This window comes from Bos grunniens, chromosome 1 (genome assembly GCF_055505025.1).
Source record: "Bos grunniens cultivar Pamir isolate PY7600 chromosome 1, Bosgru_T2T1.0, whole genome shotgun sequence".
In the NCBI taxonomy this organism is placed as follows: Eukaryota; Metazoa; Chordata; class Mammalia; order Artiodactyla; family Bovidae; genus Bos; species Bos grunniens.
The window spans coordinates 29,785,598-29,894,111 of record NC_141165.1 but is presented as its reverse complement, the minus strand read 5'-3'; the positions used below and the strand labels follow the sequence as shown (position 1 = coordinate 29,894,111).

General features: G+C 46.1%; 1 protein-coding gene, 1 long non-coding RNA gene and 1 pseudogene across 11 annotated transcripts; 2 read left to right on the top strand and 1 right to left on the bottom strand.

The window, feature by feature from the left end:
• The first annotated feature begins 13,164 nt into the window (after nt 1-13,164).
• LOC147379210 (uncharacterized) lies at nt 13,165-15,226 on the top strand. The gene is made up of 2 exons (XR_015152999.1): nt 13,165-14,350; nt 14,627-15,226. It is a non-coding gene; the product is annotated as an uncharacterized LOC147379210 (long non-coding RNA).
• Nucleotides 15,227-16,973: 1,747 nt separating this feature from the next.
• On the bottom strand, nt 16,974-107,158 carry PXYLP1 (2-phosphoxylose phosphatase 1). Of its 10 annotated transcripts, XM_086370932.1 has the most exons (8): nt 106,947-107,088; nt 106,391-106,540; nt 59,361-59,492; nt 33,897-34,055; nt 32,911-33,037; nt 32,213-32,354; nt 24,430-24,569; nt 16,974-19,332 (listed from the first exon to the last, which is right to left on the bottom strand). In XM_086370932.1, the coding sequence occupies exons 7-8, from the start codon at nt 24,527-24,529 to the stop codon at nt 18,395-18,397; spliced, it is 1,038 nt and encodes a 345-aa protein (XP_086227058.1). In that variant the 5' UTR covers nt 24,530-24,569; nt 32,213-32,354; nt 32,911-33,037; nt 33,897-34,055; nt 59,361-59,492; nt 106,391-106,540; nt 106,947-107,088; the 3' UTR covers nt 16,974-18,394. The 10 variants fall into 10 exon arrangements, with proteins under 10 accessions (XP_086227058.1, XP_086227002.1, XP_086226672.1 ...); XM_086370876.1 differs by lacking the exon at nt 32,213-32,354 and having other exon boundaries at nt 32,911-33,069; nt 106,947-107,158; XM_086370546.1 differs by lacking the exon at nt 32,213-32,354 and having other exon boundaries at nt 107,019-107,158.
• On the top strand, nt 45,461-46,090 carry LOC147379209 (large ribosomal subunit protein eL15 pseudogene; annotated as a pseudogene).
• Nucleotides 107,159-108,514: the final 1,356 nt, after the last annotated feature.

Here is a 108,514-nt window from a genome sequence, read left to right as displayed (position 1 = left end):
AACAGCTCATATAACTCAACAACAACAACAACAAAGAAACCAAACAACAAAAACAAAAAAACCCCAAACAACCCAATCAAAAAAATGAGCAGAAGACCTAGAGACTTTTGTCCAAAGGAGAGATACAGATGGCCAATAGGCACATGAAAAGATGCTCAACATCACTCATTATTAGAGAAATGCAAATCAAAACTATAATGAGGTACCTTCTCATGACGGTCAGAATGGCCATCATTAAAAAGCCTACAAATAATAAATGCTGGAGAAGGTGTGGAGAAAAGGGAACCCTCCTACACTATTGGTGGGAATGTAAGTTGATACAGCCACTGTGAAAACAGTATGGAGGTTCCTCAGAAAATTTAAAATAGAATTACCATATGGTCCAGCAATCCCTCTCTTGGGCATATATGCAGAAAAAAATATGGTTAAAAAAGATACATGCACCCCTCTGTTTATAGCAGCGCTGTTTACACTAACCAAAACATGGAAACCATCTAAATATCCATTGACAGATGAGAGGATAAAGAAGATGAGGTGCATATATACAGTGGAATACTACTCAGCCATAAAAAGAGCAAAATAATGCCATTTGCTGCAACATGGATGCAACGAGAGATTATCATACTAAGTGAAGTAAGTCAGAAAGAGAAAGATAAATACCATATGGTATCACTTACATGTGGAATCTAAAATAAGACAAATGAACCTATCTATGAAACAGGAAAAAAAAATTAGGGACAGAGAGAATAGACTGATGGTTGCCAAGGAGGAGGGGAATGGGAGACGGCAGGAAAGTCTGGGATTAGCAGATGCAAATTGGCATATATAGAGTGGATAAACAACAAGGTCCTACTGTATGGCAGAGGAAACTATACTCAATATCCTGTGATAAACCATAATGGAAAAGAAAATGAAAAAAAATGTACAGGTAAAAATGTACAGGTAGGTATAACTGAGTCACTTTGCTGGTACAGCAGTAATTAAAACAACATTGTAATTCAACTTTACTTCAGTAAAAAATAAACAAGAAACTGAAATCTGCTGAGTTGTGGCTAGTTTCTGCAGAATACCAAGGCCCCTAGAACCTTCCACTGGAACAAGCTGTCACCGACTCCCCCATCCTTTCCCTAGTCTGAGGTCGTCTCCTCCTTCTTTCATTCACTCAGCCTAGTGAGGCCATGTTCACCATCCACATCTTTAGGCTCAAGACTCTCTACTCAGGCCTCCAGATGGCCACCTTGCTGTGTCCTTTTCTCTGTGTGTGCACAACCTTGGTGTGTCTCACGTGTCCCCAGATTTACTCTTCTTATAAAACCAGTCAGATTGGATTAGGACCCACTCTAATGGCCTCATTTAACTTAATAACCTTTTTAAAGGTCCCATTTCCAAATATACAGTCACATTATGAAGTGACGGATGTTAGGGCTTTAACATATGAAATCAGGGGGCTATGATTCAGCCCATAACACCACCACCCCACTGCTGGAAGATTTTTGCTTTCTGGTTGCCCTGCGATTCACTGTGTGGAAAATGGCATGAACCACAGAGAAAGCCAGTGACCACAGGGCCTTCTACTTCCGAAAACCATGCCTGCCTCGAACCAAGAGAGAAGAGAGAGTCTTTGGGTCTGCACACCCTTATGCATACCTACACCTTGTTGCCGAGAGACATGGTTCATGCCCTCCTAGGATCTGAAGCAAATTCCCAAGTTTTAAGAAACAGAGGCAGTTTCTACTAAAGGCAGCTTACCCTATTTTTTACCTTAGGATCACACGGGAAAGAGTCAAACCTTTGACTATCAGACAAAGGAGTCTTCAAAGATCTTGGTTGCTTTAGAGGCAAACTACAATGTAATAATAGAGCCAAGACAAGAGGAAGTGCCTCTGCAAGGCACAGTTAGTAGCATTCTGAAAATTAGTGTTTCCTGTTTGTTTCAAACCTTCTTCTTCTACAGGGACCTTGCTTAGTGTTAACAGGTCCTGTTTGCCAGTGGCTCTAGGTCAGCTTACTGAAAGCCAGTTGTTTCCATTCTACCTTCCTAGCAGCTGACACGTCCACCCCCTTCCCCTCCCTCTTATCAAGTTTCTTCAGTTGTTTCGAATCGGTCTCAGTTCTCCCACGGCCGTTTGTTCTCACTTCCCTCAGTCCTTTCAAGTACCTTTTGGTTTCTCCAAACCCTCTGCCCTTTCCCCGTCACTCATCAATCCCAATCTGGCCAAATCACCCCCCGGTCCCACAGATCCTTCCCCTTACACTCCAGTCCGTGATCCACTCCGGCCACATCATTCCCTAGCCCCACCCACTCTGTCCTAGCTCCCCCTACTACCCCAAAGGAAATACAGACTACCCCCCCCCCCCCAAACTTTAAACTTTTCATTTTGTATTGGGGTATAGCCAGTTAACAATGTTGTGGTAGTTTCAGGTGAACAGCAAAGGGACCTAGTCATACACATACATATATCTCTTCTCCCCTGAACTCCCATTCCGAACAAGGCTGGCAAATAACATTGAGTAGAGTTCCATGTGCTCTACAATAGGTCCTTGTTGGTTATCCATTTTGAATAAAGCAGTGTGTACATGACCTTCCCAAACTCCCTGACTATCCCTTCCGCTTGGCAATCATAAGATTGTTTTCTGAGTCAACATAGACTTTTTAATGGTGATTTTTTTTAAGCTACACTGGATCTTTGTTGTTGCACAGGGCTTTCTCTAGTTGCGGCGCACAGGCTTCTTATTGCTGTGACTTCTCTTGCTGCAGAGCACAGGCTCCAGGATGTGTGGACTCAGTAGCTGTGGTTCCCGGGCTCTGGAGCACAAACTCAGTAGTTGTGGCACAAGTGCTTAGTTGCTCCAAAGCATGTGGGACTTTTCCCAGACCAGGGATTGAACCTGTCTCTTGAACAGGCAGATTCTTTACCACTGAGCCACCAGAGAAGCCCCCAGCTGTATTTCTGAATCTGTGAATTGCCTGTTCATACTCTTTGTCCATTTTTCAATTTGGTTGCCTTTTTCTTATTGATTTATGTATTTGTGTTCTGTCTTTTATCTTTTATATTTTCTCATGAATATTTTCCCATAGATGGTCCTTCTCTTCTAACTAACTGGGCTGCAATAGACTGAATAGGCCTTAAAATGCTGTCATGCAGTTATAATGGAATTCTGAATGACTAAGATTTTGCAAAAATATTCAAAGGTTATTTTAAAAATTCCATCCAGTAAGAATTGTTGTAAACTTTATAAACAGCAAAAGCAGCCAAGTAAATATGGTGCATGGATCAGTAAATTGGGTTTCAGAAAATGGGTCTGCTTCTTCTACCAATATATGTCTCAACACCTCAAAATGTGACTGCGTTTATTTGTTTTTAATATGTCTATTTCCCCTTTATTGCCTTTACTCATTTCTTTTTTAGTCACACAGCAATACATGTTATTGTGGAAAGATTTAAAATACACATATATGTGTGCACAACTGTAGCAAACATTTTTGTGCTTGCCAACAGGCATTCCCCCCTCACCCATGATAGCCAAGCCCACATTTTGTTCAGGTATCCCCTCAAATCTGTTAATTGGATTATATAATTCTTTAATTTTCTACTTGGTTTATGAATGTCTGGGAAAGTAACATTAAGAAGAGGGGTAGGAGAAACCCAGAAACCATGATTTCATAGCCCCAGGTCCTCAGGGTGACATGGGAGCAGGTCCGCTCAGTGGCAGTAAAGTGAGCCTGCCTTTGTACCTGTTGTGGGTTCCATTTAGAAGGTGCTCACCCAAGTTCTAAAAGGGGTCTGAAGTGGATTCAGTGTGTGGCAGTTTACAGAACCGGTGAGCTGGAAAACCTAGTTGATGTCTATTCTTGTACGGGCTTTAGGTCAGGGAACTTAGCAAAGATGTGATGCGTGACAGACACTGGTATCCTGCTTGACCTTAGGGGAGAAGGGACTAACCCAGAGAAGGGAAGGTCTTTTCATGAGGGGCTTTGTAACTTGAACTGACAGCCTTGTGAATGGAGAGACTGCATATGTGGCAAGAGATGGGGAGACTCTCAGGTTACAAGTCAAATATCACAAATATGTTGTTGACACAGACTCAGAGAGCCACGAGCACAACATTCTTTAGAGTCCAACAGTGCACACTTGGGTCCAGTACGCCAGATGAATATGCTGCAAAACAGAAAAAAAAAAAAAAACCCACTTACATAGAGGAAGAGGAATCTTCTCCTCCGTGTGTTCAATTTTTGTAATAAAATATTCCACATACAAAAAATTTAATATGTAAGAGATAAAGAAGGTGAATAAACACCACATATCAATCAGCTAGAATAAGAAACAACATTACCAATCCCTTTGAAGCCCATATACACATTTCTGTTTAATACTCTGAACTGAAAACTGAACACGATGTCTACACCTCACTTCATATGTCACTGGCCAGAACTGCATTGCAAGCCCATACTTAAACATGTCATTTCAAGGGTGACTGGATGTTTGTGAGTGCTTGGACAGTAGTTTTCAAACTTTTTGGTCTCAGAACCCCTTTCCATTCTTAAAAATTATTGAGGATGCCAAAGAGCTTTTGTTAATGTGGATTATATCTATCCATCAGGACCATATTAGAAATTGAAACTAAGAAACTTTTTAAATATTTCATTTAAAATTACAGTAATAAATCCAATACTTGTTAATGAACACACATACACTTTTTAAGAAAAATATACTTTCCAAAACAAAAAGTAATTAGTACTTTACTAGTAATCAGTGGAGAAGGCAATGGCAACCCACTCCAGTACTCTTGCCTGGCAAATCCCATGGACAGAGGAGCCTGGTAGGCTGCAGTCCATGGGGTCGCTGAGGGTCGGACATGACTGAGCGACTTCACTTTCACTTTTCACTTTCATGCATTGGAGAAGGGAAATGGCAACCCACTCCAGTGTTCTTGCCTGGAGAATCCCAGGAACATGGGAGCCTGGTGGGCTGCCATCTATGGGGTCGCACAGAGTCGGACACGACTGAAGTGACTTAGCAGCAGCAGCAGCAGCAGCAGTAATCAGTATTTTACATTTTTGCAAATCTGTCTGGCTTAATAGAAGACAGCTGAATTCTCATACTTGCTTCTGCATTCCAGTCGGTTCTAACATTATTTTGGGTGAAGTATATGAAGAAAATTTGACCTCACAGAGATAAGTAGTTGGAAATGAGGGGAGTACTTTAATAGTCTTTTCAGATAATTTTGGATATTCTTATTTGCATGCTAAGTCACTTCAGTCATGTCCAACTCTTTGTGACACTATGGACTGTAGCCCACCAGGCTCCACTATCCATGGGATGTGCCAGGCAAGAATATTGGAGTGGATTGCCATGCCCTCCTCCAAGGGATCTTCCTGATCCAGGGATCAAAAACATCGCTAAGTCTCCTGGATTGCAGGTGGGTTCTTTACCACTAGTGCCACCTGGGAAGCCCCATTTTATTTGATATCATGCCAAAACCTAACAAATGATAGCTTCTTAAAGGTTAGTAGCAATGTGGAATCTAAAACTGCATCAATGAACTCTTCGTATTCTGTGCCATTAAAAATCCATTGGGCTATCTTGCAATTGGAATAGTTTTTTTTTTAACCCATGCATTGTAGTTTTGTGATGTCATACATTGGGCATTTGGAAAATATTGGGTCACTAAATATAGTGATATTAAAATATGTCCATGTATTAGGTCCTCCACCCTTTAGGAAGTAGAACTTATTTTCCCCTTCTTAAGAATGGACTGTACACATGACTCACTTCTAAAGAATAGAATGTGATAGAAATTACAGAATATGACTTATGAGGATAGATCATAAACGACATTGATGCTTTTATCTTGCTCCCTTGATCTTGGGTCACTTGCTCTGGGGAAAACTAGTTGCCATGTTGTGGGGATACTCAAAGTCCTATGGAAAGGTACACGGGGTGAAATATGCAGTCTCCTGCCAACAGCCATGGGAGCGTACCATCCTGGAAGCAGATACTGTAGCTCTAGTCAGGCTTTCAGACAACTGCAGCCTCAAGAGACAGACACCTTGACTGCAACTGTAGGTGAGCGAAACCCAAAGTTAGAACCACCTACATAAGTTACTCCCAAACTTTTGACCCACAGAAAATAGTAAATTTTCTTGTTTTAAACCCCAATGTTCATTGCAGCACTGTTTATAATAGCCAAGACATGGAAGCAACCTAGATGTCCATCAGCAGATGAATGGATAAGAAAGCTGTGGTACATATACACAATGGAGTATTACTCAGCCATTAAAAAGAATACATTTGAATCAGTTCTAATGAGGTGGATGAAACTGGAGCCTATTATACAGAGTGAAGTAAGCCAGAAGGAAAAACATAAATACAGTATACTAACGCATATATATGGAATTTAGAAAGATGGTAACAATAACCCGGTGTACGAGACAGCAAAAGAGACACTGATGTATAGAACAGTCTTATGGACTCTGTGGGAGAGGGAGAGGGTGGGAAGATTTGGGAGAATGGCAATGAAACATGTAAAATATCATGTAGGAAACGAGTTGCCAGTCCAGGTTCGATGCATGATGCTGGACGCTTGGGGCTGGTGCACTGGGACGGCCCAGAGGGATGGTATGGGGAGGGAGGAGGGAGGAGGGTTCGGGATGGGGAACACATGTATACCTGTGGCGGATTCATTTTGATATTTGGCAAAACTAATACAATTATGTAAAGTTTAAAATAAAATAAAATTAGAGAAAAAAAAAAATCACTATGTTTTGGAGTAACCTGTTATTCAACAACAGATATCTAATATACTGAGCTTTGCAGATCTTCCAAATGTTGACACACATTTCATTATTTGACATATTTTTGAAATCACACCCACTAACATCGTCACCACAGAGAAGGAAATGGCACCCCACTCCAGTACTCTTGCCTGGAAAATCCCATGGATGGAGGAGCCTGGAAGGCAGCAGTCCATGGGGTCGCTGAGGGTCGGACACAACCGAGCGACTTCACTTTCACTTTTCACTTTCACGCATTGGAGAAGGAAATGGCAACCCACTCCAGTGTTCTTGCCTGGAGAATCCCAGGGACGGGGGAGCCTGGTGGGCTGCCGTCTATGGGGTCACAGAGAGTCGGACACGACTGAAGTGACTTAGCAGCAACATCATCACCAAGCTCATCAGAAGAATCTTTTAAGCATGCAAAGCTGTCAAGATATTTACATGGTAGTATGGGTTTCCCTGGGCTTCCCTGGTAGCTCAGCTGGTAAAGAATCTCCCTGTAATGCAGGAGACCCTGGTTCGATCCCTGGGTCAGGAAATTCCCCTGCAGAAAGGATAGGCTATCCACTCCAGTATTTTTGGGCTCCCCTGGTGGCTCAGATGGTAAAGAATCTGCCTGCAACGCGGGAGACCTGGGGTGGGAAGATCCCCTGGAGGAGGGCATGGCAACCCACTCCAATATTCTTTCTTGGAGAATGCCATGGACAGAGGAGCCTGGGGGACTACAGTCCATGGGATCACAAAGAGTCGGACACAACTGAGTGATTAAGCACAGCACAGCATGGGTTTCCCTAGTGGTTCAGATGGTAAAGAATCCACATATAATGCAGGAGACCTGAGTTTGATCCCTGGGTGGGGAAGATCCCCTGGACAAAGGAATGGCTACCTACTTCAGTATACATGCCTAGAGAATTCCAAGGCCAGAGGAAAGCCTGGAGAGGCTATAGTCCATGGGGTCACAGAGTCAGACATGACTGAGTGACTAAGCATGTGCGTGCACACATACACAAACACACTCGCACGGCAGTTATGTTTTTCAAATTCTAATTTTTGCTTGAAAGGCCACATTTTATCGTTGTCAACAATAATCTCAGTTGCTTCTCTTGAAATGACAACCTGACTTTTATCTTCTAGAAAATTTCTACTAAATATCCAAGTCCAAAAAAGATCACTGTTGTCCAGTCATTCAAGATAAGAGATGCTTTTTAAAAGAGAATCTAGTGCAGCTAGCAAATCAAACAAGCACAGAATTGCTTTTTGTTGAGCAAGTGACACTTATTACCACATCCAGGGGAGGAGTCCCACTGCATGGAGGCTAGTAGTTGGTATAACAACATCTTCCACCAGAGTATCAGCCCGAGGGTGTCAACCTGCTCCATGGTTGTAGGTATTGGTGTTGCAAAAAGACACAATTCACAGAGGCAATGTGTGCACAATGCTTTACTCTTTACCAGTGAAGAGAAAGAGCAAGATCAGCTTCACTGATGACAGTCCCTATGGCCAGCAGATCTGTATGCACTCTTCTTGTGCTATAAGCAAAGGCCCCAATTCTCTCCCTGCTGCAAACAGATACAGCAGTAGGGTTGGTTGGGTGTCACATGATGCACACGGTTAAGCAGAACAAAGAAGTACGCATCCAGTCCAGAATAGGAAAAGATATTCCCAAACAAAGGCATATGCCCAGCCCAGACTGTGAGAGCTCTTTATATCTTTGTAAGGAAATGTTCTGGGCCCAAAGCACATTCTTATACAACAGTACAGGGGTTGAAAGACTGAGCACGTAACTACCTTTCCTAACACTTTTTTCAAGATTAGCAGTTATCTTCAGATGCAGCAGACTTGCTTTATTATAGTTCCCATTCTGTCACACAGAATAACAAAAGGACACATACTCCAGGCTCAGAATTGAGTAAAAGGAACACTTTTTTACAGCTTCATTAAGGACATTCTGTTAATAGAAGAAACAGGCCCCAAATGGAGTCACTTGTGCTAAGCCCCACGTCAGCAAACCAAGACTTAATACCTAACCTAACAGAAGTTTCAGCCTCTCCCTGGAATGTGACCTTTAGCCAGTCAGTGTAAAATTTCATGAGCAGCAAGTAATCCTGATAAACCCCTGTATTTCACCAAAGGAAGATGATCTTGCTTGAAACTCTGAAAAATGTGTTCATCTGCCTGTTTAAAGATACATATAGTTCTGTCTTTTGAGACCTCTCACCCCCTTTCACCTATACCCTAACCCTCCCATTTTGCTTCAGTAGCTGTCAGTCACTTAAATGTCCTACAGTTCCTTCTTAGTCCACTCTTTTCCTTCAATTTTCTTCTTTTCCTCCAAATGGTCCAGACCCTCTTTTTCATTCCAATCCTACCAGTTGCTCCCATTTCTAGCCAGGATGCTCTAAGTAGCTTCCCAGGAGCAAGATGAAAATAGGCAGCAGGGCCCAGATAAGGTGTTGCTGGGGTCTGAGGGAATGAAGCTGGGACTGGAGGGTCTGAGGAAGGGGGCTGACTTTGTACAGAATCCAAGCATTTAAGGATATGGGCTGGACCAGTCCTATATACCCATAGTGCTGGGGCCACTGGAAACATCTTGGGAACCGCAATAGCAGGTCAGGATCCACAAGTTTCTCCCCTCCGTGCTACTGTCCACACCTGTCCCACAGTCCACAGCTTCGATTCCTGCAGCTACTGCTAGAAGAAGCAAAGTTGTAAGACCAACATGGGGAGCCCTGTGAGTTATGCCCTTTATGGCCAGGTCTTCACTTCTTCCCAGTGCAAGACGGGCAATGCAGCATTGGGAATAAGCTTTACCCAAGACCAAGACCACTGTAAGGACTGATGCTGAAGCTGAAACTCCAATACTTTGGCCACCTGATGCGAAGAACTGACTCCTTGGAAAAGACCCTGATGTTGGGAAAGATTGAAGGCAGGAGGAGAAGGGGGAGACAGGGGATGAGATGGTTGGATGGCATCACCGACTCGATGGACATGAGTTTGAGTAAGCTCTGGGAGTTAGTGATGGACAGGGAAGCCTGGCGCGCTACAGTTCATGGGGTCGCAAAGAGTCGGACACGACTGAGCGACAGAACTGAACTGAACCGAACTGAACTGAAGACCATCGAGCCATCGGCCTCTATTCCCAGGGACCGTCCAGAGGTGGGGACAGAGAACGCGGCGGTGGGAGTGTACGGCGGCTTTGGGCCTGGTCGTGCGCGCCAGAGGGAAAGCGGAATAATGCACTGAAAGGCTGTTGCCAGGTCCTTCCCCTCTGACGTCCCGGTTTCTGACTCACTGACGACCCCTGGAGGTAGACAATCCGTAAAACCTCTTCTACCCTCTCAGGCACCGACTCCACCGCCAAACTCGCCCTAACTTCCGCTTTCAGGCAAAGAGCACAATTCCGGCGTGGGGCCCCGCGAGGCCTTGTGGGAATGGAATATTGTCAGGAGGATTCTGGGAGTCGTAGTTCCTACTGGTCCTTATGCGCACGCGCATTTTCGTCTTCGCCTCCCTGGGCTTCTGATGCTCCGCCCGGCGGGAAAGAGACACGTGAGGTTGTGTGTGGCTGGCCTGTAACTTGCGCGGGCTCAGGCTTTGTCCTCTGGGGAGTCCTCTGGGGAGGGGTCCCCAAGTGAAACGTGACGGACGGACTTGGATCTTCTGTCAATTACAATTGCCAGTTGTAATCGGGCAATTACAGCGGCAAGTGATAATCGCCGAGATGCAGGGTGTAGGAGTGCGTAAAGGCTGGGAGGACGAGGCATCAGAGCCAAAGCTTGGGGGTGCGGAATAGAACCAGGCCCAGCAGCGACGCATTTAAAAGAACGGGGCCTCGAGAGCGCAGAGTGCCCAGCGAGCAAGGCCGCGGTCGTGAAAGGACCCCGAGTCACACGGAGGAGATCTCGGGCGTTATCCCCTGACAGTATAAATCTGTTCTGGATTTCGGTGGGGCGCGCTACCTAGGCATCCTAACTTCAGAAAAATAAGGGCACTGTGGCTGCTGTCCGGAGGGGGCTCGAGGGAAGGGCATTGAAGACCGAGTAGTAGTGCAGGGGGAGGCGATGGGATCCGACGGTGGCAGTGGACTCGGGATGAGGGGGATGCGGGGTTCAAGGAGAGAGAGGAGTTGAGGATTCTCGCACTTCTCGTGTGGGCCTCCGGCCGGTCTGTAGATTGTCTCACTTAGTGAAATTCTTACCCAGAATCTGTTTCAACACCCCACCCACCCTCGCCAAAGACTTGAGGGGTCCAGGAGTGAGCACACAATGTACACTGACACAAAGAACATCCATGCACATAACCACAGGCTGTGTTATACTCACCCTTGTGAGCACACGGGTGTGTAAATAAACACATAGCTGCTCATAACCACATGCTCACAATACTCCCTACCCCAGACAAAGACCCTAGTAAATGTATCCTTCCTCTCAGCTCAAAGAGCCCTCTGCCCAGAGCTGAGGGTGCCCTGCAGGTTGGGCTGCATGTAACCTGCAAACCGAAAGGACACACGTTGATATCCTTGGGCTTCTCTCTGGAAACTTCATACACAGCATTTATCCTTCCACCCTACCACACCCATGCCCACTGTGACTCTCTAACTCTTCCTACCTTAATCTTCCCGCCACCCTGGACTGATGTGAGAGAGAAATGGGGCTTGAATTTAGCTAAGGGTTTTTTCCTGTCTGAATGTGTTTGCTGAGGATCTTCCCAGAGCAATAGTTCTGAAGATATTTGTGTGTGCTGGATTCTTTGGAGATTCCAACGAAAGCTGTGACCCCTCTTCCAAGATAACACACCTCTTTGTATCCACACTATCTGGAAACAAAATTTAAACCCACCAGGGAGCCCTGGTTAAGAACCTCTGTGCTGCTGCTGCTGCTGCTACTAAGTCGCTTCAGTCGTGTCTGACTCTGTGCGACCCCATAGACGGCAGCCCATCAGGCTCCCTGATCCCTGGGATTCTCCAGGCAAGAACACTGGAGTGGGGTGCCATTTCCTTCTCCAATGCATGAAAGTAAAAAGGGAAAGTGAAGTCGCTCAGTCGTGTCCGACTCTTAGCGACCCCATGGACTGCAGCCTACCAGGCTCTTCCATCCATGGGATTTTCCAGGCAAGAGTACTGGAGTGGGGTGCCATTGCCTTCTCTGAAGAACCTCTGTAGAGGTAGATAAGAAGGTCAGTTTCCTGGTTGTCCCCTCTGGAGTCTTCAGGTGGCTCTAGAGGGGAGAAGAGTGGGCCCCCGAGTTCAAAGAGGAATCAGAGTATGAGGAAGGAGCAGTCTCTCCTCCCACCCAACTGTTACCTCTAGTGATGGAGCCAGGCCTTCCGTCTTGCCACACCTCGGCTGGGCAGAGTCAGTCATAAACACTAAATGGTTAGTGGGAGAGTCAGCCAGGCAGGTAGTTCAAGCTTTGTTGTTGTTTAGTTGCTAAGTCGTGTCCGACTCTTTGTGACCCCATGGACTAGTATGCTGGGCCTCCCTGTCCCTTGCTATCTCCCTAAGTTTGCCCAAGTTCACGTCCATTGAATCCGTGATGCTATCCAACCACCTCATCCTCTGTTGCCCCTTTCTCCTTTTGTCTTCAATCTTTCCTAGCATCACGATCTTTTCCAATAAGTTGGCTATTTGCATCAGGTGGCCAAAGTATGAAGCTGAAGCTCCAATACTTTGGCCACCTGTTGCAAACAGTTTAAGCTTTCAGATGTTTAATTATTTAGGCTTAGTAGTTCAGTTAGAAAGACAGTAGGTTGGGACTTCGCTGGTGGTCCAGAGGTTAAGAATCTGCCTGCCAATGCAAGCAGCTGGAACACAATCCCTGGTCCAGGGAGATCCCACATGCTCCAGAGCAACTAAGCCTGTGTGCCTAGAGCCTTTGCTCTGCAACAAAAGAAGCCACCACAATGAGAAGCCCACATACCACAATGAAGAGTAGCCCCTAGAGAAAGCCTGTGCGCAGCAACAAAGACCCAGAGCAGGTAAAAAAAAAAAAAAATTAATAAGATTCCAAAAAAAAGACAGTAGGTCAATCAAATGATTTGTGACTTAGAAACTTAATCAGCCAACCAGCCAGTACTCAGGATTAATTTTTCAGATGGACAGTAGACCATCAGGATCCATCATTTAGAAGGTCAATTTAATGGTCTGTTTATCAGGGAGCCAGTTATGAGCCTGCCAAACAGCTGGTTCATCAGTTAGATAAAAGGGCATTTGGGGTGAGACTATATGGAGACAGAATGTCTCTTCTTGTTACATCTTGAAGACAGTGTAGGTAGGTGAAGAGAAGACTTGATTCCTAGGCCACAAGAGGGAGCTTCAGCTTGCTGGGAAAGAGGCCTCATCTGTGCATGCCTACGTGCTAACTGGCTTCTCCGTTTACTATTTGCAGGGAAAAGAGGAAAAACTGCTGAACAAGGGGCAGGCCGAGTTGCCACTAGAGGGCAGTGTGGCGTCCCTTCACTAGCACAAGCCGCTTTGCATTTGTGGGAGCCCCAGTCACTGACCAGCTTCTGAAGAAAGGGTCCTGAAAGGATTTATCATTTGGGCAGTGCCTAACTAAGACACAAGGGGCTCCATGCTGGAAGCAAGCAGCTAGCTGCCCACCAGAAGGACTTGCCTTTCCTGGGCCCTGGGGAGGAGGGAGGTTGGAGGATGCCTCACTGGTGGGCCCCAGGAACAGGGAGGGGTGCAGCTCCCTAAAGTAGAGGCACGGAGGGAAAGTAGTCCTCTGCTGAGATGCACATCACTTCCTGGGCTGCTTTGCCTTCAGTGCCTCTTGGGGCCACAGAGGGGCCAGACCCATGGCCTCGGCCTCCGGACTCCCATTCCTTTGCTGAACTTTGGTCAGCTGCTGCTTCTGCAGTGGACAGCAACTCTAACTCAAGCAGGAAGCTGGGGATTAGACAGAGATGATGAAGGAAACGAGGAAAGGATGAGCAATGAGCTTTATCTCCCTTGGGAAATCATTGAGATGTTTATAATAAGGTGTCACTTTGTGCTTTTTATCAAAGCACACATGCAGGACTCAGAAGAATTGAGTTATTTTTTTCCCCAAAGGTAAGTGCATGAGCCTGGGGAACTATACCTCCCAGTTATGCCTAGAGCATAATGCTGTGCCTCCAGGTGGCTTCCTGGCTTTAAAAAAAGGGCAGGGACATATTCTAGTTCTGGCTGGTTTTGGTAACTCAGCACAGTTAAAAGAAAGAGTAAGTGGGGGGCAGTAGTGGAGGCTTCATTGTGGGGATGACCCACGCTGCCCAGGGCTTTACCTGTACTCTCGTGGGAGGTGTCATCCTGGTTTACAGATGAGGAACCCGATGCCTGAGGCCTTATACCTGGGAAGTGATACAGAACTGGTCTTGAACTCTATGTGGCTCAGTGGTAAAGAATCCACCTGCCAACGCAGCAGACGTAGGTTCATTCCCTGGGTCAAGAAGATCCCCTGGAGGAGGAAATGGCAACCCACTCCAGTATTCTTCTCTGGGAAATCCCATGGACAGAAGAGTCTGATGGGCTACGGTCCATGGAATCACAAAGAATCAGACATGACTGAGCAACTGAGCACGCACATACAGGTAAGGGGACACAGGCAGGAAAGGGAGGGTGAAGGGCTGGAGGTTGCTAGGTCCTGGGGAAGTTTCTAGGGGGGCTCTGGATATATGTTTTAATTTCATTCAGTTTTAATGAAAAAATTAAAATATGTCTCACCAATTGTCTTACGCCAGTTCAGAAGAACCGCATCTCATTTCTGGTAGCTTTCCATGGCCAGTGTCTACTATATGAACACACAGCTCTAAATATCACCATTTGAAGATCAGTGTGGTTATCTTTGATTAAAATGTTTACTTTAGGGTTTCCCTGGTGGCTCAGTGGTAAAGAATCCGCCTGCCAATGCAGGAGACATGGGTTTGATCCCTGATCTGAGAAGATTCCACATGCCATGGGGCAACCAAGCCCGTGTGCTACAACTATTGAGCCTGTGCTGTAGAGCCTGGGAACTGCAGCTACTGAGTCCATATGCCACAACTACTGAACCCAAGTGCTCTGGAGCCCATGCTCTGCAAACAGAGAGGCCACCGCAATGAGAAGCCTGCACACCGCAACGAGAGAGGAGCCCATGCAGCAACAAAGATCTAGCACAGCCATAAATAAATAATCAAATTATTTTTTAAAATGTCTACTTTGGATAGTCAGGAAAAGCTGGATATGCATCCTGAGTCAACACAATGATACAATTGCTATTCAGTCCTGCCAACTACTTTCAAAGCTGGTCGTTTTTTTGTGGAAAGATTAAATTGATAAACTCAGTCAGTTGACTGATGATTTTATAAAGCCACCTGGCTGTCAAAATGCCAAAATGTTTGTGTCAGGAATACTATATATTCTTTTAGTAAAATCTTGAAAGAAAAAAGGGAATTACTTTAAAAATATTAAAAAGTATGTCTCATCTATATCATGAAATCATGAAATATTTTCTATGGCTATAAAAGAGCTGTCTTTCCTTCCTTCTCTTTCTTTCTTTCCCCCACCTCTCCTCTCAATATGGAAATCTTTAAGACATTCTGTTAAGGGAAACAACGAGAAATATGTCTAAGACATACTGTTAAAGGAAACAAAATATATTTTGAAGGAAGGAAGTCACAGGACAATATAAGTTGAATAATCTTGTTCCTATTTAAAAATTATACATATATCTGTATCTGCAAGTTAAATTTCTGGAAGAATACTTTTCAAGCAGCTCATCGTGTTCCCTCTGGAGGTAGGATTAGAGAACTTCTCCTTTGAAGTTGTTTTCAGTATTGTTTGACTGTTTCCCCATGTGCATGTATTAATTTTAATCATGAAAACAACAAAGCTGGTTATGCAGTGTGCACACCCACACTTGCCATAATCTAAGTCATTGAGACCATTGCCCTGAAACCAAGGACAAACTCCAGCACCCTCAGCTGGGTGCTCAGTGTTTGTTTATAGAAATGAAATGTGTCAGAACTAGATACTGAGGAGGATAGTTTAATGCCATGCATACCCAATGTCTCGGAGAAGGCAATGGCACCCCACTCCAGTACTCTTGCCTGGAAAATCCCATGGACAGAGGAGCCTGGTAGGCTGCAGTCCATGGGGTCGCTGAGGGTCGGACACGACTGAGCGACTTCACTTTCAGTTTTCACTGTCATGCATTGGAGAAGGAAATAGCAATTCACTCCAGTGTTCTTGCTTGGAGAATCCCAGGGACGGGGGAGCCTGGTGGGCTGCCGTCTATGGGGTCACACAGAGTCGGACACGACTGAAGCGACTTAGCAGCAGCAGCAGCAGCATACCCAGTGTCTTAGGAGGCAAAACCTCTGCACTTTTAATATTGGCTCTTATGCAAAATATCCACCTTTACCAAAACAGATGTTGCAAAATTGATTTTTAAAATATCTCCTGATTCACCTTTACTTTAAAATCTTCAAGCTGTGTTTACCAGTTCTGATTTAGATAGATTGCGAGTGGGAGCAAAAAAAAAAAAAAAAAAACTTGCATAGGCTTTAAATATTCAAAAGACAACACACAGCAAGGAGATCAAACCAGTCAATTCTAAAGGAAATCAACCCTGAGTATTTATTGAAGGACTGATACTGAAGCTGAAGCTCCAGTACTTTGGCTATCTGATAAGAGCCGACTTATTGGAAAAGACCCTGATGCTGAGAAAGATTGAGTGGAGGAGGAGAAGGAGACGACAGAGGATGAGATGGTTGCATGGCATCACCAACTCCAGGGACATGAGTTTGAGCAAACTCTGGGAGATAGTGAAGGACAGGGAAGCCTGGCATGCTGCAGTCCATGGGGTCACAAGGAGTTGAACACGACTTACTGACTGGACGACAATACACGATTTTCAGCAATAAAAGAAGACTTTAAGATAAACTGTCACCCAGTCCAGGGCCACCAGCTGTGACACACCCTTGACCACCAAGTCCTGATGCTCCTGTCAGGGAAGGAAGCTGTAGCCCCTCTGTGGCCCAGGGCAGGACTCTGTCCCTTCCGGTCACCCTAGCAGGCCCGGCTTGGCCCGTTGCTAGTCACACTGGCCTCCCTTCCCCATGTGTACTGTAGAGTTTTCTAATTTAAAATGCTTTTATTTAAGATAAAACAATTAAAACTCACTTGAAAAGAAACAGTGACTTATAGGTACAAACCATGAGTTACATGTATGAATATTCTTCAAAAATTTATTAATAGAAACAGATGTATTCAAATGAAACACTGGACAAAAACAGACAAAAAAGGCTGGAATGGCAACGACATTGGAGAATCTCACTTTACATTTCTTTGCACAGAACTAGCACCATTTTAGGCAGAAATCACAGATTTAATTATAATTGCTTCTAATATATAAAATACCTTATAAAGATTATTTAACTATCTAGTAACAAAGTTCTTCCAAAAACTTATTTAAAAATCAATTTGAATTTACCATTTGAAACTGACGAAAATGGTTTAAAAATTGATCCAATTCTACTGCTTGTCAAAGGGAATGAGCCATCATTAGTTTTATTGGGAGAAAGTGCCTGAATTCAGCTTCTAGTTCCCTTCTAACCACCAAGCAGACACAGTAAATTGAATATTTCATAGGAATAAGAGCACATCTAAAACTGGTCTTAGAAAATATTTTCCTAGACTATAAAAATACTAAATGGAATACAAAGATTTCAGCATGTACAGCAAACAGACTACAGCAGACAAATATCGAAGACATACTCAAAACTATCTTATACCACAATCATCATGAACATCAAGTATTATTCTAGTAATTTTTTTATGATTCATTCTGATTCAATGTTTGTTTCCCCCTCAAGTTTTGTTATAATGTCAGATACAGACCAGATTCTGTGTTTCTAGCAGGTTACTGGAGGCACCACTGAATAATTCTGGGTATTCAACTGGTTCTCTCAAAAAGTGCTGAACGTGCAATTGTAGTGCAGCCTGGTTCTTAGAATGGGGGTCAGCAAACCACAGCCCTCAGGCCACAGCTGGCCCACTGCCTCTTTTGTGTGGCCTGTGACAGCCATGCTTAACTCATCCATGGGTCATCTGTGGTTGCTTTCATGTTACAAGAGCAGCGTCGAGCTGCTGTGACAGGCGCTATAGGTGGCCTTTTGGTCCAGAGTCTATAATATTTACTATCTGGCCCTTTATGGAAAAAGTTTGCCCACCCCTGTTTTAAATGAATCACTTCAGGAAACCATTCACTGAACAAGGACAAGGTGAGGTTGTCCCAGATGAAGAGGAGCTTTGGCTGAAGTTTGCTGATTCCATCACACAGTACCAAGGCAGATCTAAAGAATACACATTTGAAATGGCAGCTTTGGGCACTGAAATATTATTCTGGCATCAAGTAAAGTCTCGCTGGAATAAAGTACCTTCCTTTCTCTGTGAACTGACCACTGTGTCTCAAGTTACTCACGTACCTAATTACAGTAACATATGCCCTGTTCAACCCCAAATCCACGTGGGCCCCAAGCATGATTTCTGGCCTTTAAAAACCACCTTGTAACTTTAGCAGCCAACAGAACTAGAAGTGGACCTTCCCATCCTTTTGAATTGGCATAGATTCTCAGCACTGCATCGTGTACCTTTTAGAACCCTTCCCTGTGACATGCTTCATAATAATTGGTACTACCACCACCCAGGGCCACAAACATGTCCTTTTTGATGAAGCGGACTAAATTTTCGAGGGGACACATGGGCTTGGGAGACCGCCTGTGGTGGTCCTGGCAGAATGAAGTGTAGAACGTGATGTCAACACCGTCATAGAGGATCCGGACGGAGTGCTCCCGGGGTTTCTCCCTGTCCTGCCAGAGCTCAAAGACCAACCTGGCCGCAAACCGTGGGAATCTGGCTCCCGTAAGGCCCAAGGCACTGAGAATCGGGGCCAGAGTAACGTCATGAGCAGAGTAGAGGGTGAAGAGCGCCTCCTTCTTGCCCTCTGCTGTGTGCTGCATGCGGCTGACAGTTTGGTTCAGGATGGGGTGGGCACCCAGGAGCGCGTACCCCAGGTACAGCTTCTTCTCCTGCCTCTCTCTCTCATCCTCTATCTGATGCGTCTTGATCACCTTGAAGTGGTCCATGGTGATACAGCCATTCTTGGTGCAGGGGAAGCTGACATTGTGGCAGAAGAGGCAGAGCAGGGAGTCTATGGGGTTGGCAGCCCGGAGCTGCTTGGTGGGGATGTCCACGATCCGGGCCATCTCCTCGTAGGTCCTTTCCAGCTGCCTGTTATTCAAACGTAATAGGTACTGCCGACGCTGCTCCTTCTCCAGGTACTGGTTCCTCAGTGGGCAATAGCAGTTCCCAGAGCAGAACAGAGCACTGGGCTGGTGCCTGAAATAAACCTTCTTCCAGTCAAAATCTGGCAGAAAGCCATAGAGCAGAGCCAGCCCACTCTGCAGCGTCCGGCTCTTGCCAGTGGTCTCTAAGTGAAGCTGCTCTGCAGCCCAGTCACTCGGCAGGAGCTTGTGTTTCTTCAAGTAGATGTCCCTCAGCAGCTGGCCGTTCTGCAGGTGCTGCACGACCCCTGAAACACAAGAGCACCACACGCTTGCCTCACTACCAGCTCAGTGAAAGGGACAGCCAGGGGAGTTGAGGCGCGCCCAATGCTGGAAGGCTTCAGACACTGTATGGTTACATCCTCGAGCCTGGCCTCCACTGCAAGGGACCCTCCAGAAGGGGCTCCCACCAGCATGTTGAAGGGGATTTCGCACAAAGGGATGAGCAGAGTGGGGCCCTGTCCTCTGGACCCACACCTTTCCAGGGAGTACAGGGACCATCTGTCTGCCTCAGTCCCTCCTCTGGAGGAGGGTTGTGACTGGTGGGGCTCAGAGGTAAGACCAGCCTGCTGGGGGAGGTGCGGGAGGTAACAGAGCCTAAGGAGAGCTTTCTCTCTCCTGCCCAGGGACAAATCTCCTCAGAGTGCCTGGAGCTCACAGAAATCAGCCAGGCAAGGAGAACAAGTCAAATCCTGGCTGCCCAGTTCCCTTCTTCACGCCATACTCCCTATTCTCCCAGCCCAAGGCTCTCTGCTCACCTTCTGGGTCCATTCTGCCCAGTCCTGCCCTTTACCTGCCCATGAGCAAGGATACTCTCCCTGCACAGATATGGAATGATCTCCCAGGTACCTAGATGGAATATTTGGGGGAAAAAAAGAGAGAAAATTGCTGAACAGCGTGTTTACTATGCTCCTTTTAAATTAAAATGAGGGGGAAAATAAGAACGTTATGTAAGCAGGTGCCTGTGTTTTGTATAAAGAAACTTTGGAAAGGCACACGATGGTTATCTGGGGGTGACAGGGGCACAGAAATGGGGGGTGGTGATAGAACGTGGGTAGCAGCATGAATTTTAAGTTTCCCTTTAGTAGTTACAGTTTTGAACTACACACAGGAACTATGCCACAGTACAGTTAAAAACAAAAACAAAAACAAACACTGAAAAAGCCTTATCTCAAGTAGGAGAAGGCAATCCAAGATAAGAGCAAGCTCACTCTCCAGCCAACAGGATGTTGGGATGGCCTTTCAGTGTGAGATCGGAGTTCCCTGAGTGTAAACCACGGGCAGGCCCTGTGACCAGTGATGCCACTTATTCAGATGCCCGACTGGTCTGAAAAGCCCAACCAAAAAGATAAGACAACTTCAGGCTGAAATGTGTGGGACAGAGTGAACAGTGTTGGCCCAGGAAGGGGAACAGCTCAGGGGGAAAAAAATAACATGAAGGCTATCTAGATCCTACTCCGAATGAAGAGTATTGAGAGCAGAGTCCCCTCAGAGATCTGGGCTGGGACAGGTCTTAGCATTTCCAAATGACTTGCACAGAGGGGCCAACACCCAGAATCTGTGTCTGGCCCCCAGTTTCTTCTGGGCCTACCCTGCATTCTGAGGCCACCTATGAAAGGCCACCAGACCTTTCTCCTTTATTCCTCACAAAAAAAACCAACAAAGAAAGCAGAAGGAAACTGAGGCCCAAGCCATTCACAGTTAAGATGTGGCCGAGCCAGAGCTTCAGCTCCCATGTGGGCCCAACCTGTGCTCTTAGTCCCGGCTCACATCACCTTCTCCCTACATGTTCATGCCGAAATATTACCCATTCAGGGTGTCTCCTTCTCTCCAAACACAACTTGCATCTTCACAACCTGGCTCCTGTCCTTCCCTTTCTCTTCCCAGTGAAATCCTCATCCTGACTCCAATACTATAATTCCTTTTCTGTCCTTCTCTTTCTCCCCCAGGTGGAATTAACCATTCCCTCCTGTTCACACAGGCTGCTGGACTTCTGAGGCATTCGCTGCATTTGCTGAGCCTAGCATGTGCTAGAACTGTGCTCAGCGCTTTACACACACTGTCAAATGCAACTGGCTACCAGCTCTGTCGGGAATATGTTACATGCCCCACTTCATAGGTCTGTCTACTCCAAAGCCTGTGTTTATTCTGTAAGAACCTGCAGCTGGCAGCAGCACCCTCAGGGGCCTCCATGCCGTGCCATCCAGTCGCCCTCCTGCCCTACACATGGCAGCTGCTAAAGCACCTGGGACAGAGTAGACACTATTGACCAACTGCATCTTACACGGTTCCTGTGAGGTCCCCAAAGTGTGTCACTTATAAATGATTATTCCAACAGCAATGCAAAATTTCAAATAGATAAAAATGACCATTAAAAGAGACCAAGGGAATAGGAGCAAACTACCACAAATAAGATTTCTCCGGCAAGGCTAATTTGAAAAACACTGATGATAATAGGTCAATTGGAAAGAAAGATGGGAATGAGTAAACTACTTGATGCGATTACCCTGACCTCCCAGCCAGCTGATGGACACTGACCCTCAAGGACGCCATCAGATTCTCTCAAGAACGTGACCGTGTAAGTTCATCTCTACATGTGGCCAGGACTGTCTCCATTGACAGACACACAGCAAAACCATAGCAGCAGAGACAGACGGCTTTTTTATCGCTGGGACCAGTCTCTGGAGGCCTAGTCATATTCTTGCCCTTAGAGTCTGTGAGTCATCCTCAGTCTTTATAATAAATGTCCTTTTTTTTCTTTTTGGCTTGAGTTGGTTTCTGTTACTCACCACCAGTGGTTCTCAGCAAGCACAGTTCTGTCCTCAGGGAGGGTTAGGGTTGTCATGGTAACATGGGGAGGAACATTGCTGACCCCTTGTGGGTGGGGGCCAAGGGCTGGACAGTCTTCACGAGGAACTGTTCTCTGTTCTGAATAACTTTTGAATGTACAAGATACTCCCATATGTGAAAATCCTTCAAGTTTTAATACTTTAATCCTTGAAGTTTTAATACTTCAATTTCAAAACTGTTTTTTTGTGTCTACAGACATAAAACCATTTTTGCATAACATCAACATCTACTGAATTTTCCAGAAATAAATTAAGGGACATCTGTCTTTTGTCTTGATCACATTTGTCAAATAAATCATGTCCTGATATACGGGGTATTAAGAGTCATCAATGTACGGGGTATTAAGTGTCATCAATGTACATCCTTTGATCAGTCTGCATTTGCAGCTGTCACCACACCCATCTACACTTACGAGCAAGCAATTGATTACTTCATTCTCTTTTCTAACAAAGGTGTGATCAAACATTTATAGTGAGATATGTACAATTACATAATAAAATCACTTCCTTTTGTTTTTACTTCATATTACAGGTAGGATACCTGATATAACTGTTTTGTAAAATTATGTATATAGAACGGTTATATTTGAATTTCACTTTGGGATAGTTCAGAGAGCACCACAAAATACTTGTTAATAAAAGGGGGCTCTGGTTCTGGTAGGAGAAGGACTCCTCTATTTTTATTTATTTGTTTTTAAAATATTTATTCATTTGGCTGCTCCAGGTCTTAGATGCAGCATACAAGATCTTCAGTTGTGGCATGTGGGATAGAGTTCCCGGTTCAGGGACTGAACCCGGGCCCCCTGCGTTGGGAGCACAGAGTCTTAGCCATGGACCACAAGGGAAATCCCAGGACTCCTGCTTTAAACTAATGCAGAGCTTGCGCATGTGGAACTAATTAGCAAAAGCTTTTGACAAAACTCCTTGTTCAAGGCTAGTCCTCCAGAGCCTTCATCTTGCCCCACTTGGTCATTTACTATCATTCTCCCCAATAATAATAGTTTTCAAAACATGGGGAAACCAATGGGGTTTGATGGACCTTCTTTCCATCAAAGCTGAGGTCCTAAGATGCTGGTGGATCAAGAAACAAAATATGGTCATCCTGATTCCTCCAGAAAGGCCAGTGACCACACAAAGGTCCTGTGAGGTCTCAGACTGAAGACATAGGAAGCTGGAACCTCTCGGGGGCACCAGTTCTTTCTCGTGCCAACCCACAGTTAACTCACCAACCTATGCTGACAGTGTACTGGCTGCACAGTAGTATGAGCAGGGCCGCAGAGGGAGAGATGGCTTTTGTGAGGAACACACTTGCAGGCTCCATGTGTGGTGGGGCTCTACCATATGCATGTCCCTCAGATCTGGGCACTGAAACCTTTTCGCTGTTTCGTCTTAAGTATCTAAGAATATGGGACTGGTTACATACATCGTGGCCTATCCATAGTGGAAGAATATGCAGCTATCAGAAATTATGTTGTTGATGAACACATATTGGTAGGGAAAGATTATCACAATACATTATTAAGTGAAAAAGTGGGCTACAAAATAGTGCTGAGGAAGATACAACCTGTGAGAATGAGTGTGTGTGTGTGTGTGTGCATACCCATGACTGCATACAGATATTAACACTGCTGCTGCTGCTGCTGCTAAGTCACTTCAGTCGTGTCCGACTCTGTGCGACCCCATAGACGGCAGCCCACCAGGCTCCCCTGTCCCTGGGATTCTCCAGGTAAGAACACTGGAGTGGGTTGCCATTTCCTTCTCCAATGCATGAAAGTGAAAAGTGAAAGTGAAGTTGCTCAGTCGTATCCGACTCTTAGTGACCCCATGGACTACAAGCTACCAGGTGCCTCCATCCATGGGATTTTCCAGGCAAAAGTACTGGAGTGGGGTGCCATTGCCTTCTCCGGATATTAACACTAATGGTTATTAATTTCTTTGGTGAGATTATGAGTGCTTTAGATTCGTCTTCCTTTTGCCTAATTGTCATTCCTACTTTCTCTTCCATGAATATATATATTTTTAATAATAAGAGAAAAGGCTATTTTTAATATGTAGAAATCAGATGGGACTTCCCTGGTTGGAGCAGTGGATAGGAATCCACCTACCAAAGCAGGGGACATAGGTTTGATCCTTGTTTGATCTGGGAAGATCCCACATGCCTTAGATAACTAAGCCTGTGCTCCACAACTACTGAGCCCACATGTGAGAAAAGTCACTGAAATGAGAAGCCAGTGCAGTGCAATGAAGAGTAGCCCCCACGTGTTGCAACTAGAGAAAGCCTGCACACAGCAGTGAAGACCCAGTGCGACCAAAAATAATAAATGTATTTTTCAAAAGCAATGTTTAACGAGATACCTTGGTGAGCTCACAGCCGCTTCAGGTCCTAGTGCTGACTCACCCTCGCGCCCACAGCGTCTCACCCGAGGCCCGCTGCTCGCGTCTACCACACACGGGAGTGGGTGGAAGAGCAAGTGGAGGAATGGTCGATGTACTGACCTGTCTGCGTGAGCTCTCCCATCTCACACAGCTGGTGACTGGAGTAAAGAGGCAGCGAGTGCAAGGGGCTTTCGAAAGAGGCTCCAGGTCCTTTTGACATGTGATTCACAAAAGCCTCCAGTTTAGAGTGATACGGCTTCCTAAAGAAACAACAGAGAGTTGGCGGTCAACGTGCTCTGAAAAAGTCCACAACGATTTCACCTGCAACAAGCAGTATCCCAAGTGAGCCATGCCCTTTCTCACCCGCAATAATAGTACATTCCCAGCTCACGATTACTCGCCTGCTGACACCTACATATAAACCCCCGACTCAGTAAGGCCAGCCTGAGCCCCTGCCATCTCCGAGTGCCCATCTTCTCAAGCCCTGTGGGGGTTAGCGCTGACCTCACGCACTCTGTTCCCCAGCCCGCACCGCTCCTGTCTCCCTCTCCAGGAGGCCACTGACCTTACCAGGCAGCCAAGCCTAGGTTGGGGGTCGTCCTCGATTTCTCCTTCCCCTGCCCTTGCCCATGTGCCGTCCTGGGCTGCTCTGCTCCTCTCTCCTATCCCTGCATCCCTGAGTAGGTTTTGGCTCCGTTCCAAGGAGCCTCATGCGCCCATTAGCCTACTCTGGCCCTGCCTGACTCTGAGGCCCAGGGCTCCCCAGTGCTGTTCTCTGGCCACACATAGCATCTGCCTTCTGTACCCCACACTTGTTCTTGCACCCTTCCAAGACTTTCCACATGCTGCCTCTTCCTCCTAGAAAAGGCCACCCAACTTTCACTGGGGTAACCTTTAATCCTTCACTTACATGACCTCTGGAAAATCTCTTGTGAAAAAAATTAACTGATCAGGATAACCCATATCTCTACAGCTCACTATGCATTTTGCACATATGGTATCTCACTGCATGTGGGGTGATAATGAAGAGTGGGAAAAAAACAGGTTATGTATGAGATCTTATGAAATTTATATTATTTATATTTCTGCCATGAAGTCACATGTGGTAAATCAAGATTTATCAGTCTAATCACAAATACACAATTTCCCTGAATAATGAAATTACCTATGAATATATATATACATTTTCTCTGAATAATGAGATGATCTATGAATATACACACCTTTCCCTTGAATAATGAAATGGCCTATGACTGTTTATACATTGTCCAGCTAAACAGAGGTGGACAGATAGAGTAGTTCCCAACTAAACTAAAGCAGCATGAAAAGAAGCAAAGATAAATTGTTTAATGGCAGACCCCTGCTGTCTGAAAACCTAATTAACTTTGGCAATGCTTTTACAATGGCTGCAAAAATGGGTTTATTATCTTTCGAAAACATAAAGCTAAAAAAAAAAAAACCATTACAAAAATATGTTTTAGAGAATGCTAATTCTGACATACAGTGTATAGTCTAATAAATCACCCTGTATTGCTACAAGACATTATGGCTTTCCATAAAAACAGAGGATGTTATTTTCCCTGAGGCTGAAACACATATATATTTGCAAACTGGGAAATAAAATGTCCAGACTGATAATGAGGCTGCTGAAATGAATCCACATAAACAAAGGCTATCTATCAACAGGAGTCAGATATTCTGCTCCAGGCCATTATTTCAGGTTGGTGATGTCTGAGGATCCAAGAAAGCTTTGCTACCAATTTTAGAAATGAAATTTCCCCACTCAAAGTGTTTGCTGGGAGGTCCCAGGTTTTCAGGGAATCTGATTGCTTAATGATGCTTTAATATCTAACTGTATTCATGGAAACCTGTTTCTGATATGGAAAAATGACAATTCATGGAAGAAAAACTTTACTTATGGATAATATAACAAAAGACTGAGTCTTTTAATCAGGAAGAGGACCAGGTAACCTGAGTCCTTGGGCCTGTCCTGGATCTGAATGATCAGGTCCTGAGGCAGGAGATATATGGGCCCCAGAGTGAGCGGCTGTAATCTGTCTCCTGAAGACAGATATTTCAAGATAAAGATAAAGCAGGAGCAAGAGGAAGCTGAGTCCTGCTTGGATAAAAGATAAAGAGACCACATATTTCTCTTTCTTGAGGTCAGAGACCCCCAAACTATGCATGCAAAGAACGGATCCTTAGGAGAGGGGGTGCTAGACCATAACATGTTCTGTCAACTTCCCTGAGACCTCTGCACTGGAATCTATCCTGGCTAAAAGATGCACGTGCACACACGGGAGGGCCTTTAGCCAGACCAATTATGGACTTAAAGCCAGACAAAGCAAGATGACCGGCCAGGGGAAACCCGGAAGAACTGCCTCCAAAAGCACAGGACTCTCTCTCTGAGCCAGCCCATGCTTCCTCTGCACATATATGCTCTCTTAATAAACATTTTAGTTATCTCACTACTTTTCATCTCTTTGCTGAATTCTTTCTTCAAAGCAGACAAGAACTAGGGAGCACAGCAGCCTAGGTTCAAACCCTGGTAGGGGAACTGAGATTCCTGCTTCAAGCCATCACAGCTGAGGCCGCCCCACAGCCTCCCAAGATCAGTTCTTCCCACCTCATATACCGCTCCACACCTGGAGTGAGAGGGTCCCTAGCACACAGTAGATACCTCAAAAACACATGTAAATGAATTCAACTGGGAAGTGCCCCACACTTAGATGCTTCAAGAAAAGTCCAAGCTTTCTATAATCTGTAGCAATGAATATAGAAAGTTCCCATGGTTTATTAAAATATCCAGATTTCAATGGAAATATTAAAAATAAAGGCAGTCGTAAGTGAGCCTTACTTATATGACAGACTCTCTTTGGTCAAATTTTAGTCTCCTCTGAACTCTCTTCCCAACCAGGCCTTGATCTTTGGATTTATACCTGTCTTTGCATTGCCCATTTGTAGCAAAAATCCTGCTAAAGTCAGTTTAGCCAGAATCTCGTACTCTTTTTTTTTTGCTGTGCTGGGTGTTCGTTGCTATGCAGGCTTTTCTCTAGTTACAGTGTGGGGCTTCTCTTTAAGGTGACTTCTCTTGCTGCAGAGCACAGGCTCCAGGTACACAGGCTCGGTAGTTGTGGTGCATGGGCTTAGTTGCCCCGAGGCATGTGGGATCTTAGTTCCCTGATCAGGGATCAAACCCATGTCTCCTGTATCAGCAGGCGGATTCTTTACCAGTGGACCACTAGGGAAGCCCAGAATCTCCCACTCTTGGTAGCTGATCACCCTTGATACCTGATCAAATTCCTCAACCCCAGTTGTATCTGATCACCTGGGTCTGCTTTCATCAGGAATGCCGTGGAGTCAGTTAACTGGAACCCCTTCACCCTGATGTGTCCTCCTAGTAACTCTCCCTCCCCTGACCCCCACCCTGCTCCTTGGCTAAAAAGCCCCCCTTGTCTATGCTGTATCTGGAACTGAGCTCAGTTCTATCCCTATTGTATAAACTCCTCAATAAGATCTGTTTTTAATGCTTTATCTGCTCTTCAGCTCTGGTTTTTCTTTAACAGTTAGATACTAAAAACCATTCTCTGCTTCTTGGGAACTTGGTTAGATCCCATTTTTGAGATCCTAGCGGTTAAGTAGAGTCACATGACTAAGTATTTACCAGTGGAATGGAAGGATGTATGCCAATCTGTGTTTAGGCTTTCAGATCACGGGTGTGCCCCCTTCACACTCTCTTCCTTCCCTCTGGCCACGATTCAGGCACTCCTGCAACCCAGGTTCAGTCAAGTACACGTGCCCAGGGCAGCAATGCAGGTTCAGTCAAGTTCACCTCCCTAGGGCATGGCGGGAGCAACAACCTGGAAGGAACCTGGGGCCCTGAATGATCAAGGAAAATTACACAACCTAGAATACTCATCTCAGACCTTCATGCAAGAGATAAACTTCTGTTATTTAAGGCAAGGCATTCCTGGCTCCCCGTTTTATTTTTTACAGTAAGTCCCCTACATACGAATGAGTTCTAGTTTGATAGCACATTCATAAGCCCAACAGTTAGCCTAAGAAGTCAACTAACACAATCAGCTATAGAGTCGTGTACTGTAATAGGTTCATAATACTTTTCACACAAATAATACATAAAAACAAATGCAAAAAATAAAGACTTTTACTCTTACCATACAGTACCTTGAAAAGTAAGATAAGTACCAGCTACATCACCACAGCTTTTACTCTTGATTCCAGACATCCTGGGCTTGAAATAAAGCTACTGAACTACTGTGCTCTATATAGCAAAGTACACAAAAGCACAACTTGTATAGGTTGCACACACATGACAATGTACGGCAGACACGTGAACGAACTTACATGACTGGACATGCGAACACATGTTCACGTCTTTGAAAATTCGAAACTTAAAGGTTCATATGTAGAGGGCTGCCTGTATTTTTATTTTTTGGCCATGCTACACAGCTTGCAGGACCTTAGTTATCTGACCAGGGACCGAACCTGGGCCCATGGCAGTGAAAGCACTGAGTCCTAACCACTGGCCCATCGGAGAATTCTCCTTGGTTCTCCTTATTATAACAGCATGCACAGAAATGACTGTATCTGTGATGAGGAATTTTTCTTCAGGAAATACCCATGTTATTGTATTCTCATTGGAAATCTACTTTCACATTGAAAACAGAAAGAGCCAGCAGTGCTACCATCTTAAGCCTTCAAACTATTTGCTTCAGAGTTCTTACTTACATTTTATATACATTTTCATGCCTATTTATTACACAAAGCTCTAGACAGAAGCCCTGAGGCTAATCCACACACATATAAGAAAATGTATTGTGCTTTAGCCATCATTTGAGCAATTATTGAGTTCTGCACAGACTAGTAAGACAAGCAGAGAGAGGTATAAGACCAGTGACGCTGTTTATTCAAAAAAGCAATTCAAAAAAGCTTGCATGGCTGGAAACCAGAACAAGTTCATGCCACAGATTTTTACAGTTTATGCCAATTAAAGAATTTATTTTTTATAGTATTAATAAAGTAAAATGCTAAAAAGATAAACAATATACTTTTCTCAGTCTTTGGTTTTCTGGGCCTTTTTGCTCTACTTGATGTGATTACCCTCCCCACTCCCCCTTCCTGAAACTCTCCTTCCTCAGCTCTTATAACATCACTCTCTTACCTTCTTCCTGTTTGCAACTTCTATATCTCCTTCAGGGACCCTTCTTTCTCTCTGTGCTATAATTGGCTGGTGCTCTCAGGGCTCTGTTTTTGGCCCATTCCTCACCCCACAGGCTCTGTGTGTGATACCATTCAAGCCCACAGCTTCAGCTACCGTTTACATGCTACCCTCTCAAATCGACCTCCACCTCCCTGCAGGACAATGTTCCTGAGCCCCACAACTACTCATGAAGAGGCAGCTTCCACTATAAAGACTCTGAGAGTCATGGGAGGTGTCCTTGTAAAGGGAAACATTGGGGTGTCTGGCCCCTGCTGTTTCAGCTCAGTGCACCCCCACCTGCCAGCCCAGAAGTCTCCTGCACCAGATGGGAGTAAAGGGTGCACTTCAGAATGCTCTGCCTCAGAGGAGGCTATAAAATTAGTAATTCGTGAAGATGAACTGGCACCTGGGAACGCAGCAGGCCCAGCTGGTGACCCAGATCCACAGTCCCAGGGGACAAAGAGTCCCAGAGTGGGTCCCCTTTGCTGGAACACCTCCTCACTCTTACGCTAAATGTGTGTTTATAATGACAAGTCAACATTTATTGTTATAAAAGATGGAATTCATTAAATCCCATTAATTAATTAAACGTGTATATTCTACCCACTTTCTAGAAAAGATTAAAGTAGCTCCTAAAAATACAGAATGTGGACTAAAATAGACCTTCCCTGATGGCTCAGTGGGTAAAGAGCCTGCCTGCAATGTTCGAGACACAAGAGAGAGATGCAGATCTTCCTGGGTCAGGAAGATCCCCTGGAGAAGGAAACAGCAACCCACTCCAGTATTCTTGCCTGGAAAACCCCACGGACAGAGGAGCCTGGTGGGCTACAGTCCACAAGGTCACCCAGAGTCAGACATGACTGAGTGACTAAGCATACACACAGCACACATTCTATCCACTCTCTAGAAAAGACTGAAAGTAGCTCCTAAAAATACAGAATGTGGACTAAAATAGTAGAACTAGGCCAAAAAGTCAAGACCAAAGGAAATGACGCAGAGGTGGCTGGGGCAGCTGGCTCCTGGGAACTGTGCCGCTCAGGTGGCAGCTGCAGAAGTGGCCTCGTCACGGGTCCTGCCATTGCAGAACGAGGGGCCCTTGGGCCTGACCTGGCCTTGTGACCACAACCACTCGGACAGGAGAAAAGGCCAGGCCTGGGAGACTCCAGGCTGCTGCAGTGAATGAAACACCATTGCTCAAATTCTCAGCGGGGACCAGGTTCTGCGCTTTTCTGCATTACCACAGTTAGACCTCACCAGGATTTCACAGCTGAGGCTCAAATCTACTATGATAGACGCATGAGAGACAATGATGACCGGTGATTCTTATTGGGCTCCTGAATTCATTCTGCAACCAACCCAGTCTAACAACCAGGCTCGGGCTGGGCACCAGTGATATAGAATGAGTAAGGCCCAATGCCCTGCAGAGCCAGTGGTGTGGGAGGGCAGAAACAAGGATGCTGGGAGGAGAGCCTGATGGTAGGGAGGAGGCTAGTCTGCTGCCCAGCGGCCCTGCCAAGTGGGCTCCTTTCCTGGGAATAGCCAGATGGCCCCCAGGGCCCTCAGGGTGCCCAGGGGCCTTCCAGCATCAGCTGATTGGCTTGGGTGCAGATCCATTGTCCCACCCGAGAATCTGAAGCCCAGCCCGAGAAAGGTGAGCAGAAGCTAAGAGCTGCCCATTAGCGCAGGGTACCTCCCACAAAGCCTGTGAGGCTGATCTGGGTCCAGCCAGCTCAGAGGCCCAGTAGTCCATCTGTCCCTGGGTTGTTCAAAGTCCTGTACAATGACAAGACTGAGTCAGCTGTTAACACACTGAACCTCTGCTGTGCCGAAGGAGAGAAGCCACTTCCTCTAGCCGCCTTCCCATCACCCTGGATGCTCCAGCCCAGTAACTAAAGGGTCAACATCCAGCACAGCAAGTGGCCTCTAGCCCTGCCCTAAACATAAGGCTAGTTAAGGTCTGGTCATTAAATATTTTGTTCTGAGGCTCTTCCTGTACATCCCTCTTTTCAGGTTGAGTGAGACAGTGGTGGTGCCTGATGCAAGCAGAGAAGACCCCCTAATGCAGTGGGAGAGGTTTCCTGGAAGGGGTGCCATCTCAGAGGGTCTTGGAGGAGCTATAGGAGGGGACCAGCAAGCCAAACCACAGGTGCAAAGGCCTGAAGGGTGAAGAGCCGGCAGGCAGTGGTGGGCAGGGGCAGAGGGTCCCAGCAGAAAGGCTCCGCAGAGGGCTAGAGATGAGGAAGAAAGCCAATGACTGCACACGGGCTGGACTCCACCCAGGAGGTTTTCCAGGCTGTGGGACCTGAGGACATGCATCCATGCTTGTTGAACACAGAAAAGAAGACACAAATTCCTAGGCTTCAAGCTTTGTGACATCCAGCAGGAAATGAAAGCCTAGGGTCATGTGGTATTTCATGATGTTTTTACATAAAATGGTTCACTTCATCTTTCCTGTGATATCAGACAATAAGAAGGCTGAGATGCAAAGGGTTAGCCTGGAACTCCTGGGTTCACACTGCAGTCCACTGTGAATGGACAGCCCTGGCTGCTGGGAGGCAATGGTTCCACCAGGCTGGTACCCACAGCATTCCATCACCATAACATCTTCCCCACGGAGTACTTCCCCGTCTCCTCCCTTCATTCAGTAAACTCTGCCTGGGAGATAGTGAGATCCCAACACACCTGCTGAGGCCTGGCCCATTGCTTTACTGCTAACCGTGCCTCTCACTTTAGAACCATGCCATTTCCACAGGCACACTTCTCCTCTCTTTTCAAGTATTTTTCATCCTAAAGGCTGTCATCCAAGAGCAGGTTGTCTCTCCTCCTGTGAAGAATGAAAAGCCTGACGTAATGCTTTCCCTGTAAATGACTTTGCAGCTGGTGATATGCAGCCTTCTCATCCCATTTACTCCTCACCCCAACTCTGCATGGTCAGCAGCAGCATCCCCATTTCAGAAACAGAATGCTGAGACCCAGAGAGAGTAAGGGACATACCTGCAGCCCTGAGTGGAACAGCCACTCCCAGGGTCTGAGGACTCCTGGCCCAGTGCTCACTGCACCATGTCTCAACTGTTTCTCAAACTAAACAACAGCAGGAAGGGAGACTGTAGATAGCAGACTGGCCAGGGCTCAAATCTCAGTTTATCTGCTGTGTGGCCTCAAACAGGTGTCCTCACCTCTCTGGGCCTCTGTCCTCTCAACTGTGAAATGGGATTACCCTGCAGGATCGTTCTGAAGATCCAAATCCTGGCAAACAGTACCCACGGGATGTGCGCAGGCCACTCCCCCACCCTGTCATCCTGTTTTGAATAGTTTTCCAGCCACTCTTTTGATCTGAAAAGAGGTTCTTTTCAATGACTTTTAAGAAAAGTACGATTTACCTGTTAGCCACCAGAGTGCAGTCAATTTCCGGGCGCTTCGTTTTGGGAATGGCGTACAGTGGGTACCTGTCCCCGTGTCGAATGAACACGTGCGCAGAGACCAGCTTAAAATGATGTGGGGCGTGGCCTGCGTGAGAAAAGCACGTTGTGGGGCGTGGCCTGCGTGAGAAAAGCACGTTGCCTGGTTGTCACTCAGCAACAGTCTATCCCTGCAGCTCGCAGAGGCCGGGAGGGGTGACCATGGTGGAAGGGTGCCATGCTGGCTTGGAGCGAGGGGGGCCCTCTGACTCCCTCACAAGGAAGGGCAGAGCAACGGAAGAAGGCTGCTTATGCCCCAGAGTCCCAGCACTCACAGGGAGGCTTTGGGGTGTGGCTGGGGGCTGGAGATCAGTGAAGTGGGGGCAAGACTGCTCAGGTAGCCTCACTCACATCCACAGACTAGGGGGAGGCCCATGGAAGTACTGGAAACCATGATTTCTGCTTTAAATCTTTCTCTCGTGAAACAAGACTGGGCAGAAAGAGATAAATACTCAACATCTTCTTTGATATACTTTCAGAAAACCAGAAGTCAACAGAGAAATCATATTTTCCTACACCTTTAATGTCAGACACCATCAGGGTATGATTTGGGAGTTCTAAGCCCTGAGAGAGCCCACCTGGGAAAGGGTTGAGCCTAGGGTGACCCCCTAGAACCCTTCAAGGCCACATTTCTGCTCATTCTCACTGAAAATCAGGATGATGGCAAACAACTGTGGAGGCCTTCTTATGTGCCTCATGCTGCTCAAAGCAGTTACTTACTCGTCCCAGCAGCCCTGTCTGTGAGTAGGGATGACTTGTTATACCCATTTTACAGATGAGGAAACTAAGACCTGGGAACTCATTCAAGGGCACAGCCCAGTGGTGACTGTAGGATTGCAGTCCCGGCTGTCTAGCTCCTTAGATGCTGTGTGAAGATGCTACCATGTCGGGCTGCACAGCTGACCTACCTTCCATGCTGCGCTCAGCCACACCTGGAATGTTGCAGTACAAAAGGGCTTCATATACCGGGTCCATCACGGGGGGCTCCGTTGCCGGGTCAGGCATGATTCTCTTTCGACTCTTGCTGGTCACTCCATTCTTGGTTGCCAACACTGGGATCAGGTGGACTGCAGGGAAAGCAAAGTAGGTCAGGAAACATGTGATCATGGAGGACACATGCCAGTTAGAGGACCCCAGAGGGCAGCTAGATTTTCACCGGAATTCACCTCTCTCTCAGAATTAGGCTGGACTTCAATGCATCAATAGCAAAATGTCAGCTTCCCATTCAAGCACTCTTTAAAAAAATTTTTTTTAATTTATTTTTTAATTGAAGGAAAACTGCTTGACAATGTTGTGCCATTTTCTGCTGTACAACAACACAAATCAGGCATAATTATATATGTGTGCTGTGCTCAGTCATTTCAGTCATGTCCAACTCTTTGCAACCTAGGGACTGTAGCCTGCCAGGCTTCTCTGTCCATGGGATTCTCCAGGCAAGAATACTGGAGGGGGTTGCTGTGCCCTCCTCCAGGGGATCTTCCCGACCTAGGAACTGAACCCATATGTCTGGTGTCTCCTGCACTGCAGGCAGATTCTTTACCCACTGAGCCACCTGGTAAGCCCATAATTATATATAACTATCTTTTAAAAATATTTATTTGACTGTATTGGGTCTTAGTTGTAGCACATGGGATCCGCATAGCAGTGTGCAGACTCTCTAATTTTGGCACACAGGCTTAGTTGCTCTGTGGCATATGGGATCTTAGTTCCCTGGTCAGGGAACCCATGTCTCGAACCCATGGATCAAACCCATGTCTCCTGCACTGGAAGATGGATTCTTAACCACTGGACTACCAGGGAAGCCTTGAGTCCCCTCCAAGCCCTGCCTCTTTCTCAACACCCTCCCCCTCCCCTTGTCAATAATTACCTATGTGACACCAGGTGGGCCACCCAGAGAGAGGGGGCCTCACCCACAGTGGTGAAGGAAGCAATCTGATTACTTCGTTCTGAACCCCCTTTGAATTCTGGTAAATACTTAGGCAGAAAGCCATTATCTACCGAGTGCCTATGAAGTGCTAGACATGTGTCTGCCATATCTCATTTAATACCATCTGCCTTGCACTCTGGGGCCCCCTGAGCCCAAGCATGGGTATCTGCTCATTAATTCTCAAGAGACTATTTTACAGTGAAGAGAGCCACAGACCCAAGGCAAGGCTGAGGCAACTGCCCAAGGTGTACTTGCTGGAGGGAAGACATCTCACTGTCACCCATCTGTCCCCAGGCCAGGTTCTCCCCCACCCCCATCTGCTGGATGTCATGGATGGACACTGCAGTCTGTTATGCTTGTCCAGACAGCACCCCTCTTTCTGTTGGGGAACCCCTCCTTCCCTGCCATGTGGTTCAGCTGAACTGCCAATCACAATGTCAAGTACAATACAGATAAGAGGAGGGGACTCCTTTTCTCCTGGACACTGATATCTAAGAACGGAAACCCAGGGCTGCCCCAGTCATTTGTCCCTCCATGGACAGCCTCTGCCTGCAGTGGCCAGAGCAATAAATGAGGAGAATTATCAGAGAGAAAGAGGAAGGAAGATCTGAGGACATCCAGCCTCTGGGCCCTGAGTCCAGATGTGGCTGAAGTGCCCGTTCGATGTCCCAGTTCTGTAAGCCAAGAAAGTCTGCTTATTACTTAAGCTAGTCTCACGTGGGCTTCTGTTCCTTTCAACCAAATGAGTCCTGGTTCACACATTTTATCAATTATTTACAAGCAGCTGTAAGTGCATCTCCTAGGTTAGTAGTACTCAATCTTTCAAAGAGTTCCCAATTCAGAACTACCTACAATAACAATCGTTGTATTTTTACCATCACCAACTGAGGGAATATGTGAAAATAGGTGTGCCCATGAGTCATTAAGAGGAGATGAAGAAGAGGTAGCAAGAATACACAGAAGAACTGTACAAAAAATGTTCTTAATGACCCAGATAACCTCTCTGGCACTCACCTACAGCCAGACATCCTGGAGTGTGAAGTCAAGTGAGCCTTAGGAACCATGACTACAAACAAAGCTAGTAGAGGTGATGGAATTCCAGTTGAACTATTTCAAATCCTAAAAGATGATGCTGTTAAAGTGCTTGACTCAATATGTCAGCAAATCAGTAGTGGCCACAGGACTGGAAAAGGCCAGTTTTCATTCCAATCCCAAAGAAAAGCAATGCCCAAAAATGTTCAAATTACCACACAATTGCCAGCACTCATTGCACATGCTGGCAAGATTATGCTCAAAATCCTTCAAGCTAGGCTTTAAACAGTATGTGAACGGAGAACTTCCAGATGTAAAAGTTGGAATTAGAAAAGTCAGAAGAACCAGAGATCAAATTGCCAACATCCATTGGATCATAGAAAAAGCAAAGGAATTCCAAAAAAATCTACTTCTGCTTCACTGACTACACTAAAGCCTTTGACTGTGTGTATCACCACAAACCGTGGAAAATTCTTAAAAAGATGGAAATATCTGACCACCTTACCTGCCTCCTGAGAAACGTGTACACAGGTCAATAAGCAACAGTTAGTACTGGACATGGAGCAATAGACTGGTTCCAAATTGGGAAAGGAGTACGTCAAGCCTGCGTATTGTCACCCTGATTATTTAACTTACATGCAGACTACATCATGCAAATGCCAGGCTGGATGAATCACAAGCTGGAATCAAGATTGCCAGGAGAAATATCACCAACCTTAGACACGCAAATGATACCTCTTAAATGGCAGAAAGTGAACAGGAACTAAAGAGCCTCTTGGTGAAGGTGAAAGAGGAGCATGAAAAAGATGGCTTAAAACTCAACATTCAAAAAGCTAAGATCATGGCATCTGGTCCCATCACTTCATGGCAAATAGATGGGGAAACAATGGAAACAATGAGAGACTTTATCTTCTTGGGCTCCAAAATCGCTGTGGACGGTGACTGCAGCCGTGAAATTAAAAGATGCTTGCTCCTTAGAAGAAAAGCTGACCAACCTAGACAGCGTATTAAAAAGCAGAGACATCACTTTACCGACAAAAGTCTGTATAGTCAAAACTATGGTTTTTCCTGTGGTCATGTATGGATGTGAGAGTTGGACCATAAAGAACGCTGAGCACTGAAGAATTGATGTTTTTGAACTGTGGTGTTGGAGAAGACTCTTCAGAGTGCCTTGTACAGCAATGAGATTGAATCAGTCAATCCTAAAGGAAATCAACCCTTAATATTCACTGAAAGGACTAACACTGAAGCTGAAGCTCCAATACTTTGGCCACTTGATGTGAAGAGCCGATACACTGGAAAAGATTCTGATACTGGATAAGAGGACAACAGATAATAAGATGGTTGGATGGCCATTGACTCAATGGATGTAAATTTTGGCAAGCTCAGGGAGATAGTGAAGGACAGGGAAACCTGGCGTGCTGCAGTTTATAGGGTTGCAGAGAGTTGAACATGACTTGGCAACTGAACAACAACAACAATGAATCATTTAACTTCTTATTAATCATTATATAAATGCCTACATTTGAAAAATAGCTAAAACAGGGTTCAATCACCAGTCTAAATCAACCTAAATTCCCTAACTACTTCTACAATTTTCCTAATAGTTAAAGTTTCCCTTTGGCAAACATGTTATAAACAAAGGTATAAGATAAGCAATCCACAGAGAAGAAAATATTTACAACATATATAACAAACTATTTAATATTTGAAGTGCACAAATCTCCTAAAATGGAAAAATTAAAAGGGATATGAGCAGGCTAATTATAGAAAAATAAATCCCAGGGCAATAAACATACAAAAAATGTTCAATATTATACATACTTTAAAAATACAAATGAAACAATAGGATAAGATTCCCTCCATCCCAACAGATTAGAAATCCACATTTTAACAACAATATCAGTATTGGCCAGGGTTTGAAACCTACATTTCCCTATACTTCAGGTGAGAGAGGACGTTGAAAGGACTTTTGGGAAGGAGTATTTGCGTCACCACCAAAATGTTACATGTACTTTATCCATGACCCTATTATTCTATCTCTTGGAATCTGTTCAACAAAAATATCAATTCCCATCACCAAGACATATGGCCAAAGAGATTCACTGCAGCACTATATACAAGAACACAAAAAAGGGAAATGAACTAAATATCTTTTATCAGCAGAACAGAATGTAACACCCACAGTGGAATATTAATGAAAATATTAATGAAAAATTAATAAAAGATTCTTTGATTTTTGTGAATAAACCAAGTCACTAGATATTTACATAATCCTTTTCATGGAAAGAAAAAATTAACCATAAGTATATGAATATATAGGCATTTTTATTATGAAAATGAACAGAAAAATGTCTACAAGGAGATTCCCCAAAAATGCTTTGGGGAATGGGGTTTAAAGAAGTATTTTCACTTGTTTTTCTGTGACTGTCTACACTGTTTTATAAATCCACACACATACATACGTAGATACTGATATGTATTTACAATAAGCATGTTACATATTATCTACATTCTATATGTATACAAGTACATGTATATTTCTATCATGTCTAGATATATTGATATTTTTTTTCAATAAGCATATTTTCATTCATTACTTATGATGAAACAACAACCACAGCTAGAGTTGGCCCTTCACCAACTAAATAAGCCCTTCAGTTTGTCCTAAACCCACTTTCTTCCTAACAGTTAGGAAGGTCTGGAGCTGCTAACACACAGCTCAAGTGTCCAAAGGTCATTTACCATGGTGGGGAGAATTTGTGCCAGAGCAAGAGGACAATAAAAGTACATGTCATAATTAGCTTCCAATTAAATAAATAAATTAATTTAAAAATAAAATAAAGAAGGGGGGGGAAGTACATGTCCTAAGGCAGCATGTTAATGACCCAGCCCTTCCAGCCATCTGGCACCCCTCAGTCCTTGATTCTGCTCTTTTATTAAGCAGTACCAGGTGCTGGCCCCTTGGCCATGCCTGTGGGCACACTCCCTTTGAATCTGGGCCACTTAGCTGAAGCTAAGGAGACATAATACGAGTGACCCTGGGACAGAGGGGCATGGGTCCCTAAGCATCCCAGAGTCCTCACGGTTTGCTGGTTTATTTCAAAGCACGTGGGGTAAGGCTTGTTGGAACTGCTATAAGCTGAGTGTTTGCTGTCCTGTGCTCAGACATGCTCAGTCATGTCCAATTCTTTGCAACCCTATGGACTGTAGCCTGCCAGGCTTCTCTGCCCATGGCATTTTCCCGGCAAGAATATTGGAGCGGGTTGCCATTACCCACTCCAGGGATCTTCTGGGCCCAGGGACCGAGCTGCATCTCCTGCATCTCCTGTGCTGGCAGGTGGATTCTTTACCATTCATTGCACCATTTGGGAAGCCCAAGCTATGTTCATGCTCCCCCAAATTCACATGTTAAAATCCTAACTGCCAGTGTGGAGGTGGGGCCTTGGGGAGTAATTCAGTTAAGAGGGTAGAGTCCTCACGAATGAGATTAGTGCCATTATAAGAGAGATCCCAGAGAGCTGCCACCCCCATTTCTGCGATGTGAGGTTACAGCAAAAAGGGGGCTAAGGGCAGACTTAGGTGTAAGGGAGCATCCTGGGGCTGGAGGATGCGGCTTCTTCTGGCAGGCCTCCCCAGCTCCTCCACTGCCCTGAGGACACGCAGGAACTCTGCTGATCCCACGCAGCTCATATGTCACTGGGCAAGAAAAAGGAACTGTAGGCGCATCAGAAAGAACAGTGGGCAGTCAAACAGATGGAAGAATAACGAGGTGTCATGTAGGTGTAAAAAGTTCCAGGAACAGACATGAGTGCCCTGGGGCCACTGTATCGCTGTGGCCAACCAATGACGCAATAGGAGACACCTTTTATTAATAATTAACTCGGTATCAATGGGCACATGTTTTCTCTGTGGTGTGATTTCCCAATAGAAGACTTCATACGCCACCTGGGGATATGAGTCTCTCCCATTTATGTCTGCTGTACCTGTTCATCGCATCTATAATCACTTTCATCCCATCATCGCATCCATAAACCTTGTACAAAAAGATGCCAGTGACATCTCAAGGTCAAAGAATGGCAGAGAACATGACCTCTAAAGCAGTCCCTTGGGCTCCCTCACACGCAAAAGCAACTAGCAAACTTCTTAGAATGAGAGTAAGACAATCAGATGCTGTTTCATGTAGGCCTCTCCCCTGTCTCACCCCCACCCCCCCATCGCTCAATGCACAGAGGAAGGATCCATGGGCCTCATTACCAAACATCCCTGTAGCTGTGACTAGAATTCAAGCCAAACTGGCTGGTGCTGCTTTTTCCAGCCTTATACCTCACCTCATCCTAGGAAGAGCAACCATCCGTCAGGCATGAATCTCAGGCAGAGGCAGGTCAAGGGACTTGCCTGGGGTCACTTGCCCTGTAAGCCTGTTGACCTGCCAGTCCTGGTATTTAGGCATCTCCCATCCAGCTATCCAACATTTATTGAGCATCTACTGGGAATTCTTCAGAGAATAAAAGACTCTGGTTGCTGTCAATCCTGTTGAGGAGGGTGGTAAGGTATTAAATAAGAAAACGGGAGCAGAAAGCATACGGGGAAATGTCCTTCTCCGTCACAGTGCCTCTGCACACCCTGGGGGTTGGTTTGGGGGTCTGGGTGTAGGAATAATGCAGAAACAAACCGGATATAGAGGAGATACTGGGAAGTCACCACAAGAGTGATCAAGAAGAGGCTCAGAAGAAATACCATCTATCAATAAGTCTCAGCTCAGCAGCCAACTTGATGAACATGTCTGAAGAGAGATGTTTCATCCAACAATGAACTGCTTCTTTTAATTTTTATTTATTCTATTGAAGACCCCCATGGGAGAGAGGACAGGAGAGAAAGAACGAGTCCAGGGTCAGGGTCAGATCACGACCCTAGCCCCTAGGCTGCGAGCTCCTTCTTGTCTGGCCTTGGTTTCAGGCCCCTTAGTTATTCCACATGCTCAGCGGGCTGTGTGTGTGCAGCTGGTCATCACCTGGGAATCACCGTGACTTCACGAAGACAGGTCAGTGCCTCTCTTCCAGGGCACCAAGCCCATGCCCACCATCTCCAGTTCCTCACTCCCTATGGGGGCTCTGGCCCCGGGCAGGGGACAAGAATTTACCTGCTTCCAGGCCTCTTCCCACCTGCTCTAGCATTCAGAACCCACTGTATGCTGCCCTTTACAGGAGATCCTGATGGAGCACTGTGGGCCCGTTCCTGGCTCAGAGCACTACCTCTCCTTCCCTTCTGTAGACGGCTCCTCTCCCAGGTCAACCCCATGCTGTGGTGGGGGTGGTCATGACCCTTCTCCAGGACCCTGTCCTTGCCATGCTGGTCCCAGGGATGGGACCTGGCACTAGCCAACTGGGTCAATAAAGGCCCTTTCCAGGAAAGACAGCTTCCCCACATGGAAGGATCAGGTGAGCCCAGAAGCCCTGCCTCCTGCCATCCCTGCCCTAGTTATCCGGCTGTTGTTTAGTGATCAACTCCTCCTCTGATTATACAGACACCCCGGCAGGTTGAAGTCAGGTATCTAGGATCCGCAGGTGTCCCAGGGCAGGTGGGCAAGTGTTGGCTGACCCGTCTCCACCACTCTGGGCTCAGCTGCCCCACAGGTCTCACCACTGACTGGACCAGCAAAGAACTCGGTGGGGCCAAGGTGTGGCCCCACCACCTGCTTTTCACCTTCCTAGCTCCAGAGTCTGCTTCACCCTTGTTGGGACCTCAGCCTGGGCTGGTCACCTTCCTAAGCGACTGCAGTCACTTCACCCTTGCATCACTCAAGTCTGTCCTGACTCAGCTCTGCAGCCATCATTCCCTTAAACAGTTCAGCTCACCCAACTATTTAAGGCACCTTCTTATAAGTTAAACACCCCTAGTCCTGTCACCTGATTTCTGCGATTTCTTCCTCCCCAAAGCTCAAAAGGTTCTTGAATTCTCTTTATCTGTCTTTCATTTGTGTCAGTTTGATTACTATGTGTCTCAATGTGTTCCTTCTTGGGTTTATCATGGCTGGGACACTGTGTGCTTCCTGGACTTGGTTAACTATTTCCTTTCACATTTTAGTTAAGTTTTCAGCTATTAACTCTTTAAATATTTTCTCGGGTCCTCTCTCTCTTTTCCTTCCGCTGCTGCTGCTGCTGCTGCTAAGTCGCTTTCCGTCATGTCCGACTCTGTGCGACCCCATAGACGGCAGCCCACCAGGCTCCCCCATTGCTGGGATTCTCCAGGCAACAACACTGGAGTGGGTTGCCATTTCCTTCTCCAATGCATGAAAATAAAAAGTGAAAGTGAAGTCACTCAGTCGTGTCTGACTCTTCGAGACCTCATGGACTGCATCCCACCAGTCTCCTCCGTCCATGGGATTTTCCAGGCAAGAGTACTGGAGTGGGTTGCCACTGCCTTCTCCGTTTCCTTCTGGGACCTCTATAATACAAATGTTGGTGTGTTTTTATGTTGTCCCAGAGGCTGTCTTTGTTTCTTTTCTTATTTTTTCTATATTATATTTTGTGGCACTGATTTCCACCATTCTGTCTTTCAGAAATTCTGTCTCAGCTCCTCTGCTATTGATTCTTCTAGTGTATTATTCAGGAGAAGGCAATGGCAACCCACTCCAGTACTCTTGCCTGGCAAGACCCTGCTGTGGAGTCTATGGGCTCTATGGGGGGGCTAATGGTGAGCTCCAAGAGGGCTCACACCAAGGGGCACCTTCCAGGACTGCTGCTGCCAGTGCCCCTGTCCCCACAGAGAGCCACTGCCAACCCACACCTCCACAGGAGACCCTCCAACACTAGCAGGTAGGTCTGGTTCAGTCTCCTGTGGGGGTCACTGCTCCTTTCCCCTGGGTCTTGCTGTGCACAAGATTTTGTTTGTGCCCCCCAAGAGTGGAATCTGTTTCCCCTAGTCCTGTGGAAGTCCTGCAATCAAATCCTGCTGGCCTTCAAAGTCTGATTCCCTGGGGATTCCCAATCCCTTTGCCAGACCCCCAGGCTGGGAAGCCTGATGTGGGGGGTCAGAACTTTCACAACAGTGGGATAACTTCTTTGGTGTTATCATTCTCCAGTTTGTGAGCTGCCAGCCCAGTGGGTTTGGGATTTGATTTTATCATGATTGCGCCCCTCCTTCTGTCTTGTTGAGGCTTCTCCTTTGTCTTTGGATGTGGGGTATCGTTTTTTGGTGGATTCAGCATCCTCCTGTTGTAGGTTATTCAACAACTAGTTGCCCTGAATTCTCTTTACTGGAGTTGCTCTGACAGACAACTCCCATAATTCCCTTAGGCTTCCTCCATCCACTAAAGTGTCTTTAATATTCTTTCTTTCTCTAGCCTGCACTGAGTATAAAAATGTGTGTGATTCTCAAATAAAAGCCAGAGCCAGACCACCAGAGCCCCACAGTGGGAGTGGGGTGCTCACAGGGTTGAGGACTCAGCTCCTGCCCTAGGCTGTTTGTTCCAAGTTCTTATCTCCTCCCTGCCTGACCCCCTCTGACATCTGAGACCTAACCCCAAGGGTGGCCAGAGTGCAAGGGGCGGGGGTCCCACTGTGACCTGAGCCCAAGCCCAGCTGCAGCCTCCTGGAGGGGCCAGGAAACATTCCTCACATTCCTCTGGGGCCACTGCAAACTGGCCTTGACCAAATGGGGTCCCTCGGGTTAGATGCTGCAAGTGCCAAAGACTCTGAATCATGACAGAAACTAGGAATCAGACAGACATCCAAGACAGATCCCCAAAAAGAACTATGAAAAGAGCCCCAGCCATCCTCAACCACCTCAGGGCCTGGATCCTCTCTACCTTACCTTTGAGAATCTGGTAAGAGCTATTGATCCTCAGCCCTGAAAAAGGACTGTGTACACTGTTTTACATTTGGTTTCTGGGGATTCATAGCACCCCTGAAACCCTGTGAGACAATGCAGATGTCCATAGACTCAGGTTAAGAACGCAATGCACCTGGAAACAGGTTTCCAATTTCAACACCCTCGAGTAGAGATTTTTTCATTTTACAAAATGAAAACAATTCATATAAGCATGTGTTCATCCTAAAATAGGCACCGATACTAAGGTATAAAAAGAAGTCAGTCACGCATATTCCTACCACCCAGAGAACCCACAGTGAACGCTGCAGTGTGTGTGGCTGGAAGTCCTGCCGGAGATGAATGGTGCTCCAGTCCCTGCTGCTGCTGCTGCTAAGTCGCTTCGGTCACGTCTGACTCTGTGCGACCCCATAGACGGCAGCCACCAGGCTCCTCCGTCCCTGGGATTCTCCAGGCAAGAACACTGGAGTGGGTTGCCATTTCCTTCTCCAATGCATGAAAGTGAAAAGTGAAAGTGAAGTCGCTCAGTTGTGTCCGACTCTTAGCGACCCCATGGACTGTTGCCTGCCAGGCTCCTCCATCCATGGGATTTTCCAGGCAAGAGTACTCGAGTGGGGTGCCATCCCTACTGCAGTACAAATGGTGACCAGGTCACTATGGCTCAAGAACATTGTTGCCCCTTCCCCAGGAGCAAAAAGTTTTTTGTGTCTCAAAGGTCTGTATCCCATTGAGGCCACCAAACCAACAGCCCAGGAAAGTGGGTCCAGGTTGGTCATTCACTTCTATGAAAACAGTCAAAAAAGAAGAGCGGTCAAGTGGATGTGAGAGTCCTGGGGAGGCCACCTGAGTGAGAGACCATGTGCTGCGTGCCTGCAGGTATCTGGATACTGTGAAGACTGGTCATCTCACCCTCTGGTAGATACCTGGGGCTGGGGAGAGGCAGAGCTGGGTTCCGAGTTCCCCATAAAGCAGACTCCAGGGCAGTGTGGTCCAGCCCCTCAGTTGACACAGGAAAAAGAAGGAAGGAGGCAGGGAGGGCAAGAGACGATGCTGGAGCCAGAACCAGATAAATCAGAGAGGGCCCTGCACTGTGGCCGAGTTTCTGCTTCTCTCACCCTGGGCGCCGGCTCTGCAGGGCCCCAGTGAGGCATCCAGGGCTGGGGCCACAGCGGCAGGAAGCACAGTGAGATGGTTCCGATGTCTCTGTGGGCATTCCTGACTGCACCTTCTTATTCAGGATTCAGATTCTGTCACCCTCAAGACCTCACTTCTGATCAGTCTCAAAAACCTCCCCCTCCAACCCCTTCCCCCAAGGCAGAGTGCTACCAATATCACAGGGCTGTGCATCTGATTACCACTTATCTCACTTCAAGTTGTTTTTTATTTTTATTAATGTCGTCAGCTTGGAGCCCTGTTGCCAAGACAACGAGAAATGAGGCCCAAGCGGATCAGTGCAAACTCCGCCCACGCAGGCTCCCACTGGGTCCCTGACTCACCTCTATTCAGTTGTTCCTCCAGTGTCAACGTCCCGCAGCTTCCTCTCCTATTTGTCTCTTTTCCTACAATCTTGGCAATCGGCACATACTCTCCTGAATTCACTGACTCATTTTACTAACACTTTCTAGTTTTACTAACTGATAACTTGCTCTCTTCTAAAATGGGAGATTCATCCTTTCTGTCAGGCGGCAGCCATCAGGGTGAGCCGACATGGGCGCCTACAAGTACATCCAGGAGCTGTGGAGGAAGCAGTCGGACGTGCTGCGGGTGCACTGCTGGCAGTACCGTCAGCTCTCAGCGCTGCACCGCGCCCCGCGCCCCACACCCAACCGGGCCCGACAAGGCGTGCAGGCTAGGCTACAAGGCCAAGCAAGGCTATGTCATATACTGGATCCGTGTACACCGCGGTGGCTGCAAACGCCCAGTTCCTAAGGGTGCCACCTACGGCAAGCCTGTCCACCATGGTGTCAACCAGCTCAAGTTTGCCCGAAGCTTGCCGTCAGTTGCGGAGGGGCGCGCTGGCCGCCACTGTGGGGCCCTGAGTGTCCTGAATTCCTACTGGGTTGGTGAAGAGTCTACATACAAATTCTTAGAGTTTATCCTCATTGATCCATTCCATAAAGCTATCAGAAGAAACCCTGACACTCAGTGGATCACCAAACCAGTCCACAAGCACAGGGAGATGCGGGGGCTGACGTCTGCAGGCAGAAAGAGCCACGGCCTGAGCAAGGGCCACAAGTCCACCACACTATTGGTGGCTCTCGCCCTGCAGCTTGGAGAAGGCGCGATACTCTCCAGCTCCACCGCTACCACTAATGTAAGTAATGTTGGTAAAGTTCTTACCTAATAAACAATTTAGGACGTTCTTGTCTGCTTAAAAGTGTGTGTGTTTTTTTTTTTTTAATTTGTCTGTTAAAACTAGTTGCCTTCAGATTGCTTCATTGAATGCATTGTCAAATTATGAAAGTTAAAGTGCAATAATGTTTGAACTTATTGAAGTTACTTATACTTACACATATAAGTGTATATGAAGTGATGGTATATCTTGTTTTTAATAAGGGAAATGCCTTTGTTTTTGCTTTATTAGGGAATTGATATGTCTGTGTTTAAAATGCTGTTTAGTACAAGAGGTGTAAAATTCTGTAAAAAAGGAGTACATAAACTTACCCCTGTAGATTTGTTGATGCATGTGGTGAGACCTGCAGCTTTACTGGGGTGATGCAACGCTTTGCAGTTTTATGGAGTTTGGCAGGGACAATGTTTTCAGTTGGATTTTCCTTGGAAATGTGAATGGTGTCCTGATCCTTTCTCATGATCATATGCAGAAAAATAATGAAGTTTTTGACTAGGGCCCACATTTAGGCTTAATCTAATATTACATTTGTGTAACTGCTGCTTCTGAAAGGCAAAAAGTATTAAAGTAATGCCACCATTTTAAAGAGAATTGAGTAGCCCTGTTGCAAGAGGGTTCTGACGAATCAAATCCTGGTTTACCTAAATTAAATTGCCTTGGCCTCCGTGGTAGCACTGAAGTTCATACAAAGCTCCTGGTTCAGGCTTTGGGATCTGTAGAATACTGAACTTTGTGCAAAATGGTTGCATTTACACTTGTGTCAATTAAAGTTGAATGTTAGATAAGTGAGGGGGGAGTTATTAGCCCTAAGGTTTGTAAGGTAGTGATGTTAGGATTGGGAGTTTGGTGTTCATCAGATCCCTTTCAAGTGTAGGATGATAGGAAAAACTTGGATCAAAAAGTTAAATGTTTTATATGTAGTATTAGTTTGCGACCATCATGAACTCTCTAAGCCGCATTAGGGGATGGGGGAAACAGGGGTGGTTATATTTAAAAGTATCATTGCTAAATGTAATCTGTTCTCTAGGGTCAAGGCACTCCATTTTTAAAAGGCTACTGAGAAAACTCATGTCGTTGGTGTCAATGCAAGTTCAGCTGGCCTCCAACTTCGTGTTGTCTATAGTTCCCATCCCTACTCCAACCAGCCTTACCGTTCCAGGCTTGATGGGCCACCAGCTGTGGTTGCCCTTACCACCTCATTCTGCTTGTTCCATCACGTCTTCCCGTAGACTAGGCTTCTGTTTCTCAGGGTGGATGTGAGTGTAGGAAATACAGAAGAGGAATTACCCCAATTCTTGGCTTGCTATCTTCATAAATAGTTTGATTTTGAAATTTAATTGCTGGTTTTCTTGAACCAATTTTTCTTTTTCTTCAAGGGTCCTTAAAAAGGCCCACTTAAGTGATTTCCAGAAAACAGGCTTGCAAAACCTTTTAAGACCCAAATTCCTTCCAACTAAAAAAAAATCTTAAATCATATTATTTTGTGTGTAGAGGTTGTTCAACTATATAATAACAGAATAAATGTCTATTAAACCAAAAAAAATAAAATAAAATGGGAGATTCACCTTCTTAACCAATACTGCTGACTACACCCACACACACACACACACACTCACTCACATAAAGGTACCACATGTCTTTTTAGCAAATATATTATGGACAACCTTTCAAGTCAATACTGAGATGTCTACATAAATATGGTGTAATGGATGCAGGAGTATTTCCTGTTGGACGTTTTGGCTCTTGACCCCCTTTTCCTACTACAAGCAGGGCTGCAACTAACATCTTTGAGCATACATCTCTATCCTCCAGTTTATTCTTAGGAGAAACTCTCTAAGATCAGAAACAAAGGAAGAGGGAAAGAAAGAAGGAAGAAAGAGGGAGAGAGAGAGAAACAATGTCTCTATCCTGGAAGAAAACTAGAAATAATCCACAGACATAAATGTGTCCCATTTTTAGTTCATGGAAGGGCCCACCTGGTACCTCCTCCAAAATAAGGATGACATGAACTTAAGACACTGATTTGTCTAGCTTAACTTTGTCACTTATCTACAGAACTTTTTTTCTACCCAAAGATATTTAACTGTATGCGGCAGTTACACACAAAACATTCAAAGAAAAACTAAATTGAAAATTCTCAGAAATCAAATAAGCGGCTTCCCTGGTGGCTCAGTGGTAAAGAATCTGCCTGGCAATATAGGAGACACGGGTTTGATCCCTGATTCTGGAAGATCCCACATGCCGCGGAGCAACTAAGCCAGTGTACCACAGCTGCTGAGCCTGTGCTCTAGAGCCCAGGAGGTGCAACTACAGAGCCCATGCACCCTAGAGCCTGTGCTCTGCAACGAGAGAAGCCACCTCAATGAGAAGCCCGCACGCTGCAACAAGTAATAGCTCCTACTCGCTGCAACTGGAGAAAAGTCTATACAACAGACACAACACAGCCAAAAATAAATAAATAAATAAAAATTTAAAAATCAAACAAAATAAATCTCCAAGAAAAGGATCATACACACACCGCTTACACACACCCCACAGCACTTATGTACACCCCACACATACACACCCCACACATACACACACCACACACATACATGCACCACTTATACACACCACACACATACACACCCCACATCACTTATACATACTTGTGTTCATCTGCTTCAGTCATGGCTGACTCTTTGTGACCCCATGGACTGTAGCCCGCCAGGCTCCTCTGTCCATAGGATTCTCCAGGCAAGAATATTGAAGTGGTTTGCCATTTTCTTTCTCCAGGGGATCTTCCTGACCCAGGAATTAAACCTGCGTCTCCTGTGTCTCCTCCATCTCCTGCATTGCAGGCAGATTCTTTACCCACTGAGCCACCCAGGAAGCCCACTTATACATACACACACCACTTAAACACACCACACACATCACATACACACACCAGTTGCATGCATATCAAACACACATCACTTACACATTCACAAACAGCATACACATCACCATATACATACCACTGACACATACACTTCTTACACACATCATATAAACACACCAGTGACACACACACACACCACTTGCACACACATCACACATGCACAAAATCTGGCTAGGCTGGGGTCCCTCGGCTGCCCACCTGAGAACCTGGGGTGGGTCGCCTGCCCCTTGGCTTCGGAGCCACCCTCCCTGCTGCTGCCCTGTCTCCTTCACGGCCTCTCCTCCTCCATCTACCCACATTTCACCTTTGCCTTGTCCTTCCCCTCTGCAGGTACATGGAGTACAAACTCCGGAGCTGACAGGGCTCAGCACAGTGCTCTCGCCACCCCTACTCAGATTGCAGCCGGCTGCAGCTGAGGTCCCTGCAAAGGACTGTGGGCCGCAGCTTGTGGACAGTCTGGTTCTTAAAAGAGGGGCTAGAGGGGAAGGCGCCAAGATGGCGGAGGAGTAGGACGGGGAAAACACTTTCTCCCCCACAAATTCATCAAAAGAGCATTTAAACGTCGAGTAAATTCCACAAAACAACTTCTGAATGCCGGCAGAGGACATCAGGCACCCAGAAGAGCAACCCAACTCCTCGAAAGGAGGTAGGAAAAAATATTAAAGACAATAAAAGAGACAAAAGAGGGAGGGACGGAGTTCCGTCCCGGGAAGGGAGTCTTAAAAAGAGAGAAGTTTCCAAACACCAGGAAACCTTCTCACTGCCGAATCCGTGCCGAGCTTTGGAAGCACAGAGGACAACATAACAGGGAGAAAAAATAAATAAACAATTAAAACTCGCAGATTGCGAGCCCTACGGTAACTCCTCCAGCAGAGAAGCAGCGCAGACGCCTGCATCCGCCATTAGCAAGCGGGGGCTGGGCAGGGAGGCGCGGCGTGGGCTGCATCGCTGAGAGTAAGAATCTGGCCTGAATACCCTGAGCGCTATCTGAGCGAAATAATTTGGGCTAGCAAACCAGACTGTGGGATATCTACCATGCGAAAAGCCAGCCCTAACCTAAGACACCGCCAGCCCGCGCACGGAACAAAGGACTAAACAGAGGTAGCCGGCTGCAAACCTTCCCCCTCTGGTGACAGGCAGCCAGAGCCGGAAGGGGGCAATCGCAGCCCCAGAGAGACATTATCTATAAAACTGGCTTCTTTGCTAACTAAAACTTATTGGGGGTCTGGACGGTCAACATCTGCCTGAGAAGGTGCGCCGGTTTTACACCCAGATAACCAAGTGGCGGGGAAGCGATAAGTCGCAGCATTGGTGCTCGCCAAACACCTCATCACCTGAGCTGCTCGGACCTGGGAAGAGCACAAAACGCAGCCCCAGCTGAGTCTGCGCCTCTGAGGACTACCTGAGTGCCTGAACCTGAGCGGCTTGGACCTGGGAGGTGCATGCAACCCAGGGCCAGCCTCGGATTGTTCCCGGCGGAACAACCTAGAGCCTGAGCAGTGTGGGCAGGGAGGCTACACGCGCCGTGAGCGGGGGCAGACCCAGTGTGGCTGAGGCACTGCGAGCGCACGCCAGTGTCATTTGTTTGCAGCATCCCTCCCTCCCTCCCCATAGCGCGATTGAACAAAGAGAAGAAATACAGCTCCACCCACCAGAACACTGACACAAGCTTCCCTAACCAGGAAACCTTGACAAGCCACCTCTACATACCCACACACAGCGAGGAAACGCCACAATAAAGAGAACTCCACAAACTGCCAGAATACAGAAAGGACTCCCAAACTCAGCAATTTAAACAAGATGAAGAGACAGAGGAATACCCAGCAGATAAAGGAACAGGATAAATGCCCACCAAACCAAACAAAAGAGGAAGAGATAGGGAATCTACCTGATAAAGAATTCCAAATAATGATAGTGAAATTGATCCAAAATCTTGAAATTAAAATGGAATCACAGATAAATAGCCTGGAGACAAGGATTGAGAAGATGCAAGAAAGGTTTAACAAGGACCTAGAAGAAATAAAAAAGAGTCAATATATAATGAATAACGCAATAAATGAAATTAAAAACACTCTGGAGGCAACAAATAGTAGAATAACAGAGGCAGAAGATAGGATTAGTGAATTAGAAGATAGAATGGTAGAAATAAATGAATCAGAGAGGATAAAAGAAAAACGAATTAAAAGAAATGAGGACAATCTCAGAGACCTCCAGGACAATATTAAACGCTACAACATTCGAATCATAGGGGTTCCAGAAGAAGAAGACAAAAAGAAAGACCATGAGAAAATACTTGAGGAGATAATAGTTGAAAACTTCCCTAAAATGGGGAAGGAAATAATCACCCAAGTCCAAGAAACCCAGAGAGTCCCAAACAGGATAAACCCAAGGAGAAACACCCCAAGATACATATTAATCAAATTAACAAAGATCAAACACAAAGAACAAATATTAAAAGCAGCAAGGGAAAAACAACAAATAACACACAAGGGAATTCCCATAAGGATAACAGCTGATCTTTCAATAGAAACTCTTCAAGCCAGGAGGGAATGGCAAGACATACTTAAAATGATGAAAGAAAATAACCTACAGCCCAGATTATTGTACCCAGCAAGGATCTCATTCAAGTATGAAGGAGAAATCAAAAGCTTTTCAGACAAGCAAAAGCTGAGAGAATTCTGCACCACCAAACCAGCTCTCCAACAAATACTAAAGGATATTCTCTAGACAGGAAACACAAAAATGGTGTATAAACTCGAACCCAAAACAATAAAGTAAATGGCAACGGGATCATACTTATTAGTAATTACCTTAAACGTAAATGGGTTGAATGCCCCAACCAAAAGACAAAGACTGGCTGAATGGATACAAAAACAAGACCCCTACATATGTTGTCTACAAGAGACCCACCTCAAAACAGGGGACACATACAGACTGAAAGTGAAGGGCTGGAAAAAGATTTTCCATGCAAATTGGGACCAAAAGAAAGCAGGAGTCACAATACTCGTATCAGATAAATTAGACTTTAAAACAAAGGCTGTGAAAAGAGACAAAGAAGGTCACTACATAATGATCAAAGGATCAATCCAAGAAGAAGATATAACAATTATAAATATATATCCACCCAACATGGGAGCACCGCAGTATGTAAGACAAATCCTAACAAGTATGAAAGGAGAAATTAACAATAACACAATAATAGTGGGAGACTTTAATACCCCACTCACACTTATGGATAGATCAACTAAACAGAAAATTAACAAGGAAAAAAAAAAAAACAACATGTATCTATAAAGTTCACTAAAGCAAAGCACAGTAAAATGAGGTATGGCAATAAAAGGCGTTAAATTTATCAAATAAAAAAAAATAAAGTGCTGAAAAATTAAAAAAAAAAAATAAAGGGATTCAACATTAAAAATTTCAGTTTGCTTAAATTGAAAAAGCATTTCATGACAGTGAAAGGAGCTCTAAGTACCAAATATTAAAATATGTGATACTGGTATTGACTCCATATTTGAATAAATGAAGACTTTGTGCAGTACTTCTGAAAGATCGTCATAAAAGGTGTAAAGTAATGAGACAAAGGCAGGTGAATCAGATGCAATGTGGGCAGTTGCAAGTTTTACAAATTAAAAAATTAAGTATATTAATTTACTAAAGATGAAATAGGTTCTGTAAATTCTCTAAGAATGAGAAAGCAGGCCAGGGCAGAGCTTGGACTAGAATTTATCTCCATTGATTTTTTTTACAGTTTTTCTTCAAAACAGATAATTTATATATTCAGTTGGTCATTGAAAAATAGAACATCATGCTGCATATAGGAAACAGTGTTCTTCTTTAAGTTCACATAAAAATGTACTTTAGGATTATATTAGAGAAATTTTCTGAAAATTGAAATAAAATAGGTTTTGAGATGTCATCCTAAAAAAAAAAAAAAAAAGAGGGGCTAGAAGTTTATGTGAAATTGCCTAGTTTAAAAACACTGGTAAATAAATTTTCCAAAGTGAGAACGTTGCTTGGGCCAAAAAATACAAGCCCGCAGGCTGTGGGACTGGAGTAGCCTCCATGGGCTCCAGGGAGATCAGGGAATGCTGGACACAGGTCTGCAAACAGGGGCTCTGACAGGCTTCCTCTTGGGCTCAGGCCCTGGAATCGCCTCCGGTAGGACCTGCACGCACTGTGCCCACTGGTACCCCCAACAGCCCTGATACACCTCACCAACTCCCCAGCTCTTCCCCTGTTCCCCACCAGCCCATCCAGCTGCCTGCTTCTTGCTCAGAGCACTCTCCCCCAGTCTCTTCGTCCAGACTCGGGGGCCATTGGCCCCACACAGCTGACCTCCCAGACCGTGTTCTGGGTACCTCCTTCAGCCTTTGGCACACTCACCCCAGGTGGAAAAGGGACTGTGTGAGTGACAGCGTGGACGCACGAATGGGGGCAGCCTACGAGACCTCTGAGTCACACTCCCCTCTCTCTCCACCCTGGTTGCACTGCACCCCAGATCAGCTCTAAGTCCGCAGCATCATCTGACGCTCTCAGCTCTGTTCCTTCCTTTTGGGCCCGACACCTTCATCAGAGCCATTCCTCAGCCTTCCACTGGAGCAGGGACGTAGCCCCCGAGTTGCCTCTGAGTGGGCAGCACCCAACTGTTGTGTACATTAGCACCCCCAGGGGGAACCACAGTTCTGACTCTCTGGGGAGGGGCACAGATCTGCTTTTCTTTGCTTTTGGAACATGCACTTTAACAAACTCCCAGGGCTACTCTAATCAAGGGGCTCAGGAGACCACTCTTTGGCAACCGTTGTACAAGACTGTAGCCCTTCCCAGACACGAATCTGATGATTCTGTCCTCCTGCTTCAGGGGCTCTAGCATCTTCGAGGTATAACATGGTGATGTAGGTGGCCTGGCATAGTCCACCCTCACAGCCACACACGGGTGACTAACCTGGCCCTGCTGTCTCTTGCTCGGCCTTGGCACACCTGCCTCCATCTGCCAGGAACGCCCTTACCAGATTCCTTATGGACAACTCTAACTCATCCCTTCAGGCTGGAGCTAGGATGTCACCTTCCCTGGGAGGGAGTCTTCCCTGACCTCCAAATGGCTGGCTTCTTGTCCTCCATCCTCCCATGTCACCCTGTCATAATGCATCTCAATCATTTTATTTAACAAGCATGCATACAGTGATCACTATATGCCAGGAACTGTTCTAGGTGTATTATGAAATATCCTTCACCAACCCAATGAAACAGAAACTCTCATTGTCCCCCTCTCCATTTTACAGATGAGCATGCAGAGGGTAGCAAACATGCCTGAGCTCACACAGTTGGTAAGTGGCAGGGCAGGGACTCGATCAGGCAGTCTGGCTCCAGAGTCCACGTTCTTTCCCAGCTCCTTGGGGGGCCACTGCTTTCCTGCCTGAGCACACTGTACCTTGTGTGCCAAGCATCTGCTCAGGATTCTCCTTCACTAGACAGACAGCTCCTTTGGCCCTTGAGAGATGAAACCCCAAGGGCCAAGCACACAGTGGAATGTTTGCTGAAGGACAGCGCTATGCCAACTCAAGGTACTAGGTCAACAAGGAACGATAAAATTCTCCAAACCTCAGAGTGTGAGAAGGCTTTAAATGGGATCAGGTCCAGTGACCTGCCTACTATTCCATTCTTCACAGAGTGATGCTCCAGGCTGTGCATCCTGCCAGTCCACCTCCACATGATGTTGACAGTCAGGAAGCTTCACCTGCCGCTGAACTGAAATATGTCTCCATGGTCACCAGGCCACACAGGGCTGGTCTGACTCCTCTTACAGATACTGGATAGCGATAAGAGCGCTTCAGATACTGAAGACAACTTCACTTTGGCGGGTTAACCGCCCGCTTCTACCTGGGAAGCTGAGTTTCCAGTCCACCATGGACATTTCCCTTAGAAACCTGCTCTGGTCCACCAGGGCCCTGCCCAAGATACCGATGACCAGTGCAGACTGACCCCCTATCATGGCCGATGGACTCTGATTTAAAAGAAAGAATTGCACGATATACTATTTCAAAGGGGCTTCCCTGGTGGCTCAGATGGTAAAGAATCTGCTGCAGTGCAGGAGACCCCAGTTTGATCCCTGGGTTGGGAAGATCTCCTGGAAAAGGGAATGGTTACCCACTCCAGTATTCTTGCCTGGAGAATTCCATGGAGACAGAAGCCTGGTGGGCTATAGTCCATGGAGTCACAAAGAGTTAGACACAACTGAGCGACTAACACACACACACACACACACACACACACACACACACACTCTGTTTCCAAAGCTCTCTCCACAAATGGCTGAAGCAGCCTTTGGGATACCAAGAGCTCTGGCTTCTGAGGAAGCATCGTGACAGGACTCTGTACTGCTTACACTGACTGAGCTTCCCGAGCCAAAGGTTTTCCCACAAAATCTCCCTTCTCATACCAATGTTTCAAAGCAGCAACAATGAACTTCATTTTATGAAATAAGAAACAGAGGCTCCTGGAGGCCACGCCTGCCGAAGGCACACCACAGCTAAGTGGCTGAGCAGCATTCAAACCCAAGGCTGTGGCTTCAGGGTCTGGGAGCTGGGCCCCCGCCACTCTGCCATTTTGGGACTGCTTGGAAGGCGGTAAAATGAGCGCAAAATGAGCATGAAGGAAAGGGTTGAAGCAGGAAAATGGACGATTACAAACGAGCAGAAAAAGCAGCAAAATAAGGAACCATCCACAAGTCTTCATAACTCAGTATCTTTTCCTGTCACACTGAAGGAGTCCCGCAATCTGAGAAGTTATTTTCCCACTTATACTTATTTTAACTAGAATAACTAATGATATTTATGCCTGACTTGTTCCCTTCTTCGAGTATCAGGAATTTCAGAATCACTCTATTTCCAAACTCAAAAACATCAAGGACTTGAAAATACAAAATGAATCATTCTTATTAATGTCTATTAGCATAAAGTGAATCATTATTACCATTTAAAATCAACATATTTTGAGAAACTACAAACTGTACTTTAATCTTTTTTGTATCCTCTCCCAATCATCTCCACCCCAATAGTGTAGAAAAATCTCCAGCATACATAAGCACTTAATAAATATATGTTAGTACACATACACACTTTCTGTACCGAGAGGATGAAACACTTATTTAAGCAACTTGATTTTTTCATTGTAACCTGGGTCATAACTTTCTCATATTCAAAACATCAGAAAAATAAAACTACCAAAGTGTCAAAATAAAATACACAATCATAGAAAACAAAATTATACTATTTACTTAAAAGAAAGCCAAGTTCCATTTGACTGTCTCAAATATATTACCTGAAACAATTATATGTGCTAATCTGATATTCAAAAACTAGTCAAAAGAAATAGAGAAGAAAAAAAATTCCATATATTTCAGGATAAGAATGAAAATATAAGTGTTACTTAAGCAGACATCTTTGTATTATGAATTAGTCCAGTTTCTTACAGCATAATAATTAGCAACCAGTAAAGTGATTAAATAAATAAAACAATTTAACTCAATTTTCACCAAAATTGTTAAATTCCAAAGTTACAGTTTACCTAGAAGCAGAAGAGCAGTAAGAAGGTCCATATCTTAATATCTTTCCAAACTCCCAACACACTGAAGAATAAAGACCTCAGACCCAGGCTGGCCAATTTATCCTGAAAAATTTTCCCTAAAATAAGTACGGCTGAAAATTGGCTCTGCTAAAACAGAAGGGACTTTCAGAGGAGTTATATAAGCAAAACACACAGGCCAATTCAGTGACATGGAAACCACCTCATGCAAGAGAGACGCAGCAAACACAAGTAACCCACACTCATGTCTCAGAACCTGTCAGTGTCTCAAACTAAGAACCAAGGTTGAATGAAACATCCTACAAGCAAAGGATGGAAAATTTTTAATGAAAAGCCACAAACAAACGACTGATTCCAAACACTTTCTGGAAAAGACTTTTTTTTTTTTTTTTTACAGTTCATTAACCACCTAGAGTATCTTTAAACTTCTTATGCCCACCTTCTCTTAATCTATTTTCCTATTCCTAAGGATAAAGTGAGTACTTTTACTATTAGAAGTGCCTGTCATATGCACTAGATGTGTGCATGGAATATGTCACAAATCAGAGGTGAGGCAGGGAAATTTGCTCAAAGCCTCTCCCTTCAAACCACTCATTCTGAATGCCAAGTCTTTCCCATGTCCCTCAGCACACTCAGAACATCCCTCATCTCTGGCCACCTGCCCTTCCTCCCATCATGCAGACTGTGACAGCAATGCCACCTCCTCCCAGAGATATCCTAAGCTGTGATGAGGGCCAAGCAATTGCTTCCCACCCGCTGGGGTGAGGTGGAAAGTGGAGGGCAGGTAGGCAGCAGCAAAAATACAATTACCAGCATCGCACAGACATTTTCTTGGCTTACAAGTACACAGCACCAGGATAGAGAAATAGGGTTCACCTGCTTTCCAGAGCAGGTGGAGATTCATTCATTCACTGAAACACTCCTGAGGCACCTCCTATGTGGCTGGCAGTGCTGGTTCCTGTGATAAAGAGGGAAGCAGAAATGGGCCCTGTTCTCAAAGAGCAGCCAGTCTTGTAGAAGGAAAAGACACAGAACCAAAAAATTATGATATCGCAAGGCTTCCCTGGTAGCCCAGATGGTAAAGAATCCACCTGCAATGCATGAGACTTGGGTTCAATCCTTGGGTTGGGAAGATCCCCTGGAGAAGGGAATGGCAACCCACTTCAGTGTTCTTGCCTGGAGAATACCATGGACAGAGGAGACTGGCCGGCTACAGGGAGCTCTCAAAGACTTGGACACAACTGAGCAACTTTCACTTCACTTCATGGCTAGAGCAAGGAGTGGGACAGGTTCAGAGCACCCCAGATGTACAACCAAGAAGCCCATACCCAGGTGGGGAGTGATGGAAGCTTTCTGAAGGAGAAAGGTGTGAATGAACCATGTGGAGGAGAGGATGGGATGGGAGGCAGATAGAAGGGAGGTGAGTAGAACAGTCCAGGCAGACGGACCGCCTTCAGGCACAGAGAACAGCCTGGATGTGCAGAGAATGCCAAGCCACTCAGCAAGGCTGTGGTGTAGGGTTCAAGGTGAGACAGGGGTCCCAGAAAGGCTAAGGTGCCTCTCAGAGACCCACTGCTGAAGGGTTACAGCCAAGGAAGTGCCTGGTTGGATCTGTGTTTGAGGACCACCACCCTTAGGGAGCAGCAGAGGACATAGATTTGGGGCTCAGCCTGAGCACAGACCCCAAGGTATGGGCCGAGGGCAGGTGGTGAGGCCTGTGGACTGGCCTCCTCAGCCATGCTGCTGCCTCGCCACTCCGGGCTTTCCATACACAGTCCCTATTGCCCAGTTTGGTACTGGGACCTAATCCCTCCACCCTCTCTGATAATGACACTCAACCCCCAAGCCAAGCACCTCTGCTGTGTGGCCCAGCATGAGGGCACAAGCTGACCACTCACTGTCTTCACCTTGGGAACCTGAACTAAGGATCCAGGAATAACCAGTTGAGGAATCCAGGGAGAAGCCAAAAGTATGTCATGAAGCCAAGTGATTGCTCTTGTTCCTCACAAGCAAAGATGCACACCCACCCACCACTAGCACTGACACTAAAAAGACTGAGTTGTTTGAAACCTCACTGTTTATTTAAAGAACACAGGTAATGACCTAGAGCGTGGGATGGGGGTAGGTAGGAGGGAGGCTCAAGAGAGAGGGGATATATGTACACTTACAGCTGATTCATGATGTTGTACAGCAGAAACTAACTGTAAAGCAATTATCCACCAATTAAAAATCCTATGATAAACAATAATGGAAAAGACTATTTTTTAAAAAAGATGTATACACACACACACACACACACACTTTCTTTTTTCTGGTGGCTCAGACAGTAAAGAGTCTGCCTGCAATGCGGGAGACCTGGGTTCGATCTCTAGGTTGGGAAGATCCCCTGGAGGAGGGCATGGCAACCCACTCCAGTATTCTTGCCTGGAGGATCCCCATGGATAGAGGAGCCTGGCAGGCTACAGTTCATGGGAGCACAAAGAGTCAGACACGACTGAGCAACTAAGCACACAGCACACACACACACACATATACACGTATAACTGAATCACTTTGCTGTATAACAGGAATTAACGACATTGTAAATCAACTATATTTCAATTAAAAAAGAGGTGAAAGAAAAGTAAAAGAACAAAGGCTTTGGGACCTATGTGTTTCCTTCCCATGGGGGCTTCTGCTCCAGGGAAAAGCCCCCTTACCATCCCAGCACCCATGCCCACACTCACAGAACTGCAGGCTGAGGCTCACGAAGGCCAGCAGTGCAGCCAGGGCCAGCAGCAGCACGAAGCGATTGCGGAAAAGCATTATTGTTTATTTTATCTTCTCTTCATGGTTTCACCTCAGATCAGGAACACGTCCTGCGAAGAGAGGAGAGGCAAGAAACATGTTTCTGAGGCGGAAAACCAAGTCTGTCAACTGAAAAGAATCTGATCAGCCCCGTTCTCCAGCAGGGCAGTGTGAATCCCGGTCGGAGAACAATTGTGTGCTGTTGCTGATGTCTTTGCCCCCAAATCAGCCTGGCTGAGAAGGCACCCTTCAAATTAATGAGCAGAAACAGTTCGGGAAGGCTTCGTTTATCTGATCTCAACAGGCAGGGAGATTTTATGGCATGGCCTTTGCAAAGAAAAATGGACAGGGTGTTTAGACCTAAGAAGTCTTAACAAGGACCAGGAAATGAACACCCCATTCTGACCCCCAACTTCTTCAACCATTTCTGATGAACACTTTGCTATGATGACCCTGCATCTTTGATCTCAGTAATTAACCTGAACATCAATCACTGCCTCATGCTCCACTTTAACACCTTTAGGGATGGCTGGGCTGTGTCTAAGATATGTTCCTACATCAAGCAGCCCCATAAGCTAATTAGAGACCTGCCCCCCGCCCCCAAGCCTGGACCACTGGGCCCATTTCAGCTGCATCCATGGGTCATCTCGCAGTCCCACCCACCATTCTAATTTCCTCTGACCATGTTAGGACTGTGCAAAAGGACTTCACAAAAATGCCAAATGTGGCTCTGAATGTCCATTCTGTGAAAAAAAGGGAACGGTTGCTATGGGTATTTACCTCACCTCTTAGATACCAAATTTATTTTCTGGTTCTCAATGGGGTTTAAAATAGAACTTGAAAAATCACAGCCTCTTCAGAAAAGGTTCTTAACCACAGCAAGCTTATAACCATTATTTCAAACCTGATTTTAGCAGCAGAATCTTTTTCTCTTTCAAATACAATAGAAAATCAATCAGATAAAAGCTCACCTGCTAATATGGTGAGGGTCACACAACTCCATGAATATATTAAAAGCTACTGAATTATACACTTCGGGTGAGTTGTATGTGAATTATATCTCAATAAGACTGTATTTTTAAGAACCTATGCATGGAATGAGGCAGAAGCCAGAGCCCTGGGGTCTCTTGCTGCCCCCCGCACCCACTCACCTTACCGCCACACCCAAGGCCCTGGAGGGGAGTTTGAGAACCATTCCTTTAAGGGACCTGTCAGACCTTCTACCACAGGACAACACTGGCTGAAAGACTGATGAAAATACACTGTACCTCACAAATGAGCCTGTATGTCCAGCATCCGGCAACCCTGCTAACAAACAAATCCCAATTTACACCTTCAAGTGAGCGCTGCTTCTGTCCCTTTAGTCACCACTCCTTTCCAGGGACCAGTGCTTCATGTCCCAAGATGATCTGTCCTCCTGGGGACACCCACCTCCTTGTCCTGGTAGGGACTCAACAGCCTCAGAAGCTCTCTGACATCTCCAGCTAAAACAACACATTACCCTGGCTGATCCCATCAGCATTTAACATACTTCAGTTCAGTTCAGTTCAGTCGCTCAGCCGTGTCCGACTCTTTGCGACCCCATGAATCGCAGCACACCAGGCCTCCCTGTCTATCACCAACTCCTGGAGTTTACTCAAACTCATGTCCATCGAGTCGGTGATGCCATCCAGCCGTGAGGACTCCAAATAAATGTTTGCTCTTTCCAAAACTGAAACTCCCTGTGGCCTCCACCTGGGGGTATTTGCAAGGAAACCCACAGACCCTGAAGACAGCTCACCAGAATCTGCATTTGGTGAGGCCCAAAGCCAGGGCTTCGGCATTGAACCCTCGAGGTGGCTGAGATCACAATGAGACATGATGTGGGCCCACAGATGTGCAGCCCACAGTTTTGCCCTCCTGAGGCGACAAAGAGGGTGAAGCCCTCCTGTAAACAAACCCCATTCCCAGAGGTAAAGCATCAAGCCTGAGTGGCTCTGGGCTCCTGATCCAGGCTGCAGAGTTCCTTGCCTAGGGTGTCTGGGAGGCATCACAGTCCATTCTCTTGTATCCTTGACCTTGAGGGAGACCTTGGCAACACTCATCTGCTGGTTCAACAGTAACTGTCCCCCACTCATCCTGCTGCAAAAGAAAACAAGCTAACTAAAATCCAAGTCACAGCCTCTCCACCCCTCACCCGGGACAGGTTCGGCTGCCCGGCCAAGCCCCCCAGGGATGAGCGTAGAAGGTGCCGCCATTCAGCTGCAAACACTGGGCAGTATTTCCAAATCATACCTGACCTGGGAGGAATGTCAGCATTCCCTCACAGCAGCCTCCCCGGGGCAGTCTCCAACCTTTGCTCCAGGAACCAGGAGCTTCTACCTGCTCAAAACCATCCATTCCCTTGGGTTTCCCATGACATGCCCCGGGGACAGGGTTGGCAATTTCGAACCTGACAGCAGAAAACTGAACCTTAAGGGCACGAGGTTCTTAAGTGGTGATGACTGATATGAAATGAGAGGTGTGCCTCTAAAGCTTTCTGCTGCCTTTCAGCGTCACCCCACACATCCGCATACTGACTCTAACTGCCACCCATGTATGTACACAGAAGAGGTTGGCTCTTGGCACGTGCCAGCTTCTTAGCTACCCAAGGACAGCTCACTGCTTCTGGCTCACTAGCCTGTAGATTTCAGAACATCTCGCTCTCTCAGTCATTCCCAATTAGATGTGTTTACTTTACAATGGTCGTCTTAGAAGGGGATCCTTTTAATTTGGGAAAGGTGAGTGGGGTGTGTGCATAGAGATTAGATCACAGAACAGGGAGAAGGTTCAGAGCAAATACCTTCTTTGGGTGGTGGTGTCCCGGTACCCCCAACAATAAATACGTTAGAGCTCTCCTTCGTATCTTCCTCTCCCTTCTGTTATGTTATTGCCTTCTTTTGAGCCTAATACCACATTTGGAATAGCTCCTTTTCCTTTACGTAAACATCTTTAAGTGTTCCTGCTTGGCAAATGGCCTCTAGGGTCTGTCAGAATTCTGTTAGGAGGGTCCTGCAGCTCTGCTTTTCGTGGGGGGACCACCTCTGCAGCATGTGCAGATCAAGTCCACAGCTCTCTGGAGGTGGGCAGACCTGGGTCAGAACCCCGAGCTTGGTGACCATGGGACAAGTTACTTAACCTCTCTGAGACTCAGTATCCTCATCTGTAAGTTGGGACTAATTATGTTGTGAGGACCAAATCAAAGGCTAAATAAGTGTAATCTCAGTGTACAGTAGGTATTCAAAAGAAAATGATGTCACTAGCTTTGTTACCTACTCATTTTCTTCTTCGGTTTTAATTTGGCTGCATCAGGTCTTAGTTGCGGCACGCTAGATCTTTCATTGTGGTACACAGGCTCTCTGGTAGGGGCATGCGGTCCGAGGAGCACGGGCTTGGTTGCTTCTCGGTACGTGGGAATCTTAGTTCCCCCACCAGGGATTGAACCCGCGTCCCCCCGTGTCTCCTGCATTGCAAGGCAGATTCTTAACCACAGGACCAGCAGGGAAGTCCCCCCTACTCATCTCTGTCAGTTCACTCTACTGCTTCCTCCATCCTCTTGAGAAATAGGAATAGTTTCTTAACCAGTTTGTTGGTTCCTCCAGCTACATGAGTATTGAAATGGTCACATATTCTTGCCCCCATCCATTGCTCTGTCACTCCAGCTCACATGCTATCTTCAGCATCTCACTGTGCAATGCAAACCTTGCTGCCTGGGGAAACCACCCACCCTCAATTTCTGAGGCTGGTGGTTTCTTGCTTCTGCAGCTGGAAGACCAGACTTGCCTCTTGGTTGCTCTGCACTTGGGTATGCGAGGTAAGAACTTTCTTCTGGTACTAGACCAGGTCTGGCTCTTCAACCACTTCCTGCCTCCAGCCTCTTGGGAGACTTATCACCACCCTCATTGGCAGATGAGGCTGCTAGAGCTGCTAAGGAGGCCGTCTATGGTTTTCCCAACACTGCCATTTTACACGAGGACAAATCACAATATGGTTCAGGATCATCTTCAGATTGTCAGGTAGAAACAACTGCTTTTGCTAAGTTAAATTTCAGACTTATAGACAGGTTTGATTTGGTGTGGTGATGGCCCCCAGTTTGTTTGTTCATGCTTTTCTGTATTCATGGCTTTGGGAAACCTCCTCCCAGACGGACTCTAAGCTCGGACAAGGTCTATGCTTTGGCTACAAGCCAAAAGCTCTCTAAGCTTCGCAGACAAGCTGCAAACAGAGGTGTGAATAGCACTTACGCATTAGGGCTTGTCTTCCCTGGCTGCTTTTAGAACATTGCCCTCCCTGGCTGCTTTTAGAACATTGCCCTCCCTGGCTGCTTTTAGAACACCGAGACCATGGTGTGAAGACACCCAGGCGAGCTGCTGGAGGATGAGGCCACACGGGGCCAAGGCAAGCACTCCCGGCTGAGGCTCTCTTAAACAACAAGGCTGCCTGCCAGTCACCATACATGTGAGCAAAGCCATCCCAGACCTTCTAGTCCAGCCACACCACCTGTAGATGGAGAGTCAACCCAGACTAAAAGAACTGTGTGGCCAACCCCCAGGTCACGGCAAATATGAAGGCTGCTGTTTTCAACCACTAAGTTTTGGAAGCTTGATGTATGTAAAGCAAAACTAGCTATTCCCATAGAGAGAAAACACATTGGGTCTTTACCAGGAAATTCTAAGCTAGGGTGTAGATTTCCATATCCTCATCTTTTTTTTTTTTTTGTAGGCCCCACATGTCAAAGCTCCATCTCCATCCACATTCTTCAATATGCTGAGGGCTTTTTGGGAAAGGGGCTATATTTAGTTCTAGATTGAAAATACTGAGGATATGCTGGGTTAACCAGATGGCTGGGATCATGTGACTGCCTTACTGCTTTTAGTTCTCCAGCTACTGACATGTCCACGTACCTGAGGCTTTTCACTTGATGACACGAGCCTCCACGTGGGAACACCAAACATTTCCCCTTGATAAGCTCTGGGTTTCTGTGCCCCTACTTCCTGACTCTGCCTCGGCAGTCCAAATGGCAAATAATGGTCAGAATCTCATTCCTTCCGCTTGTGCTAGCACCAGGCTGGTGTGTCCACAGCCCAGGGGCAGGGGGAGGGAGCAGCTCACTGACACTGAGCCCCGAGATAAGCACCTCCGTGCTGCTCTCCTGGAACTTATCTTCCTAGAAAACTTGGAGAGGAAGGTCATGCTCTGTTCTTTTCTTTTTAAACAGCTAAACAATAATGACAATGCAAAACGCACATAGCTTTGAAGTTTGTGTTTGCAGCTGGAGCTAGGATCCCAATGTGTGTGTAAGCGCTGTGTGTAAGCAGTGTGTGTACACAGGTGTGTGCCCATGTGAGAAGCGTGTGCCTGGCTCCAGTGCGTGCTTCTTCACTTCTCCAGTGGAAAAGACCCAAGGGAGCCCCAACACAGCAGAAAGCATGAGGCCTCAGAGGCTAGCAGAACTGTGTCGGTTCTCTGCTCGACCACTGCCTTCTGTGTGACCTCTTGACAACTGTATTTCACCCAAGTTTCAGGTCACTGTTCTTTAAATAAGACTGGGGATAAGAATATAAATGAGCAGAAGGGCAGTGAGGAGTAAATACCACAATACACAGAGCACTTGGCACTAAGGAGGGATGTGCTGTGTCTGGCTCCCCAGCTCTGGAGGAATCATACAGACCCCCTGCTAGCAATTCAGTCATCCAACTCTTCGAGACACCATGGACTGTAGCTCACCAGACTCCTCTGTCCATGGGATTCTCCAGGCAAGAACACTGGAGCAGGTTGCCATTCCCTTCTCCAGGTGATCTTCCCAACCCAGGGATCAAACCCAGGTCTCTTGCATTGCAGGCAGATTCTTTACTATCTGAACCACCAGGGAAACTCTACCATCTAAACACAAAGATTTGCTTCCTTTCCCTGAGCTGCTGCTTTTGCCACATACTGTGCTTCCCCTTCCAAATCCTGGCCACCGCCACTTCCCTATTCACTGGCCCAGCCCCATTCATCAGCGGGGAGCCACGTTTGCAGCTTGTTCCTGCCCCCACCTCCACCATGCCAGCCTTCCTCAGGGCTGACTCAGCTGTGGTGTTCTGCCTTGCCACAGGTTTTCCAGCCTGGAACATGTGTCTCGGCTTCTGTCAGAAGACAGGATTACCAGCCAATGGACTCTGTCTCTGTGGCTCAAGCTCCAGCCCCATTCTCCAGAGTCCCTTTCTCCTTTCCATCCCCGGCGAGCAGACTCTCCAGCACTCAAGAAATCAGGCGTTCCTTGCGTTCCCTTCTGGTCATAATCCTACATATTCACTCCACGGGAGCTTGGAGCACACACCCCTGGGGTCTCCTGCAACTCCTCTAGTTACCCCACTGGACTTGTCCATGTCATCACAAGTGATAACCAGGACTCGGCCCTCAGTAGAGACTCAGGCCTCAGCAGAGACTCCACAGTCTGCTCACTCACAGCCCAGAAAGCAAAGTCCACAGGAAGAGTCACTGCCACATCAGTAGGGGGAGTAGGACTGTGACCTACTTCAGAATAGCTCCCACATCTCCTAATCCTCAGACATCACTGTCCACGGAAGATGCTCTTGACTCAATATGGCATCATGACCAAATCCAACCCCTATAAATACTTCAGTGGAAACAACTGCTTCATGTTGTGGGCTGAACATCTAACAGTCACCAGTCATCAAATGTCTACTGGGCACAGTTTTAGTCCCCACTGCTAAACCCACAAAGTAAAAAATACCTTAAATCCAGAAATAGAATTATTACTCTGCATCCCTGATGAAGCAGCAAAAAAGAAAACAGATAAACAGAAAACTCAGTCACCTTAATTTAACTTTACAATAGATTTGAAGAGTGAAAGAAAATACTTTAGAATGTAATTTTGAAAAAAAGCACTAGGAAATAGGCAGCTCTCATTATAGTATTATGGTAAATACCATTTCTGAATTAAGAGGAAAAAAGGAATATATCAAAGGCATTTTTACAAGCTACCATTCTACCATCAGAGATTTCCAAAGTCCAAGCCCTGGCCTGACTTTCACCTTGTAAAAGCTGGAAATGCCACGTTTAGTGACTCCAGCCTCAGAGTCCCCTTCAAAGTGTACAGAATTTAGGGTTTTAAACATGACCAAGACCGTTTGAAAGAAAAATGTGCATTCAATTATCTCATTTGTGTAGTTAAAATACCATTACCAGGAATAGAAAGATGGTATTAAAGAAAATGTTTTAGATGTATTCTATACTTTGATTTTTTTTTGGTCCTAATCATTTTGACCCAAGTAAATATAGCATTATAATTAAGAAAACCCTAAAGTCTATAATTGTGAACTAAATATGATCCAAACAAAGGTAAAAGCTACATCTTCATTGTCCTCCATCTCCAAGGTGACCTCAAAGTGGGGTTTAATTGCAAAATCAAAGATGCCTGGCTAAGAATAAACCAACCTTAAAGTCTGATGAGTGAGAGCCTGATAGATTCCAGAACCTCCTGGAAACTGCCATGGGGGCTGTGGGCTCCCAGCTGTCACTCACATTCCAGCTACTCAAGTGACAGCTAATGTGCAGGCTGGGCTCTAAAGGTTGAAACCAATTCATTCATCCAGTCAATTAGTTGATTCAAAACAACGTTTATTTCCCCGAAGCCAATATGTGTCAGGCATCATCCAAAGTGTGCTTCCCTAGTGGCTCAGTGGTGAAGAATCTGCCTGCCGATGCAGGAGACATGGTTTTGATCCTTGAGCCAGGAATAATCCCTGGAGAAGGACATGGCAACCCACTCCAGAATTCTTGCCTGGGAAATCCCATAGACAGAGGAGCCTGGTGGCTACAGCCCACGGGGTTGCAAACAGTCAGACACAATTTAGCAACTAAATAACAACTTCCAAAGTGCTGAGGATGCAGGATACAGGACACAGTTTCTTCCATTTTTAAGCTTGTATCTGAAATGTACTTATGGGAGAAATGATATGAGATCTAGGAATTGCTTTAAAATATTCTGGATATGGGGGTAGGGTCGGTGGGGAGAGGTCAAAGATGAATTAATGAAATAAGACTTGCAAACTGTGACAACTTCTGAAGCTGGGTGATGAATCGTAGAGGGTCCATCATATAATCCTCTGTGCTTCTGTGGATGTTTGAGGTTTTAAGCATAAAAAAAAAAAGAAAGCTCACAGTCTGGTCAGTGGAGCAATGAGTAAATGGACCATTAGGCTTGTGACACTAGAACCATCAACGAGAGGCAGAGTTGGGGAGGGAGGGGTTGACCCACCCAGGCCCAGAGAGGGTGGCAGGTTTCCTGTGCAGGAGGCTCTGCCCAAGTTCAGTCTTCAAGAGCAGCCTGGAGATGAGGCATTTGTAATTGCATTTTAGGAAAATAATTGTATTTTAGGAATGAACCAAAGAAACAACCCTAAATGAGACCATCCTGACTCGAGGAGAGCAGGAGAAGGGCTTGCATCTTTGTGGGTGAGGAGACCCTGAACAGGGAGGTGGGTTAGCCCGAGCACCACCCCACAGCATCACACTCAGTGAGTCTGCTGTGCCTGAAGACTGCTGGCTGCCCAGAAACCCCACTGAGGCTGGGTCAGGGAGCCCTGATCTCATCTGGGTCTGCTCCTCCATGTGGAGTTTGCCTGTGGTCTGGTGCCAACAGGTGGGTGGCTGCAAGAGCCTCATTCCCCCCACTAGGCCAGCCTGCCCACAAAACCAAGGAATCCCACCACTAAGGGGACTATACTGCACACCCGCTGGTGCCCCCGCTCTTCCTGGAGTCCCCTCTGAGCACACAGCCACTGACCTCCAAGATGGAGCAAGAGGCAGCGTCTGATGTCGGGAGCCAGGCCACCAAGCAGTGTCGGCTTGAGGGACGGGCCTGCTTCATACACTGACCCTCATTTTCTAGGGCTGGGGTCCTACCTCTTCCCAGCACAGCCTTCTCTGGGAACACAGGACAGGGGCAGGCCGAGGTCTCCCTGCCCCTCTCAGCAGGAGCGACACTTGAAAGGATGCTTGAGAGCCATGTGATGAGCCCCCATGGAACATTCTGCACTGTGCCCCACACTGACCCCCCCAGACGCCTCTCTCACCCGCAATACTCTCCTCCCGAAGAATAGCCTGTGCTGGTGAGGGGTGATGTAACCCACAGTGTCATGCCCAGATGTGATACAGAGTGGCAACAGCCCCTCCTGGCTATGGGGTCACCATGGAGGGGGAGAAACAATGCTTCAGATCACCCCCAAAGTTGGCCCTGATTTCTGGGCTCACCATGACCTTGCTATACCTCACAAATCCCACTGCAGTCCCAGTCCTACCCATGACATGGAGTTAAGTCTGTGGGCTCTGGAGTCAGATGGCCAGGACTCCTGCTCTAACCCTTCTTGAGCCACAGCTGCCCCGTCCATGAAATGGAACAATCCGTCTCACAGGGCATGTAAGGGCTCACGGGGCAATCCACGTGAGGGACACAGCCCAGTTCCGGGCTCCTGGTAAGCTCCCAGTAAAGGTCAGCAGTGACTTCTCCTATGGCTTTAACACCCACCACCCACATGCAGCTGCTCAGCCTGCTGCCGCCTTGTCTCTGCACCCACTCCAGAGGCAGAATGCCTGTGCATGGGGGCCATGCCAGAACAAGTCAGAGTTTGAAGAGGTTTTAAACACTACCTGGTACAAGTCCCCCGTCTGACTGGGAAGACAGGCCAAGGGCAGGTCAGAACTGGCACAAGGCTCCAGGCTGCTCAGGGAGCCTGGCCCTCCTGGCTCACACGCCTGCTCCACAACCTGAGAGTGGCAGCCAGCACTCTGCTGTGGTCACGTTCACACGCCTGCCTCTTCACTGTGGCTGACACTCCTCCAGTGTCTATTCTCACTTTCTTACCAACAGAATCCTCTAGGTTTCAGCTGGGCACATGGCCACCCAGCTAGAGACAGCTAACTTCCCAGACTCCCTTGCAACTCGTCATCATCATGTGACCATGTCATCGTGTGACCAGGTTCCACCCAATGAATTGTGATTGTAAGTAATTTGTGCAATTCTGGGTAAAAGGAGGCTGCCTACACTGCCCCACTCTGCCCTTCCTTCCTCCCCACCCCACACTCTGAAACACTGGAGTAGTGGTGAGCCAGCTTTCTTGATGCCCATGGAGACAACATCCGTGTGAATAACAGAGAAGAACCGTAGATGACCCTGTGGGATAGTCCACCCAACTCCTTGACCATCTATCAGTTCACTTTTTGTTGTTTAGTTGCTAAGTTGTGTCCAATTCTTTGCAACCCCATAGGCTGCAGCATGCCTGGCTTCCCCATCGTTCACTATCTCCTAGAGTTTGCTCAAACTCATGTTTATTGAGTTGGTGATGCCATCCAACTCTCTCATCCTCTGTCACCCTCTTCTGACTTCAATCTTTACCAGCATCAGGCTTTTCTAATGACTCAGCTCTTCACGTCAGGTGGCCAAAGTATTGGAGCTTCAGCTTCAGCATCAGTCCTTCCAATGAATATTCAGGGTTGATTTCCTTTAGGATTGACTGGTTTGATCTCCTTGCAGTCCAAGGGACTCTTAAGAGTCTTCTCCAACACCACAGTTCAAATCATCAGTTCTTAAGTGCTCAGCCTTTTCTATGATCCAACTCTCAGATCTGTACATGACTACTGGAAAAATCATAGCTTTGACTATACAGACCTCTGTCAACAAAGTGATGTCTCTGCTTTTTAATATGCTGGCTAGCTTTTCTTCCAAGGAGAAAGCATCTTTTAATTTTGTGGCTGCAGTTACCATCCTCAGTGATTCTGGAGCCCAAGAAAATAAAATCTGTCACTAAAATGTATCTCACAACCTTTGTAAGTCATTGTTATCTCAATTCTTTTAAAGCAGCCAGAGAAGTACCCTAACTAGAATTCACCATTAGCTCTAAAGAACACTGGTCCTCTCTATGGGGCCTCCCTCTGAGGGATGTTATGAATAAGCACACACATATTCATGGTGAACTGCATGAGGCTCATCATTGACCAGGCTGAGCATCACTCTTAGATGCGATATAAATGAGACATGGCTGGGGTAACCTTTGTTCTTTTTGAGTTGTATGTTTTGTTTTATCTCAAACTATCCATGTAGCTATCCAGATGGCTTGGCTGCAAGTTAACAGAAAACCCTGCTAATGCAAAGGGACCCATCAACATTCTCACATAATGACACACAATGTTAGGAACTGCTGCTCCAGAGTGGCTGAGTTCAGCAACTTGAAGGCATCATCAGGAAGCCAGGATCTCTTCATCTCTGGGCTTTCTGCCATCCCCTGTGCTCAGGACGGCTCCCCTCAAGAGTCACAGATGGTGACCACTTTCCAGGCATCACACTTGGCACCATGCAGAGGCAGAAGGGGATGATCCTGCACACTTCTACTGGAAGCCAGGATGCCCTCCCAGAAACTTTCCAGTGGACTTCCCCAAATGTCTAACGGCCAGAACTGTGTCACATGCCCATGCTCCAGACCAATCGCTGGCACCAGGAATGGAGCCCAGAGACTGGGTAAAATCAATCAGAATTTATCTCCTGGCAAGATGAGACCCACAGAGGGAGGGAGACGGTGGAGATCTGAACAGAATTGGAGTTCTGTCAGGGCAGAGGGAGGGAGGGGATGCCTGTACCAACCCACAGCTGGAGAAGATCTGACAACACACACAGTTATTCTAGAAAATTATTCTCAAACCCAGTCATCTGATGACAGCAGCAGCCCTTTTCAGATCTAGCAATCAAAGCACATGTCGTCATAATTATATGTTTAAGGAGCATCAGTGCTGGTTTGCTCGGGTATAACCAGCAAAGAAGTATCCCTCAGCCTACCGACTACAGGCTCTACTAAACAGACCTTTTATTCCATATTCACATGTGCTTAAATATGCAGCATGAATTATTTGTCATTTCTTCCCAAACAGGATTTTGAGGCACATAATCTGCAGAATTAGTATTTTTAAACCCCTGAATGAGTAAAGTGGTTTTTTTTTTACCCCTGTATTTTTGAGCTACAGGTACCCAACAATTTCCCTTTTGAGATTTTTTCCAGCTTAACAAAGGATAAACTTGTGAGGGCTACTGATCATTTCTCAGAACCAGAACAGACTGAAATAAATAATCCAGCAAGCCAGGATTTTCACTTTTATTTTATCTTCAGTGATTTTTTTTTCCTGACATTTGAGAAGATGTCTGGGTTCCAGCCAACTTGGCTGCTTTGCTCTTTCTTAAGTTTTAGAGGCATTGCATCTGAAACTGGCATTCTTATTTTAGAACGTCAAGAGCAATGATAAGTACCTCAACACAAAAAGGAGAACACGCAGTTGGCAAGCCTTACTCACCACAAAACCACTTTAAAATATAGCTGATTCTTTTTATTTTGCAAGCAAACTGTGTCAATTAAAAGTTTCTTAAAATGTCAAGGAAAGCACAAAAGGACTGAATAGGCAGGGCTGTAAAACTGGAAATGTAAGTGGTGTACAATTGAAGATTTCAGTGATAAAGTCATAATTTTAAAGGCAAAAAAAAAAAAAAAAAAAGGCTTACAATGTCCTGAGACTCTCAACTGTGCAAGGTGAATCAGGCATGCCTGAAAGTACAGGCTGCCAAGGTCACTGATGCTTTCTGAAAGCTGTATTTTCTATGTTAACAATACTACAGGGAAATAGAATTTTGCTATGGACAGATCCATGAACAGAGCACTCATCCACACAATAGAATGAGGCATTTCTCCCAAGGAGGCCTTATTCAGGCTGGGAGCACACTCACCGAGAAAGCCTTGACAAACCCGTGCTCACCGCTGGCCCACCTCATGACTCAGCTGTGATGGGGCATGGGGCCCCAGGTCCTCACAGCGGTCACTGTGGGTCACTATCACTGCTAGTGCTGGTGGGCAGGAGCTCTATGCCTCTAAAATACCTTTCAGAAAACTGCTGGGTGGGGAGTAACTAAGACTGTGTGCCACAACCACTGAGCTCACACTCTAGGGCCCTCAAGCTGCAGCTACTGAAGCCCTCGTGCCCTAGAGCCTGTGCTCTTAACAAGAGAAAACCACAATGAGAAGCCCATGCACTACAAGGAAGAGTAGCCCCACTCACCACAACTAGAGAAAGCCCCAGTGCATGAACAAAGACCCAGCATAGGCACAAAGAAATAAGTAAAAAATTTAAAGAAAGAAAGAAAACTGCTGGGTGACTCAGTGTGAGGCTGGCAGCATCAATATTGATATAGAATTAGCCCTCCTACCTAAGGAGGTGGTCAAGTGGGCAGCTACCTGCTGGAGGTGCTGTGGAGGGGTGACGGGGATGACTTGTAACAGCATCCATATGCTGAGATCCAAAAATTCTCTGATTCAGATGTTCTGAGAAACTCTCAAAACTGGTGTGGTTTTTTTTGGTCTCCTTTGCATGTGTATGAAGAGACAGGTAGAACAAAAACAGAGCTAAGAACATGGTCACATAGAATCACAGACATTTATCTTGGAAGGAATCTGAATTGCTATTTAGTCTCAGCTCCCTTCCACCTGGTCCCATCACTTCACGGCAAATGAGGAAACAATGGAAATGGTAAGAGACTTTATTTTGGGGGGCTCCAAAATCACTGCAGATGGTGACTGCAGCCATGAAATTAAAAGACATTTTTTCCTTGGAAGAAAAGCTATGACCAACCTAGACAGCATATTAAAAAGCAGAGACATTACTTTACCAACAAAGGTCCATGTAGTCAAAAATATGGTTTTTCCAGTGGTCATGTATGAATGTGAGAGTTGGACTACAGAGAAAGCTGAGCACCAAAGAACTGATGCTTTTGAGCTGTGGTGTTGCAGAAGACTCTTGAGTCCCTTGGACTGCAAGGAGATCCAATCAGTCAATCCTAAAGGAAATCAATCTTGAATATTCATTGGAAGGACTGATGCTGAAGCTGAAACTCCAATACTTTGGCCACCTGATGCCAAGAACTGACTCATTGGAAAAGACCCTGAAGCTGCAAAAGATTGAAGGTGGGAGGAGAAGGGGGTGACAGAGGATGAGATGGTTGGATGGCAGCACCGACACAATGGACATGAGTTTGAGTAGGCTCTGGGAGTTGGTGATGGACAGGAAAGCCTGGCGTGCTGCAGTCCATGGGTTCGCAAAGAGTCAGACATGACTGAGCAACTGGACTGACCCTTCCAATAAAGTAGGGAATAACACTATAATAAGTTCCATTTAGATTGAATCCTCTTAAAGTTGTAATGAAATACAAGCCTCAAAGTCAATGGTACTCATATATATAATGGTGAAAAGCTAAAAATTTTTTCTCTAAGATCAGGAACAAGACAAGGATGCCCACTCTCGCCACTTTTATTCAGTACAGTACTAGAAGTCCTGCTGCTGCTGCTAAGTTGCTTCAGTCGTGTCCGACTCTGTGCGACCCCATGAACTGCAGCCTACCAGGCTTCTCCATCCATGGGATTCTCCAGGCAAGAACACTGGAGTGGGTTGCCATTTCCTTCTCCAATGCATGAAAGTGGAAAGTGAAAATGAAGTCGCTCAGTCGTGTCCAACTCTTAGCGACCCCATGGACTGCAGCCTACCAGGCTCCTCCATCCATGGGATTTTCCAGGCAACAGTACTGGAGTGGGGTGCCATTGCCTTCTCCCACTAGAAGTCCTAGCCAGACCAATTAGGCAAGATAAAGAATTAAAAGGCATTCAAATCAGAATGGAAGAAGTAAAACTGTCTCTATCTGCAGATGACATATTATATGCAGAAAACCCTAAAGATTCCACCAAAAAAACTGTTAGAACTAATAAACAATCTCAGTAAAGTCATAGGATACAAAATCAATATACAAAAATCAGTTACTTTCTACATTAAAAACAAGCTATCAGAAAAAGAAATTAAGAAAACAATCCCATCTACAACTGAATCAAAAAGAATAATACTAGGAATAAATTTAACTAAGGAGGTAAAAGGTCTGTACATTGAAAGCAATAAGATATTGATGAAAGGAAGTGTAGACAAAATAAATGGAAATATTCCATGCTCATAGTTTAGAAGAATTAATATTGTTAAAATGTTCATACTACCCAAGGAAATCTACATATTTTATCAAAATTCCAATGTCATTTTCCACAGAAATAGAAAAACAATTAAAATGTGTAAGGGATACCAAAGAACACAATTAGCCAAAGCAATCTTGAGAAAGAACAAAGCTAGAGGCATCACACTTCCTGATTTCGAGCTACATTATAAAACTATAGTAATTAAAACAGTATGCTATTGGCATAAAAACAGACACATAGATCAATGGAACAGAATAGAGAACCAGAAATAAACCCACACATATATGGCTAATTGATTTACAACAAAGAAGCAAAGAATAGGGAAAGGATAGCCTCTTCAATAAATGGTACTGGAAAACTGGATAGCCACATGGAAAAGAACAAAACTGGATCCCTATCTCACACCATACACAAAAACTGACTCAAAATGGATTAAAGATTTGAACATAAGGCCTGTAATTATAAAATTCCTAGAAGAAAATATAGAGGGGTAAGCTCCAAGATCACTTGGCAGTGTTTTTTTTTTTTTTTTTTGGATTTGGATACCACAAGCAAAGGCAACAAAAGCAAAAATAAATAAGCGGGACTATATCGATCTCAGAAGCTTCTGCACAGCAAAGTAAATCACCAACAAAATGAAAACGAATGAGATAAAACATCTGCAAATCATATATGAAATGAGTTCATACCCAAATTATATATAAAGAACTTACACAACTCAACAGTAAAAAACAAGCAATCTGATTTAAATAGAGAAGAGAAACTGAACAGACATTTGAAAACATACAAATGGCCAAGAAGTACATGAAAATATGTTCAATATCACTAACCATCAGAAAAACAAAAATCAAAACCACAAGGAGATACCACCTCACACCTATTAGACTGGCTACTTTCAAAAAAGACACAAGATAATAGGTGTTAGGATATTGAGAAAAAAGAACCCTCATGCACACTGGTTGGAATGTAACTCGGTGCAGTCCCTAGAGAAAACAGGATAGAGGATCCTTAAAAAAGTAAGCATAGAACTGCCATATGATCCAGTAATTCCACTTCTGGGTGTATGTCTCAAGGAAACAAAATCACACTCTTAAAGACACATCTGCACCCCACATTCACAGCAGCATTTACAATAACCAAGATATACCTCTGTATCTATCACATCTTTATGCACATTACATTTTCTTTATCCATTCACCTGTTGATGGATACTTAGGTTTTTATACGCACAAATGCATGCACATACACACATACACACACACACACACACAAACACACATGCACGCACACACAATGGGATATTATTCAGCCATGAAAAATAAGGAAATCCTACCATTTGTGACAACATGATGGAGGCTGAAATCATTATGGTTTGTGAAATAACTGCTGCTACTGCTAAGTCACTACAGTCGTGTCCGACTCTGTGCGACTCCATACACAGCAGCCCACCAGGCTCCCTGGGATTCTCCAGGCAAGAACACTGGAGTGGGTTGCCATTTCCTTCTCCAGTGGATGAAAGTGAAAAGTGAAAAGTGAAGTCGCTCAGTCCTGTCCGACTCTTAGTGACCCCATGGACTGCAGCCTACCAGGCTCCTCTGTCCATGGGATTTTCCAGGCAAGAGTACTGGAGTAGGGTGCCATTGCCTTCTCCGTAGTGAAATAAGTCAGACAAAATAAGAAAAATATTGTATGATCTCACTTATATGTGGAATAATCTTAAAAGCAAAACTGAACTCATAGAAATAGAGAGCAGATTGGTGGTTGCCAAAGGTAAGGTATGGGCAGTAGGAGAAATGAGCGAAGGCAGTCAAAAGGTACAAACTTCCAACTATAAGATAAATAAATTATTGGGATGTTATATATAGCGTAATGAGTATGGTTAACAATACTCTCTCATATATTTGAAAGTTGTTAAGAGAATAGATCTTCAAAGTTTTCATTGCAAGAAAAAAGTATTTTGTAACATTGTGAGGTAAATAATATTAACTAGACTTATTGTGGTGATTATTTTGCAATACACACATATACCAAATCCTTATGTTATACACCTTAAGCTAATACAATGTTGTATGTCACCTGCATCAATCAAACAGAAAGAAAAAAGAAGATAGGATATAAATTGGTGTTGAGTATATATGAATGTATAGTGTTAAAAAATAATAAAATGACCAAAAGAAAAGAAAGGCAAACTTGAAAGTCACATGCTACAGAAAGAGAGCTTCCACAAGCTCGACACCCCAAATCTGCGTGGAACACAGGTCTACCCCCTCTTTAACACACCCTCATCCTTGATATCATTGTCCTGGAACCAAATCAGACTGTTTTTGGAAATGAAAAATAATCTATTGTGTTAAGCCACTGAAATTTGGAAGTTTATTTGTTATAGTAGCTTAACACAATTCCTAACAATTACGTATCCATATACATAGGCTCTGTGTGTGTGTGTGTGTGTCTGTGTGTATAAAGGGATGTATGCTTCAGGTGGAGGATGGCCAAGACGTATTGGCCCAGGTTGCTCACATATTGCCCACAAGAGCCTCCACAGGGGCATCATTTGAATATTTGACAGCTGGAAAAAAATTACCTGCTCTAAAATAAGAACACTGCAAAATTGAAATCAATAAATCCTTAATCAAATGTCCAACTGTAACATTATATCAACCTCATTAATTGTTAAATTTAGTATTCATGAAACTTTCATTACATTTGAAGGAATGTGTGGGTTGGGTTTTTCTCATTTTACAAGAATTCCCCAATTGTAATTTTTTTTTTCTGATACTTTTATTTTTATTTATTAAAAAAATTTTTTTAATATAAATTTATTTTAATTGGAGGCTAATTACTTTACAATATTGTACTGGTTTTGCCATACATCAACATGAATCCACCACGGGTGTACACGTGTTCCCCATCCTGAACCCCCGTCCCACCTCCCTCCCCATACCATCCCTCTGGGTCATCCCAGTGCCCCAGTCCCAAGCATCCAGTATCATGCATCGAACCTGGACTGGCGATTTGTTTCATATATGATATTATACATGTTTCAATGCCATTCTCCCAAATCATCCCACCCTCTCCCTCTCCCACCGAGTCCAAAAGACTGTTCTATACATCTGTGTCTCTTTTGCTGTCTTACATACAGGGTTTTCGTTACCATCTTTCTAAATTCCATATATATGCGTTAGTATACTGTATTGGTGTTTTTCTTTCTGGCTTACTTCACTCTGTATAATAGGCTCCAGTTTAATCCACCTCATTAGAACTGATTCAAACGTATTCTTTTTAATGGCTGAGTAATACTCCACTGTGTATATGTACCATAGCTTTCTTATCCATTCATCTGCTGATGGACATCTAGGTTGCTTCTATGTCCTGGCTATTATAAACAGTGCTGCAATGAACATTGGGGTACACGTGTCTCTTTCAATTCTGGTTTCCTCAGTGTGTATGCCCAGTAGTGGGATTGCTGGGTCATAAGGCAGTTCTATTTTCATTTTTTAAAGGAATCTCCACACTACACTGTTCTCCATAGTGGCTGTACTAGTTTGCATTCCCACCAACAGTGTAAGAAGAGTCCCTTTTCTCCACACCCTTTCCAGCATTGATCACTTGTAGACTTTTGGATAGCAGTAACTCTGACTGGTGTGAAATGGTACCTCATTGTGGTTTTGATTTGCATTTCTCTGATAATGAGTGAATGGAATGTGAATCCTGGAATGTGAAGTCAAGTGGGCCCTAGAAAGCATCACTACGAACAAAGCTAGTGGAGGTGATGGAATTCCAGTGGAGCTATTTCAAATCCTGAAAGATGATGCTGTGAAAGTGCTGCACTCAATATGCCAGCACATTTGGAAAACTCAGCAGTGGCCACAGGACTGGAAAAGGTCAGTTTTCATTCCAATCCCAAAGAAAGGCAATGCCAAAGAATGCTCAAACTACCACACAATTGCACTCATCTCAAATGCTAGTAAAGTAATGCTCAAAATTTTCAAAGCCAGGCTTCAGCAATACGTGAACCGTGAACTTCCAGATGGTCAGGCTGGTTTTAGAAAAGGCAGAGGAACCAGATATCAAATTGCCAACATCCACTGGATCATGGAATAAAGCAAGAGAGTTCCAGAAAAACATCTATTTCTGCTTTATTGACTATGCCAAAGCCTTTGGCTATGTGGATCACAATAAACTGTGGAAAATTCTTCAGGAGATGGGAATACCAGGCCACCTGACCTGCCTCTTGAGAAACCTGTATGCAGCTCAGGAAGCAACAGTTAGAACTGGACATGGAACAACAGACTGGTTCCAAATTGGAAAAGGAGTACATCAAGGCTGTATATTGTCACCCTGTTTATTTAACTTACATGCAGAGTACATCATGAGAAACGCTGGGCTGGAAGAAGCACAAGCTGGAATCAAGACTGCTGGGAGAAATATCAATAACCTCACATATGCAGATGACACCACCCTTATGGCAGAAAGTGAAGAGGAACTAAAAAGCCTCTTGAGGGAAGTGAAAGAGGAGAGTGAAAAAGTTGGCCTAAAGCTCAACATTCAGAAAACGAAGATCATGGCATCTGGTCCCATCACTTCATGGGAAATAGATGAGGAAACAGTGGAAACAGTGTCAGACTTTATTTTGGGGGGCTCCAAAATCACTGCAGATGGTGATTGCAGTCATGAAATTAAAAGACACTTAGTCCTTGGAAGGAAAGTTATGACCAACCTAGACAGCATATTGAAAAGCAGAGACATTCCTTTGCCAACAAAGGTCCATCTAGTCAAGGCTATGGTTTTTCCAATGGTCATGTATGGATGTGAGAGTTGGACTTTGAAGAAAGCTGAGCGCTGAAGAATTGATGCTTTTGAACTGTGGTGCTGGAGAAGACTCTTGAGAGTCCCTTGAACTGCAAGGAGATCCAACCAGTCCATTCTAAAGGAGATTGGTCCTGGGTGTTCTTTGGAAGGAATGATGCTAAAGCTGAAACTCCAGTACTCTGGCCACCTCATGCAAAGAGTTGACTCATTGGAAAAGAGTCTGATGCTGGGAGGGATTGGGGGCAGGAGGAGAAGGGGATGACAGAGGATGAGATGGCTGGATGGCATCACCGACTCGATGGACGTGAGTCTGAGTGAAATCCAGGAGTTGGTGATGGACAGGGAGGCCTGGGGTGCTGCAATTCATGGGGTCGCAAACAGTCAGACACAACCAAGTGACTGAACTGAACTGTCATATATAGCTTTTATTATATTGAGGTATGTTCCTTCTATTCCTGCTTTCTCGAGAGTTTTTATCATAAATGGATGTTGAATTTTGTCAAAGGCTTTCTCTGCATCTATTGAGATGATCATATGGCTTTTATTTTTCAATTTGTTAATGTGGTGTATTACATTGATTTGCAGATATTGAAGAATCCTTGCATCCCTGGGATAAAGCTGACTTGGTCATGGTGTATGATCTTTTTAATGTGTTGTTGGATTCTGATTGCTAGAATTTTGTTAAGGATTTTTGCATCTATGTTCATCAGTGATATTGGCCTGTAGTTTTCTTTTTTTGTGGCATCTTTGTCAGGTTTTGGTATTAGGGTGATGGTAGCCTCATAGAATGAGTTTGGAAGTTTACCTTCCTCTGCAATATTCTGGAAGAGTTTGAGTAGGATAGGTGTTAGCTCTTCTCTAAATTTTTGGTAGAATTCAGCTGTGAAGCCTCTGGACCTGGGCTTTTGTTTGCTGGAAGACTTCTGATTAGAGTTTCAATTTCTGTGCTTGTGATGGGTCTGTTAAGATTTTCTATTTCTTCCTGGTCCAGTTTTGGAAAGTTGTACTTTTCTAAGAATTTGTCCATTTCTTCCACGTTGTCCATTTTATTGGCATATAATTGTTGATAGTAGTCTCTTATGATCCTTTGTATTTCTGTGTTGTCTGTTGTGATCTCTCCATTTTCATTTCTAATTTTATTGATTTGATTTTTCTCCCTTTGTTTCTTGATGAGTCTGGCTAATGGTTTGTCAATTTTATTTATCCTTTCAAAGAACCAGCTTTTGGCTTTGTTGATTTTTGCTATGGTCTCTTTTGTTTCTTTTGCATTTATTTCTGCCCTAATTTTAAAGATTCCTTTCCTTCTACTAACCCTGGGGTTCTTCATTTCTTTCTTTTCTACTTGCTTTAGGTGTAGAGTTAGGTTATTTATTTGACTTTTTTCTTATTTCTTGAGGTATGCCTGTATTGCTATGAATCTTCCCCTTAGCACTGCTTTTACAGTGTCCCACAGGTTTTGGGTTGTTGTGTTTTCATTTTCATTCATTTCTATGCATATTTTGATTTCTTTTTTGATTTCTTCTGTGATTTGTTGGTTATTCAGCAGCATGTTGTTCAGCCTCCATATGTTGGCATTTTTATTAGTTTTTCTCCTGTAATTGAGATCTAATCTTACTGCATTGTGGTCAGAAAAGATGCTTGGAATGATTTCAGTTTTTTTTAATTTACCAAGGCTAGATTTATGGCCCAGGATGTGATCTATCCTGGAGAAGGTTCTGTGTGCGCTTGAGAAAAAGGTGAAATTCATTGTTTTGGGGTGAAATGTCCTATAGATATCAATTAGGTCTAACTGGTCTATTGTATCATTTAAAGTTTGTGTTTCCTTGTTAATTTTCCGTTTAGTTGATCTATCCATAGGTGTGAGTGGGGTATTAAAGTCTCCCACTATTATTGTGCTATTGTTAATTTCCCCTTTCATACTTATTAGCATTTGTCTTACATATTGTGGTGCTCCTATGTTGGGTGCATATATATTTATAATTGTTCTATCTTCTTCTTGGATTGATCCTTTGATCATTATGTAGTGTTCTTCTTTGTCTCTTTTCACAGCCTTTGTTTTAAAGTCTATTTTATCTGGTATGAGTATTGCTACTCCTGCTTTCTTTTGGTCTCTATTTGTGTGGAATATCTTTTTCCAGCCCTTCACTTTCAGTCTGTATGTGTCCCCTGTTTTGAAGTGGGTCTCTTGTAGACAACATATATAGGGATCTTTTTTTTGTATCCATTCAGCCAGTCTTTGTCTTTTGGTTGGGGCATTCAACCCATTTACGTTTAAGGTGACTACTGATAAGTCAATGGCAACCCACTCCAGTACTCTTGCCTGGAAAATCCCATGGATGGAGGAGCCTCATAGGCTGCAGTCCATGGGGTCGAGAAGAGTCAGATACGACTGAGCGACTTCACTTTCACTTTTCACTTTCATGCATTGGAGAAGGAAATGGCAACCCACTTCAGTGTTCTTGCCTGAAGAATCCCAGGGATGGCAGAGCCTGGTGGGCTGCCATCTATGGGGTCTCACAGAGTCGGACACGACTGAAGTGACATAGCAGCTTAGCATGCTCCTGTTGCCATTTACTTTATTGTTTTGGGTTCGAGTTTATTCACCCTTTTTGTGTTTCCTGTCTAGAGAAGATCCTTTAGCATTTGTTGGAGAGCTGGTGTGGTGGTGCTGAATTCTCTCAGCTTTTGCTTGTCTGTAAAGCTTTTGATTTCTCCTTCATATTTGAATGAGATCCTTGCTGGGTACAGTAATCTGGGCTGTAGGTTATTTTCTTTCATCACTTTAAGTATGTCCTGCCATTCCCTCCTGGCCTGAAGAGTTTCTATTGAAAGATCAGCTGTTATCCTTATGGGAATCCCCTTGTGTGTTATTTGTTGTTTTTCCCTTGCTGCTTTTAATATTTGTTCTTTGTGTTTGATCTTTGTTAATTTGATTAATATGTATCTTGGGGTGTTTCCCCTTGGGTTTATCCTGTTTGGGACTCTCTGGGTTTCTTGGACTTGGGTGATTATATCCTTCCCCATTTTAGGGAAGTTTTCAACTATTATCTCCTCAAGTATTTTCTCAAGGTCTTTCTTTTTCTCTTCTTCTTCTGGGACTCCTATGATTCGAATGTTGGGGCGTTTAATATTGTCCTGGAGGTCTCTGAGATTGTCCTCATTTCTTTTAATTCATTTTTCTTTTTTCCTCTCTGATTCATTTATTTCTACCATTCTATCTTCTACTTCACTAATCCTATCTTTTGCCTCCATTATTCTACTATTTATTCCCTCCAGAGTGTTTTTGATCTCATTTATTGCATTATTCATTATATATTGACTCTTTTTTATTTCTTCTAGGTCCTTGTTAAACCTTTCTTGCATCTTCTCAATCCTTGTCTCCAGGCTATTTATCTGTGATTCCATTTTGTTTCCAAGATTTTGGATCATTTTCACTATCATTATTCGGAATTCTTTATCAGGTAGATTCCGTATGTCTTCCTCTTTTTTTGGTTTGGTGGGCATTTATCCTGTTCCTTTACCTGCTGGGTATTTCTCTGCCTCTTCATCTTGTTTATATTGCTATGTTTGGGGAGTCCTTTCTGTATTCTGGCAGTTTGTGTAGTTCTCTTTATTGTGGAGTTTCCTTGTGTGGGTGGGGTTGTATGGGTGGCTTGTCAAGGTTTCCTGGTTAGGGAAGCTTGTTTCGGTGTTCTGGTGGGTGGAGCTGTATTTCTTCTCTCTGGAGTGCAATGAAGTGTTCAGTAATGAGTTATGAGATGTCAGTGGGTTTGGAGTGACTTTGGGCAGCCTGTATATTGAAGCTCAGAGCTGTGTTCCCATTTTGCTGGAAAATTTGCATGGTATGTCTTGCTCTGGAACTTGTTGGTCCTTGGGTGGTGCTTGGTTTCAGTGTTGGTATGGAGGTGTTTGATGAGCTCCTGTTGATTAATGTTCCCTGGAGTCAGGAGTTCTCTGGTGTTCTCAGGATTTGGACTTAAACCTCCTGCTTCTGGTTTTCAGTCTTATTTTTACAGTATCCTTAAGACTTCTCCATCTATACAGCACCGTTGATAAAACATCTAAGTTAAAGATGAAAAGATTCTCCACAGTGAGTGACACCTAGAGAGGTTCACAGAGTTACATGGAGAAGAGAAGAGGGAGGAGGGAGTTAGAGGTGACCCGAATGAGATGAGGTAGAATCAAAAGAGGAGACAGCAAGCTAGCCAGTAATCACTTCCTTATGTGCGCTCTGGACCGCTCAGAGATGTTCACGGAGTTATACAGAGAAAAGAAGAGGGAGGAAGGAGACAGAGGTGGCCAGGAGGATAAAGGGGGGAATCAAAAGGAGAGAGACAGATCCAGCCAGTAATCAGTTTCCTAAATGTTCTCCACCGTCTGGAACACACAAAGAGATTCACAGAGTTGGGTAGAGAAGAGAAGGGGGAGGGAGGAGACAGAGGCGACCTGGTGGAGAAAAAGGAGAGTCCAAAGTGGGAGAGAGCAGTCAAGCCAGTAATCTTGCTCCCAAGTAAAAATGGGTACTGAAGATTGGGTTCTTAAAGGTACAAAATTGATAACAAATACCAAAAAGCAAAGGTTAAAAATCTAGAGTAGAGGTTGGATTTTCAAAAATACAATATTGAAGAAAGGAAAAAAAAAACCACAAAAATTACAAAAATATATATATATGAAGTTTGCTTTAAAAAATAGGGTCTCTTTTTTTTTTCAAAGTTATAGTAGGTAATGAAAATGAAAATTAAAGGAGTAATAGAGGACTTAAAAATTTTTTAAAAAATGATAGTAAAAATAGTAAAAATATATCTAGGACTTTCTCTGGTGTTGCTGTGGGCAGTGTGGGGTCAGTTCATTTTCGGATAGTTCCTTGCTCCGGCTTACATTTCTCAAGATCTATAGGCCCCTTCCTATGTAGTCGGTACTAACTACAGGGTTTTAATCTATTGCACCTGTCACTTCCAAGGCGGTTCCCTCTGTTTTAGCATCTTCTGTTTGCTGGTCTCTTCAGTGTCTGATTTCCGCCCTGGCACAAGGGGGCGGTGGTGGACACTTTTAGGCTCACTTGTTTAGTCTCGCTGTGGGGAGGGAGGGACACTGCAAACAAATAACACTAGCGTGTGCTCGCAGTGTCTCAGCCACACTGGGCCTGCCCCCGCTCATGGCGTGTGTGCCCTCCCTGCCCACACTGCTCAGGTTCTAGGTTGCTCCGCCGGGAACCGTCTGAGGCCGGCCCTGGGCTGCATGCACCTCCCGGGTCTAAGCCGCTCAGGATCAGGCACTCGGGTAGTCCTCAGAGGTGCAGATTCGGTTGGGCCTGCGTTTTGTGCCCTTCCCAGGCCTGAGCAGCTCAGGTGATCAGGTGTTGGCGAGTGCAGTTGCTGCGACTTATCGCCTCCCCGCTGCTTGGTTTTCTGGGTGTACAACCAGCGCACCTTCTCAGGCGGATGTTGACCATCCAGTACCCCAAGAAGTCTTAGTTACCAAAGACGCCTGCTTGCAGTTTGGTGGATAATGCCTCTTTGGGGCTGCAATTGCCCCCTTCCGGCTCTGGCTGCCTGTTACCTGGGGGATGGTCTGCAGCTGGTTAGCTCTGTTCAGTCCTTTGTTCTGGGAGCGGGTCTGATGGTGTCTTAGGTTAGGGCTTTTTGCATAGCTCTAGTCCTTTGTTCTGTGAGTGGGCCTGGTGGTGTCTTAGGTTAGGGCTTTTCGCGTGGTAGCTATCCCACAGTCTGATTTGCTAGCCCAAGTTAGTTCCCTCAGATTGCCCTCAGGGCATTCAGGCCCCGTCCTTACTCTGAGCAATGCAGCCCTTGTCCCCCTGCCCAGCCCCCGCTTGCTAGTGGTGGATGCAGGCGTCTGTGCTGCTTCTCCACTGGTGGAGTTACCGTTGGGCACATAATCTGTGGGTTTTAATTATTTATTTATTTTTCCTCCTGGTTATGTTGCCCTCTGTGGTTCCAAGGCTTGCCACAGACTCGGCAGTGACAGTGCTTCCTGGTGTTTGCAAACTTCTCTCTTTTTAAGACTTCCTTCTCGGACGGAGCTCCGTCCCTACCTCTTTTGTCTCTCTTTTTGTCTTTTACATTTTTTCGAAGACAATGGGCTGCTTTTCTGGGTTCCTAATGTCCTCTGCCGGCATTCAGAAGTTGTTTTGTGGAATTTACTCAGCGTTTAAATGTTCTTTTGATGAATTTGTGGGGGAGAAAGTGGTCTCCCTATCCTATTCCTCTGCCATCTTAGTCCCCAATTCTATATAGGCTTTTGATAAAGATTAAGCAAAATATCATGAAACACCTGAGTCACAGTAGCTCAGTGATGGTTAATTCCTTTATATTCATGGGTCTGCCACCTACGTGAAAAATACACCAATAAAATCATGCTTTTTTTTTTTTTTTTGCTTTGGAGCAAGCATTTTATAGGAATATTTAAACGTATAGATTGGGGCTAACCCCTAAACTTATTATCAGGTGACATTTTCTGGAGAGTTCTATTTACATCTTTAAATCACTCTGTGATCTGGTATATGCTGCTTGCATTGAACGCTAACTTAAAACTGAGAGAAGGTGAGATCTCACTAGATGCTGAGCCCTTTCCAGTTTTCCAAAGTGAGTCATACTTGTACTTTACTAGCGGTTCTTAAAAAAGGGTGCTTAACGAGAAACATCAGAGAAGGCAATGGCACCCCACTCCCGTACTCTTGCCTGGAAAATCCCATGGACGGAGGAGCCTGGTAGGCTGCAGTCCATGGGGTCACCAAGAGTCGGACACGACTGAACGACTTCACTTTCACTTTTCACTTTCATGCATTGGAGAAGGAAATGGCAACCCACTCCAGTGTTCTTGCCTGGAGAATCCCAGGGACGGGGGAGCCTGGTGGGCTTCCATCTATGGAGTCGCACAGAGTCGGACATGACTAAAGCGTCTTAGCAGCAGCAGCAATGAGAAACATGAAGGAAAAAGCTATTGATGCAAGTGCTTTTGAGAATGCCAAACAATAGGATAGCCACAGACTAAATAAGCAAATACTTCTTCTGTATTCTCACCTTACAATTGAGATTCCACGTATGTCTACTAAACAGGGCAAAGAGCTATCCTGTAATATTTAGAGCTTTCACAGTCATCTTCCAAAGTCTGCTGCATGATTAGTTGGGCACTACTGTGTGTATTTACAGGACATCACGGTGGTGGGAATGTTTGCTGTGGATCGTGTTCTGTAACACTGCCGTGAACTGTTGGTTATGGAAGACTGGCTTTGCCCACCAACCCAGGAATAACTAACTGCAACTGCCATATCACTAGTCTTGTTATGACTGATCGAATCAGGATGGAGAAATTTCCTCCTCTCGAATTTGGGACATCTCTGGTATCTTTTGTAAGAAAAATAAACCATTCTAACAGACTCATTTAAAACTTTAATGCAAAATCTTGTCATCCCCAGAAGAACGGTCTTCTAGCATCTTCCCAGCAAGTGGTCATCTGAACGTTCACCTTTTAGTGGTTTCCCATAATGCTCTTGGGATGATGACCAAACCCTGCCCATGGCCTATAGACCCAGCCTCACCTCAAGTCCATGCACGAGAGCCCCCCAACCATCCTGGTCATCTCTTAGCCCCACAAAAGAGCTGTGCTTCTTGGGGACTTGGGACTTGTGTCCAAGCCTATCCTCTGACAACCCAATTAGGAGATGGGGCAGCCAGGCAGATGGGGTACCAGTTCACAAGGGGCACAGCCCCTCACAGGAAAGGGTCTGAAGTGGAGAAAAATGTACACTTCTGGAGCTGCTTGGGCAGAGAAGGGAGGTGGAACTGCAATCGGCCATTAGGTTTATCTTGCCGGGAGGTGAGGGGGGCAGGGCAGGCAGGTAAGTTTGAAGCCAAGGCTAAAATGCTCAGGAGGGCAAAGCATGAGAGCAATGGAAATTTTAATGCACATCCACAAATTCTCTGTCACATTTCCCACCAGAAGGTGGTCCTAGGTCCTGGGAACAGGCATTGGGACTGCCTTGAGGAGTAGAAAGGCATAGACATGATGCTGTGTGAGCTCCAACACTAGCTCAGAAAGTCTATGCAGATTCCACCTGGCTTGTCTCGTTTGCTCTCTCCTGGGCCACATGCTTCAGAGCTCCAAGGCCATAACACAGGAGAAAGCCCATGAGAGGCCATCTGGGGACGGGGATGCCCAACAGTAGACCTGTGAGTGAGGGGCCCTTTGAACAATTCCAGATCAGCCATCCCCTGAATGACTATGTGAGAGATCTGAGCCAGAAGCATAAGCTGCGTCTGGTCCACCTCCAGACCATGAGGATGAGAGTAAAAGGATGATTATCTTAAGCACCCAGCTTGAGGATTTGTTTTGCACCAATACTGAATGACACGAAGGCTAGGAACTTGAGTCTTGCTCCCTGATCTTGTATCCCCAGTGCCAAGAACAGTGTCTAGCCAAGAGCAGGTGCTCGATCATATTTGTTGGATGAATGAATGAATGAACAAAAGAGAAGCTTACTCTAACCACCAGCGACCCACCCTCAGTACCTTCTTCTGGCCAGCATGCTGCCTTTCCCACCTTGCTGACTCCCAATCAGCCCTTGGATCCCAGCTCCAGGATCACTTTCTCCTTTCTCAGGGTAACTGCCCATCTCCTGTCTAGATGAGCATCCTGTCTGATACCCCCGAATTACCCTGTGTTTCTCCTTAATGACACTTCCCAGGACTATCATTACATAACCAAGCTGCTGAAATTCCTGGCTGGCCCGCTGCCTCCTGTGCTTGACTGTAAGCCACCTGACAGCAGGGATGGGTTCTGTCTGTTCACAAGTGTGTCTCCAGCGCTGAACAAAACCTGGCACAGAGTCCGCTGAGAGCACGTTAGAACAGTTCTGGAGACAGACGATATTCAACTTAGCTGTTTTTACTCACAACACTTGTGATACCAAATGTATGGGGCTTTTTTCTCACACCCACCAGTTTTCCGGACACCAGCTGGGTGTCCCACAATTCAGTTTGCTTCTGACGCTGACCATCCAGAGTCAGCTTCAGACCCCACAGGATTAAGGGCTTGGTCCTCAAGATTACTCCCATGTCAGATGCCAGTCACAGGTCTCCGCCCTCAGGCTGCCCACTTCTGCCCTGCTTTGGCTCCAAAGATAGGAGGCTTCCTGCAACCCCTCTACTTCAGATTTGATCATTTGTTACGAGAGCTCATGAATCTGGAGGCAGAATAAGCACTATTATTTATTGTAGATTATCATAAAAGATACTCAGTAACAGCCATATGGAAAAAACACACTAGACAGGATATGGGGCAAGAGCACACAGTTTACACGATCTCTCTGGGCTCACCACCCTTCCAGCACTTCTCTGTGTCTGTCAACCTGGAACTTCTCTAAACCTCACTGTTCAAAGTTTTCTGCTGAGGTTTTATGTAGGCAAGAGTGCTTAAATCAATGGCACTGATGACTGAACTCTACCTCTGGCTCTCTTCTCTCCCCTGCTGCTGCTGCTGCTAAGTCACTTCAGTCCGACTCTGTGCGACCCCATAGACGGCAGCCCACGAGGCTCCCCCGTCCTTGGGATTCTCCAGGCAAGAACACTGGAGTGGGTTGCCATTTCCTTCTCTCCCCTACTGATCATGAAAACCCCTTAATCCTGCCTTGGTCTTTTGGGCACAGGCTCCCATCCTAAAGCTATCCAGACTCCATCCAGTTATATGTCATCTCATCAGCATATAAAAGACACTCCTTAATGGCTCAGATGGTAAAGAATCTGCCTGCAATTCAGGAGACCCGGGTTCAATCCCTGGATCAGGAAGATCCCTGGAGAAGGAAATGGCAACCCACTCCAGTATTCATGCCTGGAGAATTCCATTGGACAGAGGAGCCTAGCGGGCTACATGGGGTCACAAAGAGTCAGACATGACTGAGTGGCTAATACTTTGGAGACTTAGCACTCTGGAGATTCCAGGGGCTTTAAGAGTTGTGTGCCAGAACCTGGGACAAAGACTGAATATTAATTTTTTTATGACACCACAACAGCCAACCTCATTATTAGAAGCTTCGAATTCTTAGAAGTCTCATTGAGTTAGAACTAGCCTGTTAGCTACTAGCCTATCTTCCACCAGGCTTTCCAAGTCCACTCACACCTGGGTCATCCTCAAACCACACAGACCTTGGGGAACCCAAGAGGTTGAGTGTCTTCTTCAGGTCTACATAACAGCCGGGGGAAAAGCTGAAACCTGGAGCCAGCTCTCTGCCTCACCAGTCAGTGCATTCCCATTACACCACACTGCCTCCTGGATGTTTTCACGGATGTTAAATGCTGTGGCAGCATCGTAACCCTCCAACCAAAGAACAACAAACAAATCTGAGTGCTTTTCATAATGGAACATATGAAATGGGTAAAACTTCTTAACACTGAACACATGGTGTCCAAGACCTATACAGAACAAGAGCTCATGTGATCCTTTAGGCACCTCCCTGCCAAATACCTATGGGGTGAGACCCTGAGCAAACATTTAATTCAGATTTTAATTTGGCCCCTATTTCCTAGACAGACCCTGGGTCAATTTTCTGCAGAGGGATTTTTTTCTCTTCCTTGTCATTCCCAGCATCTTTGGAGATTAGGGACAGAAATAAACTCCAAGTGATCTGCAATAGTTCAGTAAGACACCACTCCTGAACAACTGAGCTTTTGACAATACAATGACTGGGAAAACAAAATGTGAAAATTTTAATGGGATGTGATGTGAAAAAGAAAAAAACATACAGAATCATGTACTGCATGGCTAAATTTTTTTAAAGGTATATATGTATATGCTTAGAAAACTAGGATGGAAAGAAATATAAATTTTAAAATGACATGGTATTTGTCATCCTTCGGATGGGCAAAAAAATAAAAGACTATTCATTTCTGGTGCACACTAGTCTCAAAAGGGATGAGTTCATTCACACATTGTTAGTGAGAGGGTTAACTGGAATGGAATTTGTAGAGAACCAGTGGTCTTATTAAAACAATAAACACACATACCCTTTGCCCTAAGAATTCATATTCTGGGTATCCAGTTCCCAAGACTGCTCACTCATGTGTACAAAGCAGCAATAGGAATAACTATAAAAATGTGAAAACTGAAATGGTCTCATGTATAGAAATGGCTGGAAAATCACAGTTTGTCCATACAATGGAATATGATTCAGCCTGAAAAGGAAGAGGTGGATTTAGGTGTGGGCAGGGACAAACCTCTGGAAACACTGCCCAGTGAAAGACAGACGAGAGAGTGCTGGCATAGCAGATATAGGAAAATTTCACGTAGGTAAAACGTACATCCGTGTATCTCAACGGACCGATGGAAATTTTAAGATAACATGCAAACTTACTGAAAAAGGTCTGGAAGGAGACAGCCCTCTAAATTAACAGGGGTGGACTTTTAACCTCGATCGTATACTTTTCAATATCTACTCACATATTTAGTGCTCTCTTTGTACAACGTGTTGTGTACAGACTTTAAAAGCTTTAGTAATGGTAGAAGAAAATGTTAATACTGCTAAATCAAAAAAAAAATTAAAAAGGCAAGCCCTAATACAGCCCCAATAGTGTGAACTCAATTATGTTATAGATACGTTACCAAACTGGACTGAGTGGTTTTAAACAGGAGTGGGAGTGAGGCTTTTTATTGTTTACTCTTCAGAACTTTGAACCTATTTTTATTTTTTTAAAAAATACAAGGAACAATTTTTTTAAAAAACCAGAAAGAGGAAAAATGTCCTTAATGTTACGGGTGCTTATAGCTGGGATTACAGGTAATCTTAATTTTCTTTCAAACAAATCACAAGACAGAAGGCTAACAGGAAACTCTTTAAGCAGGTGGTGGCATCTTAGAAGATTTCTTTCTCATTGGTAATTTTCTGCATTTTCCAAATTTTCTTAAGTAGACATGTCTTACTGTTACAATCAGAAAAAAAAGAAAGCTGTTAAGTTTATTTATCAATGTGGTTAAGCAAGAAGTCACAAGGTGGGTACAGGATAAATTATAAAGAGATTAGTGGTTTTGAACAGTACCCCTTTCAAAACTCAGTGCAACATGGAACTTGATGCGTAAGAGAGATAAAGGCAGAATTTGCTAGGAGGGGCTTCATGCACCACTCGGCAGAAGGCCCATCACTGCAGAAATCAGGGTCCTAGGAACGCCATCGGGAAATGCACTGTGCAGACTGGGGCTTCAGGGGGTGCGGGCGGGAATGGCGGTGGCTTTTGTGCTGGAATGGTCAGAGAGGGCTTCAGGGACTCAGCAGAATCTGTGTTAAAACTGAAAGGGCAGGAAGGACATCTGTGGGCACAGCTGATGTGAGCAGGCATTTGGAAGTAGGTAAGTGATGTGGGCAGTGGTGCAGAAGCGGGGGCACAGCCAAATCCTCTGAACCGCTGACTGCTGGCAGGCTTTACACATTGACTCATCAGTGAACAGGTGGAGGATGACTGGGACCAGACTAGGTTCCTGTGGGAGCAGGGAGCCACAGCAGGTTCCGGAAGGCATGCATGACAGGATGAAGGCGGTATTAAAGAAACATCACTGTCTACGGATGGATACACCCCTGCATATTCATTCTACCCTTGAGTTGTAGCAAGACACTGGCAGCAAGAAGACAGACAACCTTCTGGGCCTTGAGTTCACTGTTACTCAACTCAAGGTTTTGTTACAGTTGTGCTGCATTTGGTCAGTGCTATCTCATAAGTAACCCATATTCCAAGGGCAATGGGGCTGGGAACCCCAAGCCACAGCTTGAGATACCTCCCTGGGATTGAGATCCAGGCTGTGGCACTTCAGGCAAGTTGCTTTACCTCTCTGAGCTGAGTTTCCTCACCTGTAAATGGTGATTCAAATATCCACTTAACAAATATTTACTGAGCATCTGCTATATGCCAAGTACAGTCATAGAAATGGGATCAGTAGTGACCAAATAAGCCTAAAATTCCTACCCACATGGAGCTTAGATTCCAGTGGAATGTGAAATTACCCATTCCTGAGTTTGTGGAAAGGATTGGATGAGATGTTTCTGGGATGCACTTAGGGTAGTAGTGATTCTACACCTAATTCCCATGTGTAGGGGGTTTTCTTCCCACACATTTTCTGTCTGACACCAGCTGAGTGTTCACCCCACCCCACAAGGTGCACCCTGAGGAGACTCAGGACGAGAAGGCACAGGATACTGGGTGAGGTGCATATCAAAGGAATGATTTCAATGAGCCCTGGCTTTTACAGATTCCCATACCCAGAAGAGGGTTAAATTCTTTAAATTGAGATATCTGGTTTTCTTTAATTAACAGTGATCTTCTGAGGTTCCAACTACCTGATCTTTGTAGCAAAAACTCCTATGTACCCTGACCCCTCCCTGACCTCTTGGGAGCAGTCTCTCACAACCATCCGAAATGCTGGGTCCCTGGCTTAAGTCCCCAGTTTTGTCCACCACATAAAACACAATTCTCAACTTTTAAGTTGTGCTCTTTCTTCCACTGATAAACTCAACTCTGACAGCACCTACCTGGAAATAGCCTCAGCTCTCACAAGTTCAGGGCTTCACCCCACAAGGCTGTCCCCTCACTACTTCAGATGCCAACTGCAGATCCAGGTTGCCACCTGTGCTTCTAACTGGCTATGGATTGAAGTTCCAACGAGCTCCCTCTTTGGGTTCAATTGATTTGCAGAGTGGCTCACAGAATTCAGAGAGAACAATTTACTTACTAGACTACCAGTGTATTACAAAGGATGTGACTCAGGAACAGCCAGATGGAAGAGACGCACGTGGCAAGGTATGTGGCAAAGGTCTTGTAGCGTTCACAGTCTCTCCCAGACTACCACTCTTCCTACATCTCCATGTGTTCACCAACCTGGAAGTTCTACAAACTGCATCCCTTGGGTTTTTATAGAGGCATCACTGAGGCAGGAGATAGATGGGCCCCAGGCTGAGCAGCTGGACTCTGTCTCCTGAGGACATAGTATCTGTCTCCTAAGGACAGATACTTCAAGATAAAGAGCAGAGAGGAGCTGAGTCCTGCTTGGGTAAAAAAGATACGGAGGCCACATATTTCTCATTCCTGGGATCAAGGAGACCTCCCAAACTACACGTGCAGAGAAAGGTTCCTTGGGCATCAGAGAAGGGAGAGGGTATCAGTCAATAATATGTCCTGCCAGCCTCCCAGAAACTCTCATGCTGAAATCCATCTTGGTTAAAAGATGAATGTGCACATCGGGGAGGGTCCTGAGTCACATACCTATATACAATGAGCAAGATGATTGGCCAGAGAAAACCTGGAAAAATATCCCTGTAATAGCAATTTAAGTCAAAAGTGCAGCTCTCCCTCTGAGAGTGCCTGTGTCCTTTCCACATGACTCTGCTTCTAAGAAACACCTTACCCACTTTACTATCTCCATCTCTTTACTGAATTGTTTTCAAATTAAGACAAGAACCAAGGGATTTCCCTTGTGGTCCAGTGGCTAAGACCCCATGCTTCAAATGCAGGGGGCCCAGGTTCGATCCCTGGTCAGAGAACTAGATCCCACAAGCCACAACTAAGCGTTTACGTGCTCTAACTAAAGATCCTGAAAGCCACAACAAAGACTAAAGATGCCAGTGCAGCCAAATCAAAAAAATAAAAAAAGAAGACAAAGTTTAAAAAGTTTTAAAAAGAGAAAAACTGAGATCATCATTACCTAGGCATAACTGACTAAATCACTGACTAATGGTAACTGAGTTAACTTCCATCCCCCGCCCCCCCCCCCCCCCCCCGCCACTCTTCCCCAGAAATCAGAGGTGGTACTACTGAAAGTTCTAATCTTCTAATCACAAGGTTGGTTCTCCAGGCAACCAGTCCCCAACCTTAGGTCACGTGGAGGCTTAACTCACCTCATTCACATAATGAAAGACACCTTTTCAGTTTCCTCTAGGAAATGTCAAGGGTTTGAGGAACTCTGTGTCAGAAACAGTGACAAAGAACAAATAGACATTTATTACAAATCAGAACATCCCAAGTTGTAATGATGCTCCTTCTCTTCATTTTATCATTATGCATGTTCCCTATAGCATTTGGCACCAAAAAGGTACCCCAGAAACACCAAAGGACTGATCTACAAGTCCTTGAGATCCTTCTACCTGGAAACAAAGTGCCCTACATTTAGCCCTGGGCTTAGACTAGCATGGAAGTTCCTCTCTCTGCACCCTGCCCCCCAGCATGGCCAATTCCACCTTAACAAACAGGGCTGGGAAGGGAGAATGAAAGAAACTACCCTTAGGGCCATTCAACACAGAGAAGGCTCTTCTAAACTCTAGCATTTCCATGGGGAGATGAACAAAACTTTATAGGCTGGTGACAGCTGGTCCGTTCTCAGGCAGCGCTAACCATGGTCCTCACCTAGACATGAACCCTGAATGGACCACCCCATGGAGATGACTCAGTCCCTCCAATCCGGCCAGCCCAGGGCAAGGCCAATCCTCACTGAATGGATTTCAGCATCAAATGTTCATTTCAATGTGCTCACAGGGTGGGGAACAGGCACAACCAGGACATATTTATCCTGAGCCAAGTGACCAGAAGTTTGGGTATGAGTTGAAAGGAGAAAAAAAAAAAAATGTAAGCAAACGTTAGAACCTTATCTTTGGGGCTCCAAGAATGTGTTCCACCAAAAGCTTAGCTGGCACATATCTTGATACAGAATGACAGTTTCCAGCTTTTCTCACCAACTACATGCTGGTGTTCTGGTGCCAGCCTCTATTTTTATAGCCTGAATAATGCTAGGGTTATTCAGGCAAAGGACCAGACAAGAGCTGGAGACAGAGGGACAGGGCACAAGAGGCATGAGCACTGGGGCCAACATCCCACTCAGTCTCCAACAGCAAACCCTTGAGAGTTGAGTCTGGGACAGCAGTCGAGCCCACCCTCCTCTTAGAACCCAGACCTCAAGCCCCCTTGGGGCTGAGACTCCATCTGCCTCGTTCCATGCTCTAGCCCCAGGACCTGGAGCACAGCAGTGCTTAATGAATGAATGACCACACTGCCCCACCCCAACTTCAGCACACTGGACTCCTTGCTGTTGCCCCAAAACCTAAGTTCCCCTTCTGCCAACTCAGTGTCTGTGCCATTCCACTCTCCTGGCCCAGATGCCTTCTTGATCTTGTTTAATTTTCACTCATCCATGAACTCAGCCCAAATCCTACCTCCCCTGGAAGCCTTCCCTAACCCCAAGGCTGGGTGAGGTCCCCCCCCAACACTGGGCAACCTCAGTCCTCCCACAACACTTCTCAATGTCACAGGCTTGAGTCAGCTTCCTTGCCTACCTCCCCGAAGGCTGGGCAGATGCAAAGCTGAGGAAGCAGCAGGTATTTAACAGGTGTCTGTGGAAAGAAGGAAGGGAGGGAGGGAAGAAAGATACCAAGGATGCTGTGGATGGAAAAGCACCTGTCACTGAAACCTACAACAGACTAAGAACAAAACACCAAAACCCAACAGATCAATGAACCATTCACCAACAAGTTTACTGAAAAAAAAAAAAAATTGCAGGAAGTGGTGGGAAAATACTTTTCAGTGGGTTCAAAGGGGAAGCAGAGGCCACTCTGCTGTGGCCTCTTCTCCTCTCTGGGGGTGGGGGCTGGAGGGGAAGAGACAATGTTGGGAGATTGGGTGAGTGGGGCCACTTGAAAGGGCACAAGCAGCTCTCATGGGCTCAAAGTTCTTGAAGGTTCCTCTGGTATCAAGGAAGCTAAAGGCCCTTCTTTCTGGAGTAACCTCCCACTGCTGAAGGGAACTAGGACTCACTCCCTCAAAGCTGTTAAGAACATGGCCTGAGTCAAGAAAGAGTGATAATGAGAAACTTCCACTATTCTGTTGGCCCAGTTCCCGAAGGTAGGAACAGAGGCTGGGATTTAAGGCAGATGATCTGGGAAGAAAAACTATTTCTGGCTGGAGCTTTCTCAGCACAGCATTTCTTTTCAAGACAGACACCTCCAGTTGCCCCTCAATATTCAATTTATTCTTTACTAACAGAATCCTGATTAAGTGGGGGGGGGGTTGTGGGCTTCCCTGGTAGCTCAGTTGGTAAAGAATCCACCTGCAATGCAGGAGACCCCGGTTCGATTCCTGGGTCGGGAAGATCTGCTGGAGAAGGGATAGGCTACCCACTCCAGTATCCTTGAGTTTCCCTTGTGGCTCAGCTGGTAAAGAATCTGCCTGCAATGCAGGAGACCTAGGTTTGATCCCTGGGTTGGGAAAATCCCCTGGAGAAGGGAAAGGCTACCCACTCCAGTATTCTGGCCTGGAGAATTCCATGGACTATATACAGTCCATGGGGTCAAAAAGAGTAGGACACGACTGAGCGACTTTCACTTTCACTTTGGGGGTGGTGGTGAGGAAGTGTCACTGGCATTGTCAGCTCACCATAAAACGCATCTCCTCTTCCTCTTAGGCACTAGGCTGGACCACATTTCCCAGCCTCCCTCACAGGAGGTATGGTCATGTGACTGACTCCTGGCAAATGTCAGTGGGAGCAATTCTCTATCAAGTCTGGCCCATAAAATCTTTCCATCCTCCATCTTTCATGTTCCTTCCTCTTTCGCTGACTGATGCAAACAAGCATGACAGCCTTAAGAGCTTGGATCCCTGAATCACCTTTTGGAAAAGAGCCCCTACCCTCCCTTTTCAGGAACAGCCATTTTGGACTCTGTGTGAACAAACAGTTAATGTCCATCATACTTGAGTCATTAAATGTACAGCAGACCCTTGAACATGGCTCCACTTACAGACAAATCTTTTTCAATAGTAAATACACTACTACACAATCTGAGGTTGGTTGAACCCACAGATGTGGGACTGCGGATATGGAGGGCCAACTACAGTTACACGCAGAATTTTTACTTGGGGGTGGGGGAAGGTCAGTGCCCCAAACCTCTGTGTTGCTGAAGGGTCAACTGCATTTGGTTTGTTTGTTTCAGCCTATCTAACTCCTCTAAGCAGCAGTGTGCCCTGCTAAATACTCATATGACCCTTTTAACTGGGAATGGCCATGTGACACAGTTCTGGCCCTGACACATTAGAGGAGGTCTGCTGGATGTTGTGGGGGAAAAGTCTGTTTTCCTGATAAAAGGTATCAGGGTGGCTGGCACTTCCTTCCTGCAGCAACCATTCTGCCATCATGAAGAAAAGGCCAGGAAAAAGAACAGTGTGTCAGTTCAGACAGATATCTGCTGTTGAAACCAAAGCCAGCAACCCCCTACCTTCAAACATCTTGTTACACAAGAGAAACAGACCATTATTTGTTTAAGCCAGGAAGGTAGGTTACTCTGCTGCCAAACACAAGCCTGCTTTACAACCACTCATTCATTCATCCATTCATCCATTCATTTATTCACCCAACCTTTATTGAGGCCTATATCATGCCAGTTCTTGAGCTAATGGAAGATACAGAGATGAGCTGGGTGTAGCCCCTGCTCTCCTGAAGCACCCAGTCAAGCTGTGGAGACAGGCCCATGGGCAGATAATCTGAATTCAGTGGGAACGGATGCTGAGGTGGCACAAGATGATCTGGAGGGTGTGAGCAATGGTGGTGGGTGAGCACAGAGCCAAGGAGTTCCCAACTCCCTTTCTGGCACTGGACACACAGAGCAAACACCCCTCAAGCTAAAAAGCAAATAACAAGAACGTGCTGTGCTCGGCTGAGCCAACTGCAATTACTTACTGCATTTGAGTCCCTAAACACCATCAATTAATGCAGCTGTTTCAAGATAATCAGCAGTCATTAGAGCAAGATGCTCAAGAGGAGAATATAAAAACTCACACGCCGCTGATTTAGACATGCCGGAAAGTCTGTGAACCGAGGATGAGACAGGCTGGCTTAGACCCTCAGACCCTCCTGCCTGCTGACATTAGGATCTCTCTTTTTCAAAGACACAGTCATCTTTCACCTTGAAGACAGAGCCCCCAAAAATCAAATGTCTATGCCATGACCTTCAACCATAAATGCCCAAACTTTGATTCTCAGGTGTGCGTTTGTTTCCATTAAGAACTGCAATGGAGACAGACTGGCAACAAAAATCAACCCCATCTGGGAAATCAAAACCAGAGAAGTCAGAGCAGTCAGGGAACCAACTGGAAAGTAAAGGTTCTCCTCCTTTTAACTCAATGCTGCCTACACACAAATAATTTTTCTTTTTTAGTGAATGGTATTATTGGTCATTTCTTTACTTTCCAAGTATACTAACGCATATATATGGAATTTAGAAAGATGGTAACAATAACCTGGTGTACGAGACAGCAAAAGAGACACTGATGTATAGAACAGTCTTATGGACTCTGTGGGAGAGGGAGAGGGTGGGAAGATTTGGGAGAATGACATTGAAACATGTAAAATATCATGTAAGAAACGAGTTGCCAGTCCAGGTTCGATACACGATACTGGATGCTTGGGGCTAGTGCACTGGGATGACCCAGAGGGATGGTATGGGGAGGGAGGAGGGAGGAGGGTTCAGGATGGGGAACACATGTATACCTGTGGTGGATTCATTTTGATATTTGGCAAAACTAATACAATTATGTAAAGTTTAAAAATAAAATAAAGTTTAAAAAAATAATAATAAAAGTAAATTAAATTAAAAAAAAAGAAAGAAAAAAAGACAAAGCCTCATTGACCTCAGATTCCAGAAGTTTAAAAATAAATAAACTAGGACTTCCTTGCTGGTACAGTGGGTAAGAATCCACCTACCAGTGCAGGGGACACGAGTTTGATCCCTGGTGTGAGAAGATCCCACATGCCATGGAGCAACTTCAGCTACTGAAGCCCACGAGCCACGAGCCCATGCTCTGCAACAAGTGAAGTCACTACAATGAGAAGCCTGAGCTCCGTAATGAAGAGTAGCCCCCTGCTTGTCGCAACTACAGGAAAGCCTGTGTGCTGCAATGAAGACCCAACACAACCAAAAAAAAAAAAACAAACAATTTTTTTTAATGAATAAAATAAGCAGGTTCCTCATTAAGAGGATTGATTATCCGCTTTCCAGTCTGACTGCCGACTTATCAGTACAAAGAACTCCAGTGGAGACCAGAGGGTGTGCTAATCACACAAAGCGGAGAGGCACTCGGGTTCTGAGGCTGTAATCACAGGCTCCTCTAGTCCTCCCCCCAGCGCTGGAGGCCATCACTAGTGGGGCAGGCTGCCATACTGGAGTTCCTCTGTAGAACACACGGAGTAGCGGAGGGTGAGAGCTGAGGAGGAGGGACCTCCCTTTCCTGGACCAAGTATTAATCTCAGGCCTGTTAACACTTTCCCAGAGACTTTCAGATCCAGAAGGTTCCAGCTATGGCAGACACAGGACACATGACAATGTCAAAAGCACAGACCCAGAATGGTACCACTTGTGCTAAAGCCCATGATACCAAACCTAGATTTAATATTTGACCTAACTGCGATTTCAGCCTCCCCCAGATACGTCATCTCAATGGGCCAGTTCGGAGTTTTCTGGCCAGCACGAATGAGGTGATCTGTCACATGAGTCCTCTCTATCCAGAGAAAGTAGAGATAGACTACAAGATAGACCCTTGCCCCTCGCCCAGAAGAACGCGACTTGGCCTGAAACAACCCTGGATTTTCTTTTGTTAATAGCCTCCTTGCCACTCTCTCGTCCTACTTATAAAAACCGTCTCTTTGCACAGCCCCTCAGAGCGCCCTTCTGTTTACTAGATGGGGTGCTGCCCATTCAGGACTCTTGAGTAAAGCCAATTAGATTTTCACATCTATTTGGTTGAATTTTGTTTTTCCCTAGTAGTCTGGCCCTCTGCCTCAGGCTAGTCTCTGACCTGCTCTCAGGAGCAGCTGTGCCATTCGTCAGAGAACTGGGTTTCCGGTGGGATCATGGGTTTCTGGGGTGATGGACAGTCAGCCCAGAACAGTGGTCAGGGCATCTGGTGCCATCAACCAGGACCAGGAATATGCTGGCAAACCAGGTGAGTAAACACTGAGTTCACAGCCTCTTATCATGCTTCCTGCTAACGACCTGAGGCCAAGAGTGATAGTTAAAACACGAACAGCCAGCATGTGTCAGACATGGACCAGTCAAATGAGTGCCTATGTTTAGCAGCGGGCAAGGCCACGTCACCAGAGTATACCAGCTGAAGTATACCACTGTGCCCCACCCCTCCTGCCTCGGTCAACCCTTCACAGGCTAAACTCTGGCCTCTAGAGGCCATAAAAAGTGGCCTGGAGTCAGGTGAGTGCCCAGGAAATGCCTCTGCTATTATTCCTGTCCTTCACCGTGAACTTGAGCATGATGTCCTCCATTCTATGGGCAGGAGGCTATGTGTATCTTATCATCCTATATCCATCATCTCAGTGCAGTCGGCTGGTATGAAAAATGTTTTGCAACCCACTCCAATATTCTTGCCTAGGAAATCCCATGGACAGAGGAGCCTGGTGGGCTACAGTCCGTGGGGTCACAAAGAATCAGACATGACTAAGTGACTAAACAGCAAGAGCGTTAAGGAATGAATGGTTAAAAAAATAAAGACAAAAAAAAAAAAAAAAAAACAAACCACAGCTAACATTTAAGCATGTACTATGCATTCTAAGTCCTTGTCATGTACTGTCTCATCTCAGCTTCACAGTAATACCATGAAGTGGGTATTATTATCATAACCTTGGTTTTACAAAAGAGAAAATAGAGGCATAGAGAAGCTGGGTAACTTGTCCAAGGGTACGAGCCTAATAATAACAGATCCAGGATTTAAAGCCAGTCTGGCTTCAGGGTCTACACTCTGACCCACTGCACTGTGCTGAGTACACACCCACAGGAATGTTAGTATCAGGAAGTCATCAGAGAACCTCTGACACCCACACACCCTGAAAAATCCTTCCAGATGGTTTCTGATGATGCTGAGCATATACTGTTGTTGTTTTTCTCCACTCAAGAGATCTGAATTCTAGGCGAAGCCTTTTAAACACCCTGTGGTCCATGTCCCCATCCCTAAGAAGATCCCAGACCTGCCAGAAGGATTGAACAAGATCATGGACACAGCTCCCTGTTTAAATGGTAAGCTACTACATAAGCAAAACATATGATCATAATGATTAATATATTTCAGTAAAGGGACAGATAAAATTTTCTATACCTATCAATCTGCTGCTGCTGCGTCACTTCAGTCGTGTCCGACTCTGTGTGACCCCATAGACGGTAGCCCACCAGCCCCGTCCCTGGGACTCTCCAGGCAAGAACACTGGAGTGGGTTGCCATTTCCTTCTCCAGTGGATGAAAGTGAAAAGTGAAAGGGAAGTCACTCAGTCGTGTCCGACTCTTAGTGACCCCATGGACTGCAGCCTACCAGGCTCCTCCGTCCATGGGATTTTCCAGGCAAGAGTACTGGAGTGGGGTGCCATTTGTTGTATATACTTCTATGGAAGGTCCTATTTATATCTCTTCACATTTCAGAAACAATGTTTAAAGCTTAATTTACTTCTGTAAGCCTGGGTCCTTCCATTATTACTTCTGAGCTTCCAGACATTTCTACTATATCTTTAATAATTTTACTTTAATCTTTCATCTTAGAAGCATAAAAAGTTAATGAGGCAGTAAATATCTTACTCTAACTTCAGATTCTTCTATATTAGCAGCTGACACAATTAGCAAGCAAGAGCTTCATTTTACTTTATAATTAAAAAGCTCAAAATGATACTACTCTGTCTCTGAAGGCCTGGAGTTTGGTGTTGGATCCAAGAATGAGGTGGATCTAGGGAAGTAAGCTGTGGTTTCTGTCAGTTGGAAAGACACATGTCTCCAAGTAATTGAGGGGTAGGACAAATAGTATTCAAACTATTTGTAAACTGGGTGTAAATGATGATGCTAACCACAGACAGGAGTGCAGAGGAGAGGAGGGGGAGGAAGTATCAGAACCAGGAGCAATGATTTTCATCTTAATCTGTTCTTTAAAGCTATTGATTGTGGCTCTCTCTGGAAGTTGGTTATACACAGAGGCAGAGAGTGGTAAGCAGATGACAAAAGGATGCCTCATAATACAAAAACATGAACGCATAAGTTGGGGGAGTGACTATGCAAACACAGAACTTTCAAGTTCCTAAGTTGCTACCACTAGATATTTGAGTTGCCCAAGCTCTCCTCCACCCTACTACCAGCACAGAGGTGGCTCGATCAATGTGTGCGGTGCAGGAAGATGGGGCTGGGGGAGGCGGTGGTGGGGGGTGGGGAATAGGGACCAGGGTGCAGGGAGGAACCCCATATACTCCTGGTGGAGCAGTGCCTGCAGCCAGAAGGCAGCCTAGAGGACATGGGTGACGCTGCCTCCTAGCCACAAGAACTACATCACAAGGCTCCTCCAAGTTCTTTCATCATTAACACCTGCTGTGCTCCTGAGATGGCTCCTCTCTTCATTACTGATAGCCCTGCTTCTTTCCCAGAGCCAGTGGCTTCCCTTACAAAGGCCCAAGAAGATTCAGAGCAGCCTCCTGGCTCTAGAGATGGAGGCTACTTACTATGCTGGAGGCTGCGGCTCAGTGAGGCCACCCTGGCCCTCCTGCCTTTTGCACTCAGACGGAGCCTTGCAGGATCTCCAGGTTGAGGGGCTTTGGTAGGTCCTATTCCACCTGTGAGGCTACTCAGGAGGCTCAGGAAGAATCCCAGGGAGGCTGCTGCCCACCGTCCTACCAGAAGGCAGCTGTTGCCTCTTCTCCCGCTGCTAAGCACAGGTATGTGCGAGCGCGCTCAGTTGCTTCAGTCTTGTCTGACTCTTTGAAACTCTGTGGACTGTAGCCCAGCAGGCTCCTCTGTCCAAGGGAGTCTCAGGCTAGAATACTGGAAAGGGTTGCCATTTCCTCTTCCAGGAGATCTTCCCTACCCAGGGATTGAACCCATGTATCTAGCGCCACCTGCACTGCAGGCGGATTCTTTACTGCTGAGCCACCAGGGAAGCCCCAGGCACAGGTTCAGACCCTCCCAGCCAGCTCTCTTTTGGCCATGCCCCTCAGCATCCCAGGTGTGAGCTGGCTCCCCCAGGCTGGACCCCAGAACAATGTCGTTGTTGCTCAAGCCACCTTTTCCAAAGGGGCACACCCCTCATTCACAACTTCAGAGGGATTCGTGCTTTCCCACCTCCCTGGGTCCAGCTCTCACCTGGCTTTCATGGCCTCCTAGGAAGCAGAACGGTGGGGCCTGGCACACCTTATTTCAGGTAACTGTGAGGCCATTTTCCCTGTCTCAGCGAATTTGCTTCTAATGATAACTCCTCCCCCAGAATGTGGGCCCATGACACCTTATCCACCAACCAAGAACCTCATTCCAGGGCTGAAGTCTACCCCCGGGAGTTTTCAGAACCCTGGCTATTCTGTCATCCCTTTTCCTACTTCCTCCAGATAGCAAGCTTACTTTCTTCCTCTTTCCCTCCCTCCCCTTCTCTCACTTACAGACCTCAGGCATTAATTAAGCCTCTTCTAGAAAACAGCTGCAGGAATCCTGGGTATGAGCCAGACCTGGAGGCAGAGACAGTCTGGGTGAGGAAGATAAGCCCACAACAGTTTTGAACCTACAAGCAGTGCAGGTTCTCGCTTCAAAGTGACATTCCAAATTCCAATCCTTTCCAGATTCCTTAAAAAGGGGACACAGGCTGCTCCCACCCTTGTTGCCTCTGGCCATTCTCTCCAAGGCTGGCCTTTGATAGAGGCGGCAGGGCTGGCCTTTGATCTACCTGCCAGCAGGTCATGGCCACTCACCACAGTCAGAAACACCTTCCCCAAACACCAGCCTCCTCAACAGATGAGCAAATCAAATTGCCAGAAAAGTGCAAGAAGGGGTGTTCTTAGCTCTCTCCAGGGAAATGAAGCTCTCTCCTTCATCTCCACTGGAGTGAAGACGGTGTGATCTGAAGCAGTCAGCGGGACTCCACAAGTGGCTTCCCCTTCATTATGCGCAGGGATGAGGGACCCTGAACGGGGCTGCTGCCACAGCTCAAGGCCCTAGAGGTCAAGCGGTGGAGGACTCACCACTCACCAGGGAGCCTTATCTCCCCACGGTGGCCATCACCTTATCACTCCAATCGGGGCATGAAGACAGCTTCTTTTCTTCCTAGAAACTCTGGAGTCCCCCCTGAGTTAGAGACCCAGTTGTCAAAGTCGGACCCATAAATTATGCTCTCTGCCCTCACTACACACAGAAATGAATTTCTCCACTCAGATATTTCTTTAAAATTTGATGAAGGATAACATTCTGGAAACAGTGAAGCACAATGGGAAAACATGGGTTATGGATTCTGATAGCCTGGATTCAGGAGGGACACCCACTTATTTACTAAACAAACACTGAGTACCTGTCATTTAGAGAATGGAAGCCTGGGTGCTGGGGGCTTAACGATGGTTCCACCCTCCTGGGCGGTGGGGCATCTGACATTCAATAACTCATCACACAGCAGCCTGGGGAGGGCTGAAGAAACACCCACAGGAATTTGGGGGCATGGCACCCCACTCCAGTACTCTTGCCTGGAAAATCCCATAGACGGAGGAGCTTGGTGGGCTGTAGTCCATGGGGTCGCTGAGGGTCGGACACGACTGAGCGACTTCACTTTGACTTTTCACTTGCATGCATTGGAGAAGGAAATGGCAACCCACTCCAGCGTTCTTGCCTGGAGAAATCCCAGGGATGGGGGAGCCTGGTGGGCTGCCGTCTATGGGGTCGCACAGAGTCGGACACGACTGAAGTGACTTAGCAGCAGCAGCAGCAGAGGGAGCCTACCAGGCCCAGTGTGACCGGGGGCTAATTACTTACTAATTCACTATTCAATGGTAAAAACTATTGAGCTAAATACTCTTCAAACAAATCACTGGGAAGAAAGAGATGCAGATACCTCCTTCCGCAAATGCTCTAAGTGCGGAGCTGCAAAGGCCCGGTGGCCCACCTAAGTCCCTGGTGCCCGAAAGTAGCCTCCCAGGTATCAGTGATGGGGGCTGGCCAGGAGCTAACCTGTAAAATAGACATGCCTCGTACATATCCTTTCTAAAACATAGTCGTTGTTTTGTCCTGTCCTACTCTTTTGCGATCCCATGGACTGTAGCCCCCGAGGTTCCTCTGTCCATCGGATTTCCCAGGCAAGAATACTGGAGTGGGTTGCCATTTCCCTCTCCAGCCAGGAATTGAACTCCTGTCTCCTGCATTGGCAAGCAGGTTCTCTACCACTGAGCCACCAGAGAAGCCCTCTCTAAAATAGACAATTCATTCAATCCAAAACTTAATGAAAGCCAGGAGAATGGATGAGTTGGGTTCATGCACTGGTTTTCTGACTGTCACCCTGCATTTCCACCTCTCTCCAGGAAACTCGAGGTTTTTCAAACCACCTGTTTATTTTAAACCCTCTTCCCAGAGATGTCCGAACAGCGCACCAACACCTCCGAGGAGGAATTGTTGCCGAGCCGCGTCCGCAGTCACCTCACGTTTGTGCGGGTGGCCGAGCACACCGTGTTCCACCCTTGGGTTCATCCGCGGGCCTTCTGCAAATAGCAACAAATGTCCCCAACTTGTGGAGCCTTCTTGAGGCTCCCTTAGTCGCCCACCCCACGCTTCCCCATTCGCACGCGATCTGATCCCACAGCTCTCGTGATTTTACTTTTCGAATGCTTACAAAGCACCCTGTCTTCCCACGAAGGCACTAGCCAGCCGGGCAGGGATGTCCTCCCCACCCCCCCACCGAAACGCCTCGCCGAAGCGGGTAAAATATGGCTCCAACGCCTCTTGCACCGCTAAACCTTCGACCACCCACCCACAGGTAGAATTCGAAAGACCGCTGCAGCCGCCAAGAACGCGGCCAGCTCGAAGCACATCCAATTTCGCATGTATGACAAAGCCGGCTGCTTTAAAAGGCTGCGACCTAGACAAGTTCGCGAGCAAGAGCAACTGCGGGGGGTGGAAACCCCGCAGTCCTGATCTGAGCATCCCGGAACGTTCACCCGCGCGCGGAGCTACCCCTTCGCGGGGCCCCGGGACTCCCGGGGGCGCCGTGCGCAGGTAGCGGCCGGAGCAGCCGGCCCCACCGCCGAGGAAGGCCGCCGAGAACTTGCTGCCGCCTGCTTACCTGGCGCCCCGTGGGCTCGCGGCGGCCGGGGAAGGGGGATCTTGCAGGGGAGCTCCAGTTCCGGCTGCAATCAGGCGGCAAGAGTGCGGGGGCCGGGCCGGCGCGGGCCGGAGGGGCGGGACAGCGCACCCAGGCAGAGGAGGTGCGGAGCTGGAGGTGGAGAAGCGGGAGGTGGCGGGGTTTAAGGGAGGCACCCGCCGCGGGGTGCGGGGCAAGGACTTGGGAAAAGGGCGGCGGGATCCTAGGCCGGGTTAGGGGGCGCTGGGGCTAGGAGAGAGGGCGGCGGATCAGAAGGCGGGGACTGGGATCCGGGCGCGGGAGCTGAGGGGTCGGCTTAGGGAGAAGGAGCGAGTCCGGGGCCGGGGTTTGGGGAAGAGGCGGGGATGGAGGAGGGAGCTTAGTAGCCGGGTTCAGACCGGGTACCCGCAAGCGCGCCCCTGACCTCCCCCGCCCCCGCACCCCTCTCCCACCGGAGTCACTGCCCAGTAGTCCCGGCCTTGGCGCGTTCGGAAGACCCCCTTGGTGTCCGAGCCCGAACCCTAGGACACCCGCCCACCTCGAGCCTCAGTGGGAGGCTCCGCTCAGCCTCAAAGGCAACCGCCTCGACCGCGGCCCGCGCCGCGCTCACCGCCCATGGTCCCGGCCCGGCCCGGCTCCGCCGCAGCGCGCCCGGTTCCGCGCTCGCCGCCTGCTCTGCCCGGCGCAGCGGGAGGCGAGGGCGGCGCGCACCGACTTCGGGCAGCGCGACATCTCGCAGCGCCCCCTACTGACCTCGCTGCGCTCGGGGCCCGGCCCGCCCCGCGCTGGGCGCCCTCCAGCTCCGCCCCGGAGGCGGCGTTGCGGTGCGGCCCGGCACGCTAGAAGGGAGCGGAGGAGAGGACACTGACTGGAGGAGGCCAAACACAGGCCCCAGGGACGGGACAACCATCGGAGATCTCGGCGGGCGAAAGTCGCAGTCACGGGCACGCTGAGTGCGCGGGGACCGCGGCCACCTGAGCGCAGGGCCGGACTCGGGATCAGGAGTGGACGCACGCCTAGGTCGGGTGCGCAGACACGGCCCGGGCCTGGAGCCCTAGTGTGGGGTGCCCGTGGGCCGTGGGCTTGACCCGGCGCTACCCGGGGTCCGGTCCTGAGCTGGTCGCCCGTTTTGGGGACCCACCGTTACTGGGTGACTGCAGCCTTATAGACCCAAACTGTCATGATTCTGGCCACCTTGCCCTCCCGACCACCCCCGCCCCCAGCCTACTCCTTGTTCTCTTCCGGCCCCAACCACATCCGGCCCTGTGTGTCAACTCTAGACCAGCTGCTCCCTCGGGGTGGCCTCTAGGTGCCCTGCGGAGGTCGCCATCCTGGCAGCCTCCATCCCCACCCCTTCTCTGAGCTACCGGGAAGCCATTGAGCACTTGACTGATTTCTGTAACTCTCTGTTAGACACACTTGAGGCTTGCAGTTGGAACTTGATTTGATACTTTATGGGGGCGGGGGGAGCAGGGGTCATTTCTCTCAAATGTTGGGCTCTAGCTGGTGGGGATTACTACTTGATTTCTCTGCGCAAGATAATCTGACCAACTGTGACTGACAGAGAGGCCTTTGGTATCAGTTCCAGAACTACAGTGACCTCTACGTACCTTAGAGCAATTGGTCTTGAGCAAAATGGGCTCCTAAGTATTTACTGTTGACCTTCTGAGCTCACTTTCTGGAGGCGTTTCTCACGTGGCCTCTTCTCTCATTCCTGTACTGCTGCTGCTGCTAAGTCACTTCAGTCGTGTCCGACTCTGTGGGATTCTCCAGGCAGGAACACTGGAGCGGGTTGCCATTTCCTTCTCCAATGTGTGAAAGTGAAAAGTCAAAGTGAAGTCGCTCAGTCGTGTCCGACTCTTAGCAACCCCATGGACTGCAGCCTACCAGGCTCCTCCGTCCATGGGGTTTTCCAGGCAAGAGTACTGGAGTGGGGTGCCATTGCCTTCTCCCCATTCCTGTACTGGTGGCTCCCAAATCCACACTCAACACAAAGATGTTACCCACATTTCTACCGACTCTCTGGCTTTCTGCTCAGAACTTTCCATCTCAGTTCAGCACTCCCAGCACCAAATTCTATCTCTTGCCAGCTCCCAAGTGTATCTG

What these genes read in the sequence shown, in the direction of transcription:
- PXYLP1 (XM_086370546.1), bottom strand. Translation starts at nt 59,439, where the DNA reads ATGCTTTTCCGCAATCGCTTCGTGCTGCTGCTGGCCCTGGCTGCACTG. An exon ending in TGCACTCTGGTGGCTAACAG is followed by an intron (nt 24,570 to 32,910) that starts GTAAATCGTACT and finishes TTGTTTCTTTAG; the next exon opens with GAAGCCGTATCACTCTAAAC. An exon ending in GGGAGAGCTCACGCAGACAG is followed by an intron (nt 19,333 to 24,429) that starts GTCAGTACATCG and finishes CTTGTGTTTCAG; the next exon opens with GGGTCGTGCAGCACCTGCAG.